This window comes from Clarias gariepinus, chromosome 1 (genome assembly GCF_024256425.1).
Source record: "Clarias gariepinus isolate MV-2021 ecotype Netherlands chromosome 1, CGAR_prim_01v2, whole genome shotgun sequence".
NCBI lineage: Eukaryota > Metazoa > Chordata > Actinopteri > Siluriformes > Clariidae > Clarias > Clarias gariepinus.
In genome coordinates this window covers 46788913-46933091 of record NC_071100.1, presented here as the reverse complement: position 1 = coordinate 46933091, position 144179 = coordinate 46788913, and the positions used below count along the sequence as shown (strand labels likewise).

Genomic DNA, 144179 nt, shown 5'->3' with positions numbered 1-144179 from the left:
TCGTATAAGAGTTTTTATACAGGTGGCACACGGATTAGTGGTTAGCACTATCGCCTCGTATCACCAGGGTCTGGGTTCAATTCCCACCATGGGTCTGTGTGCATGGAGTTTGCATGTTCTCCACATGTTTGGTGGTTTTCCACTAGGTACATGTCCAAAGATATACAGATTAGACTAATTGGCATTCCCAAATTGCCTGTGGTGTGTGAATGTTGACCGGTGGTCCTACCACGGTCTAAAAAATTGGAATAAATACAATGGTAATCACCAGTGGCCTCCATGGTCCCCAGTTGGACTACAGAAGGGCCTAAATGGATGGATGGGTGGGTGTATAAATGCACGGATGGATGGACGGATGGATGGATGGGTGGATGGGTGGATGGATGGATGGATGGATGGATGGATAGATGGATGGATGGATGGGTGGGTGGGTGTATGGATGGATGGATGGGTGTATGGATGGATAGGTGGATGGGCGGGTGGATGGGGGGATGGATGGGTGGGTGGGTGTATGAATGGATGGATGGGTGGGTGGGTGTATGGATGGACGGATGGGTGGATGGATGAATGGATGGGTGGGTGGGTGTATGGATGGACGGATGGATGGACGGATGGATGGATGGGTGGATGGATGGGTGGGGGGGTATTTGGATTGAAGAGAAATGAAACATCCCAGGAAACAGGGTCAAAGTCTTCAGTCCTGTAGATTTTTCTATTGTGGGCAACTTATTACAATGTATTACATTAGATTAAACTGATCGATAACTTTTTATCAATTAGATTAAAGAATAAAAAATATAATAACACTATTCCGGACACTGGAAAAAAGTTCGGCTTGCTTTGTTCGACTGATTACAGTATGTTCATTACAAGTGATGATATGAAATGATTCTTTACTTTGGTGATTTGATTCTTTCAAACTGATTCATCTGGTCATTGATTCATAAGTCATGTGCTGCAAGCAAAGTACATATAATAATGAAAAAAAGATACTCAGATGACATGGACACTGAAACAACCAGCAGAAATTACTGTAAATTTGGACGATTAGAAATGTTCTTAGTTTTAGCTTAGAAAAAATATTGTTGATTCTGTTGATTGATTTACCAGATATGAGTGAGTTGTGCACAGTGTATTCGCTCTAATAGCTTTTCTTTTTAACCTTAAAAGAAAAACCCCCTATGACCGAGAACAAGCGTCAGCACAAGCCGAGCAGCTTCATTTCACGTGTTTTTTTGGCTGAGCTTTGGCGTCTGAGGCTAAAATGAAAAGCCTTTGCAACGATGTTTTGTCTATAAAGCGAGGTGTCTGAAAAACGGCCCAGCCGCACGGCCACAAAAGACTGAAGTGGAGATGTGACTGTGTGGTTTTCCTGCTAGCATTTCACAGCTGGGCCTGCAAACCCCCCCCCACACACACACACATACATCTCTCCCCCCAACTCAACCACCCACGCTTTTTCAGCCAGAGAAAAGAAAGCACATTGAAATACAAGTAAGCAGAAGTTACTGAGTCAAAAAAGAACTTAACGTGTTCTGACAACCTTGGTCATTAAGTGAACTCACAGTCAGGCTAATGATGTGTAACTTTTACAGAAGTATAGGCAAGACAGGAGAAATGACTTATAAAACAAGAGCCTGGTATAGGATACGGTACATTCGCATGTGCGTTCATGTCAAACCGGGACTATTGATTTTGCAGAACAACAGAACGAAGTTACAAGACCTTACTTTCTCGATATAATCCCCTGCTTTACTTAGTACGCCAGAGCCATGATCCGACCGTCTGCTTCACGTCTGAAACCCTGGCCTCCCAGAACTACTTTAATGGCCCAAACATGTGGAAATGGTTTGGTGACTCTACAGTGGACGCAGCAATAACGTCTATTCTGTAATGCGCAAGTGGTGTTGGTGAATGGTTGTGTGTACAGTTCCCACAGACAGACGTGTCTTTTTCGGTGATAAGCTAACCGTTGAATTTAAGGGTGTTCCAGACGTTCCACTCATGAGACTGCCTTCTTTAAAACCATTCAAATGTCACCATATACCTTCATGCGTTAGACATTTCTTCACAAGTCCCAGTTTGAATTGAACGCCTCTCTCGTATTTTATTGTACATATCTCGGAAAGATAGAGACTTCCCTGAACTGAAATGTATAAGTATCACAAACAGAAATAATAGTTTTGTATTTTTAAGTCATCCAAGTGTAAAAAGGAAGAAAATCACAAGGTAAAAATAGCACGCGAAGGTTCATGGGGAAATAATCTCTGATTCACTGAGTTGACGGAATTTCTTCATACTAATGCTATTTTTTACAACCTTCTCAACTGGTGGCTGAAAACGTCATGAGTCACGTGACTGCGTATTTTGACAGCCAGAATCTAAGGACCAACAATCTTAATTACCAACAGTTCAGTAATTAAACTGAGATCTTGAGATCCATTGCAGCAAAAACAATGATTTTCTCCCAGACGTGTTTCCAGACTAACACAAACATAGCATTACATTTTTTTTTGCCTTTAGTACACATCTACAACACATTCTTTAATTATTAAAACCCACATACTTATGAAGTCCACAGTTACGATAATTGTCTAAAGCACAGGAAAGGCGTGTTTGATTCTCACGATCAGGTTTATATTTATGCTTTAAGCCGCTCGAGCTGCAGACGGACTTTATTGTGACATAAGGAAGTGTTCAGAAAACACTTTGAGTCATCGTGCTGCACATAGCCAAAGTGAGAAAATGTGCCCGGACATGATAGTCTGAAGAGCCGTGGCACAAGCTTAACAAGGATAGAAAATCATTTCAATTATCACCAGGAAAGCATGACAGTACAGTACGTTATGCATGAAATACAAAACAGCTAGCACCGCATTTAAGTCGAAAAAGAAAAGGAAATGGTCGACGGCGACATGCTGTGGTTTCCTAGTGAGCATGATTAACAATTCTTATCGATTGTTTGGAAATCTCTGTCACTGCAAGATTTAATGCCGACTAACCATTACACTGTGTATCTGTAACATACACATTAATGAATACCAACATAACTTTTGATCATTTTTATTCCTAATAAACATGCTAGTCGTATCCAAAACACTAGAACTGCCCGGTGCCTAACCGAGTCATTGTGCCGTGTGTTACAGATTAATATCGACCACTCGACCAAGATGGACATTCAGAAGAACATCGCACAGCCGACGCAGTCGTGTTTCAACGCGGCGCAGAGCAAAATCTACACCTTGATGAAGAAGGACTGCTACCCACGCTTCCTCGCCTCAGACATCTACCTGTGCCTGACCAAGAGGAAAGCGCCTCCTGCCATGACCAGGAGAAGGTCTAGGTCTTTTGTGTTCAGTGACCGCGATGATAACGCAGCAGCCTGGTTGTAGCTCCTCAACAGCAATTAGTATGATGGTTTTTCGAAGATCGTAGGTGTGTACAGGTTACACTCAGTGCCTTGCTAGATCTGTTCACCGGACAGTATATTTTCTTTTTCCCTGGGTCAGCAAAAGAGTTCAGCTTGGATCATGATTTCAGCTAATCGCAGATTTAATCAAATGACATCGCCGCCAATTTTAACTTTATTATTTCACTGGTTTGATGTGTGCGTACGCTTAGCATAAAATACCGGTTTTATAACCGAGAGCTGGAAAGTGCTTGTGCAAATCTATGCAGAACTTACAGACTTTACGTCAGCAGAAGACAATATGACAAGGCTACAGTATAGCTAAGTTCATTTGCAAGCTAAATCCTTGAATAAGGTTTTTTTTTAAGGACAGATCGAGGTTGGATGATTAAATGCGCTTGTTCGTAAAACGTTATGGTTTCGATTGAATTCAATTACATTTTATTTGTATAGTGCTTTTAACAATTGTCATTGTCGCTAAGCAGCTTTACACAATCAAAAGAAATGATGTTTCTACAGTAACAGCTCATTTACAAACTTCTATCACAACTTATCTACATAAACTTACCGTAAGGCTGATAATCAATGGGTTTAAAATGCTAACGAGCGTTGAAAACGTATAACGCCTACTATCAGTTACAACTGTTTAGAGCTGCTATAACGTAAATGAAACTTTGTTTCAGCAGATTAAATGTAATAAGTTATGCTATAGCAAAATAATCCGCTTCGATGTGGTAGCATTGACACGATCTGAATTCTATTATTTTTGTATTTATTTCTTTTGCACCAGGAGACAAATTCACACAACACAAGCTAGTTAATGAAATATTGTCGCTCCGTCATATGATTACATTTGCAATTTCCTGATCATATTTAACAGTTAATTTAAGCTTCGCCCTTTGTGTCCCAGGAACTATGAAAAAACTAAGTGTTCACGATGATTCATATGTATCAGTATTTGTTTAATTTACAATATCTGTTTACAGAATTTCAAGTATTAACCTGTGACCAAGGAACTTCTTGCGATGAGAAATGAGAAGATTTGTAGATGTTGAAAAAAGCCATGAAGAAATATTAGAAACTTAACTCACGTTTCCTTTCACACGTTTTTTTTTTTTTTACACTATGATATAATCACATTGGTGTACTAACACAAGGCCATTATTTATTTACGACGTTTCACTTTGCCACAAGAGTTTCATGTTAATCAATTACTTGATTACAATCTTAGCTTTAATTTGTAAATTGTATATAAATCTGTGTGATAAATCACTGTATTATAATAATAAATACAATATTTCTCAATAAACGATTCGCTGAATGAACTTGGTGGTATTATCTGCTACTTTTACTATTTGTGGAATGAGTCTCCAGTGTCAGCAAAGCTTCAGGACATTGTGTTATTGGAAATTAATTACCTTTTGTGTGGTGCAAGTAACCCTGCTCCATGACGGATTTCATCACGACACTTTATTGTTGATTGTTTCCTATAACAGCATGCATAAATAATTTAATTGGCTTAATTAAATCTACAGTTTATGGTAAGCAGAGTTTTATTATTTTGCACCTCAAAAAAATAAGATTTATTTAAAAACCGGTGTTCATCTGGGACTGAATTAATCCATAAACAAGATGCTTTGCTTACAGAAATAAAAAAATAAAAAATGATAAAGAGAAAGAAGGAAAAATAACACTCTTGTTCTTTTTTATGAAAGCAAGCGCTGCCATTTTTTGAATAGATTAAGACTTTTAATGTGAAAAGCTGCATGTGCATAGTGTCATTTTTCTTTAATCGATATACTGTACTATACTTTAATTGAGCGCCAACAGAACTGCAGCCACGCTAATAAAGTAGTGGTGCCATGCAGGGCCACTGACTGGATCTGGGTTCAAATCTGGATTGACTTTGAATATTAATCTGTAATAATATTCTGATTTAAATAGAAACCCTATCACAGTGTCCCAAGAATACATGATGTCAGCACTCTATTTTTTTGTTCTTTTTTACTTTTGTTTTTTTTCTGCTTGTTTGTTGGTGTTTTGTACAACCCTTTCTGATTTTGATTTGCATCCCAGAAAATAACTAATCTTGCAGGAAAATATCTGCATGCAAAAAAACAGCATATGGTAAAAGGACACTTTTCAAACAAACAAAACAAAAAGAAAAAAAAAAGCAAGAAAGCTTCTGGGTGTCTCTGCATGAAAAGGACTGTGTCTGGTTCTGCAGGATGTTCCCTAAAACCAGGCAGTTAATTCTCCTTACTGCACAAATTGTATTTGAGACATTTTAAGCAAAGCAGTTACTGACTTTAATTAAATTAAATTAATTAGTCCTTACCGCTATTTATAATATTTTTAAGGATGTAGACCTCCTTGTTTTACAGAAGTTATTTGCATGGACCTACAGTAAGACTTTAAATTCAAACTTTATTTGTCACATATACAGCTATTTACAGTACGATATGAAGTGAAATGCTTGTACGACTGCCGACGACCTAAAATTTAAAATACAGTTTTTAAATAAAGAATATAAAGTATGCAATGAGAGAAAATAAATATATAAATAGAGGAAAACTATAGGAAACATTTTAGCTGTAAAAATGTACAATATGTACAAAAAATATAACTAAGTAGAAATGAATTAAAATGGCGTTTGGATTTGGAAAAGCATGTCCAGTCATGAGCAAGACAATGTGCAGAATAATGTGCAAAGTTCAAAATTAAAGAAAAAATTAGCTTCAATATATAATGTGCCACTTTTGCCCAGTACTGAGCATCAGGGCAGTGGTGGCTCAGTGTTAAGCGTTAAAGTTAAGTTTAGGGTTACTGATCTGAAGGTGGGGGGTTCAAGCCCCAGAACCACCAAAGCTGCCCTTAAGAGTCCTTAAGCAAGCCTGTTAACCCTTTTTGTATCTGTGCTGTATCCTGGTTGACTCTGTGCTCTGACCCCAGCTTCCTAACTGGGATATGTGGTATGGGGGGGGGGGGGGGATCACTTTACGGTACATGTGACAAATCTCTCAAGATCTCAGTGATTTGCACCATGCTACGAGTTAAATTAAGTATTAAGTACTTAGTCTATTAGCCATCTAGTCAGGATGGAGGATAAAACATTGAGGTGATGGAAATAAAGAAAAGTACGTCCCACAAGACTACACTGGAAAGTTGATGTTGTTATTGTTATAATACTTTTGCTTTAAAGTACAGTTAACACATTGATATCACTTTGCATGCAGCGCTGTTGAGGTGAAAATGAGAATCGCACCTTTACAGTACCTGCTCCTGAAGGAACTCCTTCCCAGTTATTTCTGTTGTCTTTAACACTTTCAAAAATGCAAATAAACAACACCGCTTCTTTCGCTACAACACAGCTAAAACTACAGGCTCGTTAAAATAAGTTGTCATTCAGCCCCTAATGTGCAAGATAGCTTTTTTTATCCTTTATGTACAATTTTTTTGTGCCATGAACTAGGAATTTAGTTGGCTTAATATAAACAAACTAGTGACCTAACTTAACCCCTACCCCCATCACCTGACCCCATCAACTGACCGAGCAGTAACGAAGGATGAACAAACAAATGCGCCACACATTCCCGTTAATTTATTGCGCTCCATAATTGTTGTCCATTCGTCCACGCTAGCATATGAATTAAAATGTCCGGCTTGTTGTGTTCTTTGGAATCTCAGTTATTATACAGGACTACAGACTCAAGCAGATGTCCTGAGAACCTTTCAAGAAAGACTTATATAAATTCAGTTTGCGCCGCATAACAAGGGTTAAGGATTTGACAGAAATGGGAGAAACCATTTGAACCCACAACTGTCCAATTGTCTTCACGGAAACCTAATACAGGCAATCTTAAGCGCCGTATTACTCCCAGGTGCTGTAAAACTTTCTGTGTAACAATCGGAACTCACATCAGGCTTCCATCACATCCCCATGTACAACTCAATCCCTCCGCACAGAAAACGATTCTCAGCAAATATCAATTATGTATGCACATAAAAGCGTGTGGAATGCATAAGATCTGTTGTCGGCTGAGTACGGAATCAGGGTCGGAATAACAAGCACAGTGCTAGTAGGTAAATCTATCACACCCAGATATTACGTTGTCTCCAGAAAAAAAAAAAGAGGTGGGGGAGGGGGGCGGCATTAAAGCAAAGGCGAAATCTATATTTCATGAGAGAAGCAGGTTTGAGTAAAATATTAATGCTGTAGACAAATGATATGTGTAAAACTACTTTATGGAATCCATCACCAACAAAAATGTCATTATTTTTAAAATATCAGGACGGAAAGCCGTTAAGCTTTGGCAGGTCGAGATTGTTTATGGTTCACAACGGTTATTGATATTCCTCAGCAGAACGAGGTATTCAAATCGCGCAATTAAGGTCAGCTCGGAAGAAAATGCATATTTCTTTTTGTCAGGGAACTTATTGCTTTTTTTACAAGACTAAATGAAAGGAATTTTATTAGGAATATGCAAGTCTGCCTACTGAGGCCTTTGACTTGAAAAGCTGACGAAATATATAATGTGCAATATATTATGTATATAATGTACATTATGTAATGTATTAACCTGTATGTGCATGATTTTATGCATTGTGTTCCTATTACATCATTGCCTGGCCAAAACAAAAGGCACCACCTGGAAATAAGCAAATAGCTAAGAGACTTTCATTACATAATTACTGCAGTGGTCAGTAGGGTTTATCTGATGCAGGGAGTAGCTTCACTTTTTTTTAAACAACCATTCAGAAGACATATCCAGTGTTGTGGCAAATATATTACAAATTATTTGCCTGCAAAGAAAATAAAATTGCCTGCAAGGGTAACAGAATTGCTAAAACTACCAAAATTGGTGTAAGAACTGAAAAAGGCATTTCAGGCATCATCTTCGAGGATAAAATGTGGTTAGAAAAACATCTGGAAAGAGCGTGACACTTAGTAAAATCAAATCATTAAAACAAAATGGTAGAACTTACGGCTTTGTTTAAAACTGAAAGTAAGAGCATTTCCACATGCACAATGCGAAGAGAATGTGGACTAAACAGCTGCGTAGCCTTAAGAAAAACACATCACTTAGGCTATTAAGGAAAAAAGCGTCAGTTTATTAAAGAATGGACTGTGGAGCACTGGAAAACAGTCACATGGTCTAATGAGCCCCGATTTACCCTTTTCCAGAGTGATGGGCGATGAAGAAGTGATGCACCCATGATGCCTAGCACCTACAGGACCATAGAAAGCATGTGGTAGTATGATAGTTAGGATCAGCAGTTGCTTCTAGGTTCAGCAACGTTATGTGAGGTCAGATGACTACAGTACACATGAATATACTGCAGAACCAGGATTTTCCATGAACGGACTTTTTTTCTTCCCTGATGGCATGGGTATATTCTAAAATGATAATGTCAGGATTCATCTGGCTTAAATTTTAAAAGAGTGGTTCAGGGAGCACGAGGGATCATTTTTAGGTAATTTTTTGGTCTAAGTCCAGACCTTAACTCCACTGAGAATCATGGAGAAGGCTTTACGTACCAGTCTCACTTTATCAAGATCCTGAGAGAAACTAATTAATAAATAAGAATGGAAATAAATGTTGCGACACTGCATAAGCTAATGAAAATTATGCATATATATATATATATACAATGCTTTGAAATATTGGACCTTTTATTTATCTGGGCAGTGTATAAAGTTTTTGATATTGCATAATGTGGCCAGTATTTGCTTCTCAGGATGACGTCTGAAATAATACATTCCACTCTTGCGTACAGATACAGCAAGCTGGGTAATTAGCTTATTATGACGGCCTTATCATTAGGCTATCACTATATTCAAACATGCCACAATATGATGCAAGATTCAGCACTGTATAAATAAATTTACAATCCAGTCATGTGTTGGGCAAACATCGCAGAGGCGGTGTGCAAATATTTACCTAAAGATAACACCCTGGGAATCTAACACCAAATAAAGCTTACAGCATCGCCCTATAGGACTAATAAGCATTTAGGGTCTCGGACGTGTTTCTATTTTAATCCTGTCTCCGCCCCGTTTCAATATTTCCTGTAAATGATTGTGATCAACTGTTTCGAGTTATTATTTTCTCTATTTAAACTCACTTGTGTATGTAAAGTTTTATTGCTCCTTCGTCAATGTAAGTTCCATACTTCCTGTTTTTTTATTCTCACCTGGTTTACGATTACGGATTATCCGTGGTACTGTACTTGTTGCCTTTGTGTGTTCTGACTTGGAGAAGCTAAGAGTTTTTACCAAACCCAAATTATTGCACAGTTTCAGCATTCTTATAAAATGTATCCAACTCCACAGCAGTGTTACTGTATGGCTTTATTAAAAACAACATCATAATCATTCATCCTGGCACGTATCGCTAACACAGAGCGCAGGATACAGAAGAGCAAACAGGAATTCTTTTAATCATTTATCAAAAGCTAATATGAGTTTCTTGTCAGGGATGCATTATTTGAAATATGAAATAGGTATGAATGTGTGTGTGTTTCTGTTGTGTGTGCCGTGTGTATAAAATGCCCTGCGATGCACTGAACTCTGGTCCGGTGTATATATCTTCCTTCCTCTTTCACCGCAACAATTATAAAGCACTTACTGAAGCACTTACTGAGTTACTCAAAATGAATAATGAATGAAAAAGTTAAGACAAATTCAGTTTTCCGTTGTTTGAAAAATCATTATTTATGGATCTCCATAACCTGTAATATATACTTGTAAAAGGAGTAATGTACTTGGGGGCTTGCTCTCATAAGTATTAGCATCAGGCTATATACTGAGAAAGTACAAGACATGTAATGCAAATTTATTACTTTATTTGACTAGCTGGGCTAATATGCTAGCTAGTTAACAATGTAGTTCATAAGCCTCCAAATATTCTCATATAAACTCATTACTGTACTTTAAGAATAGTTTTAGTAAGTATCTATAGCACATTGTTAGTTTTATACTTTTACTCAGTATGCTAGCTGTTTTACAAAAAAAGCTAATTGATAATTAAGACTTCACTGTAGCTAGGTAGTTAAGTTACATTAATTAGCTAACTTTGTAATAGACTATACACAACATCTAACACAATGTTATTATTGTATTATTCATTATTAGTTAGCTATATTGAAAACAGTTACTTTTATCACTAGTTAGTTAGTGTGCTTGCTAGTTTATATGCCATTGAGTTGACTCATCAAATTAGCTAGCAAGTTTAGAATTTTAAGACTTATTAAAGATTTATTATTGTAAATTTATTTTAAAAAAAAAACAGTAATAAATTATAACTTTAGTATTTTTATTTTTTTGTATATATATTTATTATATTAATTAGCTGACTTTACATTATACACACCTCAAATTAGTCTTTAGTGAGCTCCTAGGTTAAAAAAAATAATGATTAGTTAACTATATATGAAAAATATTTTATTTATTCAAATTGTATTGAGAAAGCTAGGTTACAAGGAAATGTATTAGCCACCTTTATTTGTACATACAGTACTAATACAGCTTCATGTAATTATTTTGCTATCTGGTGAGTTAGCAAAACTTTATCTTGTTAGCCGATTAATGTTCTAACTAGTCTACTAAGGTACTAGCCACAACAGCACACATATTTATGAATTAGCTATTTCTAATGATTAACACGACTTCCTGACATTAATAGCTAGTACTTAGTTAGCAAGTACAAAGTACTACCATAGTACCTACTATGGTATATACATAATATAGTGGTGCATACTGTAGTATTAACACAGGACCCACTAAAGTGCTATAGAAAAGTGCTTATCCTGGTACTGTACGGTACTGTAAGTGCTACTGTAGCTACCATGGTAATGTCTACAATACTAAGTACCACTGCGATACTATGGTATATCATGATGCATTACTTTTATATTATGTTAAATCTACTATTGTGGTACGATCATGATAAGCAAGTTTTTTTTAGATTTCATGCAATGAGAAATTTGTTAATTAATTAACTTGTTAACTGTCTGGCTTAGTATCATATGTAGTACTGGCTAGGTATTTAGCTTATTATAGATAAGTAGCCATTTTGCTAGTATATAAATTAGTTTATTACCCCATAATTTTGCTAACTTATCAGCAAGCCAATTAATAAGGATGTTATTTAACTAGCCCATTTGTTTTATACATTAATTATAACACAAATTCATTACTTCAGCCCCTCTTACAGTACATTTGAGGTGCCTCAATGGTCTTTTCTTCTGCCCTTTGCTATTTTCATTTTTATTTATTGCTATTGAGATCCAATAATAAGAAGCACAGCATGTCATTACCCCTTCACAGTGATTTTAAACTGGATAAGTACAGTAATTAAATTCTATAAGTAAAGTTAGTGTTTTCGATGTTAAGGCTATTGTCCAAGGTCAAGCCATTTTTAACAAATCTTGAAACGATTATACAGTGGGGACGGAAAGTATTCAGACCCCCTTAAATTTTTCACTTTTTGTTATATTGCAGCCATTTTCTAAAATCATTTAAGTTAATTTTTTCCTCATTAATGTACACACAGCACACCATATTGACAGAAAAACACAGAATTGTTGGAATTTTTGCTAATTTATTAAAAATAGAAAAACTGAAACATCACATGGTCCTAAGTATTCAGACCCTTTGCTCAGTATTTAGTAAAAGCACCCTTTTGATCTAACACAGCCATGAGACTTTTTAGGAAAGATGCAACAAGTTTTTCACACCTGGATTTGGGGATACACTGCCATTCCTCCTTGCAGATCCCCTTCAGTTCCTTCAGGTTGGAGGGTAAACGTTGATGGACAGCCATTTTTAGGTCTCTACAGAGATGCTCAATTGGGTTTAAGTCAGGGCTCTGGCTAGGCCATTCAAGAATAGTCACAGAGTTGTTGTGAAGCCACTCCTCCGTTATTTTAACTGTGTGCTTAGGGTCATTGTCTTGTTGGAAGGTAAACCTTCGGCCCAGTCCGAGGTCCTGGAGAAGGTTTTCATCTAGGATATCCCTGTACTTGGCCGCATTCATCTTTCCCTCGATTGCAACCAGTCGTCCTGTCCCTGCAGCTGAAAAACACCCCCACAGCATGATGCTGCCACCACCATGCTTCACGTTTGGGACTGTATTGGACAGGTGATGAGCAGTGCTTGTTTTTTTTTTACACATACCGCTTAGAATTAAGGCTAAAAAGTTCTATCCTGGTCTCATCAGACCAGAGAATCTTATTTCTCACCATCTTGGAGTCCTTCAGGTGTTTTTTAATGTGTCTTGCACTGAAAATAGGCTTCCGTCGGGCCACTCTGCCATAAAGCCCCGACTGGTGGAGGGCTGCAGTGATGGTTGACTTTCTACAACTTTCTCCCATCTCCGGACTGCATCTCTGGAACTCAGCCACAGTGATCTTTGGGATCTACTTTACCTCTCTCACCAAGGCTCTTCCCCCCCGATAGCTCAGTTTGGCAGGACGGCCAGCTCTAGGAAGGGTTCTGGTCATCCCAAACGTCTTCCATATAAGGATTATGGAGGCCACTGTGTTCTTAGGAGCCTTAAGTGCAGCAGAATTTTTTTTGTAACCTTGGCCAGATCTGTGCCTTGCCACAATTCTGTCTCTGAGCTCTTTAGGCAGTTCCTTTGACGTCATGATTCTCATTTGCTCTGACATGCATTGTGAACTGAAAGGTCTTTTAAAGACAGGTGTGTGGCTTTCCTAATCAAGTCCAATCAGTAAAATCAAACACAGCTGGACTCAAATAAAGGTGTGAAACCTTCATTTGAATGATGAGAAGAAATGGACAGCACCTGTGTTAAATATTTGAGTGTCACAGCAAAGGGTCTGAATACTTAGGCCCATGTGATATTTCACATGGCCCAGTATTTCTTTTTTAATAATCTGCAAAAATGTCAACAATTGTGTTTTTTGTCAATATGGGGTGCTGTGAGTACATGAACTTAAATGATTTTAGCAACTGGCTGCCAAATAACAAAGAGTAAAAGATTTACTCTACATGCCTTTATTTCAAGTCAGCTTGACTGTTTTAATACTCTCTATTTTGGTGTCAGACAGCCTGGTCCAAAATGCTGCTGCACATTTATTAAGGGGAACACGTGAGCAGGAACACATAACTCCTGTCCTGGCATCCCTACACTGGCTGCAGTTCAGGGTCAAGTTCAAGGTCTTGTTAATAGCCTACAAAGCCCTAAATAATCTAGTGCACCATATATTTCTGACCTTTAGAGGCCATACAGTCCATCACGGTCTCTCACTTCTGGTAATCAGCTTTTACTTACAGTTCCTAAATCTAGGCTGAAGAGTCGGTGTGATTGTGGTTATTCAGTAGCAGCCCCTAAACTGCCCTTGCACATCAAGCATGCCCTCATTTTTTTCTATTTTCCAATCACACCTTAAAACCATGTTATACTCTTTGGCATTTATACAGTGTAAGGACCTATTTGACTATACTCTTTTCCTTTATTTATTTATTTATTTATTTATTTATTTATTTATTTGTTTTATTGCTTATTTTATGCACTGACTTTGTTTATTGTTTAATTAGATTATATTTCATTTTTATTTTCTTATTATTGTCTGGTTTTTATAGTCTTTTACTGTCTGAGCTATTTTAGGATAGCACAGCTCTTTGGTCAACTGTGTTGAGTTTAAATGTGCTTTGAAAATATATTTGACTTGACTACTTTATTTTGCTAGCTATAAGTAAAGCAGCTAGTAAACAAGTTATTTACTTGAAATCTAACTCAACTCAAAATAACTTTATATTTCGTTGTTAGTTGCCAAGACAGCTACCAAACTAGCTGTAAAACCTACTTTTCCTCTAAATTCTATCTAACCTAAGCTTAGTTCCCAGCTAGCCAGCTAATTGGGTCTTTAAGTTAGCTAGTTAGTTTATTTTTGTTAATTTATGTTGTAAATTTATGTTGCATGTAGCACCTTGGTCCTGGAGGAACGCTGTTTCACTGTGTACTAACTGGTGAAGTGACAATAAAGCCTACTTGGCTTGACTTGATTTGACTTGATTACTTTTTGCTACCTGGTTAGCAAGTTAGCTAATAAAGAACTTACAATTAGCCCACTCTTTCTGTACATTATATTTAACAAGATATAACAAGACTACTTTGTTTTACTAGATAGTTAAAGTAAACATGTTATTTTTAACTAACCTACTCTTTCTATACTCTAAATATAACACAAATTCAATGGTTTGTTTTGCTAGCTAGTTAGCAAACCAGCTAATGAACAATTCAGCTAATGAAGTCTTTTAAATTCCACTCCCACATGTATTATTTTGTTTTACTAGCCATTTAGCAAACTAGCTAATAGACAAATAGTTTAGAGTCCTTTTGTCCTTTCTTAGCTAGTTGGTAAAACAGCCAATAAACAGGTCATTTAGAGTCCACTCACAAATGTATTTCTTCATTTTGCTAGCTAGTTAGCAAGCCTGCTAGCCATTTAATGAACATAAACTTTCTATACAGTTAGCAAGGGGAACAGTTAGCAAGGGTGCTAGTTAAAAAAAATAATGACTTAGTTAAAACTCGTCACATTCATTCCATCCTCCTGCTTGCTAGTTTACAAGATTTTATAGTTGAAACTAAAGACATATATAGGAAATGGAATGTACAAGTCTGTGGAATGTATTTTTAGTGACATTGTGGTTACTGCCAAGTTGCAAGTGCATTAAAGTGGATTCTGATGGAATAAAGAAAAGACTCAATGCTACAAACTTGTCTTCTGCAAACAGTCACTTGTAGGGTGGGGGTAATACACACTTAACAGTCTTGATGGCCAGTCAGAAAGAGAGTGTGTGCTTTAAACAGGGTTTGCAGTCTGATTTTGACACAGAGGTGAAAGGCAGCAAGGAGGGGAAAAAACTTTAATTTGAATCATGCCGAACAGAAATGCTGGCACCATGACTCTGACCACGGTCGATTAAAAATTCAAGGCTAGAGAAATAAAGGTTGTGTTATCGCTGGCTGGCGGCTCGACAGGAAATAAAGCAGTATGGGGAGAGGAAGTTAAAAGAGGAGCCACAGCTCCATCTAATGTGTGAGTGAAATGCTCTGGTGTGAGAAACAAGGAAGGAATGAAACAGTATGGACTGAGTATTAATGTTAATATCACAAATGTGTTTTATAATGCCATATAATTTTGGCAAAAAATTTTTTTGGTATATTTGTTTAGTTTTTTTTTTTTTTTTAAGGAAAGTCTCGTTATGTTTCCTACCCTCACTCAAACACAGATGGTGTAAACAAATTTCTAACCAAATAAGCCTTCAACAAGCTTGAACTGTTGGCAAGAACTCAGTCCCTTTGCCCCATCATTACCATCTTTCAGACCGAATGTATGAAATGGATTGAAACCCAGTTCCCACATGTACAATTCCAATATTTTGATTATGTCAGAACTATCAGATTCACATTCACGTGTTGGCCGTGCATAAAGCCACACCTTCCTTGAAGTGGCCAAGCCCAAGACAGTTAGACAGAGGCATTCGGCAGTTGTAAGGAAGTGTCTGGTACTCAAGGTTGTGGCGAGAGTGAGAAGAAGTGAGAGAGAAAAAGAGAGAGAGAAAGAGAGAGAGAGAGAGAGTGACCTGCTCGGCTCCGAACGTGTCCCCACCACCTCTTTTGGAAATCAAATTCTCAGAGCCATGTGCGGATGATTATGCATGCAAATCACGGCCGTCCTTGTATTTTCCATTGCCTGCAGACATTTACATGGCCAGGAAGCCTGCTGAGATACGGTTAATCAGCAGAGCTTTCTGGCTTATGCCATATAAACAAGATTTTAGGTAAAATAAATAAATAAAATCAGGCGTCACGGACTACAAATGAGGGGAAGGATGAAGTGTGCAAGACTAGTGCTGTACTGTAGGTTTGCTACCACACCTACAGCCAAAAAAAAAACAAGAGAAAACTTGAATCGTCTGAACTTTCTTTTTGAGCGATTATACAAGATCAGGAATGAATTCTCAAATCTGATTGGACAGAAAATTTTAACTAAATTAGGTAAAGCAGTAACTGATTTGCTGGCACTTGTACTGTACATATGCTCCATACAGTCAAAGCCAAATGAGAAACAAGTCTTAATACAAAGTTTACACGTTTGTCATTTTATGGTTGCTGTGATTTTTCTTCAAATGCTACCACAACATTCAATGTAATCGATTATAATTATCTCACAAGATTATACAAGTGTTTTCATTCTTACTTAACCTTAAAACCCAAGCGGGAGAGATATGTGTCAATGACTTCCTCCCTCACTCATTATCTATACCTCTTTATCCTGAATACAGGGTCGCGGGTGCCTGGAGGCCGTAGATGGAGTACACCCTGGACAGGGTGCCAATCCATCGCAGGACAAACACACACAAAGAGAGACAAACACACACTTTCATAGACACTACGGGCATTTTCTGGGAATGCCAATTAACCTAATCTGCATGTCTTTAAGGAAGGAAACCCGAGTACCCAGAGGAAACTTGCCAAGCACTGGGAGAACTATTAAACTCCATGCACACTGAGGCGGGAATTGAACCTGGACGGCAATCGAACCCAGACCCTGAAGGTGCAAGGCGACAGTGATAACCACTAAGCCACCACTAAGCCACCTTGCTGCCTTTAGGTCAATGACAATTAAAAAAATATATCCTTGTCTGTGAGTGTTAACGGGGAGGCTTCAGACATCAACCTGTGCAATTTATGTTTTCGGATATGCCAGGTAGAACGAAAGTTATCATTACTTCTAAAACGTGTAAATTTTTCCACTGTCGAAATATGGGAATGTGCAATATGAAAAAATGTGCTACAAAAATGGCATAAAAATCAGTAAACAGTAATTACTGAAATAAAATCTCATGTAGAATAACAGTTATCATTACTTTAATAACATCTAAATTTTTTAACTATCAGAATGTAAGAATGACCTCACAAAAATATAAAACTCTTAAAATGAGCACATTTATTATTATTATTATTATTATTATTATTATTATTATGGTCACAGAAACAACCAAAAACATTCAGAAAAAACACATTATCATGTGTACCTGTGCCATATTTTTATTTACTGTATGTGACCCATTCTTTTCTTTCCTTTTTTTTTTAATCAGTCAGATTTGTACGGTTGATTAAAATGAAATGAAATTCATTTCATCATATCTTCTAGATTCTGCTAATCTGCTAAGGATACATCACTCTAAATGCACAATCCTGGGCCCTATACAGTATATGTTAATTAAAAATAATAAATAGCTAAAATGCGATGTGTTGTAAGGGCTGCTAAACTATTTCTAAATATTCTTGTGAAAGGTTCATAAGAGAACAAATATGATTTGATTATTGTGAAAAATGATGATACAGTAGCTAGCATCAATATCATGATACATGATATACCATAATATTTTTTGTAGTTTTCTATATAAATGTATGTCTTAGCCATAACATTATTAGACCCCCCCCCCCCTCCACCCCCACCCCTTTTTGGTGAGATTGGTTAGGACTGCAGGGGCCAGTCTTCGCTCCCCACACGCTTCAGTGAGCCTTGGCGGCCCGTTATCCTTTTGCCAGTTCACTGGTTTTCTTTCCTTGGACCACTTTTGGTATGTCCTGACCACTGCAGACCAGGAACATCCCACAAGAGCTCACAGTAGCTACAGTAGCAATATCTTCTTACAGTTTCACCTGAAAGTGAGTGGATATATTAGTTAATAGTATATTAGGCAGCAAGTAAGGATTTAAGTGTAGTGCCAACTTCTCGAATAGTGTCTGAGAAGCTTCTCATCTACAGTACAACCAAATTGTTATTGGGTCAGACAAGCTCCAAAACTACTGTATTTGTATTAGCCTCTTCCTTTTTTTCTTGCTTATTTTGCTAACTAATTTCAATATCACACAAGAATAACCAAGTGAATACATAAAGCAGTTTTTAAATAATGATTTCATTTATGAAGGGGGAAAAAACCTACCTGGAAAAGTAATTGTCCTCTAAACCTAATAACTGCGATTATTGGCAATGAGTCTTTCACATAGCCTGGAGGAATTCTGTCCCACTCTTCCTTTCAGAATTGTTTTAATTTTGCCACATTGGAGAGTTTTGTAGCGTGAACAATCTGTTCAAGGATCTTAATTCAATCTCTCTCTCTCTCTCTCTCACACACACACACACACACACACACTGCCAGGATAAAAAAGAAAGTCACCATCTAGATTTAACTAAGCAAATAGTCACCAGCCTTCTATTGGATAATTACTGCAGTGATTAATATGGTTCAGGTGGCAACCAGTTATTTAACCCTAACTGATTCAACGAGTTGCTTCTGATTTCTTAAACAACCATGTCAGAAAACATATCTTATGGTCGTGGCAAATACGTTACTCTTGGTAAACTGGGTTAAGAACTGGAAAAACACATTATTAAAACCTGGCTAACTGTCATCTTCAAAGGAAGAAATGTGGTCGCAAAAATATCCTGAATTAACTGGACTGGACTGTGCAGCATTGGTCATGTGGTCTGATGTTCCAGAGTGATGAGGGCATCAGGGTTTGAAGATAGGCGTATGAAGTGATGCACCCATCATGCCTAGAACCTTCAAGCTTGTTGAGGCCGTGTTATGACCTGGAGTTGTTTCAGTTGGTCAGGTCTAGGCTCAGCAACTTTATCTGACTACCTGAATGTGCTGAATGACCAGGTTTTTCCATCAATGGATTATTCCATATTCCATGATATGAAATATTTGTGCTTGGAGGATGGGACATCATTGTCATGCATGGATTGACCACTACAGTGTTCAGACCTTAACCCCCCCGACTGTCCCATGATCAGAGAGCGAGAGAGACAGTACTCTGCAAAAGTCTTATTTTGGCTATTCTTGTTTTTTTTCTTTGTTTTTTTTTTATATAAACTTTGTTATACATGCTCATTTTCTGACTTTAGTCAGCACAAAAAGTACTTATAATTTCCAAACATTGGAATTCAAGCAAAAGATTTTAATCTTTCAGGAAAATATCTGTAGGCCTGAAAAGAAAGCAGCATATTATGTAAAAGAGCATGTTTCAAAAAGCAAACAAAAAGAAAACTTCTGGGTTTGCATAGATGAAAAGAGAAGCAGGTGCAACAAATTATACCTGAGACCACGCTGTAGCCCTTAAATCTCAAAAAGCATTTTAGCCATTTTTTGTTTTGCTGTTTTTTTTAAAATATGTAGGCAAAGAAGTAGCACATGGATAAGATCACATGTTTTTCCGATTGATTTCATTTGTTTCTATGACCATAACAATAATAATAATAACATTATTATTTTATTATTAATAATTCCATTATTATTATTATTTTTATTATTATTATTATTATTATTATTATTATGCTTAAAATGCTCATTTTGTAAGTTTTACATTTTTGTGACGTCATTACTATATTCTGATAGTTATAAAATTTAGATGTTATTAAAGTAGTGATAACTGTCATTCTGCATGACATTTTGTTTTATTAATTACTGATTTTTATGCCATTTTTAAAGCACATTTTTTCGAAGACATATTTGCGTTTCAGCAGTTATTTGCATGTGTCTAAGACTTATGTCTAGCACAGTACGCACAAGACATGTGTAGCACGGTATTGTGTGCGTGAGTGTGTACACACACACACACACACGCATACACACACAAATTTCAACAGTTGTTATCAATGGCCATTTTTAAACTCTCAAATTGAATTATGTCAGCAATAGTAACATTATGTTTCCTCTGCAGGAGTCAATGGTCGCGCCATCGTTGATGCGATCATGCTACCATCAGACGAAATAGGGTCTGTTTGTACTACTGTGAGTGTGTGTTTCAATTTTTTTAGGGCAATCTGTGTATTGCATTAAACTTTTTAGCTTTTATTTAGTTTGTTTATGCAGAAATAACATAAAATTAACATGAAACTGGTACTCCATTGGTGAACCTTAACAAATCTTATGTTATCTACAACATATTGTGATATTATATTTCTGTCACATTTTATTAACAAACACAACATGCAATATATATATATATATATATATATATATATATATATATATATATATATATATAATTATTATTATTATTATTATTATTATTTCTTTTTTCTTTTTATTATGAAGTAATAAAAGGTTGTATAATAGGTGTTGGTAATTAATGGCTAGTGTTGATTAATAACTGACTATGTGCAGTAATACACCACTGCTGCAGTATGCTCATATTATAAAAGTGGCCTAGTTAACGCTGTTAATCATGTGATTTGTGTAATAAAGTGTCTGAGAAGTTTTTCAGTCATCCAGGTACGATTATCTGGAAGTTGAGTTATCTTTATTGTTGGGTAGATACTGTATGTTTCACTACTCATCCAAGTAGCTTCTTCAGTCTAAGGTGATAAAATGTATGCATATTGAACTCATAGAGGAAAAAATTATATATTGTCACTTAGTGAGTGGAAGTTTCAATCTGAAACAGAGTTATATGCATATTCATTGTAACAGTAATGTAAATCATGTAAATCATTTATTAAAATTGTATTCATGCATATTGCAAGAAATGCGTACAGCATAACATAACCTTTACTTACACACACTAAAACATAGCATAGTAAAACATAGCATGTATATATATATATATACAGTATATATATATATATATATATAATATATATATATAAAACATATATTATATATATATAATATATAAAACAATTGCTAAAAGCATTGCTCATGTGAATCGTACCTTGAAAGTGCATGCATCGCGTTTGAAAAAAAAGTTTTATTTATGCATATTGCAAGAAATGCACTTGCCATATTGACACTGGACACATCACCTGACCTTACCATTTAAGAATTATTCTAGATTTAATGTGATCAGTCTTTAAATCATTATTAATCTGAATCATAAGAATCAATAATGTGAATCATGTAATAAAGTGCATGCATCAAGAACAAAAAAAAGTTTTATTATGCATGCTGCAAAAAATACAGCTAAATCTACGTCAGTGTTAATGCGAGTCAAGTGAATCATAGCCAGCATTTCATACAATTAAATTCCTGCATATTAGAAATATTGGAAATGCATCCGAGTGTAATATTATAGGGTTCAACTATCAATGCAAGACAGGACCTTACATGACCCAGGCCTCGATATAGGCCTACCACATTTTTTTCCAATCTATGTTAAGAAGCAGGTGAATGACGGAAAGTGGAAAATATGACATCGGCGTTGGTTGCAGGTTTACTACGAGCTGAGGGTGATGTTGTACAGTAGGCAAATCAGAGGAGACACCATGATTTCAACCACACTCTATTTGCTTATGGCCAGATTTCCATTCAGCGATTTTAATGTCACGCTTTTTGATTTCGATTTTTGATCAGTGGCTTTAAGGATACACTGACCACTGTAAAATCAGACTATTAATATGGTCAAGGTGGTTTGAGTGATTCTGAGAATAAGCTCTTCAAGAGTTCGTCTGAGACCGAGCAGATTCTAAATGTGAATTTAATGCATACACTCAAAAGCCATAAGAAATTCTGTTTATCCATCGTTTTTTATATTAATACCAATCTTTATCTCATAAGTTGCTTTAGATGAAGAAAATAATGAAGGAAAAGTAAGATTTACATAAAGATCAATGCTTTATAGTGAGAAAGGCTCTAGATAAAAGGCAGAAATCCTTTACATTTATAATAACTAATAAACACACTCGAGGATGTCTAAAAGACTAAAGTCTCACACTCGAGGATGCCCCTGAGGGCTTGTGTGTGTGTGTGTGTGTGTGTGTGTGTGTGGTTGTGTGTGTGTGCGCGCACACAGGCCGAAGGGTGAATCACAGCTGTAGGAAAATTACTAAGCCAAGTATTTGATAACATATTCAATAACCTAAATTTTATGAAAGACACAAAGACTTAAATAAATAAATAAATAAATAAATAAATAACATTTAAGTATCATTCTATTTCAGATTGAAGAATATTTCGAATTTTTGAATGTGTAGTTAAAGTTAAGTTCTAGACATATTAACTAGCTCGAGATAAACTTTTAATATAAAGATTTTGTACATTTATAGTCACATTAGTTAACCTAACCTGTGTAATATATATATATAAAGAGTTATCTTATGTCTTGTCTTTAATGCAACTGTGTTTCTGTGTCAAGTTTGCATTGACTCACCAGGATTTTAATGCTCAAGCTCAATGTTAAAGTTAGCTTTCTCATCAAGCTATGTTAGCAAAATGCTAAAATGTTTAGTTTCTATTTAAGTAAAAAAATAATGACGTGAGTTCTTAGGTACAGAAAGAACACAATTATAATTATGGTAAGGTTCAAACATTTGAACTTGCTATGTTGGATAAAATCAGTAATATTCTGATCTAAAAGAGACCTGATTGATAAAATTAACGAAATATAATATGGCGTATTTTTCAAATTCAGAATTTTGTACAAAATTCAAACTACAAATGTTTACATCCACCATTGTGCATCAGAACTTGTTGTTTTGAACTTGATTGTTTTTTGTTTGTTTGTTTGTTTTCTTTAGGTTTGCATAGTCTTGTCCTGCGTCCTTGCTACTTCAAGAAAAAATTCTTGAAATAAAATCAAGATGTTGAAATCTGAAACTTTTACTCATCTGGTACGAAATGGTATCATGGGTCCAAATAAGACCTGATGTTTCATTCTGAACTATTTTGATGAAAAGCATAAGCATAAGTTTCTACATTCTACCCAGTGCTGCTTCAGTAATAGATCATCTTTCTTTATTAAAATATTTCACAGACTTCATCTATCAAATCTCAGCTCCCCCCGTGGACTAAATGGAAGCTCTGGTGTTAGGCATGGCGTCATCTTGGCCTTAACATAGATCGGAAGAGGCTTCCCCACAGGTCCTGCGGTTAGGTGACCCTCCCAAAAGGAGCTTTGCATGTTCATTTCCATGTATTCTATTCATGGAGGTAGTCCTGTTCAGACCCCCTCGACAGTCCCACACGCTGGCAGAGTGCGCAGAAAGAAGATCCTGAGCACCGGAGTGGCAAAGATGGCGATAAAGTGAGTTCGTTTAGGATTCAATTTGTACATTCAGTAGCACTTTTATATATACCGATCTGGCTTGTTGTTCTTTAATTGTAGTACACTTCTTGTTAGAATGACGATACTTTTATTAAGAGAAAGTAGAGAAATGAATTTCATGCTAAATGTTCACGCTTGTAAGGTTGTCCTGGTTTTGTAGCCTATGTGACTAGTGAAAGATCTAATTGTAATTTTGAAGGGTAGATTTTGTTGCTTTGCCAAGGAACCTGTTGAAGACGTTACAGTTTGGAGCGAGTCGATCGAAAAGCTACTGGAGTCCCCAGGTAAGAAGCTATGCTTCGGGCTTTTTTTATGTGTTTAATTTAAGTTTAAAAAGGTAATGAATTAAGAATAATAAAAAAAAAAACTTAACTCCTTTAAGAGACTATCAGAATATTAGGGTGGTTCAACGTCCAATGTCCTGACACGAAATCAGTTCAAAATATAAAAAAATCTAAATTAATTGTTGAATTGATTAATAGAACATTTTGAAAAGATAAAACGATCAAAATTACAAATCAAAAGTTAAACTAAAACACTTGAAGGGTTTTGTCTTTTAGGGTGCTTTGGATAATTCAAATCTGTGCGTCAGCATTCAAATTGGAGCTCTGCGTCATCCCAACAACAAGCCTACGCCCAAAAAGCGTCCTTTTTTTTCTTTTTTTTTTTCTTTTTCTTTTTTTCTTAAACAGAAAAATCTTAGACAAATCCGATTTACGTCATGATTGCCTGTTGTTTTGGATTTTTCCCTCCTTGTTGTAGCTGGTCTGCATGCCTTTACCGAGTTCCTGAAGTCCGAATACAGTGAGGAAAACATCAAGTTCTGGCTAGCCTGTCGGGATTACAAGAAGCTCACTTGTAATACAGAAATGACTTGTGAAGCCAATAGGATCTACTCAGAGTATGTCCAAACAGAGGCTCCCAGCCAGGTACGTTGGTTCTCGGTTCCTTGAGGTGATCCAGAGTCTTGGGTGTGGCATGGAAATGTGGTGAAGGTGCTTCAGCAATTGTGTTGCATGCTCTTGTATGGATACATCCATAGTGTAGATGTAATGGTAATTATGTCACTGCTACCTCATTATTTTGCTACTAAACTGCAAAATGTAATAATAATAATATTAATAATGATTTCTGCAAAATAACAGACATAGCATGCATTTGTTTTCAGATCAACATCGATTGTAAGACTCGAGCGACGATAAAAAATAACATGACGGATCCGGATGGGGGCATTTTCGACACAGCCCAAGCTCTGATCTACAGGCTCATGACGAGGGACTCTTACCCACGGTTTTTAAAATCCGACTTCTACCAAGCTTTGCTGCGGAAATGAAGCCACACCTACCGTCACTAGGAGTAAACGTCTTACTTTAAGAGTGTGTTTGGTTCCCAGGTAAATGCATGTACATGTTTAGGCTGAACCGATGAGTTCCAATGGAGTTCTTTCACAAAAAGCCATTCTCAATAGGCCATTTGGAACTGAGGAACTAAATTCTCTTTGTTGTACATTGTAGTGATATATTAAAAATAAAAATATACTGAAAGTTACAAAGCAAAAAATATATATACATTTCAGCAACTGCAGACATACATATTACAGACCTAGAAAAGCCACTACTGAATCTTAATAATGTAAAATATGTGACAGAATTAAATATATTTTTATTATGTGCATAAAAAGTTACCTGGATTTTCTTTAAATTTGGTAGTGTTTGAAAACATTTTAAATAATAAAACTCGAGTCTTATCACTCAAAGCCATAATATACTGTGATGTGTTCTTTCTTATAACATTATTGTGTATGCACTTCAAACCACTAGATAAGTCAAAAATCTACTAAAATTATGCTGTAGAGACATAAGTAATATTTACAAATACTTTGTAAAAGTACTTTGTAAAAGTCAGAATAGCTAAACCAAGGTAGCTAGAAAAGAGTATGTAGCTAGTCAATTTGTACATCTATTAAAAAAAAAGTCAAGTAAGCTAAATTCAATTAAATGTTGTTAAATAAATAGTTAAAATCTAGCTAGAGAAAATTGGCTAGTTATCTTAAAATGACAGTTTTATCTTTATTTTTTTTTATAACAGTTTAATTTTTACTTAATAAAAATTACATTGAAAATATGTGACAAATGAATGAAAATTGGGTTATGCAGAAAAATATACTATAAAATTTCCACATAATATATGTCTCATGGTCTAGGTCTCTAATATGAATATCTGTTTAAAAAAAATCGATCTGAAAAATGGATCAAATGAAGAATGTGAAAATGTAAATTAACCATGAAACTCACTATTACCTGGTAACTAGCGCACTTTAAATTAATGTAATTAAGAGTGTATTGCATATCAAGACAGGCAAACATCGTTCTGTGGACCATGTTACGTTGTACAGAAACTTGCAGGTTGCTGCACATTGTATTAGTTTGCGACTAGTAGAATAAGGTAGTAGTCAAATTTGTGGTGTGGTCATCTTTGAAGTAGAACAAGTGTAAGGGTTTTTTTAATGTGCTTTTGTTTGCATAAAGACTTTTGTTTTGTAAGAAATATGTGTATATATATATGTGTGTGTGTGTGGTGGCCTGAGAAAATGTTTTACATGGTGAAATTGCGAGATTTATACCATATTGGCTCATCTAAACTGGTTTCTCTGTTGCTTGTAAATTAGTCAGTAGAGATCAAGTTTTAGCATTTGCAAATGGAAATCCAAAAAAATCTATTCATTAAATTGTATTTATTTAAAATTTGGCTGGTATTTTTTTTTTTTCTCAGGTCATCACATATATGGTAAATTTCTTACTTGCATAGATCTGGTGCATATATAAAAAGTCATCTATATACCACATGTAAAATTACATGTAACATTCTTTTTTATGCATAATTATAATGATTATAAAATTGCTGTAAAACATCATTTACTAAATAAGTAAAAAATTGCCCAATCAGATGTCGTGCCACGAGTAATGACGCAGAATAATTTCACTTAAATTTTTTAATTGATTCTATGTAAAACAGAAATTCAAGCAAAGCTGGTGCTTTGTTTAATAGGCGTTATTGATATATAATGTTAGTAAAAAAAAAAAGTTTTATCAGCATCTCATTTCCTTGTAACTTGGGATACTTTCTGGTTTTCTTTGTTTTTTTTTATTTTCGTTTGTTTTTCAGAAGAGAATGGACAGCTTGCTCTCTTGGAATTGCCTGTGCAAATAAAAGTGTCACGTAGCTAAACCACTTTCACGCGATGTCATTCATTCAATTGTAGAACATGTTGTTGGATGGACAGTAGGTGGCAACACTGTGTTGCAAAATGGCGTGCAAACTTCTTACCTCATCACATTTGCATTGGCTGGTTTGGCAGGCTTTTACTCAGAGTGACTTACTCATCCAGAGTGAGGAAACATCCGCTTGAGGGCTGTGGGCCTTGATTAGAAACCCAAACGGTGACTTTCTGTTAGGCATCAATTTTAAACTTAAGCTTATTTGCTGTGTAACTGTTGTGTGTGTGTGTGTGTGTGTGTGTATTATTGTAAGTATCCATCAGTGACTGGAAAAGAGTATGTAGAAATAGTTACTGTACAAACAATCTGATGAGCTTCAATGTAATCAATGACATTATTAGTTCAAGCTGAAGTACATGTCTGTCTGTCTGTCTGTCTGTCTGTCTTTCTAAACTCTCTGTCTAATTTATTAATACAAAAAAATACAATTTTGTAAGGTTGAATATCTTACGCCTTGTTTTACACTAAGTTGTACTTCTTTCGTTGTCAGCCAAACACACTCCCTGTTCGGTAATCAGAGAGAGAATCACAGAGGAGAAAACGAAAAAGTAGATCAGATAAAGATGAAGTTTTCTCTTCAGCTCTGTTATTTCAGTGGTGAAAATATTAAGTAAGTTTAGCTTTTATTTTATTTTATTTTAAAGTAGATTATTATATATGGCACATAACTTGAAGTTTTATTTCATTTATGATGCAGGTTTAACTTCAGGCGAACAACAAAGGACAGACAAATTTTCCTTCAAATTTGTTCAGCCAGTTTAATGCATACCTACGTCTTCCAATGTATAAACTAATGTCTTTACACACACACACATTCACACACACATACAGTACTGTATACAATTAATTATTTTGTACACATCATCTATATTTAGAACAAAAATAAAATAAAACTGCTTATTAAGTTGCTTGATTGCCAATTCAATCCATTTGTGGAGCACTATATCTGTATTTTTAACCATCCCATCAAATCCACAGTCCATCAAATAAAAGAAAGAAAGAAAAGCAATCCGCTAATGGACAAGGTGTATTATTTCGAATAAGTACCGGTGACAAGTAAGCATTGTATTTGAGTTCATGAAACCTTTTCAGCTTGCTTACTGTTACTTTTTACTTTCAAACACTTGAATACATTGATGAATAGACATTTTAAACCTTCCACTAAAGCGTAACTGTATTTATTCACTTCTCCGTATGTCATTTTTTTCCCCCAAACCAGAGTTATCAAAATTATATAAATAGGTTCAGCATCTTATCACAAATCAGCACAAAGTGTAACAGGTTAAATTTAAGTCACAGAAGAAACATCACAGAAGAAAGATACAGTAAATTACATTTCCGTTGGAACATACAGTTGGAACATACAGTAATGGCTTTTCTGCTTATATCTAATCCTTTCTATCATAAAGGCCACCTTTATAATGGTTTGATATTACCACTGCACATTGCCTTGTCAAGAAAATCACACTACACAACGGATCGTTCAACTGTAACTAAATAACAGCCTCTAAGTATGAAATATGAAAACAGCTAAAACTTAATATTTTTGTTTCTGGGAATTTTTTAGATTTCATTGAACAAATTTCATTAAAAATTTCATTAAATTTAACTTTCGTGACGCAAAAAGGACAAATGAACAGTTCTGTACTTTGCCTAATATCAAAATTCCATGAGCTAGGAAAAGCATTAACTTTAAAATGTGAATCATGTTCTTGCACATGCACATAACCGTTCAAAAAATTCTTGAAATCGAATATACAGTGGGGTTAAAAAAAAAAAAAAGGATTTAGTCAGCCACCAATTGTGCAAGTTCTCCGACTTAAAAAGATGAGAGAGGCCTGTGATTTTCATCATAGATACCTATGAGAGACAAAATAAGGAGGAAAAAAATCAGAAAATCACATTGTAGGATTTTTTAATTAATTACTTTGCAAATTATGGTGGAAAATAAGTATTTGGTCAATAACAAATTTTCATCTCAATACGTTGTTATATATCCTTTCTTGGCAATGATGGAGGTCAAACGTTTTCTGTAAGTCTTCGCAAGGTTTTCACACACTGTTGCTGGTATTTTGGCCCGTTCCTCCATGCAGATCTCCTCTAGAGCAGTGATGTTTTGGTGCTGTCGCTGGGCAACACGGACTGCCAAAGATTTTCTATGGAGTTGAGATCTGGAGACTGGCTAGGCCACTCCAGGACCTTGAAATGCTTCTTACGAAGCCACTCCTTTGTTGCCCGGGTGGTGTGCTTGTGATCATTGTCATGCTGATCATCTCTTGCTTCAATGCCCTTGCTGATGGAAGGTTTTTACTCAAAATCGTATAATACGTGGCCCCATTCATTCAGTCGTCCCGGTCCCTTTGCAGCCCCAAAGCATGATGTTTCCATCTCCATGCTTCACAGTGGGTATGGTGGTCTTTGGATGCAACTCAGCATTCTTTCTCCTCCAAACACAAAGTTCTATTTTGGTTTCATCTGACCATATGACATTCTCACAATCCTCTTCTGGATCATCCAAATGCTCTCTAACAAACTTCAGACCATCAAACTGGCTATAATATACTGGCCAGGATATGTACTGGCTTAAGCAGTGTGTTACTGATGGTAGCCTTTGTTACTTTGGTCCCAGCTCTCTGCGGGTCATTCACTACAGTAGGTCCCCTCCCCGTGTGTTTCTGGGATTTTTGCTCACAGATCTTATGATCATTTTGACCCCACTAGGTGAGATCTTGCGTGGAGCCCCAGATCGAGGGGAATTATCAGTGGTCTTGTAGGCTATGTCTTCAATTTTCTAATAATTGCTCCCACAGTTGATTTCTTCACACCAAGCTGCTTACCTATTGCAGATTCAGTCCTCCCAGCCTGGTGTAGGTCTACATTTTAGTTTCTGGTGTCCTTTGACAGCTCTTTGGTCTTGGCCATAGTGGAGTTTAGAGTGTGACTGTTTGAGGTTGTGAACAGGTGTCTTTTATACCGATAACGAGTTCAAACAGATGCCATTAATACAGGTAATGAGTGAAGGACAGAGGAGCCTCTTAAAGAAGTTGTTACAGGTCTGTAAGAGCCAGAATTCTTGCTTGTTTGTTGGTGACTAAATACTTATTTTACCAAGGAATTTCCCAATTAATTCTTAAAAAATTCTACAATGTGATTTTCTGGATTTTTTTTCTATTTTGTCTCTCATAGTTGAGGTATACCTATGATAAAAAATTACAGGCCTCTCTCATCTTTTTAAGTGGGAGAACTTTTGAACTTTTTTAAGTGGGAGACAATTGGTGGCTGACTAAATACTTTTTTGTCAAAAAGTACCATTTCAGAAGAGTCAAATTATTGGGTTGCATCAAGCAAAGAAAACAGAGAAGGGGATTTGAAGTTACTGGAATTGGATTAAGAACTCTTCAAAAAATTATCAAAACCTGAAAGTATAGTCTACAGGCAAGTTTGCGGACAGAATGTGGTTAAGAAAAAAAAATCATGAGTGCAGCTTACTCAGTGAAGTTGCATGGTAAAAACTCAACAGTAAAACCAGAGCTATGGTTAATAGTGAAAGTAAGAAAATTTCCATACACACTCAGTGTTATGCGAACTCACAGGATTGAGCCTAAACAGCTGTGTGTCTATAAGAAAACCACTTGTTAGTGAGATTAATCAGGAAAATGGCCTTCCATTTAATAAGTAGAATAGAGATTGTAGTTTGGAATGATGGAAAAGGTCATGTGATCTGATGAGTCCAGAATAAGTCTATTCCAGAATTATGGAAGAGAATTATTTGATCCCCTACAGATTTTCTAAGTTACACACACTTACAAAGAAATTAATTGTCTATCATTTTTATCATAGGTTTATGGTAAAGGACTGAGACAGAATATCAACCAAAAATACAGAAAAAGCACATGATACAAATGTTATGAATTAAGTTGCATTTCAATGAAGGAAATAAGTATTTGATCTTGAACCAACCAACAATAATTCTACCTCTCACAGACTGGTTATGTGCTCTTGTGTTACACATATTAATTTAAGAAGGTTCTCCTAACAACAATGTGGTTTGTGTATAAAAGCCACCTGACCACAGAATCTCTATCTTCCATTCAAACCTCACCACCATCGGCAAGACCAAAGAGCTGTCAAAGCAAGTCAGGAACAAGATTTTAGACCTGCACAAGGCTGAAATGGCATACAAGACCATCAGCTAGAAGCTTGGTGAGAAGGAGACAACTTCTGGAGCGATTATTTACAAATGGAAGAAATACAAAGGAACCATTAATGGCCCTATATGCAAGATTTCACCTCATGGAGTAAGAATAATCATGAGAAAAATGAGGGACCAGCCCAGGACTACACGGGAGGAGCTTGTGAATGATCTCAAGGCATTTGGGAGCAAAGTCACCAAACAAACCATTGGTACAGTAACACAATACGCCTGCATGGATTGAAATCCTTCAGTCTGAGGTTTGCCAATGAACAGAGATAGATTGAGATAACCTGCTGTGGTCAGATGAGACCAAAATTGAGCTTTTTGTCATCAACTCGACTTGCTGTTTTCGGAGGAAGAAAAATGCTGACTATAACACTAAGAACACCACAGTCCCTACAGTCAAGCACGGAGGTGGAAACATTATGATTTGGGCTGTTTTTCTGCTAAAGGTACAGATTGACTTTGCTGCACTGAGGGACCAATGGATGAGGCCATGTGTTGTTTGAAGATGGGTTGTGGATGGAAATGACCCCAAACATACTGCCAAGGCAACTAAGGAGTGGATCAAGAATAAGCACATTAAGGTCATGGAGTGGTCTAGCCAGTCTTCAGACCTTAATCCATTAGGAAATTCACAGAGAGAGCTGTAACTTCGAGTTGCCAAGCAACAGGCAAGAAACCTTAAACATTTAGAGAAAATCTGTAAAGAATAGTGGATCAAAATGCGTCCCAAGATGTGTGCAAATCTGGTAAACAACTACAAGCAAGGTCTTCCCACTGTGCTTTCCAGCAAGGGTTTCTCCACCAAGTACTAAGTCATGTTTGCTTGGGGATCAAATACTTATTACCCTCATTGAAATGCAACTTAATTCATAACATTTGTATCATGTGCTTTTTTCAGTTTTTTTTGGTTGATATTCTGTCTCTATCCTTTACCATAAACCTATGATAAAAATTATAGACCTTTTTTTTTTTTTTGTAAGTGGGCAAACTTAAAAAATCTGTAGAGGATCAAATACTTATTTCCCCCACTGTGTATAAATTATATAACAGGTAAGAGCATTACATTTTAAAAATTATTTAATCAATGATAACAATATCACAAAAAAAAAAAGACGTTTCTTCTTGGTCATGAAATGTGCATAATGCAACATCCTGTGAACGTGTGGTTTTAATGTTGGTCATTTAGACGTAAATGCATAACTGTAACAAAGCTGGGTGAATGAAAGCCATCAAAAAAAGTGAATGTGGAAAACAATTACATTTTCTTTTTAAGGTATTTTAATGATTATGTTGTTTTTCAAGTGAAGGAAATTGACATAAAAATGATTAGTATATATAGAGTATCTTGGATGATCAACTACATTTGAAAGAAAAATAAATAAATAAAAAAAAATAAAACCTCCCCAAAGTATCTTGGAACTTCATGAATTGTCTTGAATATGATACACATCACAAAGTGGCCAGAGGTGACATGAATGTTTTTGTTTTAGCTGCTAAGGATGCAAAGTGGTGTACAAAAAAGCTTAATGGAAAATAAATTTGCATGTCCTGTAATACTCGTATAATACAATACTCTGTAATCTGATGCTGACAGTTGAGGCTTTAAATAGTATAAAGCTTTACAGGGACACTTTTTGCACCAGAGGTGTTTTGATAAAAACTGTTGTTTTTTTTTACTTTTTTTTGATTATTAGATGCATCTTTTTTATTCTCTGGCTCAAATCTCACCTAAATTCTACGCTAGCACTACTTAATGTATTACAATGTATGAAATTTATGCAAAAATGCACACGTTTTCAATATAACCAAAGCATAAAGCATCGATGATGCACCAGAGTAGAAGATGTCCTGGTGTAAAGTTTAACAAAAAAAAAAAGCATAAATGTGCATGTAATTTAAAACAATACGTGTTTGTGCATTTGAATGGCTTAAATGTTGTTCTTTTTTGCATCTCTCCCTGTTCCCTATTTGTCATCTGCACATGTTGTTCTCAACGGCTGAACGTGGGTATGCTACAGTATCAACAAGGGCAGCTTCCTCTTCCTCTTGAAGCTCTTTCATTTCTGCACATTCACACCTAAAGCGCGTAAGTCACATGGCTCCCCGGTCTGTTTTGTTTGATATAAGGGACTTCTTTGAGTGCTTATTGAGTGCTCTGCCTCAAATTTATGAGAAATGCTGTCATCGACGCTACAGTACAACATGCCAAATAGACAGAAACGCAAAAAGGGAAAAAACACAGGAAGTTGCAGACATAACCAGCCTTGCATGCAGACGTGATTTAACTTTTCACCAAAAAGAAAAAAAAAAAAAGTTTAGAGTACTGGGCTAAATATATTTATACGTGGGAATTGATGTGGAGCTTTAGAGCCCCTGTTCTAACCTTTTACACTCTGAAATGAGGCTTGGCACAAATAGAGGATTCCATGTTTTTATTTTTGCACTGATGAAATCCTTAAGGTATTGATTAATTTTCTATATCTGCAACTTTAAAGCAGTTCATCTTGCAATGAAAACTACAGGCTCACTGTATTTATGTTACAGCTGCAACTATGTTTAGCACTGTTGCCTTGCACCTCCAGGTCCTGTTTTCATTTCCCGTGTCAGGTCTGTGTGCATGGAGTTTGCAGGGTCTCCTCGTGTTTGGTGGGTTCCCTCCGGGTACTCCGGTTTCCTCCCACAGTCCGAATACATGCAGATTAGACTAATTGGCGTTCCCAAATTACCCGTAGTGTGTGAATGTGCGAGTGGAAGTTTTCCATTAATATTGTATTGTGAAGTTTTCTGCGAAATATTATTAACTTAAGGAGGCTCCAGTGCCAGTACTTTCCAACAGATGTGAAGCTATTACTTTTTTTCCTCTATGGGAAAGTCTTCAGTATGAAGGGTGTCACATTTTGTGGTTTTCTTTGAGACATGACAAGTTGCATTTATGTCCAATGGGGGGAAAAAAGGAAGGAAAGCATGTCTACGAAAGGAAATGAGGATTTATAGTCTTTTATAATATAAAGCGATAGCAGAAGCAACATTGCTCAGAAAGGATAAAAAGTACAACATGATGCAATTTACTTGATTTTCAAATTAAGCAAAAAAAAAAAAAAAAAAAGAACATCGGGCCAAGCCATAATATATTATTTTTCTATTATTTTAATTTAACAACACGTCCCTACGGTGTGGTTTTTTTTTTGTTGTGATTTTTCCTCAATTTTTCCCTAATTTAGTCGTATCTAATTCCTCCCCGTCACTAGGGGGCTCACACAGTAACCTACTACCACTCAATCAGACGGGCCAAAGACTATCACGTGTTTCCTCCGAATCGCATCACACCAGCCGACTGCATCTTATCGAACTGCTCGCTCATGCACCAGGGGCGGAGTAACACACTCGCAGGACAGCGCTATCAGCTCCTTACGCTTGCGTGAGCTCACAGACGCCCCTGATTGGCTGTAGAGCCGTGATTAATATGGGAGCACTAAGTACCTCTCGTCCCTCCTCTCTGAGAGAGCTCGGCCAATCAGCTCTCTCTAGACCTCCGGCTGCAAGAGGTTACAGCATCGAACTCGCGATCTCCGGATGACAGGCCGAGCACTTTACTGTTTCCATAGTAACAACTTATTTACAGAGAAGCACTTGGCATTGTATGGCAGATGCTCTAATAAGCTCAGACTTATGCGGTACATATACAGTGGATAATGTAAGGAGTCACCAGTGTTTAAAAGCGTTTGGCGAGTTCAGGACAGAAAATTGTGACCAATTGAGAAAATTTATTATTAGTTATAACAAGTTATATAATACCCTATTAGTGATTTATTAATTTATAACTTCTGAGATCAGGTGTTCAGAGTGGCATGGCACTGTAAGTTGTCCTCATGTCATAAAAGAAGATAAAGAGAACTGGTGAGGGGGTGGAAGTGTTAACAGGAGGTTGTTCTTTTAAGATAAGGCAAATGGCTGTGGCATGAAAGTATACAAACACCTCTGGATGTTCTACTATTGGAAACTTCTAGTTGGTAGACATGACCTCACAATATGTCAGGCCACAACACACCACCTCACTCGTCACTATTTTCCTACAAAGCCCCCTACACAACCCCCACCCCAAGTTTTTTGTTCCTTAATTACACAACAATTTGTCTAATCAAACATCAAATAGTACATCTGTTACCCACATGGTCTCCATCAATGCAAGCCTGCTGTTATATGCCCCAGACGTCAGTGTGAAACCTAACGAGTGGGCTGAGGATTTCCTGTCTGACACACATGTATCCTCATTCTTGACACATCCGTTTCATCATTCTTAAACTTCTACTTGAAAAACCACAGGCCCTTTTACCGACCTCGGCTTATTGGTGTGTACAGACGCATCAGTACACACAAAAACCCAACAGTAACTTGAGATGACAAGTCATTAGATTATCTACATCGGGAAAATGTTCCCTCAGTGTTTCTTCATATGGTCAAGAGTTCAAGATTTCTACATGGAAGCTTTTCTAAATGGACGACCTTTGTTTTTAAGGTCATACAAGGAAACTTAAATTAAATCGACAAACACTATAAGTGATAAGAATGGGAGGAAATCTTGACAATAAAATAAAATAATAAAGATAATTATCATTTAAAAGAATGAATAAGTACATTTGTGAAAGCTTCTTTGGATGATCTAAGAGCTCCAACTTGAAATTCTTCCTTTTATCTTTTATAAAAACAAAAGACCTCTTTTTTTTGACAAACCAAACAAAGGATGTTCAACTGACGTTTATCTTAGATTAGAGGTCAACAGAACTCGTTATGCTGTCTAAACGGTTACTTTGTACCAAACTAGGTCATCTATTCTATGACTTAAAAACCAAATCAATTGAATCCTTTCACATGCTCACCCCGAAATAAAGAGTGAACTGATAGTGAAGAGCTATAAAGAACTGATCTCAAGGACACAAAACTATATCACCGACACACTAGTACAACTCAAGCTGACTGTGATCTGTCGATAAGGTTAAGGTTAATGCGTTCTTAGGGGAGAAATGATTCTCAAGTGTTTTAGTGGATTAGATTTCTAAAAAGGGGATCTTCCTAGACCTCTTTTTTTTAAGTTCCCAAATAAAGGACGAAACAGAAGGGCCCTTGAGGATGCTAACAATATACATAGGTTGTTTTATCTTCTTTGCTTTATAAAGGCTCCTTGAGATCTAAGCATCTAAAATTCCTGTATGGCATAAATTTAATTTATTGAGCTCTTGGGAAATCTAAAAAGAATTGATCTCAGGAATATATTTAACTCTGATAGAACTCCTGATGGCTGTAATTTATAAATTATGATAAAATCGTAGTGCCTCAGGAGTTATTTGGAAGTTACGGGTTTTTGCTTGGAAGCATCTGTTTCGTAGGGTTCTGTAGAAAACTTTTAAGGGTTTTCTTAGAAGGACAAACCAAAGAACTCTTAAGCATACTAATTACACTTTTTTTAAAAAGTGTACAGTATGTGATGACTGCAGAGGTGAGTGTGGTGTCTCAGACAGATAAGGCTCTGGGTTGCAGATCAGACGGTCAGGGTTTGAGGCCTGTCACCGCCAGGGTGCTACGGTTAAGCCCTTGAGTTTACCAAATTAGTCACCTGTATAAAAAATCTTGACGTCCTATACATCAGTAATAAAACCTATTCGTTTTAAATTAGCACCAAAAGGCCATCAGGTTCCCTTTTTCAGGATTAGAATAGAAAACGAACTATTCCAGTCTCACACCACAAACAATGCTGACATCATGTGATGTCCACCACAGGTGTATCATGCTTCTGTAAATGCCAACAGCATTTGACTTTGTATAAGCACTTCAATAAAGGGACAAAGCCAAGGGAAAAAGTGCGTGACGTCTACAGCTTAGATGGTCATTTGGTTATGAAAGAAGATGGAATGGTTCCTCAGCGGATCTTTGTTTGGATTTTTTACGCAGGTTTTCAGAAATGCGAAGGGTAGCTAATGGAGGTAGTGTAAAGTTGCTGGAGTGGGCTTCTTTATGAAAGAACATTCCAATCGGAACCTGATTTCTTTTTTTAATAAGACCTCTGAAAGGGGTTCTTTGAAGATAAGGATTGTACCAATTAAGTGACCTGTATAAAAAATCTTGCACTAAGAATCAAACCCATTCGTTTTAAATTAGCACTAAAAGACCATCAGGTTCCCTTTTTCGGGATTAGAATAGAAAATGAACTATTCCAGTCTCGTTATCTTAACCTCCGATACCACAAACACTGCTGATAACATGTGATTTCTACCACAGGTATATCACAATTCCTTAAATGTCAATCTCGTTGGTACAAATGCATTTTAGATATCTGTTGCGCTCGATAATATTCCACACGGACGTTTTCCAGGTTCCCAAATTCCCACCAATGTCTTGAAAACACACTAACTACTCTAAATAGTTATCGGTGATTAACTACTCTAGATTATCCCTAGATGGGAGACTGCAAGAGCATGGATTGTCTTCTGTAATGGATCGAACTTGCATCTATGTGGCTTGCTCCTTTAATCTACAAAATCCATTGCAAGAAGGATAAAATGCCTGCGGTACCTGGAGGTAGAAGGAACAAAAATTCAGGGTACAGAGCAGCATAGACGCTTTATAAATATAAATGTATAGAGTAATTGCATATTTTCAAAGTCGATAGAACATCTACTGTGCATTTTCTCAAATACACATGGTTTGCATGAACTAGTTTGGGCAGAAGCTATGAAACAGGATTGCCGGAGGGTCCACGAGGATTAGCGTGGTGTTTCTGGGACATGAACAAAACAACATCCTGATCAGTAGCCCGGAGCCTTAACTGCTGACCCACAATTGCCCCATCAATGCCAACCAAGCCAGCAGGGACTGTACTGGACTCAGGTACAAGGGTATCTTGTTTACTCTGCAAAGGGTACACTTGAAATATAAAGACTTAAGGGAATACCAAAAGGAGAAGCGAAACTTTTAACAAGAATGGGACTTTTACAATGCTGTCTGGTGACCTCGCTCAGGACACATTAGCAAGCCTGCTTCCCCATACAGAGAAAGTCCTCGACATTCTTGACTGTCCCCAAAGACAATGCTTGTGAAACCCCCTGCGACTCCAGTGAATTTCTTCAAATTCTCATGTGGTTTGGTACCTCGCATGATTTCCCTCATAGAACTGCTAGGCTTTGCATTTACCCTCTGGTGTAAACAAGCTAGTTTTTGAATCAGTTAGTCATCTGTCATAGACCAACTGTGATGTTATTCGTACACTGCGCATAACATAATGGGTAACAGTTTTTATAAAGGCAAGCGTAGAACATAATAGGAATTCTTAATGCGCGAGTTTCTAAATGTATGTTCTGCTGATGAAAGTAAATGTTGTTTACACATTTCACCCCCATTGTCTAGTCAAATAACTGCTAAAAATACACAATGATAATAAGCTATGAACTTATTACAGCACGGCTATTTATGCGCAATTGGCCCGGACAAAGAGCTCACTCACAAGCCGTGAGGTAAAAGTCAGCATTTGCTTATCGGCTGCTGAAGTTTCCACTGGTGGATTTGCATCTCTACATGTCAAAGAGAGAAACAAAGAGAGCAGCAAATTTGCCAGCTCCAGGCAGCCTACGAGCGTCAGCTCAAACTTCCTCTTGCTTTCTGTGGTTAGGGCTGTCTGAGTTGATGACGTGCTGAAACGGTCTCGGCGCGACACACGCCCATATAAAAACTGTTGCGCCGAACCTTGCTTTCAGATCCTGTCTTAACCAACTAACGGTTGTGCCACGCGCAAACACATCTGAGTGCTAACAAGATATTTGAACGAAAAATGCCAAGCTTACCACGAACCACGAACGAACTGGACAATATGACAAAGGAAGAGAGGCCACCACAATCACAGTGAGTTGATGTTATATATGATTTTTGTGCTTTGTTTAAGAAAATGAGAAAATTTGAAGAATTTTTTTTTTAATTGAAATCTTTTCTCATTACAGGAGAAAGGACTTCACATGGCGACTTCAGCGCAAGCTCATGAAAAGCCCGATTTCAGAGAAGTGAGTGTCACTTTCGTTTTTTGTTATTATTATTATTATTATTATTATTATTATTATTATTGCTATGTCTTGTCCAATAGATTTATATATATTATGTAATATTAATATTCTCCTTTTCACTCAGACTCCACACTGAGGGGAGACTGGTCTGGTCCCAATCTCTAGAAACTCTTCTTGGATCAAAAAGTAAGCACCATACATTACTATATAGTACTATATTTATACTATAAATACATATATATACTATATATACAGTTTATTTTTTTGTCAATGTCTGCATGTTTGACAGTGATGATCAGATCATTAGACTTTTATAGCACAGTCGTTGTAGAGATGCAAAATAGGCATGAAGGCATAGAAAAATGAGACTAATGTTAAATCTGTAAAATTATAACAATAATAATAATAATAATAATAATAAAAGCTACACAGAGTGACTCTTTCTTTCTCAACTCCTGCAGCTGGTAAAACAACTTTCCAGGCCTTCCTTAAGTCTGAGTTCAGTGATGAGAACATTGAATTCTGGATGATCTGTGAGGACTTCAAGAAAATCATGTGCCCCAGGAGGCGAAACTCCAGAGCCAAGAAGATATTCGAACGTTACATCCAGGCTGAAGCTCCTAAAGAGGTAAAAATCTACATTAAATATATATATTTTTACAAAGTTACATTGAATATCCATTGAGGATACTGAGGAAGTTCATGTAGTGTTTGAAAAAGTTTCTGTCTGTTTAAAAAAAGATGACTTTAAAAAAAAAAAAATTTGTAATGTCCCACAGATCAACATTGACCACCAAACCAGGGAGCTGATCAAACAGAACGTGCAGACCCCAACAAAGACCTGCTTCGACGAGGCGCAGAAGATCGTTTTTAGCCTCATGGAAAAGGACTCGTACCCCAGGTTCCTTCGTTCTGACTTCTACAGAACCCTACTGGAATCAGTCTCGTAAGGATCAAGATGTAAAGGATGAGGTTCTGGATAAAGACAGGCCTGGTGGCTCATCTTTAAGGACTATTTAAGAAGAGCTAGAGAAGGTCAACAGCAAGGGCTGGCCCTGAAAATGGGTTTGGACAGGTGGACTGATATGGATGTGCAGAACTCTAACACTGGTCACCTCTGACACTGGACTGGCCTCATCTACATTCATCACATCTGTTGCCTTGCTGACATGCTGTTCTGCTACACTACATAAGTGGATTGGGAATATGCACACAAGAAAAAGCTAATGGAGCTACCACTGGAGCTATGATGCTACGTTGATGAGTTAGCTGGTACTTTTTTCTGAGATAAGGAAAGTCCCCATGCTTGTCTTTGTACATCACTTCCACCATTAAGATGTTATCATAAGCTAGTTTTACAATGTAAAGTTTCAGCATTTTTTTTTTTCTTACTACAACATGATTAAATTCCAAACCAAATTCTGTAACGGATCATGCTCGGCCATCCTTGTAAGATCAATCAGCATGATCAAAGTGGACAAAGTGACCCCGTTTTCCTCCTGGTGGCTTTAAGACGAGTATGGAGCAACACTCTCACTTTGAGATTGAGCAAAACTCTCGGACATTGTAAGGACTTGGGTTTTAACCATTTTTGGCCAGAGAGGAACTACACTCTCCATTAGTGAGCACATCACCTTACGTGCCGGTTTTATCTCAGTCCTTAATGATGTGCAATTCTGTCCACGACAGTAAAATCAAGCAGAAAATTGTACATTGTAAACCCGGCTTTAACTGCAGGACAAGCAGATTACGTTTCGAATGAGTAGTGTTTTATGTTTTGGTGAGATAATGATTAGGCAGAGGATGGAAGTCTTGATGGAAAAGTACCAGTAGTTCATTGGAATAAGTCACTGTTAGAATTTTAAACGTTTTTGTGATTTCTGGTCCATTGCAAGGAGTTCTCTGTACATGTACACAAGACAGGTCAAGCACAGTAGATTCCTTTAAATGTTAAATGGTGCAAAAGTGTATGACATATCTATTGTACATATGCGTATGTATATATTGTGTATATATGAGTATATACATAATATTGTTCAATGTTTTAAATTATGACTTCATTGTAGACACTGGTTAACGTTGGATTTCAGGATCTTTAAATATAATAGTTCCAATCAGACATCCCATTTATAAAAGATCTGACTTATCTGACTGGTTTATGTACTGTTTAAAAATACATTTTAACTCATTAAATGTTTTATTTATGATTCTATTATTGACATTTGCTGTATGTGGGTATTTCACAGGTTGAAATTCCCCAATATATATAAATATGAAGACTTCTCTAAGACGTATTAAATAAATGCAAAACATACAACAGAGCTTGGATTTCTTGTTCTTAATTATTGTTTTTTTTTTTTTTACACTGAAACCCCATGACACAAAATGCTAGTCTAGTTCTTGGATATCCCCTAAATTTTCTCAACCGAGTAACTGAAAGTTTGACACCACATCACAGGAGAACAAGAGCGCTTTTTTGTTGTAACTTCCCTGTTTACTCGGTTGTCAGGCGCTTCAGTCAGGTGATGGCAACCCGGGGTAAATTAAACACATGAATAAAAACGTCTACAAAAGTCATGTTCCTTATAATATTTTAAAGTAACACCAGAGTCACATGGAGCTGCGTATAGGAACTACTGTATATAAAGGAGGGTTATATAGTATATTATTATAGCCTTTATAACAACACAATAATCATGTCGCTTTTCTTCAAAACCAGGTTTTTCCAGGAAGTATATGTATTATGACTGAACTTAGGCCGGGTTTGGGTGAAAAAAAAAAGGTTTCTGTTATGATCTCCTGCGGTTTGTTTTGTCTATTATGCATTAGATGCAGCATGGGGACCTTACACAGTTCACACCCGTACACTTCATTTGATCAGGTAGATGATGACGCAGATAATTGAGAAACAGTAAAGCGGAGCTATTTGCCAAATATCGCAGCCGGCTTAGAAAAAGAGATGAACATCATCTAACAGCTACTGCTCCTTCTTTGTTCTTTTAGATATATAGTGCAGAAGCACAGATACAGCTTTGATAGAGATCCATAATCATGATACCACTTGTGTGAAACTATAAATAAAAACATGTATTTACAGCCATACTATAGTTACAGTAATCTTATCTTGCTGCAGAATTTCGAAATGACGCTTTCATGGAAAAACATCAATCAATGCGATGCAAAGCGATGAATTGAACTGTCTCTGAAGCCAATTGATAAAGTGAGGAGACAAACACCAAGGTTTTACTTGTAATTCTTAATGACAGTTAATTGACATCAGAAGGTGTTGATTAACATTAATGACGATTTCCAACTGCAACAACATGATTGTAAATGTGATAACAGGATTCAAAAGTATTAAAGGTTTAAAAGTATTAAAAGGATTAAAAGTAGCTATAAATGGATATGATGTACCAGTTGTCTTTCTTGAATTTAAAGAAAAGGAACCTTTGTCAATCAGATGCTAAGAGAAATAAGAAAACATGCTGTTATAGGGTGCGTTGGTGGCTCAGCGTGTTAAGGCTCGCAGTTAATGTTCAGAAGGTCGGCGGTTCGAGCTCCACCAAGTTGTCGCAGTTGGGCCCTTGAGCAAGGCCCTTAACCCTGCCTGCTAGAGGGGGCACTAGACATTGACTGACCCTGCGCTCTAACCCCAGTCTTCTAACAAAATTAAAGCCAGGATAAGCGAAGGATAAAGAATTCCATTGTGCAGTAATGTATGTGTAGTAAATAAAGGCTGAACTTTAAAAGAACTTATCGGAATTTTTTTTTTCTTCCATTACAGCATGCCCTGCAATGCTTTGCTCTTTGCAAAGTCTAACACTAAACAGGTAAGTAACATGGTTTTCTTGCACTGCAGCATCCAATAAAGCTACACAACAGCCAACTGCTAGAACGATTAAAAGAGACACAAAGACAAGACTGAAAACTTGAAACTTGACAATACATCCTCTGTTATGGCTGGGTAATTAAAGAATACCGTCAACAATTAAATGAAGACAAATCTTCAAAATGTCCACATCCAGTTTTAGACCTTGAGTACAGACACCAAGGCGAAACTACTGAAAAGCCACTCTCACTCATGTTTGCGGTGTGAAGACAAATGCTACAAAATCCCTGAGGTTTGACTGTTGTAAGAACATGTTGATGAAGTGACACCAAAAAAAATGCAAAAGGAAGTTACCGGGAAGTAATGACGGCTCAAATTTACGTGAGAACTTTCAGTTATGTGTCATTCGTTTGATTGTGTTAGTCATATTGTCATCCTGCTTTCAGGTTGAATGGTGTGGTTCGCATGGATGACCTCGAAAATCTCAGACGTGCACATACAAAATTTTCACTTTAGACTAAAACGTTAAGATCATCATCTGGATAGGTATCAAGGTCATGGAAAGTTTATCTTTGTACTCATTTTCAGCATCAGCTTATATTTTACTTGAAGTAAGGCTTTTTTTTCTGCTGTGCAATGGCTTCCAGTGAATTCTTTCATTCATACATTCATTGAAAAGACAGCCTGGGTCTTCATGATGCAAAAAGATGAGAGAGGATCCAAATGAATAGAGGATCCAGCAGTCATCATCATTAGGAGAAACACGCAGGAAACATGGCTTAGACCTGCTAAGAAACATGCTAAGAATCTCAATTGAAGACACTTAAAGACAAACTAATTTTAAACCTAAACAAACAAAAGGTGGACGCACTAGAACAACAAACCAATGGCAGGCCAGGGGCAGAGACAGGACATTGTGAAATCCATAACAGGTTAAATCTGCTAACAAGGCAGTTACTACTGTACAAGTGCAGGTGTGTATAAAATTCATATCAAAAGAACGAACTTCATCAGGTTAGGAGAGATTATAATCTATGCCGTGTTTAAAATTTCTATGTTAAACTGCCAAGTTCCTTACTTGGAAATCCCATTATCAGGCTTTGCGTCGTTATTCAATGATACGGTAGAACTTCTACACAAACCTGGTCCCAGGTTGGGAATTCCAGCGAATCTTAAAAGTTGGAAATGATTAAGATGCCCAAGAACAGCTGGTTCAGGTGATGAAACAGGCTGCATGCAAACAGTGTGGTTACAGTTACAGTTACAGAAGTAAAGCCCCCTAAAAAGAAGCATGAGTTTCAAGGTTTAAAACGCTATTAACACTTCACATAAGCAAAATGTTATAATATATAGTACTAGTAGCTTCGAAACTTCCTATATTAATAATTACTATAGTTAATATTACAGTTTACTACAGTTACAGTCCACTATAGTGTGTAGTTAATTACTAATTAATATAGGAAACACTTGAGATAATGACAGCAGTAGGTAAAGTACTACAGGTTTACTAGATTGTAAAGTAATTACTATAGTAAATACAGTTTACTACAGCGTGTAGTCAATTACTACAGTAAATACTACAGTTCACTACAGCATGTAGATAAATACTACAGTATATTGTGTAATATTTAATATAAAGAACACTAGAGATAACTACAGCATGCAGTAAATTACTACAGTAAACACTACACCGTGCTACGGCGTGTAGTAATTGCTATAGTAAATACTACTGTTTACTAAAGTGTGCAGTCAATTGCTATATTACATATTGCTATATTTCATATTACTACGGTACATGGTACTAAGGCACATAGTGTAGTAATTACTATAGTAAACACTACAGTTTAATACTGTACATTCTGTAATTCTTTCTATAGAAAATACTAGACTTAACCACAGCATGCACTAAATTTCTATAGTAATAGGTTTGTATAAAATGCACATCGAGGGAACGGACTTCCTCAGTAGGAGAGATTATAATCTATGCCGTGTTTACAATTTCTATGTTAAACTGCCAATTTCCTTATTTAGAAATCCCATTATCAGGCTCTGCGTCGTTATTCAATCACACAGTAGAACTTCTACACAAACCTGGTTCCAGGTTGGGAATTCCAGCGAATCTAAAAAGTTGAAGCAGTGGAAATAATTAAGATGCCCAAGAACAGCTGGTTCAGGTGATGAAACAGGCTGCATGCTGTAACAGTGTGGTTACAGTTACAGTTACAGAAGTAAAGCCCCCTAAAAAGAAAGCATGAGTTTCAAGGTTTAAAACGCTATTAACACTTCACATAAGCAAAAATAGTGTAATATATAGGACTAGTAGCTTTGAAGCTTCCTATATAAATAATTACTATAGTAAATATTACAGTTTACTACAGTTACAGTCCACTATAGTGTGTAGTTAATTGCTAATTAATATAGGAAACACTTGAGATAATGACAGCAGTCAGTAAAGTACTACAGTAAATACTACAGGTTTACTAGATTGCGGAGTAATTACTATAGTAAAAACAGTTTACTGCAGCTTGTAGTTCATTACTACAGTAAATACTACAGTTTACTACAGCATGGAGTTAATAATCAGTAAATACTACAGATTTACTAGATTATGTAGTAATTACTATAGTAAATACAGTTTGTTACAGCATGTAGTCAATTACTACAGTGACTATTACAGTTTACTATAGTGTATACTACAGTTTACTGTAGCACGTAGTAAATTACTAATTCATATGAGAAATACTCGAGATAATGACAGCAGTCAGTAACATACTACAGTAAATACTACAGGTTTACTAGATTGTGGAGTAATTACCATAAATACAATAAATAAATACAGTTTACTACAGCGTGCAGTCAATTACTACAGTACATACTAAGGTTTAGTACAGCATGTAGTCCATATTACTACAGTACATGTTACTACAGTTTACTATATTCTGTAGTTCTTACTATAGGAAATACTAGACTTAACCACAGCATGCACTAAATTTCTATAGTAATAGGTTTGTATAAAATGCACATCGAGGGAACGGACTTCCTCAGTAGGAGAGATTATAATCTATGTGTGTGTTTACAATTTCTATGTTAATTTTCCAATTTCCTTATTTAGAAATCCCATTATCAGGCTCTGCGTCGTTATTCAATCACACGGTAGAACTTCTACACAAACCTGGTCCCAGGTTGGAAATTCCAGCGAATCTAAAAAGTTGAAACAGTGGAAATGATTAAGATGCCCAAGAACAGCTGGTTCAGGTGATGAAACAGGCGGCATGCTGTAACAGTGTGGTTACAGTTACAGGCAGAAGAAAAGCCTCCTAAAAAGCAGGGAAGCAATTGAAACCTAACACCCAACTGTTGTTGGGATAAAACACATACCATTCTCCTACATGTTGTCTGTTGGTGCAGGCAAAAGCATGTATCCACGGGGCTGTTCACCTTCCCAACTAACACTTAACTCTTCCTAAACCTCTCTCTAACTGAAGTTGAAGTATAAATCTTGTAATCTTGCAAGTGGTGTAATCAAGGTTTAGTAAAAAGCCATGACCTGATCATGGTGTTAAGTGGAAAAGCTAGCACAGAGAACTCATGCTGGCTCGAATCTACACTTGCATTACTATAAAAAGCGACGGCTGTAGGTTTGGCTATCAATCACTCCATAAATCACTTGATGCTAACACTCCTTGTGCTCCGTTAGAGTTAAGGGCGAAAAGAATTGACCAGTGCTCTTTTAAGCACTAAGAAGTAGAACTTGTAAAAAAAAACACAAATAATTGCAATTGAATACATCAATACACTTCACACTGCTTGCTGATGGCCTATGGGAGGCTATTAGTGATAAACAGAACAGCATTAACAGGTAAAAACGCTCTCTGAATGTTAAAAAAAAAAAACAAGAAGAAATACTAGAATGTGGCCCACAATGTGGTATTTTTAATTTGGCGATGTAGTGAATCAGCGTCCTAACTCTTAATGAACTTTTCGTCGTGACTACCCTTTGTTTTCCTGCTTGACTGCTTTGTTTGCCAGGTTTGTTCGATGGAATTGGATTCCATCCTGCTTGTATGTCACTTCGGATAAAGAGCCTGACAAATAAATATACCTAAACGTAAATGTGCACGTAAATCAAAGTCAGCCTATGCAAATTAAACGTATGGCATTAAAGAAAGACAGCAGAGGTGACAGCAAGGACTACCTTTATCACATGCATCCGGCCCAAAAACACTTCGACAGCTTAAGCTTCAGGCTTAATGTATAAACATTGTCTCATTCCTGTGATTTTCTCCTTGAGTAATGAGCAAATCTTTGAAGAAAAGAAACGACTCCAGGGCTTCGGGGAAACCTTTGGAATAAGGACGACCGGCCTTTACGTTCCGATGACCTTATGGAGACGTTGCTAACTATCCTGTTGAGTGAGGGGGCCCTTAGCAGCAGAGAGCGGAGAAAGAAGAAATAAACAATCAGGGTATTAGAATGATTTTTTTTTCTTTTTCTTCTAAGCAGATTAACTAACCCGGCTGGCTATTTTAGGACACATTTGCAAAAGAACAAATAATAATCATAATCATAATAATCTCTAGGGAGAATTATTGCTAAATGAGACAAGACTAAGTTTAAACATGTTAATATTTATTGGCAGGTGTCTCCGGGGGTAAATAAATCTAAGGCACATGAAGGACATGAGGTATCCCTTAGTCTTGTAATGATATCAGAGTGTGGGTAAGATTTCTACTGCATTATTTCCATGAAACTTCGAAACTTTAAACTGGGATCACTAGCTGAGTCAATCAGCACAACATCCTCTTAGTAGCCAGTTAAGAAAGAAATGATGCATTTTACATGTTAGAACTAGACTTTGGATCTAACCAAAGTGAACCTGATGGTCAAGTGATCCCAGTTTGAAGTTTCCTGGGCTTTCCTGACATTTACCATTAGTTTCCTGAGAACTTGGTTGACGGTTCGGGTCTGTTGACCTTACAGGTTTGTGGCTGAAAGAGGAAGCTGGCTGGAAATAAACTGGCTTCCAGGGAATTCTCTAAATACGAGAACTGGTTCACCAAAACAGGCATGTTTAGAAATTTTGATTTATCCATAAACTTTGTGCTAAAAGAAAAAGGCATTTTGACTGTGCAGAATATCAGGACACAGTTGTGAGAGTAAGTTCTCTATATGCCATTTCTCCGTATAATCCCCTGCTACACTAATGCACTTATCCCAGAGTTTCAATGATGCCTGGATACCATCACGGTCCAGTATGGTATTGAGTTGATGCCTTGGAGCCATGATCAGACGGTCTGGAACCTAATGCGGGGTCAAGACTCTACGGAGAATGAGGCAATAACTTCTAACTGAGTTCCTGGAACAACTCATCATAGACGTACGGCCTTCTTTAAACCGTTTGAACCATTTAATTGTCTAAGAGTTGCATCGCCGTACTGTGCTTGAAGTTTTACGTCTGCACCAGACTCGAACACCCCTCAAACAGTACGAGAGCAGAATTATAATGTGTGTAATTTCTCTTATTAAACAGCAACACTCATTTTAATTTTTTTTTTAAGAATACCGTGTTGGATGTTTATAGCTATGTGCACAATTACAGAGAAAATAGTCACTCCAAAAAAATGCTAAACAAAAGGTTTACAACTTACCAAACTCGATACCTCGATCTTAGTGAAATTGTAAAGAAATTATCTTGAATGATGGACAATGCAAATCAATACAGGTTTTTTCCCCCCTTTCAGTCCTGCTAGAAGACACATTATCGGGTCTTTTTAGAAGAATGGAAAGCTTTCCTTGGTCTTCTGAACAGAAATGCATGCATCCAGTATGCATCTGTTCAAATCTAATGGTTAATTAGTTCAAGTCAACGAAAGTTTATAAGGACATGTTTTTTTTGTTTGTTTGTTTTTTTGGTAGTGGAGGTTACATGTGAAAATGAACTGTATACAAACGTTTTACAAGATCATGGAATCCAATAGTGTCAGTGCAGGATAATAAGAAAGTTATTAAAAAAAAAGAGAAAATTCAATCCTTATTGCTGCTCATTATTTCTTGGCCGGTCTTTGTTATGTTTAAATAGAATTTTTCTTGTGGTTGTGCAAATAATGATGATTGTCGTATGAACTGCACTATAACTCGAGCACTTACATGGTTAACGCTGTACACAGCGCTAACAAAATTCCCTCTAAATCTCATTCATTCCTAATTTGGAACAGTTTTAAGAGGCAAACACTTCACCAACGGGTTGCTGATTATTGCATATCGAGGACGTTGAAATATTAGATGAAGTATCCGGTAATGCAGATTTTGGCCGGTTGATATTAGAGAATGCTTTCTAAGCATTTATGTCAGCGCCAGGGTGCCAAAAAAAAGGCAAATTATTCAAAATTATGCAAACAGAACTAAACCACTATTCGATAGGGATGATAATGTGCCATGCATTAAATTAGAGGCTGTTTGATAAAGACCACATGAAGATGATAAAAATGAGAGAAGGAATAAAACAAGAAGCTGTTGCTGTACTGCTCATACACAGCATAATGTAACTGATATCAGGAACTAACATGTTTTTACTGATGTTCTACACTGGAACTTGAAACAGCTTAAAAAAAAAAAAGGACACAATGTTCTGTTCTGTGGTGCGAGAGGAATGTTGTGATGTTCAGGACATGCTGGTGTTGGAATAGAAACCATTTCAGGATTATACAAATATGGTAACGTCACTAATGCCAGTGGTTTTATTCTCAGCTTTATTCAAAAGTGTGAACCAGGACTCGTGATGAAATGAAAACTCCGAGCTCGGAGCGCGCTGCAGTCGTTCCGGTGAACATTCAGCCAGTGGAACACCTGATTCTTGAAAATCTCAGCTGGGATTCATCACATCCGTCATACACTCCCGACCTCGCTCCAAGCAATTTCACATCCCATGTTTGAGCTTCTTGACATTAAAGGAGTTCCTGGGAGGCCATCGTTTCACACATGAAGCAGACAGTCTGATCACGGCTCCAGCATGCTTAAAAATAACTAAGACTTTCTAGCTTGATGCCATCCAAGTACTAGTGAACCACTGAGATAAGTGCACTAGTGTAGCAGGAGATTATATAGAGAAAAAGTTATTTTTATTACTCTGAACTGTGTTCTGTTGATCCACACCAAGGGACTCCAAATCCAGTCCTGGAGGGCCAGTGACCAGCACAGTTTGTATTTCACCCACACCTAAACACACCCACTGAGCCTAGTAAGTAACATTAGTTAAATCAGCCGTGTTTGAGAAGAAGAATCACCAAACCGTGTTGGACGCTAGCCCTCCAGGACTGGATTTGGAGACCCCTGATCTACACAATCAAAAGTCCCAGCTTGACTTCCCAGTTGGACACGAGTCAATCATTTGCCTTCGGAGATTGAAACTGAAATAATAACTTCACATCAAGCTTAATACAAACTTTCCGACCTTACAGATGATTCTGCGAAAAACATGTGACGCACTCTCAGTTAGAGGCGAAATGCCAGGACCTTGCAAAAGACAAAGAAAACACGCTGACTCCAGGGACGAGAAAGACTTTGAATATGGTAAAGAGGGCTTAGAAATGCACCTCACACTTCGCTCACAGCAAACAAAAGTTTCTTTATTCTTTATCTGGGATTTTCCTCCATAGGGAATAAGACATCTTTACTCAATTATACAGTACCAGCGTGATGGATTGATTTTGAACGCTTCTTATGTACTCTTCTGAGTGTCCAGTTGTCTCATTTGTGCGGGGCGGCGTTAAAAAAAACATCTTATGTAATGTATGCGTCTCATATTTTGCGTCAAAGGATTACCAAGGCGGCACTAGTGTGTGTGTACGTGTGTGTGTTTTGATGCAACAGACAAGAGAAGCATGTCATTAAGAGCGAGCGCGAGACTTCCAGACCAACGGCATCCTCTAGTGGAACGTTTGTCAAAGTTAAAGCCATGAGATAATCAAATCTAATAACAGTTTGTCCATTAAGGATTTCCTTTTGCAACCACAGACTTGCATTTATATATACCCTGAGCGTTCAAGTCAAACTGGGACTTTTGATTGTGCATAACAACAGAACAAAGTTATGAGAGTTAAAAACTCCCTTTAATTCTCTATATAATCCTCTGCTACATTAATGCACTAATCCCATTGTTTCACTAGTGCTTGGACACCATCAGGGCAGAACGTTTTTCCAAGTATGCCAGAACCATGATAGAACTGCCTGCTTCACGTGTAAAATGCTGGCCTCCCAGGAACTCCATTAATGGCCCAAAACAGGTAAAAATGACTTGGACTGAGGTCAGGACTGTACAATTAGCAATAACTCACGCACTTGTATGAATGATTATGTGTACAGTTCCCACAGACGGGTGCGTCTCTTACACAAGTTTTTTTCGACAAGTTACCACTCGCTGAATTTTCACTGGAATGACTGCAGTGTGCTCCGAGCCACCTCGACCAGGATCGTCATTCACAGAGTCTCATCACCGTACTGTGCTTGAAGTCTTCTGTAAATGTTAATTGCATGTACACCTTCATTCACAAGAAATTTTATCACAAGTCCTGTTTTGACCTGAACGCCCATCGTACTGTACATTCTTATTTATACAAGATTTCTTATTTTGCATCTGTAAAGCAATCTGCCTTGGACAAACTACTGAAGACCGAAGCATGCGAATTAAAAAAGACTTTTGTTTTGTCAGCCATATATACCATCTGAGAGCACAAACTCATGTTTAAACTCTCACACTTTCACAAAAACCACAGCGAAACAATTTAATATGTACGACTTCCTTTTATTCTTTTACTGTAATCATGTCTCTCTCACAGCATGTCTCTTTTTTTGGCTACCGTTATACACATTATTATATAAAATATACAGTTGGACATGAATGGCTCTTATACATACAGGCATAAATAAAAGCGCGTATGTATGTGTGAGGGCCGTTCAAGTCAAACCAGGGCTGCGTGTTAAAAAGCATAGATTTTTTTTTCTTTCTTGTTGAATCCAACATATTATTGACACTAAACCTTTCTTCCCTTTGTTCCAGCTACATGTAAAAGCTATTCGAAGTCTGATCGGGGAAAAATCTCGATGGTCTTGCCAGTCCTGAGCTGCAAAGCTACACGCTGGAGCTGCCACCTGCGGAGAGCAGAGAACATTTCAGGAGAGAAAGAGTGACAGATCCTGTGCAGAATCGTTCATTTACATTTACAAATTAGTCGTTAATGAGAATGCAAGATGCAGTCCGAGCACAGAGTTGAAGGTTTGAGCTATTTTACATCAATCAGCCATGACATTAAAAACATAGGATTAACATCGATTCTCATGTTACAATAGCGAAAGAAAAATGTTAATTTAAATGTTATAATCAACAGATATTTAATCGATCACTCCTGCAGCTCAGAAGGGAAGTTCACCTGAACGCTGACCCTCTTACTGCCCCCATACACACACACACCTCTGGAATTTACACACCCAATGTTCTACTGTGATTCTACATTCTGTCCTGCTGCCTTAAAGTTCCTGTCTGGAAATTTCCCTAAAGTCAGACGGGAGGAAAAAACGTTTGCATCGCGAAAAGTTTGAATGGAACAAAATGGAAAAGGGAATGTAAATTTCAAAATGTTTAACATGAAGTGTGGGTGCATGCTGCGATCAGAGTACATCCCTTTTTAAAAGAAATGAACAACAAAAAAATAATAATAAATCTCAGTTTTTGTTTGATCCGAATAAGGCAATGTATCTGCTGTTATTAAAGATTGAAGACCTGAGATACTGAAGAAACTTCTGAGAAACCCAACATCCTAAACATCTTTGTATAATTTATATAAGTTCTAAGGGGGGGTACAAACTTTTACACCCATATTACTACTACAAGTCTCATTTCGTCATCATCTTTAAATATCACAAAATGTAAGAATCGTGTACATATTCATTTAGAAAAAGCTATTAAACACCAAAAAAGCTGCAAGGTTTCTATAGTAACGTACAGTGTGGAAAGCAGCGCGATCTATGGAAAATAAAACCTAAATTAAACAATATCACAGATGTTTCTGTAAGAAGACATTTATTTAGTATTTCGAGAAGTCTTCAATTTTAGCATTCAAAGCATGCTGTTTTACTTATTCACCTGCCTATTAGGAGGGATTTCAGTGTTTTCTGCTCAATTTAGTTAGTTAATTTCGGCTACCAACCATGGAGGGTGCAGGCTCACACCCGTCTCCACCGACCACGTCTTTTCCAACTGCTGCTCACACACCGTTAGGAAGTGGAGTAACATACTTGAAAGTAAGCATTTTCAAATCGATTTTATTCGTGGATCACACCATGCTGTCGATGATTATTTTCCTAAAAACGAACTGCTCGCTCACACACCGTTGGGGACGGAATAACACACTCGGAGGACAGCGCTATCCGCTTCTTCCGCTTGCACGAGCTAACAATCGGCCCTGATTGGCTGTAAAGCCGTGAATAATGTGGGAGCACTAAGTTCCTCCCATCACGCCCCTCTGAGAGAGCTCGGCTGCGAGAATACAAAAACATCGAGAAATAAAAGTAAAGATATTTGCTGTACTTTTGAGTGGGGTAAAGGTAAAAAAATAGCCCTCTAATAAAGTGCTAAAGTAAAGTACAGAACGCCTCCGAGTGGCGGAGCGGTAAAGTGCTCGCCCTATCATCAAGTTCGAATCCCGAGTGATGCTGTAGCCTCCCGCAGCCGGGGGCCCAGAAAGAGCTCGGCCAATCAGCTGAGGGACTTTCACATCAATCACAGCTCTATCCTCAGTTTCCACTCAGCCCCGGTCATCTATAGAATTGTCTTAAAGGCTTTAATCTGTAGCTTTCACCTCAAGCATTAGCATTAGCATTAGTTTCCACTTACACTAAATAAGCAACTGCAGGTGTTCAGAAAATTTATATACAGCGCAATAGCTTTGTCCCCATATGACCTTGAGTTTGTCAAAACATCTAAGGACTTTTTTTGTATGTTGTGTCTACGTAACAGCCTGTTTGTTCTCCAGTCGTGAGAGAAGCTCTACATTCAGTAACCATAACATCTTATCCCCTGAGGGTTTCATGTTCCAGTCACTGTTTGACAATGGTTCTTTTCTATTCTGCATGTAAGAACATAGCACCAAAAGATTGAAACAGCTTACCTGTTCATACTAGCGTCTCTGTTGGATGTTGTGTACAGGTAGCCTCCTGTCTTCGAGCCAGTCACAGGGATTTTGAGCTGAAACAATTAAACACAAAAACGTTGTCACAAGCGGGCTTTAATATAACAATATTTCCCTATACAGGCACGAGCACGAGCGTTCAAGTCAAACTGGGACACTGGAAACTGTACACACAATTATTCATCGACACCACTTGCACATTACAAAGACTCGGCTGGGAGTTACTGCGACATCCCCTGTCCAGTCCTCCAAGCCATTTCCACATGTTTGTGACATTAAATAGTATAGCAGGCAATTAGATACAGAAATACAGGAAGTGTTACTCTTTTACCGACTGTATTCTTAAAAATCCTGTTTTGAGTTGAAGACACATAATATTTTATTCCTCCCATATTTAATTTTTTTTTTTTCAAAAGCTCAATTTTTATAAAAAAATTTTTCTTTTTTAGAACTTAAAGATTCTGACTGCTTCGAGGAACTTGTACTAGAGACTCCTTCCAGCAACATTAACATTTACTGTATACTGTATTTTCAGCACAAACTTACACTTAAGTTGTTACTACTGAAATTATAGCATGTTAGAAACTCATGATGTAAATTATAGACAGCACTTCAGTAAAGGGCTGCTTACAGAAAATAATATAAACCCTTTCTGACCAATTAGGAAGAAGAAATAAAACACTTCATGAAAATAAGCTGGTGCAACAAAAAAGTATTAATTAAAGAGCTGACCTGGGCAATGTTGTGGTCGATGCGGTTATACCGATCTGTGAGATGGATGTTGTGAATTTTTAAGGGAGGAGCTCCAAGATTCGCCATCGCCGTAGAGTGATCATTTAGCTTCTCAACTGCTGATCGGAAGTACTCGGATTTGGCAAATTTTTCTAAGCAAAAGAAAATAGATGAGATAATTTATTAGACAATATGATCAATTCTTTGGCTATATTAATAACCTGAACACGACTTACTTTCATGACCAGTAAAGAATATACTGCCTGGTGTGTACCAGAAAATATTAGACTCTGACAGCTTACATAATGTCAAAATGACTTCTTAGTTTTGACTTCTTTTTTGTGTGGTGTTTCAGGTAGGTTCTCTTTCTGCTTATGAATTTCCCTTCAGTTGATAGTGTGTCATCAAAAAGCTGTTACACAGCACTGAAACTGGCATAGTAACTTCGTAATTCTGTCTGATGTACTGTATGAAATGAGATCTTGTGTTAAAGCAGTTTTTTTTTGGCCACTCACTCTGCATGAGGTAGTACATCATCCCGCAGCCTCCTCCGGTTACCACGGTGACAAAGATGGTCATCTGCTGCAGGAGATTGTTGGAGCGGCTCATCCTGACGTTATCAGTCGCTCAGCAGACCTGAGGCAGAGATGCAATGATGATGAGAATAGGACAAGAGACACAAAAACTTCAAAAGCTTCAAGAAGAAGACGCCAGAACACCTTCAGCGCTTTCCTCTAAACTTGCTCATGCGTTTATTTTCTCTAGATTACCTTTAACACTGCATTTTATTATTATTATTATTATTATTATTATTATTAGGATATATTGTTCTTTACTGTGTGCTCTTTATTTTAAACAATTACTAGAGTTTATTAATGAGTGATAAAACTTCCTGTGTTTCTCATGTAGATTTATACACAATCAAGGCACATCACAATGATTTCACCACGTTATTGAATATAAATATAAATATAAATTCATGCCCATTTATGTTATCATACTATCATCATTAATAGGAAAAAAAAGTTATTTATGTTATTCTCTCATGCATACAAATAAAAACGTCGTATAAATACCATTGATTACTATTTAACTATCCTGACATTGAATTAAAAAAGTAAACATTGCTACTGCACCTTGTATTACATGGGGGCGGCCATCTTGTTTTGAATTCGTCAAACTTTATTGTAAAGCTTCCCGTATTTCCAAACCTCAATGAAAATAGTACAATTATAAAAAAAAAAAAATTAAAAAAAAGCGTTAACCTAAGTAATTAACTTAAGTGTAATTTTTTTATACAAAAAAAAGCTACATATGAATATATTAATGTACCAGGCACTGATACTTATACACCTAAACTGCAGACTTCGTATTAGCCGAGGCTGCTAACTTGTCCCGGACGACCAACATGTCGGCCATATTGGTGAGGTCGTGCTGTAAACCTGAGCCTGTGTGCATATACACTGCCTGGCCACAAAAACAAAATGGCGCACACCTTAAGATTTCATTTAGTCACCTTTAACTTTCATTACACACAATGTGGTGTTCAGATAATGTGTAAAAATGATTCCTCATAGTCCTAGAACCACTTTTTGACAATCTGAGTCCTGGGATATAACTGTTTCATCAGGGAAGAACCACATAGATGTGATAACCTGGTCATTCAGTACGTTCAGGTCGTCAGCTGACTTCATTTTATTGCCACATAACGTTGCTAAGCTTTTACCCGCCACTATGCGTGATGAGTGTGTCGCTTCCCTTCTTACCCTGATGCACCCATCGCACTGGAATTGGGACTCATCAGACCACAGGACCTTATTATATTGCTCCAATCCTTATTCTCCCTTACAAATTAAAGCCTTTTATCAGATTAGTCTCTTCTTTTTCGTTATTTAATGTCGTTGGAATCCAGTGGATTACAGAACATTTTCCCCTCATCTTTCCATCCTCTTAAAGCGTCACCAGTCTTCCTAAAAAAAAAAATGTCTAATGCTTCCTTCCTTAATTTGGTCATGTCTTGACCTCTTCGTTTGCTTTATCCAGGACTTTTACACACTTTGTTCTCAACATGTTTCCTCTGTACCACTTAGCATCTCTAGTTGGAGTGCTGTAAGTTGCATCACTGCCAACTATACTGTAGATCTCTCTCTCTCTCTCTCTCTCCTTCCCTGTCCTTTAAAGCTGCGATTCCATTCCAGTCTTCTTCAAAAACTAAATTAAATGCTTTCTTCCCTGATCAGTGACTCTTAACATTGTCTGATATGACATCTCACACACATTTTGTTTGTGTGTATGGTAATGCTCTTACTTTCCCTCTTAAACATAGCTCTGATTTTAATTTTTTTTGTTATTATTTTTGTTTGTTTTTACAATCTAATTTCACCAAGTGTTTAAATGATCACCATTATTTTATTTTTTTTATTCGCAAACGTTCAAAAAATATGCACAGTCCCGCCTCAGATTTTGATAAGGTGTTGGAGTTCTTAACCCAGTTCCATTCATTTCAAATTCTCTTTTTTTGCTTTAATGCAGCCCAATAATCTGACCCTTCTGAAATTGTACCTTTTTATGATTTTGAAGTACATCTTGTACCACTTTTGCTTTGTTACAAACTTGTATGCATTTGAATGTAATTTAAAGTAAATATACCTGCACTGGGAATGTTAAGATTAAACAAATTATAAAACCAGCCCTGCCAGTCTTACCCAAAGTAGGATTCGCCCTTTGGCACAACTCGTTTCTGTTGCAAAAATGTCAGCAGCGACATCAAAAGTGTTGTTCCTTTTTTTTTTTTCAGCTACATGATTGGTTTTAGGTTATACTTTATAGTAAATAATCTGTAATTAATTTTATAAATAAAATATGAATATAACATTTGAACTCATCAGAACTAAGGACGTTTTGTTTTTCTTCCAAAGTAATGTTTTTTTTTTTTTTTTTAAATGACTGCCTGTCTCACCTAATCAATAGTGGATGTTAAAAAATGTCTGTCACTGAACTCCGAGAAGTATTTATGTGGCTTCCTATCTTTGCCAGTTTCTGAGGCTCGTCATTCTAATAAACTTATCCCATCAGCAGCCATAGCACTTGGCCTTTCTTTCCTGGAACAGAGCCAGTTTTATCATAGAGTTTGATGGCTTTGGCAACTGCACTTGGGCATACATTCAGTGTTCTTGAGGGTTTTCAGGTTGATTGTCCTTTCTCTTTTCTTAAACTGAATTATGTTCTTGCCATAATATGGACTTGTACAGTAGTATAAGCAGCACTAATAGGGCTATTGACTCTGTACTCACACTTCCTCTGTACATGACAGAGCTTTAGACTGATGGTCTAAAGCACATTAACACAGCAAGAGGGTTTATAAATTAACTCTTGACAAAGCACACTCTGATTTAAAAACCATCCCAGGTGACTACCTTGTAAATCTGATGAGTGAATGCCATGAGTGTTAAATAACCAAAATATTCTGGGTTAACACTTTTTTGTTTACTGTATAATTCCATACATGTTCTTTCACAGTCTTATATTATGTACAATGGAGAAATACAAAAAAAAACACTGAAGGAGATAGTGTGTTCAAACTTTTGATTGTAACGTTTTTACATTAGGACTGAATTATTGTATTTTTGGTATCTTTTCTAACCTTGGAAGACTAGTTATAGCTCAATACTGTATAGTTAAAGCGTTTCATAGAAGAAGGAAATGCTATCTGTTAAAAATACAATGGTTTGCATTTGCGAGACATCCTCACCCAGAGTGACATACATGTTATTTTACCACTCATTATACAGCTGAGGAATAAGGGCCTTGCTCAGGGGCCCAACATTAGTGGTGGTGGGGTATGAACCTGGGATTTTCAGATCTTTCTCTTAGAGTAGTCCAACAACTTAACCACTGACTTGGTTTTACTATCAATGCATCCGATTAAAGTTTTGCTTGCTTATAAAATATATATTAATCTTAAAATTGTCTGAAAAACCTTCTTATCTGCAAACAAAAACAGCACCCACCAGGACCTACTGCATAATAAGTTGTATTTCACCTTTAGGGCCACTAGATGTCACTAGAGTGCGGAGCAGTGTTCTCCATCTGCGCATGCGTCAGTGTTTTTCCCTCGGTATTAATTCTTTGGTTTTCTGTCTAATTGTGGCAGAAGCGACATCACACGGCACCGTCTCCCCTAAACAACAGGTATTTTCTGCGGTAAGTGAACGACTTTATATTTCGCTTAGTCATAATATCTCATAATTAAGAGTCTTTGTTGTCACTGTCAACCCATGATTACATTACGGCACTTACATTTTATCTCATTATACACCTGAGCAGTTCAGAGTTAAGGTCAACACTGGAAAACCTGCTGGTGCTGGGATTTGAACCTGCTACCTTCCGATTAACCACTGACCTACCGTTGCCATGTTACCGGTGTTCTAAATGCCCCCGGCTGGTGGTCAGAGCTAGAGGACAGCACGGGAACAAAAGTCCCTGAATGAAGTAACGTTGCGTGTTAAGAGTTTTTTTTTTTTTTAACGGATTTTAGCTAAAGTACGTTTTAACGGTTAGCTCATCTGGTCCAAGTAAATCATCAGACTCACTGAATCAGGTTCTGAAGCTTTGAGCCGCGCTTCCTTGTGAGTCGGTTGACTCAGTGAATCAGATGTGTGTTTAGAAGATTTGCTTTTTCAGTCGTTTACTGAAGCAGTTACTGACTGAATTCTGTACAAATTCTGGACAAATCAACTTTTGTTTAGTAAAGCATTTGTCTCAATGAATCAAGTCCAGGATATTCACGTCTCTCTTCTCAGTGAATCAACTGACTCGGTGAATCAAGTTCCAGAAGATTCGTTTTCTCTCTTATAATAAAACATTCGACTTACGTTCCAGGAGATTTATCTTTTAGTGAAATATATAACTCAGGTTCAGGACTTTTTTTTCTTCTTCTTTAGTAATACAATCGGCTCAGTGAAACAGGTTCAGGAGATTCGCGTTTTTCTCTTCACAGTGAATCAGTTGACTCCATGAATCAGGTTCAGAAGATTTGTTTTTCTCTTGTTTAGTCAAAAATTTGACTCAATCGATTAGGTTATGGATATTCGCTCCTTTCTCTCTTTTAGTGAATAAATGGACTCAGTGAATCAAGTTCAGATTAGCTTTTCTCTCTTTTAGTGCATCAACTGATTCAATGAATCAGGTTCAGGAGACTCACTTTTCTTGACTCAGCGAATCAAATTCTGGATCCTCGCCCCTCTCTCCTCAGATCATCAGTTGATTCAGTGAATCAGGTTCATTAGATTCGCTTTTCTCTCGCCTACTGAAACATCTGACTCGGCACGTCAAGTTCAGGACATTCACGCCTCTCTCTCCTTTTAGTGATTCAGGAGATTAACTCCCATCCTCTGGGGTCAGGTTAATAATTATTCCTCTAAATTTGGGCACACAAAACCAACACAGTAAATATTAACCATATTCCTCCACTTTACTCGTGGTGGTGGTTGTTGTCTTGGTTTTTGCGGCACAGATCCAGATGGATGGTGACTGATAAAGCCTTACAGCTTATCAAGCAAACGCATATGACAGAAAACCAACCAAACCCCTGACAGCGTAGAGTCTACATCATATTTTAATGATTTGTCAGTGCCATGTCAGGTTTATTCTCTTAAGGCCCACCTTGTTTGGACTTTTTATTTCCTCAGGTGACATGTTCGGGTGTGTGGTCGTAGGTGTCGGCATGGCGGGCCGGGCCAGGATCCGGGACCTGCTCGCGCCTCTGCCATCCAGCGCCGCGGAAATATTCAAGCTTAAGGGCTTGGTGTCTAGGTCAGTGTCATTTGAGATAAAATGTTACATTGTTCAAGTTATGATGGAACCACCACAGTCTGTTTGCCTGAGGAAAATAACCCATATGACATATGAATGGTGATTTGATTATGATAAAATTTCTCTGTGCGAGCGCTGTTACGCTGGCTTTAAAGGTTTGCCCCCCGCATGTCTAGGAGGACGCTGGAGGAGCAGCAGGAAGTCGCTCAGATCCCTTTAGAGGAGGCGCTGAGCCGCAGCGATATTCAGGTGGCCTTCTTGTGCACGGAAAACATCAGGCATGAAGAATGCATCAGGTGAGACACCTCTGACGAATTTAAAATGCGCGGTATAACGTTTAAAGGATATAACTTAAACCCAGACGCTTTCTGTGTGGTTTAATTTGTGCTCAGGCAATTTCTCGAAGCAGGAAAACACGTGTGCGTGGAGTATCCCATGGCGCTCAGTTACAACGCAGCTGTTGACCTCTGGGACCTGGCGCAAAAGAAAGGTGAGATTTTTTTTGAAAGAGTGCCAAAGCAAAAATAATTGCTCCACATGAAAGCACCAGCTTTGAAGCGATGACCATGGTGCAGAACAGGCTTAAATCAAAGACGTGCATGATGTTTTCCCAGGTCTGGTCCTGCATGAGGAACACATCGAGCTCCTCACCCCTGACTTCAAGCAGCTGAAGAAGGACATAGCTGGAAAACAGCTGGAAGAAGGCAGCCTGCATTTCACAGGTACGATCACGCGTGTCCACACGCTTTCGGTTCGTTACCGTCTGAAGATCTAATGACCTCATTTCCTGTCTCAGGAGGCTTACTCAAGAGCGGGTTCGGGTTCCTGTCGTTCAGCGGGATCGCCCGTCTCACCTGGTTGGTGGATCTGTTCGGTGAGCTCAGCGTTAAAGCAGCGTCCATGTCCGGGGATCCGGAGAGGAATCACGCAAAGATGACGGTCCACTTATTAACCAAAGAGCAGAAGTGAGTTTATAAAAGATGATGACATCTTCCAGCTCATTTATTAATTTTTTTAATTCCAATTCCACCTTTTCACGCAGACCCTTGACCTGGACGGAGGAGCGAGCGGAAGGCATGAGCCGCGGCAAACGGATCCACCTGCGCTTCAGCACCTCCACCATGACTGAACTACCGCCCGGGACCCGGGAACCCGTGGGTCTCTTTATGCAGGACATGGTGCTGTTCGGGAGCAAGCTGCAGGGAAGCGTGCTGCCCGAACAACTCCAGGCAGAGCAGAGTCGGATCCTTCACTGCTTCAAGCTGGCGGAGGACATCAGGCGTCTCTGTCAGGACACGAAATAACCTACAGGGGATAAAGACTTTACAGCAAAGTTTTTAAGCAGTAGAAAACTGTATAAGGATTTCTATTGATTAGTTTTTATACAGGTGCAGTATTAAAGAGAAGATTAAAAATGAATTCCTTTTAAATGCCGTGGTCTATGACTGGTTACTTTATAAAAAAATTTTTAAAAAAATGCAATTTCATTTAATATAAGTGGACACGTATGACTTAAATACCCTTGTATAAGTAATAACAATTAACAACTGGTTTGCGACATGTGTATAGGAGTGAATATAAAGTTGTAACACAAACACAAGTCACAGTGCACAGTATCATGAGCCTATATTGAGGTTATTTACATACAACATAACATTTCATCTAGCTATAATACAAAATGTACAATATTTATATATACGGTTTATATTTCACCTCACTGTTCATTTCCAAGCTATAATTTTTCACAGGCCGTTCATTCAAGCAGAAAAAGCCCACGTTGATTTCCTCATCATAAACACCTTGGAAATTAACAAGTTCCACAAATGATTAAAGCTGAAGGCTACGTAGATAAGTTTGTACATTTTTCTGGCCACGAGCTTCCGGATCTTGTCGTTTGCGCTCATTTCTATGAACAAGGATCTCGACAAGAAATACTACCGAACACTTAGACACTTAAAACGTCTGTTGGCCGCAGTCTTATCAGCGCTGTACGTTCGAGGCTACCGGTCACTGCTTTGCGGGGGGAAAAAGGGATGCCCTGCTTCTGAGTCAAACTAAAGAAAAGCAATGAGCAGCAAATTATTTATTTATTAATTTTGTGTACCAGGTGCCGAAACAACTCGCATAAGAGCGTAAACACAAATGTTTTGATATCTACAAACAAAAGCTGGAGCGATCCTGTAAGGAAGGTGATCGTTTCTTATAGGGAATCATTTACTGGTGACGAGACACGGATTCATCACTACGAGCCTGAGAGTGAACAGCAGAGTGTAGAACGGAAACATCCTCAATCGCAGAACGAGAAAATGTTTAAAGTCGACCATCAGTTGGAAAATTCATCAATGCTTATAGTTTTCTGGGATTCATCTCAAGAGCCAGTATTGAAACATCATCAGGAAAAAGGTTTATCAATCATCAGCACTCGTTACAGTGAGAGGCTTATTAAAGAGCTGAAGCCTAAACTTTGGATTAAACGCTGAGGACTGATATCCGAGGACGTTGTGGATGAAACTTGTGGCTAGAAAACGGCACAAAATGTAGATCAGATATTCAATACACTGCTTTTAAAGGAAAGGGGAAATGATTTTGTTGACTTGACCTTTTTTTTTTTTTTTTGAGCTGACAAACGTGATCCAAAACATGAAGTAAGATTTACTTGTTAAAGGCTTTAAAACATAACCCTATAAACTCCCAGACGCCAACCTCACTGGACTTACTGTCACCTTTAGAATTAGGGAAAAAAAAGGAAAAAAAAGAAGACAGAAAGCCAGGCATTGATGGGGTTAAATCCCATCTGTTGAAATGCTAAGGTTTGATGCTCTTATTTACAGGCGTGGCTGACCTGAACGGAGATGACTTGAGATTTTTTTTCCCCTTGCATGTCTTCAACGGACTTTTAGACGATACAAAAATACTGTTCCCAGGATAATAACTTAAAGAGCGAGCTATTTACAAAACGAACTGCCGAAAGAAATCACAATAATGTCTCAGACGTTAACATCTTGCGCCACCAACCCCAGTTCTGGTTTTATTATGGCTGAAACTTTATGTGAGAACTTTATGCGAGTATATAAACGGCAATTTAGAAACGTTTCAATTTTCTCCAAGAGCGCTAGCTGCTAGTGGACACGTTTAAATCTCGTCACATTGTGAAGTGTGCGGGATTTTAATATCCACACAAGTCTCGATTGTCTAATCCTCAGTAATTCATTTCCTTATGTCATGTTAAAATCGATCATCACCGACTTAACTAGAAGTGTCTGATCTCAAATCTCGATTGTGACTGGATGAAAAATAAGGGAAAAAAAAGAAAAAAATGGAAACAAAGATAATTAATGTCCTGGATTAGTATACTGTACAAAGTGTCTGTTTCCTGTCTCATGAAGAGAGAGAGAAAGAGGAGGAATGGCGCTGAACGTTCTCCATGAGCAAACAGACAGGAAAGTTAGAGAAAAAAAAAGACGTGTGCGCTGCTGCTGCCGTCGCCCTCACGTAGACTTCTGTCTGTAGTGGAGAGTCAGGTCTCCGCCGCTCTTCCAGATAAAATACTTCACTGTTCTCAAGTCCATGTTTGGATCTAGAACCTAAAACAAAGTGTAAAACAATGAAAATCAATCAAAGTTTTATAAACGGAGAACTTAAAAATAGAAAAGTCGTCCGGACTTTTTGACCCCGAATCTGAGAAGTGATGAAGCAAAAACTCACCTGATCCTGGCACATGAGCTCGATTTTCTCCTCGGCCAGCATGGCCACGTCCTCTTCCTTCTCCTGCTCTCCGGGCTTCTCCGTTCCCGAGGAGCTCGTGGTCTGAGACTCCGTGTCCAGGTTGATGATCTTCTCGTAGACGTGCTCCATCACCTTTCTCACCTGCAGCATGTCGCTGGCCGACAGACGGTCCCTAAACACGCCAGGCACCAACTGTTAGGAGAACACTTTAATAGAAATATCCCTTCAAACACTTTGCCGATTTTGTGTGAAGTGCACCAGTCAAGTTAGCTTCTCTAGCTGTAGCGAATTTAATTAAATATGAGATACCAAAATTATTCGTTTTACAGTTTTTATTTATTTTTTTTAAAGCAAATGTAAAGTAATTACTACTGAAACCCAGAACTGGTGTATCTTGACACTAAATAAAAAAAACAAAACAAATAAAATAATGTTAGAAAATAATCAGAAAAGAACTCAAAATGTTAAATAAAAGACGATGCCTGAAATAACATCTTAAAGCATGATAACTCAAAGAACATCTTTAAACAATGTCCTTTATCACCCTGGACATTTATGGACATCTGCACATTAATGCACACACCCTGGACATTTCCCTTTCATCTTTGCACATTTATGCACATTTCTGGACATTTCTATTTAAATCCTATTTCATTTCCTAATGAAATTTATTTTATTCATTTCCCAATTTTCTAATTAGCACAGAAAAAAAAAATCTTTATGTGAAAAAAAATACTTATACTTTATCTTTTGTTCTTATCCTCTATAGCCATATTTTTTACAGCTTAATTTTTTCTATATTTTATTTCTTATTTCATTCCATATTTATTTCTTATTGATATGCTTATATGACCGCCTGTGACCTTTAAAAACGATTTTCACTGCATTTCGTACTGTGTATGACTGTATACGCGACAAATAAAATTAGCATTTTGGAAAAATGCAAAATAACAATAGAAAACAATGAGAAAACAAATATATATAATATCTTTAAAAAAACTACAAAACATATAATATCCTGAAATAATGAGTCAACTCAATGTATATTATACTGTAAATAGATAAATGATGGGATAACGATGGGATCTCTACATTAATGAAACCACAAACTAACTTAAAATACATCCTGAAGAAACAAGATTAATTTAAACATACATCTTCAAACCACGAGATAAATCAAGATCTATAACACCCCGTGAAAACGAGATTACACAAAATTACGACATCTCTCCATCTATTGTAACCACAAAATAACTTAAAATATAGAACATGTTAAAACCACGAAATGACTCGAAATAACATACTGAAACAATGAGATAATGTAAATATCTTAAAACTACATATAACAAACATCTTGCAACAACGAGATAAATCAAAACATCTTGAAATAAACAGCAGCTCGAAATAACATAATCCTAAAAGTAATAATGATGATGTCGAGTTAAAATAACGACACACCATCAGGTTATTCTTTAAATAGTACGTAATATAATATTAAATAACAATAGTCTTATTTGTTCATGTTGTATGTGATATTCAAAGTGCAGGAGTGAGTGTGTGTCTTACTTCTTGAGTGTTTTGGCTCCAGAGGATGAGTGAGGCTGCAGGTAGAACGGGATCTTGTTGAACTTGGGCATGTTTTTCTGCAAAACGAGACAAAAACAAGCAAAGTCACTTTTCTAAATAAAAGTCTTGAAATTTCACTCTTTCCTGGGAATGAACATCAAATCATTTTAGTGGGCAAACTGTGCACTGTGATAAATATTACCGTTAAAGCCTAGCATAAAGCGAGTATAAATCTATGTAAACGCATTTTAAATAAGAATTCCAACACATCTGAAGATTAAAGTCTAGGGTATTCCGTGTAATTTAGGTACGGATAGCCACCTTAGGAAGAAGAACTGTAAATAAGCTTAAAGCTCTAAGTAAAGAATGGAATAAATGAAAAGGAGGACAGGATCATCAGTAGGAGAACTGAAATTCAGTTCTCATGGAGCTGTAGAGTTTTGGGAGGAAGTACACTGATTACTCGGAGGATTATTTCTCCTTTTGGAAATCCGCCCAGAAAAAGAAGGGCTAAAGGTTGTAAAAGTGCTGTGGAATGAAATATTCAACACACATCCTTTGCCATGCCTCCAAAATCTCAGTGGAAGTAACCGGCTGAAAACAAAGGATTTAAAACGAACCATCCCAGTGTTTGCTCAAGGAGAAGATTTTAAAAGATGGTCAAAAGGAACCAGCAGCAAATACGGTTAGCTTTAAAGTTGAATGGAATTATAATCACTGAGGATGTGCACAGAGTTCGGACCCTTCTTCGCAGCTGTAGAATGTAAAAGTCAAGAAAAAAAACACCAAAACATGATGCTGAAGATGAAAGAAAACAACCCAAGACTGTGTCCTAAACTAAACTCATGAATATGGATCAGCTCATGAAAGATGCCATGCGACAGGACTGGCACCCGTCCAGGGTTTGCAGTTCGACACCTTGAACGCCGTCCAAAAACTTGTGACTTGACCAATGAGACGAATCGAAGGGGCTTTCCAGATAATCAGAGGCTGGGAGAAAGTCGATAATTGCAGATAGAGTCCCGGGAAGTCAGGGGTGAACTACAGTATGCCTGTAAATGAAAGTCTGATAGTGGCACAGGGTCTGTTCAACCCCCATCGTATTTACAGTCAAAAACAAGGAGAGTTTCGGGTTTAAATGGCTAAAAAAAAAAAAAAAAAAAAAATGGAGGAAGCTGAAAGAAAGTGGACAAAGAGTGTTGCAGGATGTAAGGACTGCAGTCTAAATCTTTTACCTTTTTAGATTGGACTCCACAACAAAGTGCCACATCTAAACTCTCCAGTTCTCACACCAGGTGCGTCTTTATACGACTCGAAGAAAGAAACTTCTTAGTGTTTTTTAATAAACAACATCGAAGCATTTTTCATTTCTGTATTCTCTATACACTGTGGAGGAGACTTGAACTTCAGTCGCTTGAAAGGGAGGAATAAAAAAAATTTATATTTAAAAAATGGTTCACTAGAATTCACATTGTTGTGTGAACACGCTTAACTCAGCAAAAACTCAACAAGAAAATAAATTTCACACTCCCAAGGAAGCTGTATAGTTTATGAAAAAGAATCTAACAACAGTTCATTTGTTTGTTCGTCCTTGCAGGACATTGAGGGGGAAAAAAGTGCTGTGGTGTGCAATTTGACGATTGCAACATATATACCAAGAATTAGAGGATGTCATAAGATTTGCACGCATGTCAGTCAGTAAGCAACAAGTTGTGTTAAAATATCATAATCAATGTATTCAGTCATTCAATAGGACATTGATCTCTTCGTCCTTTACTAAAGTCAAAATTGCTACTAATAAAATCAAACGAAGTATTTCATGAATACAACTAAAACACAGCAAACTCTGATTTTCTTAGGCAGGGTACGGTTTCTACGGAAACCTGCAATAATGTGCACACATTTTTATGTTGGTAGAGAGTTCTGATTTTATTGGTAAAAATCCTGCAGCTTTTAACATGGGAACAAAGTTAACACTTACGTCTACAGTTATATCGATGACCCACTGTGGGACGGTTTCATTCAGCAACATCGACTCCGTTTCTCCACCCGAGTCTCGACATAACAACCTACAGGGAGACAAACACAATTCGTTAAGCCTTTTTAATCAAGATTAGCAGATTCCAATGCGTGGAAAGCTTGAGAAACAAAAGCTGCATTAATACTCATTTTAGGAAAGTTAGGCTGTAAAAATTTGGTTTCAAAACGTATTTCATTTTCCAGGCGTCCGCTTCAGATTTTGCTCAAACCGTGCTTTATGTTACGAACTAGTTCTGTCCTGGGAGCATGTTCCTAAGTCGGATTTGTTCTTAAGTCTGACAAAGTGAGTCTTATACGCCTATACGATGTATAAAGGCATACCAATTAGCGACGAGAAGTTTGAATCATTTTAGTGACTCTGATCTTTGAATCTTGTTCGTCAAAATGAACAAATCTTTTTCATTTCTTTCTTTTAATAAGAAATAAATTAAAATGTTGCGTTTTCAATAAAAAGAGACGTCTACGTACACAAATTATGGCTATAGTTCCAGTAATGAAAATCTTACAATGCAGCCAAGCACATATTATAAACAGAATGAGCATATCTTCTAGTCTGAGTCATTCGTTCTTTTGAATCTATTGCACTGCATAATGTCTTTGGGAGTCACGTGACAAAAGAACAAACGATTCAGACCGAAACGAAAAGACTCAAAGGTAACATTTCTGTTTCCTGTACCTAGCCTATGGAGGTTTTGCGATGGGATTTGCGCATGTGCGGACACTAGAAATTGAACAAATCACTCTACGAGACTACTTGTTCTTTTAAGACACGTTAAAGATTCATTTAAAAAGGACGAATCGTTCATAAACGACCCATCATTAATACCAATCCCCTTGACTAAATCTCTGTCCCCTTTTCTCACACTGCCATCATGTGGCCAAGACTGTAACCGCACGTGACTTACACACAAAAAAAATTGTATAGAATTGTAAATATTGGTATCTGATACGCTGTGGTAGAACCGCAGTCCGTTTATATATGTGGAAATGTTCGTAAGTCGGGGACTAAATGTATATTTATTTTAAGTATTAGTACTTTTAAACACAAGCATGTATTTTTAAACCGGGATAGAAAATAAGTAGTGAGAAAAGTAACGCTTTAATTTTCCTCGCTCCTAAATTTGAAATGATGTAATGAAACACTGAACTAAAAATCTAACTAAGCGGAGTCTAATAAACATCTAAGGAGTCTAGTGTGTTGCTGCACTTCAGTCTGTACTCATGTACAGTCAAGTAGATAAGTGTGCATTAGTGGATTTGGATAATAAACATCCTTTTTTAAACTTAAACAAGTTTTTAAACAGTTAAAGCTGAATTCATGAGAAACCTGGGATTACCTGAAGAGCGTCCTTCCGCCTGCCTCACCGAAGATTACCGGAGTGTGTGGAGGCACCTGGAAATAGCCGTTGCCTTTCTGGAGCCGGTTCTCCTGCTCTCCGTTTACTACATGAGCGAAGAAACACAAGGCTGTAACTAAGGAAAATCCGGCAGGACTTTAAGTCTTTAAGATGACGGACGGCTTTACCGTGATTAACTTCTCCTTCTTCTTCTTCCATCGGATTGATGTGGGTTCGAGGCCAGAACTCAAGCAGAGCCTGGAGCAGCAAGCCTCCCAGATTCACTGAATGAAAAAATAAATAAAATAAAATAAAAAAAACACTGTGTTATCATTTTCAAGAGCATAGACCAAAATAAAGACAAACTCAAAAAAACAGATGAGAACTCACGCTTCGGGTCCGACCCGTCCGGACTCGTGAACCCGGCGTCTTTTGCGGACACCCAGGCAGCAAAGCAGTCGCTCTCGTCCAAGGTGATGGTCAGCATCTGTGTGACGACAAAGCGTGTTTTTTAATTTATCGCGATAAGAACACTCGAGAGAGAGAGAGAGAGAGAGAGAGAGAGAGAGAGAGAACACTCACCCCTGTTTTAAGGTCCACGGAAAACCAGTTAGGCACGTAGACCATCTTGAAGCGCTTCTTTACCTCCTCGTCGAACTCCACTTTGCCGAGGTCTTCCCCTTTGCACGCCTAACAAAGTCAAACACGCAGTCAAGCCTCGACTTACACAACACTTGAAAATTATTATTTTTTTAACTAAAAACTAAGCTGTGTACGACCTTGAGCACGTCCCAGAACGCCACGTTGTTGTTGGTGTCTTTGGTGAGGATGTGTCGCTTGTCGTTCAGGATGTGACACTGAATGATGCTCGCACCACCTACAGTTGAAAAAATAAATAAATAAATAAATAAATAAATAAATACATAAATTCACAGCTAAAGTGCTACATCAGTGCACTGCATTCATCCTCCATTTTCGAACTCCTGACCTTTAATGGCTTGCTCGGATTGGGTGCACAGCGGGGTCAGAGGAGCGCTGCAGTCGTTATCGTAGTCTCCTGACGCCCGGAAGTTGTGCATTCCCTTCAGAGACTGGTGAAGAAAAAGAAAGCTCACGTTTGTAAAGTAGAACCCATTTAAAGCTGCATACAAAATATGTATGTCTGTGTGTGTGTGTGTGTTACTATGAAAACAACAGGATATTGGAATGAAAGTTAACCAACAAAATCAAGATAAAAAAAAAAAAAGTGTTCGTAAGTGATCTAAACTAGTGAGTTTAAACTGAGGAAACAGCTGTACCCATTTGTTTACACAGGATTTGGTCGTGGAAACCCAAATGGCAGGAGGCGGGTCTGCTGATCGGTCCAGCTCCATCTGAAGATGCAAAAGAAAGAGATGTGATTTTTTTTAAAAACTACAAAGTTTAAACCAAGCACACAAAAGCACAATCAAAAAAGCAAGAAATTTAAGTCTTATGCTTCATAATCTTTGGATCTAATTCAATTTTTTGGAGGCAGATTATTATGTGGTAGTTTTTTATTCAGCCACCAGGTGGCACTAATGTGCGAATTATTATTATTTTTCTTCCCCCACCATTTACATAAATACAAAAAAAGGCTTTGTCTGTACATTTGTCAGAACTCGATCTTCTAATGATATCTTTACGTTTCATACATTTGAAGAACCTGAAAGAGAACTTCAGCCTCAGAAGATTTTCTGTCTGTAGGTTTGTATGTCTGTCCAGCCAGATTCCGTCATAGAATCACGTAAAACCGTCTGGACAGAATTTAATGAATGTTTTGCAGTACTTAGATATCTGCCTGAACTTTAACCAGCACCATGGGAAGTCAAAATGTTAAGTAAAAGCGATGTTATGAACAGTTATGTGCCAGAATCAATGATCTACTTTAAAAAAAAATCTACTAATGCGCTACTGTCTCAATGTAAACAAACACCTGCACCAATAGATATTAATTAGAAAAGATAAACTGAATATTTTTACTGGGATTAGTTCATATTTTGACTTTGGCTGAAATAACAGCGCTGAAGTGGTATAAGTGAATTTTAACACGCTGGAGTCATTTTAAGTCAAAACTTCATCTTTATCCGATCTATTTTTTCCATTTCTTATCTGTGTTTTACTCTCCGATTACCGAACAGGGAGTGTATTTGTCTGACGATAAAAGAAGTACAACTTAGCGTGAAACATAGGTGTAAGATACCCAACCTCACAGAACTACAGTGATTTCTTTGTATTAATAAGTTAGAGAGTTCTGCCGTACAGAAAGACTGAAATTTTATCCTTAATTACATCAAAGCTGATGAGATTATTCTTAGCTTTAACCTTTCAATTATTTCTACAAACTCTTCTCCAGACAGCGACGTGTCTCACTCTTCCTGTCACTCACTCTGAGAACAGGAGCCTTCTCCTCACATACGAGCACGCGGATGTCCGGGTTGCGCAGGTCCGTACAGTAGACTTTGCGATCGCGTCCTCCTGAGTAGACGTGCGTAAAGGCTTCGTTGGCCTGCAGCGCCCAAACGCCTTCGTCGTGGACCCGGTACGTAGCGATGCAGCGCTGCTGACCCAGAGACCACAGTCGTATCGTACCGTCCGAGCTCCCGGACAGACACTGGGATTACGGAGACACACAACACAAAAAACTGTTTATGGGACAGCCCTGGGCTGAAAGACGAGCCGGTGAGACGGAGCACACTCACGTACCTGAGTACCGTCTCTGTTTAATAATAACGATTTCACGTTGTCCGTGTGTCCTTTTAGCTTCATTAGCTTAGCGCACGTTCGTGGATCCCACACCCTCAAGACCTGACACAAAAAAAATTATATATATATAAAACCAACTAAACGGACAGGTTTTGGTTTTGTGTAAAAAGTGAAAAAACACTCAAACCTTTTCTGTCGATCCTGAGACGATGACTGTGCCCAGCTGGTTCATAGCCAGGCTGTAGATCGAGTCTTTGTTCCCGCTCAAAGAGGAAGCTGTCGAAAAACAAATGATAACCGTCTGATTAGGGACTAAAAGTACCTCTAACTGAACTAAAAGGGCTAATATGAGCAACGTATAAACATATCAGGACGTTCACTCACTGGTGACCGTGTTATTGGAGGCAGTCAGAGCCGTGAGCGTGTTTACGTCCCACAGGAAGATCTGTCTGTCCAGCCCAGCGGACGCCACCAGCTCCTTGTCTTTTGCGTAAGCCAGAGCTTTGACATAATCCTAGGACACCAAACCGCCACCGTCATAGAAATAATATCACATCAGAAATGATAGAACTTTAAACATAATAACTAAACAATGTACATGAATATAGCTCCTACCTTATGGGTTCTTAATGTGGACATGCAGAAGCCCTTGTGTGCGTTCCAAACTTTAACGGTAGTGTCTGACGACGCTGAAATCACTAGACGAGGGAAAAATCAATGAATCAATCGATGAATAAATAAAATAAATAATGGAGTCAGCTAGATCTGTGGCCTTGAGCAGGTCAGTCAGTCGCTAAGTTATTAAAATTCAGGAAAAGGTCATTAAGTCAGTCAACATGTAGTCAGTCAGTCTATAAAACAACAAATAACAAGCGAGTCAGTCAGTGAATAAATAAGTTACAGTAGTAATGAATCTGAAGATCTGTTAGTAACCAAGTAAATTTACATTTATGGCACTTTATCTCATCTCATTTCCACAACTAAGCAGGTGAAGGTTAAAGGCCTCGCTTTATGATCAGACGTCAGTCAGTCAGTCACCAGGTCAGTGAGTTCATCTGTAAAAGCTATAAACCAGTCCATCATTAAGTCAGTAATACAAGTAAGCCAGTGTGTCGGCCAACAAATAAGTCAGTCAGGAAAAATCCGTCCATGGCCAGTAAGGAACAGATAATCAGTCAAGCGGTAAATAAGTCAGTCAGGATGCACAAGAGGAAAGAATATGTGTGGTAAGTCAGTACAGTGGAACCTTGTGTATCAAAACACTCGTATATCAAAGTGAATTTCCCCCATAAGAAATAATGGAAACTCTGACGATTAGTTCCAGAACACAAAAATATTCATATAAAAATGATTTATACAAAATATAAAGTAAAAATGAAACAAATTGAGGAATTGTGGCTATAGTGATGGATTACCCACAATTCTGCAGCGCGAGAGTGAGAAGAATCATTGGTTCGGTTAAGATCGTGTGACGCTCAGCATCAAAACAACAAGCGCGTGCATACCATATGATACTCAATGATAATCGGTACTCGTACATCAAGACTCGTTTATTTATAAGTCAATATTTAATTAAGATTTTTGCTTCTCTTGTGGAAATCTCGCAAACCGAGGTTCCGACTGTATATCCTTATGTATATCTGTAAGTCAGGAAGTACATCGGTCAATAATTCCCTGAATAACAAAGTAGACAAGCCAGTCAGGAACTAAATCAGATAAGTGTGCATGTCAGTAAGTCAATCTAAGGCAGACAATACGTCAGTCTGTCTGTGAGTCAGGCTATCAGTCAGTTAATGAAACGGTCTATAAGTCAAGTGTGTAAATTAACAAGCAAATTAGACAAGTCTTAATGTCAGCCAGTCTATCTTAAACAGCCAAGTCTGTCGGGCTGTCTGTCTGACTGTCTTACAGACTGAGGAATTGAATTAGTTATTGACTGACAGTCAGTCAAGCAGCCAGCCAGTCAGAAAGAGTAAATCAGTCTGTAAATCAGCCAGTCAGTCATTCAGTCTGCAGCCTTTAAGGCAGTCTGTTACTCAAGGACTAATTCAATCATTCGGTCTGTAAGTCACTGAGTCAGTCTGTAAGTCAATGAGTCCGTCTGTAAGACAATCAGTCTATAAATCACTCACTCAGTCTGTAAGTCAGTCACTCAGTCTGCAACAATGGTCGATCAGTCAGTAGGTTTGTAAATTAATCAACATGTCAATAACTAAGTAGATATTAATGCAGCCCCTCAATATTTTAGATAAAATAATAATAATACATAATCTTTAGGTCAAACTTACGCGTCTTCCCGTTACAGCACAGCACAATGTCATTCACCCAGTCAGTGTGGTGCTCCATCGAAGCTATATACGGATCCTGCTGCAATAAAACTTGGGGGTTACTTTATTTAATAGCGAGTTTGTGAATAATAAAGAATGCACATATAAAGTGTGGACAGTTTGATCACAGTTACACAACAACACTCGACAGCGAATGCAGTACATGAGTGCTGTCTGTCCCGGATAAGTCAGATCTTAGACTCCACACAGGTATGAGCTCATTCTCAATGTCTTTATTTATTTATTTATTTATTCTTTTTTAAAACAGATAAAGGCCATGTTAATACTCCTGGAGCTTCTACTGGAGTGAATTATGAGGTGCGTGTTTTAACTCTATTCTAACCTGACAAATTTAATTCAAAAAAAAAAAACTTGATCCTATTAAATTGGAATTAAATTCTTATAAAACTCTAGTGTAGTCAACTCTTATAAAACTATTCCACTGACTAATAAAACTTCATTCCAGATTTTTCTGTCTGATGAAACTATTAATTAACTCTAATTTAATAAAGCTCTATTCTGTTCTCATTAACTCTTAAAAACCATTCCATTCTCATGAACTTCAATCAGTTTATTTTAAAATATAAATATTCAAAATTTTTCCAATACTGTTCTGCTGAAACTCTGACTGCAACAAAAAGCTATTATATTTTAATCACTATACTATTTTCTCCATGACGAAACTTAATCAAAATAAAAAGATTTAAATAAGATTTTTAAGGACGAAGATGAGTCAAAAATGATCCAAACTGTGGCTGTAGTTTTTTTATTTATTTGTATTAACTTTAAGAAAAGACAAATGCATCATTTTTCAACTTAACCTTCTTGTTTTCAGTACACTTTGCCCATCTGTCAACAGAAACATTCAAAAATGTGTTAAGCTGAGCTGTGAGTCATGGATGCACTGGCAAACGGCAGAGTATGGAAGATACACATCCCTGAACCCCGGCCAAGAAAAGTTAAAAAGTCGACCATCTGCTGGAAAATGTATCAATGCTTAAAGTTTTCCGAGATGCTCAAGGATTTTGTGTCATAATGAAAAAGGTTCAACAATCAACGGTGCCTGTTGACGTAAGACGCTTATTGAAAAGCTGAAGCCTAAACTCTGGATTAAACACAAACGACTGCATCTAAGGGTCGTTGTTCTTGCGTGACGACGCACGTCCACACACTTCTGTCCACACTGTCGACTTCTTTTTAAGGTGTTAAAACATCCTTCTTAAAGTCCTGATCTCGCTTCATCATTCATTCATTTTTCACCCTGAAAGCAGCCCTACAAGGATGAAGATTTACTCAGCGGTGCATTCGTGGCTCGCAGCTCAGCCTAAAAACATTTGGATGGGTCGAAAAATGATGGATTTGTCTTTTAATTCTACAGCTGGACAATTTGCTGACAGTTGTCCTGCTGTCTGCTTTGCGTGTTTGTGTTATATGTGGGTGATGCGGATGTACTTTGTGCTGATTGACGCTCCATATTCGGATGATGGAGTCTCTGCCCGCGGTGAACAGGCGGTTTAGGGCCGGATCCAGCTGCAGGGCGTTCACCCCGTTTCGGTTGTACTTCTCCACTTCATCTCTGATCACGTAAGAAACCTAAAAGGCACACACCCTTACACATCAGTATATATACTACAGTGTATGTGTGTGTGTGTTTTCCAGGATTTATCCAATACAGGATGGCTCTTACTCTCATCATACCATATCACATCACATCACATTAGATTTAATTTAATTTAATTTAATTTAATCAGAAGTCTCTCCTCATCATCAGATGTGTGCTGGAACTTAAACATGCTAAGAACACACTCTCATCCTCAGTATGCTTCTTTGCTAACTATCTGTGCATGCTTTATGTCCTTTGAAAGACCCACATACACACATATATGCATCTAACTTATCGCTTAAAGCTTAACAAACCCAGTTTCATTGTTTTACCTTTAAACAATAAACAAACTAGTTTATTTAGTTTAACAAAAAAAACGGCTAGTCAAAATGTTAGCAAAATAATACGCGTTTTTTTCTTCCGACCAGTATTCCGTCTAACACCCAATCCGTGTGCGAGGATTAGGTCACATAATCCCGCCTCCTGCAACATGATTGGCTAAAACAACTGGGTTTCCGCGTAAAGTTGCCAATCACTATGCAGGAAGCGGGACATGCCTCAATACCGGTATGGTTAAAATAATACGCATTGTGAATTACCCGACATGCACTTTGATTGGGTTCACGGAAGCGACCGTGATTTTATTCAGATAAATACTAAAATCGAATGTCTTTTTTAAGTTATCAATGTCATATAAAATAAATAAATAAATGGTTAAAAAAATTAATTCAACCTTACCTGGACTTTTCTCCGACCAGCAGCGTTTTGCCTGTGATGCGTCGCCATCTTTCATGTTGCCAGTGAACCGAAAGCATCTCATCCGGGACGTTCCAAAAATAACTTCCGGTATTCCACGCGTCAACGAGTCCGCCATATTGCTAGGGGCCATGTTTAGGGGTACTTTATATAAAATTCAAATTCAAATTCAAATTTTATTTGTCACATACACAAACATACACAGTACGAAATGTAGTGAAATGCATTATACGACTGCCATTGACCCTAAAAGAGAGTTAAGTTTTACAAATAAGAAATAAATATGAATAAAAGAAATACGATAGAAATTAAATTAAAAAATTAAATTAAACTAGGAAAAATAGAACTAAAAATGAAAATAGAAATGTGCTAGGGAAAAAAAAAAAAAAAAATAGAACTAAAAATAAAAATAGAAATAAAAATAGAAATATGATGTACAAAATAGAAATATACTGTGCAAATTGAAATATACTGTACGGTGTGTGCAAATATGCATAGAGCAAAGTGTCTTAGTGCAGAGGTTATTAAAGTGACTTTGTGCACTGGTCCAGGATGTAAACGTAAAACTGTAAAATGTAGTGTAGTTGTGAAGGTAGGTGTGCAAGGTTATTAAAGTGTCTTTGTGCAATGGTCCACGATGTAACGTATAACGTGTAACGATAGCAACTCTATAATAAAACGTGCAGGTTTTTATTAATAAAACTTGCTTGAAGTTCAACCAGTACAAAGAAAGTTTGTTTTATTACATGTATCATGTATTAGCCTGTATCACATGCCTGGGTGTGCACTGGGTGGAAATTGAACCCAGGCCTTTCACACAGCAGGCAAGAAACCTACCACTGTGTGAATGTGCATGTGAATGTTGACCGCAGGTCCCACCATGGTCGTGAAATAAGAATGAATACAATGGTAATCACCACTGGACTCCACAGTCCCTAGTTGGACTACAGAGGTTTCCAGATGGATGGGACATCATTAGTTAACATGAATAGCTAAGCTCACACTTTGCTTTAAACCAACTTTATCTACTGTAAAATACATCATGATAAACATACCCAACAGAAACATCTTTAAATCTCAAATCTACAACTTCATACTTATCTATGAATTAGCATAAAATATAAGGCAAGGAGTATTAAACTGTTGTTAAACTGAACAAAATCCTAATAAACTACTAGCCAAATTCTAACAGGCTGTCTGATAACATCTTCTTTATATCAAATATAATAAACATCCTCTAACGACAAAAACATAGCAGAATATGACAGATACAACATTTTACAACTGCAACTGATGTATTCATAACGGTCATATCATATTGCACATTATAGAAACACCAATCCCAGTCAAGTCACAACCAAACAATTATGAGGGAAAAAAATAGCCTCTTTACATTTTGCAGTACAAAGCTTTTATTTTTAAGGAAATCAAGAACAATATATATTTGCTTTATTGACTAAATATGAAACTGATATGAATTAATTTAATTTGTTCCCAATACCATAAACACTGGAAAAACATCTCAAATTGTACTAATTAACAATGTCCCCTTATAATTTTTTTAAACAATTTTGAACAATTATTAAATAGTAACAAAACTTAGTTTTATAAACCTTGCAAATAGTGCAAATAGTAGAAAAAAAAAGTTATCTTAAAATCTAAAATTTATGAGACATGTACATGAAACTGTCTCTAACAAATAGATGGCAATTCAGCAAGGAAGCCATGAATCTTCTAAACCTCTTTGACCCCCTGATTGAAAAATCTGAAAGAAAATCTGCAGCCACACCACCAATTTGCAGATAAGAAACAGTCCTGCTTTATAACATCTTAATGCAAAGCGGTAAAAGAGCTTAAAGAGAAAACTGGAACCATGTATTACAAACAACCTGACAGCGTTTCAACACGGTCAGCAAAACAAGAAAATAGCTAAGGGAAGCTAAATAAAATCTAATTGTATCCTTCTCTCACTTGTGAGTTGACCTGAACTTTGTGGAACAAATTTCCCTCTTGGGTGACACCACAACCTGGCGGTTCACATTTCTACTTTGACCAAAAGAAGAAGACAAGTGGGATGCATAGCTGCCATGAGTCCCCATGGACGGTTTTGGCTTCTTAATCCATTTATCAATCTTCTGATTTGGAGCTGCATTCCATTTCAGCTTCTCCTCTGGTTTGGTCTTTTCCTGGTTGGTGGACAATGCAGATTGGGATAATATGGACAAGTGCGTAGAAGGTGAACTGGTTCTAGATGAAAAGTGGTGAGAGTGAGATACCTGAGGCACCTTAGTTCCAAACTTTTCATTCTTCAAGACGGACTCATCATAACATTGTGGAACTGACTTCATGTCTTTCTGTTGAAAGACAGGTGAACAAGATTTGGAAAGATAGCAGACTGAAGACTTCCCAGAATCTGAGGTAAAGCTAGAGGAACCAGTATTTTTTGAGGAAATGTTGCCACCTGACACATTAGGCGTTACATTTTGCAAATGGCAATGACCAGGCTTCGAAGACTCTTTTACAATCAGTTTGTTTTTTTCTGCAGTTGTTCTCTTCTGCAGATTTGTTGTCGACATCTGAGTCTGAAATTTGAGTTCATTGCGCCATGGGGGTACATCTAAGACGCCAATCTTCTCAGTCTTCTCTTCTTGGCACAGTGACTTGTCCCATGTCAACTGTTCATCCTTCATTTTCTTTACATTTTGCTCAGCCTGGGTATCTTTAAGTAAAGCCTTGGCAAGTGGAGTCACCATCCAGTATGGCTTTTTAATCTTCTTCGAGACATGCTTACTTGGATTTTTTGCAGGAGAACAAGGAGGTGATGGGGTCATGGATGAAGAAGAGTAGTTAAGATCTGATGATGATGATGATGAGGAGGAGGAGGAGGAGGAGGAGGAGTAGTGAGCTGAAGAACAAGAGGAAGACCAAAGGTATGATGTATCAGAGTAAAATCCAGGCAGAGGGGAGGACAGATCTGAGGAATAAGGAGAGGAGTAATGTAAAGGTGAATCAAGGTGAAAACTGGAAGAGGACAAAGGATCTGACTGTTCTGGGGTTGAATGAGAAGGATTTAGTAAAGGGAGGACATCCTCTTTTATAACCTGCGGCTCATTAGACACAACCTGACTGAAAGAGGTTAGAATGGGTGATTTGTCAGTGGTCTCTTTTGGTCCACTGGAGAGCCTGTGATCCTTTCTCCAACTGCATTTAAAACAAGTGTGACACAAAACGGAACAGTTCCCATCACGGTTCCATGAACACGAGACATCAGTGCTGCACTTCACACAGGTGTATGGGTCTTTGGGAAGGGTTGCTGGCACTACAGAAGGTATAGGAAACCTCTTCTTTCTCCCTGAATGGCAAACAAAGAAATTAAACCAAATGCTATTAAAAAAAAGGCAAAACAGTTGTATGAACATAAATACATTCTACAGCCAAATGTTTGTGGCCACCTTACCACCACACCCACATTTGCTTTTTTTCAGATCTAATGACTCCCTTGCTGTGTTGACAACCTCCAGTTTCTGGGAAGGTTTTCCACTACATTTTGAAGCGTACTTGTGCAAATTTGTGTTCATTTAGCTATACTAAAGCATTGGTGAGGCAGGACACTGATGTTAGGATGTTGACGATGTTCCTGCTCCAGTTTACCCTAAATGTGTTCTATGGGGTTGAGTTCAATCAGGGCTCTGTGCAAAACACTCGAGTTGTTCCAATCCAACCTGAACACAACACAGGGTCACTGTTGGGCCTCTTAGTTCCAGTGAAGGAAAAGAATAATGCTGATGGATACAATGACATCCCATACAAATTGTGTGCAACACTTCAGGGATAAACGATAAGTGGGTGTGGTAGTCACGGGTGCACAGACTTTTGACCAAACGGGGTAATGTACGTATAGCAAACAACTCTCTCTGTAACCTTTAATATACAATCTTAATACTGTAGTGTTTATAAATTCTGAAATATAATTGGTCAAATGGTTGTTGGTTGGTTGTTGGTCACATAAATTATACTTGTTTCCATAACAACAGTAAAATGCTGTGTAATTTGTAATGTATTGTAAATTTATATAATTTAAGTAAATTTAATAAAAAATAAATGGAAAAACATAATTGTTTGTATGTTTGAGTTCTCTTCGCGGTGACATTTATTTAACATTTTCCAATATCTTTAGGTTTTTCCACCACAGAAAAGTCTTAACAACATACATGCAGTTTTATAGCTTATTTACTTCAAGATAAATTAAAAGTATGCCTGTTTATAGTTATAGTCAAAGTGATAACAGGAACTAAATTGTCCCATGGATGCTTTAAGACCTTTAACATATCTATAAATTGATAAACCGTAAATCTACTGTGATAATATACTGTATAAGATATAGGAATTGGTCATCGTTGTCAAGTTCCTGTGATATAAGAAGAACAAAACACTTATATACACAATAAAATTTTTACCTTGGAGTGTGTCAATACACACAGTTATTTTTGTAAAATATTATTAAGAAAAATATTCCTACCCCTGGTTCTATGTTTGTTAGGTACCGTGGATACAATCTTGTCCTGCCACTCTAAGCGAAACTGGACCACCTCTTCCAGACCAAGCAGGCACACGAACTCTTTGTTCCATGACGGAATGATGCTGAAGTCATTTGTTGGATCTCGCTGTCAAACAAGACAAATAAACATCCAACTATTGTATTTTTTCTGTCGCACTGTTGCTTTAATACATCAAAAGAATCACTGAATAAATCAAATGAAATATCTACAATAATTATTGACATGAAGGAAGGAGTCACCAATTTTAGTAACAATCAATACTGGAAAGGGAAAGGCTTTAGGACAGGCTGTCGAGTTATCTGGGAATTTGCACATCAGCCTCTGCTTCAACCTCGAAAAAAGCCATAGCCAACTACAGGGGACACGGGAATCAACTCTGGAATCACTTTTAATTCTTGTGTCTGACAGCTTTGCAGGTTACACAACAATGGTTCAAAATAGATTTGACTAAGTGAGGGAGAGAGAGCGAGGTCGATAACCTTAAATGAAAACCAGAAAAAAGTGTACATCACTATTCCTGATAAATAACAGTTAAATCACTACTTTTAAACCACGACAGGTAAATAAAATTTAAACAAATACACCAATAAAATTATTTAACTAAGCTAACACAACTAACACATGTAAGGACGTGTAATACACAACATCATATTACATTTTTTGTTTAAAGCTTAAACAACAATCACAGCATACCATAATAAGTTACTCTTTTTCTTGTAGTGAGCACTATAGTGAATTAATTAAATATCAAGTAACTCAATCAAGATTCAAGTGATCAGTCCTTCGTATGAGTAAAGAGCGGTATTATCATACTATCAGTGTCCCTGGGATGACCAGCAGCCGATGCGCTTCCCTGTCTCACATGTTACTGACTGCAGTCTCTTACACACACATTTTTATACACAGACCCTATACTGTTATATCATAGTTACATCATAGTAGATACTGTGAGGTGACGATTCTCTGTCACAGATGGTGCTTGTATGTTGAGTCTTTCACTTATTTAACTTTACACAGGTTCCCAATTAACCTGGCAAATAGCGCTTTTTTCCCCCTCTGTAGCTACAACGGGTTAAAAAAAATACGCCAGGATGATTTTAAATTAATTACTATTATACAACAGTTAGTAATTTGATTGGACGAAAGGCATTCCACACGTGGTGATAATAGACAGTAACAGCACTGGGACCTTTAGCTATATTTATTACTCGGCATCCCAAGTGTTCTAAAAGTCGTTACTCACGCTAACTTTCAGTGGCAGAATATTTGAAAGTAGGTCTGTTCGGTCTGCAGTACTGAGGAGAAAGCATCCGCCTGCCAAAACCCACATTCACATTCAGTCACAGAAGCACTTTCAGCAAGATCATAACGTTATCTTATCTTAAACGACACCTTAATTATTGCTTACAAGTCGTTCTGAACTTAATCTGTGTTGTTTTATTTACACCTAAGGCACTCTACAAAGGTAACTAGTTTCTAACACGGAGCCGAATCCCAAATCCATCTGTAACAGCTCATCAAGGGCACTACAGTACAGTACTTAGTGTGTGGAACAAGAGATCGTACACCCCTACATAGCACACTGGATTTCTGTTTAACACGATTTGGCTTTTAACCTGGGACACAGAAGTTAACAGAGTCGATCTAAAGTGGATATTTTGAAAGAATCCCATGAGATTTACAGAACTGTCCATGTTTTTTCTTACCTTTTGACTACATAGTACCAGTAAAAGTTTAAAACTACTTTTATCCTTGTTAATTACTGTCATTTCGCCAGGGGGAAAAAATGGTTAAATAAAGAAAGAAACTATAATCTGTGGATAATAAATGGTGTTTGTGGAAGTGTATACAGTAAAAGCAATACCACACTAGAGACCGTGCTGTTGTGCTGAATATCAGCCTTCAGAGCCCTTGAGTATGATTGTTCTTAATTATAATCATTGACAAACTGCTATTAAATGATTAAAATGCTTCAGGAAGTGCTCTCTTTGCCATGATATAATCAATGACTATTTTCCTATAACAGCACACCCCACACATGGTTTTCTTACTTACCTTGACCTACAAAACCTGAAGATACTAACGAGGTTAATACTTGCGCCCTACTTAGGGTGCTAGGTTTACAACTATTTAACAAACTGTCACAATGCAAATGAAATTCATTTTCAAATTGTCATATCATTTAAACTCATATGCTTTAACCATTGTAGTAGTCTAAAAACAATTAAAAAATTACCTCAAAAGAAGGAAAGACCCACATCTCAAAGTCTAACAAACATATTTGCTTCATTTTAATTATCCTAATTCATGTTTTTGAGTTTTTTGTTGTTATTATTATTATTATTGCTAGCTAAAAATAACCTTAGCTAATGAGGTGTTACAAAGTCTAAACTTATGCTAGCAGCCTAAATTAGCCAAATGTCCTCTCAGAAATGTTCAAATAAAAAAATTAAAAATTAAATAAAACAACCCATACCAGGTGGTTATTTTTATTTTTAGGTAAAAGATGTTTTTTAAGGCTAAAGTTAAACCTCTTGTCCTCCATGCTGAGTCATCTTCTGTTACAAAGCCAGGCCAGGGAAGGATCCGGGTTGCCAGTGTGGAGGAATTCACAGAAATTAGCAGAACAGACACATTACTTGGACTGTATAAGTACAGTTATTCATGAAATACATTTCTTACATTGATGCTCAATTTATAATTGTACCATTTATTTTTTTTAAAAAGGAAATGTCTTGTTACTATGATATTTAAATTTAAATGATCAAATTCAAATTTTTACCTCAATTAAATCCTTGTACAACCGCCCGTGACCTAAAAAGTAGAGTTTCTGTGCGAGAATGAAATGCACTAGTGAGTACAAATAATCTAAAAAACTGTATATTTAAATAGAATAATAGAAATAAGAATATTTAAATATAAGAACATGGGACCGTATACTTTTCATTCAAAGATTTTTTCATTAATTGAAACAGATTCACAATAACATCAATATCTTTTAAAATAAGTAAAACACTATCATAAAGCAATAATTAAATATAATGAATAATATGAAATAAATACCAGTCACCCCAAACCATGTCATTGTTATTCCTGTTGTGCAAAACAGTTTTATTTAAAAAATACTTTTGACAATTTAAAATCACCGATGAGTAATAGGAATCAGAAATGTAAAAGGCATGACAGATGTCTTTCTTTATTGGTTTAGAAATGTCATTATTTATTTTTGCATTGGATGCGAAGTCCATTATTCAAGGCTGGGTACACCCTGGACAGGGTGCCAATACATCGCAGGGCACACACACATACACTACAGGCAATTTGGGAACGCCAATTAGCCTAACCTAATAGGAAACCCACCAAGCACGGGGAGAACATGCAAACTCCATGCACAGAGAGATGGGAATCGAACCCAGACCCTGGAGCTGCAAGGCGACAGTGCTCACCACTACACCACCGTGCTGCTGTTTATAATTATAATTGTCAAAAACAAAAACCTAAAATCTGCAACTAATAATTAATTGACTTTTGTTCTGTCCCCCAGAACATGGAGGTGCAAGGCAACAGTGCTCAGCACTACTCCACTGCGCTGTCGGATCCCGTAAAACTGCGAAAGAAAAAAAAGGCAACATAAAAACAGCTTGACATCCTCTAAATCCATAATTCGGTCACAGAAATTGTAATCATATTATTTTTTTAAATAAATTATATTATATTTAATGTAGACTGATAGCTGACTAACACTGAGCTTTATAGGTCACTTAGAGTTCACATGAGCTCTGTTTAAAGAGCAAGGATAAAATGCAAGTTCATACTGCCACCTTGTGGCCATTATAGGAAAGACAGCTACAATTATATATTGTACATAGACAATAATAAAAATTAAAAATAAAATAAAGCACACACACACACACACACACACAACATTTTCAACATTTTCAGTTCAGAACATGATCCATCAGACATGTAAATATATCTCAGGACTGATTTAAGATGCCCACAAGAATCCTGTTTTATTATTATTATTATTACCGGTCCCTCTGGAATATAGTTCTATTTCTATTTCAGTTGTTGCCATGGGAATAGTTTTAATTTCGTCCATATGTCTGTGGGAAGGCCTTGCATCACATCTCTCTCCTGTCCTGTCCAAAATTAAATTACAGGATAATAATAATAATAATAATAATAATAATAATAATAATAATAGACTGTCAAACCAATTAAAAAAAGTCTGTTTGCATTATGCATTGTCTAACTATAATGTCTTGTTGTATAGGAGGAATGAAACACTTCAAGACATGCTGTTTGTCATGAAATAATCCACCTTGGATTGGAACAGGAGCTCAGGTGGTCAGTTCAACATGTTTTGACAAAAAGTAATAGACAAATAAAAAGGGCCTAGATAAGGACGTGTAGAAAAAGTCTCGGTGAGAAACAGTGTAGAAGTCCGTCACTGCAGGATCAGTACGCGAGGGAGGTCTAACGCCGTTATTTACGAGCAATGTCATTATTTACAAAGCGATGCCAACTCGAGAACTCAGATTAACACTGACATCTGTTATCAGTTCTTTGCACTTTGGGCTTGATTATTATCAGTCGAGGCCGATTTGGTGGCCGGGCCACCACACTGTGGAATCACTCGAAATCCCTTACTGCACCTTTAAAAAATTAACTCCGCTTCACAATCCCACGTTTTTTATTTGCAATGTGGTCGTTTTTAAGTTCGCTCTGTGCGATCTAGCTGCGCTCGAACGCTTTGTCGTCGTGTGCCGGGGTTTGGACATGCTGAGGCATCACGAGTTGCGAGTGCTAATTTGCAATTTCAATGAGGAACATGTGCGAAGAAGGATTATCTTCCCAAGGATCCTGTTGTGAAGCTAAAGCCCAATTCGAACCGTGTTCCACCAGCAGGAGATGATTTCATAATTCAGCCTCCATTTCCGCTGTCACTCTTTGGTGCCCCTCAGAGTCTGTTTACTGACTAATCATTAACCAAGAAAGAAAGATATTATCAGGACGAACTATTCTGCTTGACCCAAAAGCTGATTTTGAAATTTTTCGTCTCTTCCTGCTTTAATGATGCGTCTAAATTTTTATTTATATGCTTTCTCTTTTTTAGCTCTTTTTCCTCAAACCTGGAGTCAAGACACATCTTATAAACCCAGGGGTAAGACGAATAGGAGAGAATCACCTTTTTTTTTTTTTTTTATTAACCAAATTTTGTTTTTCCAAAAAATTTATTTTAAAATGTTTTTTATTTTATTTTTAAATAAATGTTTTTATTTTTAAATAATTTTTTTTTTATTTTAAAATATTTCTTTTATTTTAAAATAATTTTTTTTATTTTAAAATAATTTTTTTTTTAGAAAAGTCTGGGATTTCTTGTTTGTTTGTTTGTTTGTTTCATATAAATATATGTAGATGATTTACAAAGAAATGTTACACGCATCCCATACACATTAAACATCACTATAAGAACACAATTTTATTTATTTCAACCACTGGCCAATGGCTGTGGTATAAGAGGGGGGAAAAAACGTTTTTCACAATTATGTACAGTAGGGTTGCACTACAATTAACTTCATTTTGACCTATTAGTTGTCAGTATTAATATGTGCTATATTAAAGATATACAAGGTGCAATCACACCTACAGGTTGTCTTTGTGTTACTGTCTTTATTGCTGCTGGATATCAGGAATTTCCTTCGGGATCAATAATCTATCTATCTATCTGTCTATCTATCTATCTATCTATCTGTCTATCTATCTATCTATCTATCTAATCCTAACCAAGTACTGTTGCCAGATTGAACTTTATTCATCTCCAGCCATTTTTCACCCTCAGATTTTTACCTGGCTCTCGGATCCTCGGTCGAGTTGCCCTGTTCAGACAGAAAGACTAGCGGATCAGAATGGAGGCTAAACGGCTCGTTCCTGGTCTCAAGCCCTTCTCTTCTCTTACACAACACCAGCCTTGACAATCAGGGTCTCTACACATGCCACAACTCGAATGGAGAACTCGTCGAAACAGTACGACTGCAGCTGGGCTGTGAGTAGAGAAACTGTTAAATTTGGTGAAGACTCTTTCCATAAATGCAGACAATATTTACTTTGCTTAGATCACAGTATGTCAAGTGCACGCCTTACGAGGCTCTGTGAATGAACTACCGTTACTATAGAAACGATAACACATAAATGTAAACCTTTGCAGCTGGAATATCGGTCAATGCTGCTGTTAATCAACAATCAATCAACACCTTCAGCGTCAAGCCAATCGGATTGAAAAATTTAAGTGTAGTCTCCTATAATTTGTCTTTTCCATCATTGACTTTCTGCTGATTAGGGGGCATAAACTTCTGATTCATATTCTGCAGCCATGATTTATTTGTTATAGATGAGTTATTATAAGGTTTGTTGGCTTTAGTTGGTGTTAGGTTCAAATCATCTAACCAGTGAATGTTTTTCAGCATTGTGTTTAAATAAAGTCCTTTGATTATATTTTTATTTTATTTTTATACGTGTGCAACATTCTGTCGTCCCACACGTCAGCTTAGGTGCATCTAATTTTGATCACAAATGCAGGAGGATGCATACACGGTACTACAAAAGAGATTTTGAAGCTAGACTCATTATTTGCTGCTCATTACTGCTATTATTGTTATTCCTTATTCATTCATTACTGTACTTAAGTATTTTTTATGTATCTGTACTAGAGTATTTTCCATATGTGATCCTTTTTACTTCTACTCAATACATTTCTTTTATGAAAAACCTGTACTTTTACTTAGTACACTCTAAACAGAGACTCGTTACTGATGGGGTTAGCTGACAAAGAAATAAAAAGTTTATTGATTTTCTAATCAGAACATACAGTTGTTTTTTTTTACGCCATCGCTCACACCATATAACAACCGAGGAACATGCCATGTAGGGGAGACATGAACAAAATAATTCTATCAATCAGATCAGTTCAAGTTTATGGAAATGACTGGCAGGTCATTGTAAAAGCATTGATTGATTAGCCACCCGAAGTTATTGACAGTTACCTGGGCAACGGATCCTGTCCAGTTGGTCTCAGGATTGCCGTGCTTCTCGAACACACACACACTTAAGGTAAGGTTGGCTAACTAGCAAGCTAACTAGCTGACATACTGACCAAAAGAGGTGTGAATTGTGTATTTGGTTTGTGTTTCACACCAATAACAGTGTATATATTTTTTTTATAACAACCTTATAATGTTCAATTCTTGTTTATTTTGTCAAATCAATGTACTTTTATGTTATGCACATTAATGTTATCAGCAGCATCAACTTTAATTATGTTTAAAAAACTGATTATAAGTCATTCAATAAAATAGACATCCAGACATCCAAGTATTTTGCTAAACTTGTTAATTATTGAACTCAGGTGTTTTAATTAGGCCCCTTATCCCCAGTATGTATTCACCATACCAATACATCTTAGACAATGCTATGCTTCCAACTTTGTGGCAACAGTTTGGCGAAGACCCTTTTTTATTCCAACATGACTGTGTGGAAGAACTTGACTGGCCTTAACACAGAGCCCTGAAGTCAACACCATCGAGCACCTTTGGGATGCACTGCAATAGAGATTGCGAGACAGGCCTTCTTGTCCAATATCAGTGCCTGAACTTATAAATGCTCCATGAAATGAATAGGCAGGAAATCCTAAGAAAACACTCCAAAATCTTGTGGACAGCCTTCCAAGAAGAGTGGCAGCTGTTATAGCCGCCAAAAAGAAACTAACTCCATATTAAAGTATATGTATTTGGATACAATGTCATTGCAGGTTTAGCCAAATACTTTTGACCATACATTTTAGAGCACATACCTAGTATTTCAACTTGAGTAATAATTTGAACTGCTACTTCTCCTTGTAGTAAAGTACAATTTCTCGGCAAGTACTTTTACTTAAGTATCGAGTTTGTTGTGTACTTCTGCCACCTTTGGCCTTTATTACTGGACTAGAATTTAGCATCACTTTTACAGTGCAAAATAGAGAGTGGGATCACATGGTGATCACCCCCAAAAAAAGTTGTGGAAATAAGTGCTTTATACCTGATTATATATATATATATATATATATATATATATTTTTTTTTTTTTTTTTTTTTTTTTTGATTAACATAGATGCTTAATGCATTCTCATGTTGCATAATATGCTGCATAATATATTTTCCAGTGTTTAAGCCTGGTCAAATTATTTATTTCATCATATTTTGCAAAGTACAGTACTGTAGAACATTAGAAAATGGCCAACAGGTAAGTACAAACAATAATAAGAACCATGTGAGTGAGGTGAAGGTTAAAGCAAGGATCAGGGTTATTCTTCATGTCTTTTTCACTTTCATTCATACTTTAAACAATTCCTTTTATTAGAATTTGATCCTAGGATTATAAATGTCCCCTGCAGATTCTCCATCCCAACCAGATGTCCACTGCTGGTCTCCAAGTTACCCCCTAAAAGCCCTGTGCTCATGGACTCTGCCTCAGGACCCGCTGCTGCCGACCTCCTACGTCGCAACCTACAGGTAGGGTATGGAACACACAACTGTGTTGTGTTGAACCAAAGTGTTGGTTGATTCACGTATGATTAAGGTTCCTTGTGGATCATGAATTTATTCAGGCGTCTTGAAGAGATCTATTCATGCCAGAGACAGAGTGAACAGGACAGGCAATGTGTTCTCGAAGAACTAGAGCTCTTCTCGAATGTGCCGTACCTGGTTAACATCACAGCTGTCAACGCTCTTGGGAGCGCCAGCCGTGTCCTGCCTGTCATTTTCGAGGACATTGGTAACGTTTGCCTTAGTCTTAATCTAGTTCTAATCTCATAAAAACCTTTGTGTAAAATAATCGATTTTCTCCATAAATACTATTTTTCTGTGTTTGGTTAAATTTTGACTTTATTACTAAGCCAATACAAAAACAAAGTATGAGTACTGTATAGTCAGATGCCCAGAACATATATTGACCACTTTATTAGGAACATCATGAGATCGATGCTCATTCATGAGAAAAGCCAGTTTGGCTCTGATTGGTAGAAATGGCACACTACGATAAACACCTAATATGTTGAACCCTGAGGCAGGTCAACTAGAGCAGCAAGAGGACCACATCAGGTTCCAGTCCTGTCAGTCACGTACAGAACACTTGATTTGATGGTGTGAAATTGAGAAAACATCATGGGTATACCTATTAAAGTGGCCAGTTGGTCATATAAGTGGAAATTGGCTTTTGTGTTTGGTCCGCAGTGAAGCCTGACCCCCCAGTTAACGTGAAGGTGAGGGCTTTACCAGGCAAGAAGCTTCACGTCCAGTGGGCTCCTCCACCAACATGGCCAGATCCTGTGAACTTCCCTCTGAAGTACAAAGTGCAGTTCCAATGGGGAAACTCTAACACAGCTAGCATTGTGAGTCACAATCAAAATAAATAAATAAATAAATAAATAAATAAATTCTTGACGAGTCATACTATGGCTAAATCTCCTTTATTTAATTATGTTTTTAGCACTGTTAGCATATACTGTAGGATTATAATTTAATTCTTTCCTTGTGTGTCAAATTGCCTTCACGATTAATAAAATATCTTTTTATTTTTTTATTTTTTATTTATTAACAGTACTGTTTACCCAAAATGCTAACCATGCTAATAAATAAAAGTGCTGACTAGTTAGTATAATGACCATTATTCTCATGAACCCATAATCACAATCTAATCTGACTACTTTTAGATCATTTTTATATATTTATATATTTCTGACAAACATTTCACTCAACTAATAAAGATAACCAATGTTTTAATTTCAGTCTTTACATATTAGCACTGTTAGCATTTCTTGAGTCAGGTATACTGTAGCCGCCTAGCTTAATCCTAAAAATGTTTTAAAAAGCTAGTTACCATCAATAATACATTCTCGGGAAAAAGTTTTCTACTGATGTAACCACTCCAGACAAAAAAAAAAAAAAAAAAAAAAAAACTATTTGGTACCTTTATTGCCAAGATAATGTGCACTCAAACATGCCTAAATATAAACTAGCTTTTCTAAAAACTACAATGTTAGCATATTCTATTCTGATGAGATGTACTGTGCTTTTATTACAACACGTCTATCTTCCATTACAGATGGGTCCAGTTGAGTCAGAAAGCATAGTCCGGAGTGGAATCCTGGCCGGACGGACGTATCATATCTGTGTATCTGTGATGGACCTGTTGGGTAACGGTCAGAGCAGCGAGTGGAGCGACACCGTGAACATAACTTTGCCCAAGAGCTGACCCAATTAAACCCAAGAGACAAAGCACATCGATAATGTATCTGGTCACGAACCACATAGTCTGTGAACGCAAACCTGAAAGACAACTTAAACCTCTACAGTACTAAGATGTTTCATCAGATTGGCGAATTTTTGAATAAATAAAATTAAATGGGGAAATAAAATGCTTTTGCAACACTTGTTCATCAGACAGTCAAACCATAACAGAAAACTACAAGTCAAATCCAAAATTATAGGGACCCTTAAACTGATTTTGGTAGTAATAATAATAAGAAGAAGAATGCTTGTTCTCTTAACATATGCAATACCATGCAAAAACCTTTCTTCATATTAAATTAAAGTAAATGATGTAGATTCAATTTATAAAAAGGAAACAAATGTTTTTCTGTGACAGGCTGCAAAGTACCTAAGGATACTTATTATTATTATTATTATTATTTAATTAATTGTTTATACTGTACATTATAACAACTTCAGCAGCAACCTCATTTCCTCACTCGTTTGTTCCAACCACTCTGCATTCAGCATCACCAGTATATTAATCACCGGCCTCATCATCTGTCATCATCTGCACCTGTTTCTCTCTTTTTCATGTCTTAAGTTAGATACTATATTCATGCTTGAATGATTCACAGGTCAAAAATATTCCTCTGAAACTGCTCAGGTATAGGAAAGGACTGAAAACAAGAGCTAAAAAGTGTTCCAGGAAGAAAAAAAAAAGAAAAAAAAAGAGAAAAGAATTCAACATAACACTGAATCATGTTACTTTTGACTATGTTACAGCAAGATGCTCAGCGCTGTTCTTTTCTCTAGGGAAAAGACTTACGGATAATATAGTATATACATAAAAAGGTGGCAATAATTTTGAAGTTGCCATCTGGTTTCATATGTCAACTAAGGAAAAAATATGTAAATAATTCACATATAATAAAACATTTCTTCATCAATTGTTATTAAGCAATAAGTAGTTGTTAATCAGTCAGTTAATTCGACGACAAGAGGTGTGACAAACTCTGAATGCCGCACCCCCATGCTGAACGACGGTGGCCTGGGCAGATGTGCTGTCACTTTCTCTGGGAAGTAAGTGCCCGGGCTAGGCTTGCACATGGGATCAGTGGGGATGTTATGACGGCTCTGGAGGGAGAAAGATGGCTGCCTGTTCATGTAGACGCTTGGGTCCGTTCTGTTGTAGTGAGCCGGCCCTGGGGTTGCTGCCAGGTCCTCGGAAGATGCCCCGGCTTTCATCCGGCAGGACATGGAGTAACAGGCGCTGGAGGGCTTGTTGGGAATACGTGAGCCCAACAGGTTTGGCAGGGTGTAGCGGTTGGGGGCGGGCACAGCGTCCACGCTTCTATAGCGTGTACGGAATCCCATGGTGTGGGACGGTGGACGGCGATGCAAGTTAACCGGAGGTGCTTTCTCCGGACTGTAGGCTCCTGGGCCCGGTGTTTGGAGTGTATTGGCTGGAAAGAGACAGGTTGGTTATCAAGTAACAGTTCGCAAAAATGACCTTAGCACTTGCTACTGTATAATTGGAATATGACTACTTTTCCAAAAAAAAAGCGTGCATCACCTCATCATCATTTGGTCTTTTCTTTGTACTCCCACATGACACCAGCATTTTGAAACCAATTACAAATAAAGACAAGCCATACTGTAGCCTTGACTTCCTATCAGAAAGGAAATTGATGAGGAGCTTATTCTTCTCACTAAACCAGAGGATCATTCTCACCTCCGGACTTCCTTCTACCCAGCATCGAGTACGACGGAGTGCCATCTCTCCCGAAGCGAGTGATCTTGCTGTCCACGTGGTACCGAGGCCCAGGACTGGAGTCTTCAGACAGCACTACCCAGAATGCATTGAGCCAATGTGTAATTAAAGAAATAATGTTAATAAGAGTACTTAGCAGGGTTATATAAAAATATGGTAAGCATTTTTTTTCGTAATTTTTTATTTATTTATTTTTAAAAAGTTGAAATTAAGAGTTGTGTTTTTTTTATGTACACAGCACCTATTTTCACTTCTTTGGTAATTCGAAAGCCACACACACAAACCTAATATCTTGAATGACACAGCTCCTTATTGTGATTGGCTGGAGGCTGGTGGTGTTGTCTTTGTGTTTGTTTCCTTTTTGAAATGGGGTGCCGCTGTTTTACCCCCAAACAAATATTTTTTTGTAAAAGCACAAAAAAATATATAATTTTTTTATAAATAAATTAAGATTTCCAGATAAATCCATAGCCATTTTTGGTAATAATTCAATTATTTGTCACATATACCTTATAGCACAGTGAAATTATTATTTTTTATTTCCAAGTTAGGAATCTGGGGTCAGAGCGCAGGGTCAGCCAGGAGACAGCACCCCTGGGGCAGCCTTGCTCTTAACCCTATCTGCTCCAGGGGTGCTGTATCCTGGCTGACCCTGAACTCTGCTACGTAATTTACTGTGCAATGTGACAAATACAAATACATGTTACAAATTGAACTGAATCAAACTGAAATATTATTATTATTATTATTATTATTATTATTATTATTATTAACTGATGTACAGTACATTGCTAAAGAAACAAAATAAAGAAATATCAACTCCAAACATAACTGAAAATAACTTTTTCTAAAAAGAATAAGGTTTCTTTTTATTTGTGCAAAGCTTCCAGTACAGATTTTTTTCCCGTTTATAATAATTATAATATTTTATAATATTTATATTTATATGAAATAGAATAGGAGAGAAAACAAGTGTCAAATTATTTCATGCTAAAAATCATTTTTAAAAAGTTTAAATCTTAAAAAATATTATATCAGAAATATTAATATAGTAAAACTCAACAAATTCCCAGATAAAAACCTGAAATGTTTAAATCACCACTTTTTTTTTTTTTTATTAACAAGCAACAGCATCAACAAGCCCAAGCTAGCTTTTTTTTATTATCCCCAGCAATGCAACAAGAATAGGGTGAAAGCGTTTCACTGCTGCCTATTTTAAAGTCTAAAAAGTCCCAAAAATGTATTACAGAGTTACACAGTTTCACAGTTGTAAAAATGTTCTTTCCTGTTTCGGCGCCCTGTTGCAAGCTGATATTACAATTTGTGTGATTATTGTATTACACCATACAAAATAAACATATCACTATGGTGTGCACTGTTTAATTTGCCTCCCCTCTCTATTATAAGCAAGGTTGTAACGACAGTTTAGATATCGGATGCCGCACCGGTGTAGTAATCCATCTCCATAGTTTACGCAGGGAAAGTCCAAGCATGCCCGGCAGTTATGATGAGCAGGAAGCTCTTAGCTCAGCCTCATATAAATAGCAGTGTGATGGCAATGACGTGAGGTCTGATTCCACTTACTTTTGCTGCTCATGCGGCGGTGAAAGGAGTACGCTGGACTGCTGGGCTTGGTGTAGTCGTGGTTTATGTAGCCGATGGTAGGAGGGAGAACATATCGCCCTGGTCCAGGCCCTGAACAATAATAATAATAATAATAAGGAAAAATTTACGCATAACAGCATATATAACTTTAGTTTTCCTTCTGAGCAATGAGGCTACTTTTCTAGCCCCCAAACAAATCTCTACTTTCTCATTTCTTTGTCATGTAAACTACTTCTTATTCACTTTTCCAAAATTATAATAATAAACAGGAAAATTCTTCCTATAAAAAAGTACAATATATAGTGTAATAATTGACACAAAATATTTTATGCCGTCAAAGATTTATCTTAATTTTTTTTTGTTGCCTTAAACCTCTTTCACTGATAATATAATTTCCCTCCAGTTGTAGTTTTGTTTATACTGTATATTTATCCATCAATCATCTAGAAACCTCTGGAGTCCAACTAGGGGCCGTAAAGGCCAATGGTGATTACCACTGTATTTATTTTCATTTTACATCTGTGGAGGGATCTCCGGTCAACATTTACATGCACATTCACACACTACAGGCAAATATTGAAACGCCAATTAGCCTAATCTGCATGTCTTTGGACTGTGGGAGGAGACCGGAGTACCTGGAAGAAACCCACCAAACATGGCAAGAGACCCAGATTCTGGAGGTGACCAACCAATAAGCCACACATGCCGCACATATGCACCAGCACTTCAGTCTGTTCAGCTATACACCTTTTATTCGAACATTATAATTAACACCCCTGCACTGCATTTATTGTTAATACTTCATTGAACGTTTCTGGAAAATGAGGTGAGAAAAGCATTTTTATTTTAAGGGGCTAAAAGAAAAGCAAGTCCTTTATCCATTGTTTTATGTAATGTTTAGTAGCTGCGCTAACAATAGCAGTATCCCTGAGTGACATTAGCACAGCGGATACAGCCTTAAACACAGAGATGTAACACAAAAATACCACAAGCAGCAGCAAATTAGCCCCAGAATCTCTAAAGACAGAAAAAAATATTTAAATCTAAACAAAGAGAATGTGTTTCAGGGTGGAGATTTGTGAGTGTTTTGAGGAAGCTAAAAAAAATGGCCGCCAATGCTGTCCTTAGCAACACTTTTACAGAAATAACAGCAGGTCTGTTGGAGACATCGAGGCTTCGGCTAACCTGAATGATTCTACACCGCTAGCTGCAAGTTTCACTACATGAATCTAGAAACATACAGGGACAAGGATACTTCTTTAATTTGAGGCTGTAACAATAAAAACACACACTATGAATTCAACAATATAATGTGTTTTCACTGGACGTTACAAACAGAAAAACTATCAAAAGTCCTTTTTTTACTACTAGAACACTAGCCATCTAATTCAAGGATACATGAGAGTAAATGTATTTTTAGCCTAAAATTCAGCCACATGTGCAAAACAGATTGAGTCCTGAAGAACAGCTGTAAAAAGCCTCGCTTAAATCCTGAATCCTAGCAAGCCATGAAATTTCATACTGCTCCAAAGGAAAAAAAAAAAAAAAAAAAGGCAGCCTAGGGGACAGCCAGGTGTCCCAGCGGACTCATTTTAGTGCTGCTTTATGTTTCATAGTTGTTTCCTTTGCCTTAGATTCATGTTTGAGTTTCACAAATTGTGAACACGCATCGCCTGAGGAAACTCGTAATACTTTTTGTTAAAGAAATACACACACAGTCTGCCCAATATCTAATATGTTTTTTTTTTTTCTGGAGTATAGAACAAGCATTAACGGCTTTTATGTAGACAGCACCAAAATGCATACATTGTTGTTTAGTTTGTTTGGTTTTATTTTATAATATATCTTCATTATTTAAAGAATTAGCACACACTCATAGCCGTAGAAAGCTTTCAAACTTCTAAATTACTTCTAAATTATTTTTATTCCATTAAAACTTTCGAATTTCCGGCTTCTGATTAGCTTTTTGATTGGGTAAAGCTGCTTTGCTATAAGCGCTATACAAATGAGATTGAATTGAATTGAATTGGCTGAGAAGGCGCCTAATGAATCTTTTATAGGCAAATGGTTATTTAGCATTTTTTCAGACTGAGTCCTTAGTGTCAGGTTTTGTTGCAGTAAAAGCCAACGTTTCAAAGACATTTCGCATTCCACATGCAACTATAAACAGATAAAAATTACATAGTGTTATCCTTATACATTTACAAATTTATGAAAACATAACTGAAATATGTTAGTTATTTTAAATACTAAACAGCCTTATACATACATTTACAATTTTCTGTAAGCGTAATAACTAAAATATGCTAGTTATTTTAAATACTAAACAGAATATATATGTATCTTATATCTAGCAGATGATCCTACCTAAAGGTTTATTTTTTATTTTTTATAGCAAATAGAGGTCCTCATGAACTTTTGTGACTGGTACACATCACATGGACCAACAACATTCAAGCAAGCTGATGTTGTCTAACCCAGAGTGGGAATAAGTTAAAAATAATACTAATATTTTAAGCCATTATCCAGCCCTACAATTACTAAAAATGTAATACCTTAATAGACCGGAAGACCAAACTTGGGTGGTTTCTTTAGAAATGTGGACAGCAGGGTGCTTGTAACATGACCAGTCTTTGGTATTCTGTCTTTTAGCCTGAACATGGGCTTAGGATTAAACCCTGATGCATACCTGACTCAAGTTTCGCTATGTTTCACATGTTACTCAAACTTAAATCTGAAAGATTACTTTTTGCCAAAAATCCAATAAAACCAGATCCCCTAATATAATATATCCTTTTCACCTAAAAATACAAACATTAATGCAAATAAGAATTCCTCATAAATTAATAACTTATGCAACATAAGGTGTAGTACATATTAAATATGTTTGCTTTAAGGTGACTGAAACTAATAGAGAATTTAGTTTTATTGTAAAGCAAGAGAAGAAAGAAAATGGAAATTTTCCAAAGAACTCACCCCTCTCCCGACCAGCAATGAGAGGATGTGGTCTTGTCACTTCTTCTGCCATGGGGCGCTTAGTCTCGGCTCACAGAGACGATCCTCGTATCCAGGTCCGGCACAGGTTAGAGATTCAGTCACACACACAAACAAACCAAGAGGGCCAACAGTGACCTGAATTATAGATGATCATTACAAGGTTGAGAAACTTTATCCTAGTCTGAGCAATAGACACATCCAGGAACAACAATAAAAGCAGTTGAAGAAATGTAAGCAACTATGAAATAATTTGCAGAACCCATTATTTAACGATGGGTCAAGAATTAAAAAACTAGCCAGAATTTAAAAAGAAAAGAAAATCACAATAAGTTAAAAAAAATTAAATAAAATTAGCTAGCTATTTATACTGTATATCCAATACAATTACACATTCCTATGATATTACAGATATATTACAGGCTTTGTCATAAAACAAATATACATATTATTTTTAAAATTATTTTACTACTTACTTATTTTTTAAATATACTTTTAGTATTTTTTTTCTTTTCTTTTTCCCCTCAGTTGCTGTGTCTGTACACACACTTCAGCACTGTGGATTCGGATTGCAGCTCACGAGTATCTCTCGTCTCGAGTGTCGCTTAAAAGAAGTGCTTTGTTCATGGCTCCGGGTTACTTGATTGGATTAAAAACATGGATTTCATGTCACAAAAGCAGTTAATTTATGCCAGAAAAAATGCCTTGATTTAAAAATATATATATATAGAAATGAAAATTGAAATGATAATATGCATTAAGTGAAGTCATGATTATTTTTATAAACATTTTTGTTGAGATTCAACATATTTTTATTTAATTAAAATGGAATTTACAAATAATTAGCAAAACTAATAAGATTATGAGATTATGCTGTCAATTTATATTGGTAAAAATGAATCAATTAATAAAAATATTAAACAAGTTCACAATCAAAACATCACATTTGAGTGCCTTTAATGGTCTTGTTACTTTGTAAAAGCTTGTACAGCAAATATTTGGACATTTTGTATATAATTTCTTTTCTGTCAAAATAAACTGGATTACCTGCAACTGGTCAAATGTTATAACTTTGAAATTAACATTTAATGTAAAAAAAAAATGTATGGTCTAAAATGACTATTTTCTTCTTTATTTTCATTATTAGCATGCAAGTGAAACATATTAAAAACCTTCATGTTTACAACTTCTGAGCTACCAAGTAAAAATTATATTTACAATTTATCATAAGTAAACCAAAATAAACAGGACAAGATTACTAGTTAACGATGTAAGATGTAAGATGTAAAATATATATGCTTTCTGAAAAGTCACATTAAGTTTCACATATGAACTGAAAAAGTTTTATTAACAATTATGAAAATTAAAATAAGTAAATTTAAGTAAATATATGAATATATTATTTCTCATCATAATGTTTTCAAGCTACAATAATTATGTAGGGGTTTTATCATTATTTTTCTTTAAATATTTATCTGGATTTGGTGTTTATTATTGTTAATAAATATTTAGTTGCTTCATAATGATTTATAGTATTTTAATACATAGGTTGAGCATGGCATGATAATAATTTACCAAGAAATTACTTACAGCACTTATCATGCTGGACTGTCACATATTCAATGTTTGTCCACCTAATTATTCAAGAATTTGGGCTTCATAGAATAAATATCCTAATATTGCAGAACATCCCGTATGTAATGTAGCAGAAGAGGCACTGAAGTACTACAGCAGAGTCTATAGTGACACTGGAACAACAGGACGGACCCCAGCAGCGCATTAAACATTAAAAGCCACTCCAAAGTGAGACTCATTCCATTTAATTGGTGGGTTCCTTTACACAAAATGGAAACAGCGATGACATACAGGATTAAAACATTCCCAGATAGCAGATGAGTGATGGCACAGGACCAGCCTGTGTAAATTATTGCTTTCATCTGGCCACCATTCTGCTATGGAACGATGGAATTGGCAATGCTGGAGCCTTGAGGAAACCACATCTCAGGCATGATATATAGCTTAATGGTTAGATCATGATACATTTGCAGTCACCATCACACACTGACCTTAAACCAGGCTTAGCTGAAAAATTGGCTTTTTTTTTTGAGCTGGAATGAAACTATATTCAAATATACACCAATGTTACGCAGACTGTAGACAGAAAGTAAATTATACAACCCGTTAGTTAAGGACACTTTTTGAAACGGTTAATTGCATGTTGTTGTTGTTGTTGTTTTTATTCAGAACTGCAATAATGGAATCAAACATCAAAGTATTTAATGATTTGTTTGTAAAGATAGTTGAAAATCTTTAATCGATATCTTTATATTTCATTGTGCATTTATGTCTGAGAGTAATGTCACAATGCACTTAACCCCTTTCAATTTAAAAACAAATTAGCATAACATGTCCCGAATTTTGCTCTACACAATATTATTTATATATTGAATAGTAAATTCACAATTAGTTTGCTAAATTAGCTAGCTACTGTAGTTACGTTTTGTAGTAAATTAGCTAGTCAGTTTAATTTTGTAGATTAATTTGTTAATTTACTTAGCTAACTACAAAAATTTTGCAAGTAACATATGTTAAGTATAAGCAACTTCAATTTCCCCTTAATTATTTTTATTTCCTGCTAATTTGCTGTTATTCGTTTTTTAGTTTTTAGTTTACTCATTTCAAGCTTGAAATTATTATTACATTGTATTGTAATTCAATGTATTTCAAGCATTTATGTATTTCAAGCATTTATTGCTAGAAATAAGCAACATTACATGCAATTATTAGTATTTTATATTCGAAAACATTTCCTTTTTTAAAGACACTTAAACTAACCTACAGCTAGCTAGTATATAAGTGTGCATAATTTGTGATCTGTAAGGGAAGCCAAGGTATTTAGGGTGAATTCCGCCCTAGTATTAGCAAGATAGGCTCCAGATCCAGCAGAAACCCGGAAAAAAACAGAAAATGCTTACAGAAAATCTAGATAAATTTAATCCAAAGGAAATGAAAAAATGAGCTATCAGTTTTATTTATTCATTTATTCATTTTGGTAGAACAGCTTTCTCCTGCAAGCCAATCTCAAGTCAAAGCCTATATTACATCAACATGTGTCTAAAACACTTAATTCTTTCCATTTGCGACTCTGTGATTGAGAAATACGTTCCTTGAGTTCAGATTGCTTCACAACTTTAAAGAAACTCACAGCTCTATTGACCATCGATAGAGAAGGACCATCATAATGTCTGTCTCTGATTTGTCCGTTTAGGTGATCATTAATCTGCATTTATTTTACTTACTCGCATTTCTTTGTTATTGTTATTTCCAGTAGTTGCCTCATGTACCATTTGACTATCTTCTACGTCTCGATGAATGTATGCTTAGTCGGTGCTTGCTCATTCCTATCTCCATCTATGTCTCAATTGTTTCTTAATTTCATTTTGCAGGACTTTGGCTAACATCTCAATACTTGAAAGTAATCTTATTTGGATTTGGATTCACTTGTAAGTCTTGTGCTAAATAATAAATATGTTAATGTTAGATGTGTGAGTAAGTATTTATTTAAGTAAGTATTTGTGTTTGCATAAATTACATTAAGAATGTAACAAAGATTTCCTAAATTTTCACTAAATAAATGCTAATTGGAAGATGCTATCTTCCAATAGCTAAGTTATTGCTAAGTTTTTAATGTACTTAATATTTGCACCATAACTGGAGTAGAATGTATAGTTAAATACACACAACCATTATGTGAGTGATCAGGTTTAAGATAAAAAAAAAAAAAGCTTTGTAGTAATATGATGTGCTAAACCTACTTTTTACACAGTAATGGCTGTATCAGTTGTTTTATTAAACAATAATGATATTATAAACAGATCAAGGGACCATAATTTCCATGTATCTTCTTTCATTTGTGCAGGATTATTAAAATGTATTTTTGTATTTTTTTTTCATGACAATTCTCACAATTGTGTCATGCAAAGATTTATTTTTTTTAATTTTCTTTTCTTTAATATTTAAAAATTGTACTACAAAAAAGGAAAAAATACAAAAATTGTCCTTGCTTAATGTTTACTACAATTTGTACTACTACATAAATCATCTAATATGAATCCTTTTGTAATTTAAAATTCTACAATGTTTTCACAACAAATAATATTATCAGCAAAACTTGGAGGAAAATGTAGAATTTTAGAGCATAAACATACTTTGATAGTATCTATAAAAAAGAATCTGAAAGATCTGAAAAAAATTGCTGGTAAAAGGGATTTGGCGTCTCAAATTTGCTAGGATTTCAAAATAAAAACATTTTGCGCATTCACTAAGTAATCAGTCATAAGGAAAATATTCTGCTACACTGACATCCACAAAATTTGACAATATGTACCTTAACTACTCTATGTACGACTAACTACTGTAACGAATTAATTAGCAAAATTTACCTAGCAAGTTAAATGAACAGGTTAATCCACAATATTTTACTAGCTAGCCAATTATGTACAAGTAAATTATTATACAATAAATACTATTCATTATTCTTTTGGCAAATAACTTTGCTTCTTTCTAGAAATAAATGTGTGAAATTAATAGCAAAATTATCTTCAAGGAGGATACATGAATAATTAATGGAATTAATGAAGATATCTAGAAATTAACTTAAATATTTATATAAATTTATAAATTATATAAATAATTTTATATTTGTTAAACACAAACATTAGTTTAACAAGCTTATAAAAATATAAAATCTAGCTAGATAGCTAATTTAGTGACTAATAACCAAACCTTAACTTACCAGCTAATTTAATGTACAATAATGTGCAATATGTACTAGTGAGCTTATTCAACAACTAATGTACAAACCTTAATTCGCTAGTTAATTTTACAAAGTAAATTATTACTAGAAATAAATGTTCGAAATAAGCAAAATTACCAAGAACTAGCAAAATACAATAATACAAAAGCATTAAATGTGTAAACACATCTGGAAACAAGCTCAATAAATTAATATTTGTTACAAAACCTAACTACAGTAATGTATAATAAGAACTTAGTCAAATTTCACTAGCTAAAATATAAATATCAAACCTATTTAATTAGATTTGTTGGATATCTAATTTCTACATAAAAGGCAAATAATGTTTCTCATCCAATCGGAAACTCCAGCAAAACAGCATACCAAAAAATAAGGAAATTTTTGAAAATTAGGAAAATAACATATAGGAAGAAGCTTTTTTTTTCTCTTGAAAACTTACTTGTGTACATGTACTTGTGTACAAGTACTTACTTTTAAGTATTTTCCACGACATATGTTCCACTAATGTTCCATGTTTCATTTTTACACCACATTGTTTTAAAAAAAAGTAAAGATGATGTATTTATTTTTAATGTCTATAAATTAGAAATCAATATTCATGGTGTGATGTTCAATATTACAGTTTAATAATTCAGTCAATCATATTACAAACTACCTACTTATAACTTAAAAGCCAAAAACTTTACACATTTTTTAAATATGCTGATACAATTCAGTACAAAAATAAAAAGCAGTACAATTGTACAAACATACATACAATTATTTACTTAAGAGTCCCGATGCCGCAGAGTTCAGTTGCAGTTTTCTGGGGAATTGTGGATTTTATTTATTTTTTAATTTTTTAATCCAGCCATAAAGGCAAAAAGAGTGAAAGGATGAATCCACCGCTGAATAAACAGAATGGTGACCCAGTCAGTCCTGGCCTCTGTGTCTTGTGAATGTAAACTTTGGGATGTTGCAATGTTTATATCTAAAGTCCCACTGTGACAGATTTAGACATGATTTAACGGTCTAAATATGACAAAATAAATTTCACTTCTCTTAAGGTCTGTTTTAAATGAAGGGGAAACATCAACACAAAACATAAAATTCAATAAATGAATTCTAAATAAAAAATATATATATAGTTGTTGCAATAAATGAAACACACTGGGGATTTTTTTCAAGTTTGTTGCAAGTTTGGTTGCACCATATGAATGAAATACTATACTTGATTTTTATTGCTAAATACTGAGCTTGTGATATAAAAAAAATAATAAAAGACCATCAGTAAAAAATTTATTTCTTCTTCTTTTTTTTTAAACTCATTAAACATTGGATGTCATCTGTATACGGCAAACTGTGAGGTATTCCTTTAAAAATACAGTAAAAACAGTTGATCGCAAAACTGGCTGACACGAGATACATAAATTTTCTGAAATATCATCAGTAGTTACATAGTAACAAATAGCTGACTGGATGTTAGTATAAAATTTTGGTACAAATTTTGTTTTCATTTTTGCCCTTTTACTGTTTTATATAATTGCAAATGTATATATTTATCTTTCAGCTGAAAATGTATATAATGTCTTCCTTTAAAATAGATTTAAGTTTAAATAATTGAACCATAATTATCTTGTAGAAAATGTTAAAGCTTTAAAGCTACACTATAAGCACCTTCCTATGTAAAAAAAAAAAAAAAGAAATGGTGCAAGTGACGGTGCAAAATAGTACAGTTTAGAGTGTAGTGTAAAAATGTATCTTTAAATATCACAATGCAATATGACTGCTACATCACTCACACCAAGTAGACAGGTATCTTTGGTAAGAGTGAACACTCAAGATTCTAGCAAAAACAAACAGAATAAGGAGTTATTCAGAGAATTTCTGCTTGTTGATATAATTGTTGCTAAAATTTGGGGTACTCTGATTGTTTGGTTTGTGTGAACGCCCTGATCAGATCTCAAATCCGAGGCATTTAGAACTCAAAAGCACAATATAAAACATGAAGGCACTTGGTTAGAGGGGGTCAATTACATATTGCAGCCTTCTGTGATGCCATAATATCACAGAAACGAAATGCACAGTCGTGTAATGTCATCCTCAAAACAAAATGTGCAAATGCCAGCCCTGGATATTCTCCATATGTGTCATGGGTATCAAGCAAACATAAAAAAAAAAAAATGGTTTCCTGTATAAAACCAATAAAAGGCACTTTTTGTGAAGTGTCCAGTGAATTTGAAATCTCAGGATGTTCCTTCTGAAGTCTTTCTTTCTGCAGCAGGACTAACAGCTAGCATGGCAGGAAAAAGAAAGCTAGCTGTCCCCCCAAACACCCTCATCCCCTATCTTGTCCAATGTTCCAACAATGTTCCGGGGGGGATGACATCGCTACGATTTATCTCCTTGAAGAACCTGAAAAAAAAAACAAAGCCAAAAAAAATAAAAAATCACTGATGAGTCAATCATGCGTAGTGAGACATGACAGCACGCGTTCGCGTCCGACTGATTAGGGAGCTTGCTTTAAAAGAATGCGCCGAACAAAATAGTTTGTGGGGTCAAGCTGCATTTTTAATCACAAGGCTGCTTTTAAAGGCTTTGCATTTGGGTGGTATAATTGCTCAAAGGTTCTGGAAAACTTCATGCTGTGCTGGAAGATTAGAGGCAGTCATCCCGGTTCAAAAGTTCCCCGGTCGCACGGACAAACATTTAGCATGTGTCCTTGCGCAGAGAAGAGAGACCACAGCACACATGGGGGGGAGGAAGGGGTCGGATGCGGTTAGGAAAAGTGGCTAATGATCTGTCGGTCATGTTCTTTGCGTGCACTTGAGCCCAGACCCGCTGCGAGACAACCCTTGCCGTTACCAAACAAAGAATTACCAAAGAATCGTACAAAAAAAAAAAGAAAGAGAGAGATAAACGTAGTGCAGAATGCAGATGGGGTCTTCTTCAAAAGTCAGCTGAACAGAGCGACTTTTTTATTTTTGCCAAATCCAAATAGCTGACACCTCTGTAACGCATTTAGTCAAAGCATTCAATCTGTCTGAATATTTAATTCTCTCAGGATCATATAACTAAATATTATGCTATGATACTTAAGGCATGATTTGCATCACAATGAATTTATTGATAAAGTTTCATGACTTAAATTTCAAAAGTTGCTGACTTTCATAGCAAATTCTTAACACCACTAACGTAATGGAATTTGAATATATACATTGCAATAATCGATGTAGAAATGCTACGGTGTTTCTTAGGAAAAAGTGCTTTGAGGCATAATATCATTATTGCATCATCATATTGCCTGGCCCTACGGTGAACTTCAAGAACATTCCCTTTTCCTTTCCTTGAGAAAGTGGAGACATGCCAAGCTTTTCTTACAACCCTGACTGTATTAGAGCTGGGACCAATTATATAAAAAATAAAAAAGAGCCAAGACGGAGGTTAAATCATCAGTAGCTGCACAATCATCAGTTCCAGTTAAGCTGGACGTGGCTGGAAACAAACCGGACTTAATCAGCCATTAGTCCTCGGGAAAATTTAAACGTGACCCCAATTTTCTAGCTGTAACTTTGAAATACTCGGCTGCACGTCTCCGGTCCTGCCGAGTTTAGTTAACACACACCTGGATCTAATATTCAGACGCTACTGTCCATCGTTTATTTATTTAGGCATGTACTCTATCCAGTAAGAGAATAAAAGCCTCGTCTGCATGAATGTCTGCACTTGTACATTTTTAAACATTTCAGCTGAGTAATCCCAGTCCCAGTGCCCCAGTATTCCCAGTGTTTTGTCTGCACTTAATGCTTTGTCTAAGTACTTTCTCTTTGCTTATTCATTAGTGTTTAGTCTGTACTTATTATTTACTTATAATTCTAAATGTCAAAATGATTATTTTGTTATATTTTGTTTATGTTGTCTATATCTACACGTTTGTGTTATATTCTGTTATTCATGTTTATTTTTGTATGCTTTTTATATTTATCAAGTAATGTGTCAAGAATATATTTCCATTATGGATTAAAGATTTAGTTTAAAGATTTAACTTTATTTATTTCCTTGGAGTATTATCTTCTTCTTTTTATGTTCCAATAATTATTCTTTTCTGTTTTCTTTTTTGTGTTATTGTTGTATGTACTGTTGTTTTTGTTGTATTCTTATAATTATTGTTTCATTTACTGTTCATGTTTGCATGCTTATTTATATTATTATATCAATCTTATGGCTGAATATCTTGTCATTATGAAATTAATTAAAACTTTATGTCTGTATTTTCTATATATAGTTTAGATTATTATATTTGTTTATTAATTTGTCTGTTCATCTTTGTCTTGTCTCAGTATGTTGTCTACAGATGTTGTTTTGTCTAAACATTTTGTTTGTAATATTTATTTTGTAGATTTTTTTGCACATTTGTAAATCTTGTTATATAACTGTTATATAATTGTTTTAATATGCTGCCAATAGGGATGATTTTGCTTGAGTATTGTGTCTGTATTTAATTTTCTGATTTAGTACTTTGTCTGTCTGTTGTTTTGTCTTTAAAAAAGCATCTGTAATTGTTGCAAATTGTTTGTATGTTCATTATATTATCATTTTGTCTGAATATATTGTCAATATGTACTTATTTGGTTGGGTATTTTGCATGCATTTACTTTTTTCTTTAAGTATTTTGTCTGTATTTTTGTATTAGCATTTTGTCTACAATTATTGTTATTTTATTTTGTTTGCAATTATTCTTTTTTTTATTGCCTTGGAATGTTTGGATGCTTTTATTCTTATTAAGGTAAAAAAATTTTCTGAATATAGTGTCAATACAGATATTTGGACTTTTTTATTTATGAACCTTCCCTTTAAGTATTTTATCTGTACTCATTTATATTTTGTCTGTAATTATTGTTTTTATGTTGTATATAGCTTAGTAACTTTATTTTTATTATTATATTAATTATTTTTACCGAGCTGTCAGTACGAATCGTTTTTTTACCTCTTTTACCCGTTTTACTGATACTGTACTTATTGCTTTGTTTAAATGTTATGTCTAGATTAATTTTCTTTTTTGTCTTTTGTCTGTACTTTTTGTACTTTATCAGTATTTTGAATTTATCTCTAAAAATTGTTGTAATTATTGTTTTTGTAAGTTGGTATGCTTATTATTATTATCATTTTGTATTTGTTATGTATGTTGGCAACATGAAATGTTTAGTCTAAATATTTTGTTTACAATTTTTTTGTTTACTGTATACATATGTGTTGCATGTGCATGTTTATTTTACTTCTGCTTTCGATAATTTTACCTATCTATTTGTTTGAATACATTGTCAGTATATGGATCGTTTGTTCTGAGTATTTTGTTTATACTTTTTGTTTTGTTTGAATATTATGCCTGTATTTAATTTCTTGTTCAATCTTTACTATTTGACCTTTCTCAATATTTTGTCTCTCTCTTGTTTTATCGAATTATTTGGTCTGTAAATAATTGTTTTGCAAATTGTTTCTATGTTTGTATTCTTATTACTGTATATTATTATTTTGTCTTAATATTTTATCCATATAAATTGGTTTGGAAATTTACCTGCAAAATATATTTTCTTTCATTAGTTTGTCTCTTCTTTAGTTTGAATCTTTTGCCTGAAATTACTATTTTGTTGATGTTTTGTTCTTATTATATTATTATTTTTAAGTTATAAGTTTTCAATATAAATAGTTTGTGTATTTTGTCTTACATAATGCTTTAACGAAATATTATGTCTGTATTTTGTTTTGTTTGTCTTATTATTTTGTCTGTAATTTTTTTATCGTAGTCTCAATATTTTAATTGTATCTGATGTTCTGTGTCTAAATATTGTCAGTAATTATTATTTTGTAAATTGTTTGTATGCTTGTTTATTATATTATTTTATCCAAATATGTTAATATGGTTTGTTTTGTCTGTACTTTCTGTTTTGTCAGAATTTTTTTAGATATATTTTGTCTGTAATCTTTATGCTGATCTTTATTAAATCATTTTGTCTGAATATTTTGTTAATATTGATAGTTTTGTTTTTGTGAACTTTTTTGTGTTTTGTCTGTTTCTATCAGTTTTTCTCAACATTTTTTCTATACTTAAAGTTTTTTCATATATTACTTTTTTTTTTGTTTAAACAGCAGGAATTGTTTAAAAATGTATTTATGATGAAGCTAAAGTAAGGAACTGAGACACACATGCCTGGTTTCGGGTTTTGTGAGACTTTTGCAGCCAGACGCGCCACTGGTCGTATTGTTTGATGCTCATGGCGCTGCAGTCGGAAACACGCTTTCGCACCCAGCTGAAGAACTGCTTCAGGTCCTGACGCAGTGTCGAGTTCTGCCGAGCTGCTTTGGAGTCACAGGAACCTACCATGGAGCGCTCTGAAAATCAGAAAACAAAAAAAAAAAAACATTTATGTGGATTTGTTACGATAACCTAATCTGTCTGTACACTTGATTCTGATTCATTCATACAAATCAGACGAGATCCACATTTTACCAAAAGTACTTAATGAATATTTCAAAACCAGCCCTATTTTACTTAAAAGTACTCTTCCTCAGATGTTTGACTGGTTAAGGGTTCGAGGTGTTGAAAGGGGTCTACTTTTTTTTCAGCCCATAAAAAACATGTCACATAGCAACAAGTTATCAAGGTTCAGTTCAAAAACTTTATCCTCTGCGTTACACTTTTTGTTGATGGGTTTTAGTGCTGGAAAATGCAGGCGGTGAAACTTCTATTTGATGGACAAAGTGTGTAAACGGTTATCATTAAAGTGCGTTCTACTTCCTTTCTTTTTCCCAGCCCGCCGGGATAAATTCCTTCACAAATATTTCCGTTTGTTTATTTGTCCATTACATAACAAAGACTACAAAGCCCATAAAAAGCCATTGTTTTATGCTTGATGACATTGTTTGATGATAACTTTTGTTGGAGTATGCATAATACCTGTTTTTTAATGTATTCTTGCCATATTTCACTTAAACGTTCATAAATTAAAGTAAATTGTTGAGCTTTCCCAGCAGGATACGACCTGCTTGTTCCGCCAGGCCCTAAGGCTAGTTGGACGACGGACAATCACTCTGTTTGTGTCCAGAATATTTTCTAACCTTAATCAGAACAGCAGCGAAAAAAATCCAAAAATGATGCGTCAGACTCAGAGGCAATGAAAATACTGCTGAATGGAAATACTGCTGAAGGGTCGCAGCGGGGAGTGAAGTAAATCCGGGCCATAATGAGATAATGGCCGTAACTGCAGGAGGTGGGTACGGAAAACTTACAAGCCAACACTAACCCAAGCAATAGGAGACATAGCTGTGGAGTAGATCACAGCAATTGTTAAAATAGATGAGAAGTTGGCTGAGTCAAACTCTGTTCCTGGAGCCTAGTTAAAAAAAAAAACAATTTATATATATATATATATATATATATATATATATATTAAAAAAACAGCCCCCCTGAGAGAGACTTTTTAAAACATACACTGGACAAGCTGATGCAACAGATTAACTTTTTAGGTCTCTGCCATCATGAAAGTTCTTGAATCTGTTGATTGACTCAAGATTGATTCGTTTGGTTACACAGTTTGCCCAAACATCCACCACAACTACTGTGCCTGCAGTAACACAATACTGTACCATCTATGTCCCAGTTTTATCTTTCGAATCACCGCAAACACAAATAAGCAACCATCACTGCACTTTCACACCAGCCTCATCGCTTAAAGTCCACGGGACGAGCGCTCGTCGTGTCCCGAACCACTTCTCTTTCGGTTTTACACCGCATAATGAAACACGAGGAGGGCGCAAAAAAATAAATTCGGCTCTACTTTAAATAAATAGCGACTTTAGTCACTCCAGATGCGGCGTGTGAGTTACAGGAAGCGGCGGAACGTGGTGGGGAGCTAATCTGTTAATCTTCAGAAAACAGTCTTTCGAAACAAATGTATCAAATGCTCCCTGCGGCCGCTTTTTGGCGAGCCGCAAAGTGGGAAGAGATGTGTGGGACGTGTAATCTGTTTCATGTGCTGCGATGGTTTTTTAGCTGCTGGATTTAGCACTGTCTCAAATGTGTATCCCATTAAGCCGCGGACTGCGGGACACGTACAATATGCGGCGACGTGATGAAGGACGGATGGTGTCTCAATCCTGCAGGGGCTTTTATTTTTTCGCAATTTCCCTCTGTGGAGATCACAGGATCTGCTGGCCACCCTTTTTTTTTCTTCTTCCTCATTATGTCATTTTTTATGTCAAGGTTTTTTGGCGGGCGGCCTGTTGATTACCAACATGTGCAAATATTTCTTGTCATCCAGTACAGGGTTCTAGTCATGCTAATTGGAAACCACAGCATGGTTCCTCTCAATTGTCTTGATTCTGCAAATACAGCACCTGATATCAGCTCTCATGTTCATTAGTGACACCCATAAAAATGGGAGTGTGACCTGTCCCAAATCGTCCAACTTATCAAATAAATTCTGTACTACTTTACTACTTTTATTATTAGAATTAGGCGGAAGTACCCAGCGTTGACGGGAAAAAAGCTTGCAGAAACAGTTAAAAGGTTAAAGCTACAAATAATCTGATCAGCTTTAACGTAATCAGTGATAATATTATTATTTCTGGTTAAAGCTCACATACATGTCTGCCTGTCTTGAAAAAGTAGATCGGATAAAGATGGAGTTTTGTTTTAAATTGTTAAAATTCCACTTCAGTGCTTTGCTAATTAATATCTATTGGTGCAGGTTAGATTATTGAATCTGGCTCATAACTGTTCTTATCATCACTTTTACTCAATATTTTAATTCTACTCATAGTGCAGGTTTAACTTGAGGCAGATATCTAAATACTGCAAAAGTTTCATTAATCTGTACAGCAATTGTTTAACGACGCGCCCATAGTTTGGCATATGCACAGTACTCTGTTAAAACTTGCGGTTTCTAATCAGGCACATAACTGCTTATAACTTCCCTTCTACTCAACATTTTATTTGGATTTGATTTATGGCACACGTTTAACTTTAAACAAATATCTAAGAAATGCAAAAGGTTCATTAAATTCTGTCCAGACAGTTTCGCGTTATGCTGTGACAAAACTGGCTGGACAGACATACAGACATACAGACATAAAAATTTCTGAGGCTGGTTTCCGGTCCTCCAACGTAATATGTTTAAAGATGTGAATAGGAATTCGAGCTAATGAATGTCTTACCACTGTGTGGCGTGGACGCTGCCGTCGGATGACTCCAGTCACTCCAGATGCCCGCCTTTCTTGATCCCAGGATGCCCACTGGGTTACACCGGACCTGGACGAAATAAACAGTTCCCGGCCTGAGTCCTGCCAACCTGCAGGACGTCTGGTTCCCCATGTCATCCACCACCTAAGGCAAAAGAGAAACCCAAACAAAAAACGTCATTTCAAAGACCTAGACACACACACACACTTGACTGATAGGGCCTGTTTACGTTCCTGAAAACCAGACCATTCATGCTAGAATCCATAAAACAAGCTGGCACAGGCTCGTGTGTTAAGCACAAGACAATAATCTCTCGGAGAGAGGATCCGACATGTATCCTCGAAAGAGGCCAACACACACACACACACACACAGTCGCACACGTCAGCCTAAGACAGTAAACGATACAGTCAAACACACGCTTCACGCTGTTCCTCGGCGTGCACGCCTACTTTGCCCTGAGAGGAAATCTGTTATCTATTACTTATTACAGACTGCGTAATTGGACGGGTGAAGACGGCACCAACAGCTTACAAGCGGCGGCCGAAACCCAAGCCGAGCCAAGATCCTCAGTTCTCCTCTAATTTGCTTTCTAAATACTGCATATTTGAGAAGAGGGACGAGTTTCAAACGCAGGAATGTCCTATGCCTCCAAGCGGGATAATAAGCACCGGGGCCCCATGTAATTATTTACAACCGCGACCGGCCTGATTCGGCCCATGTCCGCCATCTCCCTTCCCTTTACAAAAGCAACAAACATTCAAGAACGCCGCAACCAACATGATCAAACGGATCGCTCCACGCTCCAATTCGTCACGGGGCCATCATTACCATTGAATATTTGAACGGTAACAGACTCACTAGGTTGCAACACGTAGCAGGCGGGATGACAACTCCTGAACACGCCGGAAAAGTAAACTGAGAACGTAACAGCGTTTGGAAATAAATAAATGCCTAATAATCGGTCATCATACTTTAGAAACAATCGGACATCCGGTCTTGGCAAAGCGATGACAGTTTAAAAAAAAATAAAATAAAATCGACAGTACGCTCTGTTATGTGTAACCCAATCTTTCTGGCCGGCTCCAGAGAGAACCTGCCTGCTGATTGAAACCATATGAAGAACACAAAGAACGGTGAAAGCTTATTTCAAGGCTGTGGATCACAACGACATGAGGACTGGAAACCACGTGGCCTCGAGTTCCTGCTGTTGTCTGAAAGGACATCTCCAACCAGCCATGGAACGGAGATCCAAGACAGGCACTGAGACAAAATCCTCAGAAGCATGTCTTCAGATTTTGGGATCATGGACATGAATCGGTGAGCCAGTTAAAGATGAAAGCCTTCGAGTCAGGTGTACCAGAGCAGGAGAATAATACAGTGTGTATAAAGGTGTGGGCCGGCTTTGAGAGCTGTCTGTTTTACTCCTCGCTGGCATTATATGTTTTATATATTAATTTTTTTTTTTAAGAAAACATCAAAGATGGGTTTATTAAGCCAAGTTAGACACACGTCACATTATTTCACATAATCCGTTTTTTTTCCCTTTGGTGTACAATTAATCTCGGCTAATCTGGAGTTTGCCAGACTAGTCAAGTACTTTCATCTTGAGAACTCATGTGCAATGTGATTTAGCCCCTCTCATGTCCAATTAGAGATATACACAATTCCCCTCCGAAAGTACTGGAACGTCAAATTGTTTGTTTTTGCTATACACTGAAGTCATTTGGGTTTGCGTTCAAAAAATAATCCTGAGACGACAGAATATAATTTCCTTTTTCATTTCCTGAAATGATGATCTAAAAATTACACGTGTTAAACAACTTAAAACATGACACATTTGGTAGCAGACCATGTCGTTTAAGATGTGCAAAAGTATAGGAACAGATAGTCCAAACCTTAATAAGAGTAAAAAGCACTTATTATATTTATAAGATTTTGCAAAAATCCTGTTTGCGATGCATCCAATTTTCCCTCTTTTATCAGATTTAAAATGCCTTGCCTTTCTCCCAAATGCAGCACTGACAGATTTCGAACCTAAAGTGGGCATCCAGAGCCTTTATCAATATTAAATCAGGGCACACCCGGATAACATCAAGCATGCGTTCCAATATTTTTGATCACTTGAAAAACATGTCTTCATGCAAAATGTGTCATATTTTAGGTTTGATCCATAGGTGTTAATATCAGGATATGAAATTTAAAATTCTGATTTAGATATTTCGTTCGTCTTTTAAGCTCAAAACAAAATGTATAGCGCAAAAATCAATTACATTTTTAGAAGGTTTTAATTGGGATTTCTTACCTTTTTGTAAAGGAAATGTAACAAATCCATAAGAAGTAGCTTTAATAATTCCTTGGATCAACCCTATTTATTTATATATCTATAAAAAAAAAAAAATATATATATATATATATATATATATATATATATATATATATTTTATAGATATATAAATAAATGATGATTTTGATGAAATTGATGATTCACATATATATATATATATATATATATATATATATATATATATATATATATATATATAAAATTCCATGCTTATGATGTTTAAGTCCTCAACCTTGTATTAAAAGTGTGGAGGATGTGATTACTGGTGAGTGTGTGCAGCTAGTACACTTAGCTTGCTTTGCTAGCAAGACAAACAAATTTTAATTTCCTAGTTGAACCGCAGGGTGAACAAATGGCTAGCTAAATTTTTTCTAATGTTAGTGGTAACACTTTGATGTATCCTGAGGTATATTTTTAGTTTTTCGTCTGCCTACATTTTCTGAAGATTATGATGTGATTCAGTGGAACTCGTCCTGTGTTGGCTAATGCTAGACATTCATGGCTGTCTGGGATACAAGAAATCAATTCCAAATTTATTCATTAAGTAAATTAGGTTACATTTATTTGTTAAGTCGATATGTATTGTATATCCGAAGCCCAGCTGAGCAGTGAAGGGCTTCAAAGTCTTGTTTAAAAGCCCAGTTTAACGTAACCGATTAGCATAACGGTGACAATTGGCACTTAGCAAACAAATCATACAGTCTGGTTGCTCCCTTTTCAGCATCTTGACTGCAGTGGACTTTAAACATCTTTCATGTCAACTAATGACGCCGTTATTTTTTTCCCTGCTCAGATTCCTAACTTTTATGTGGTTATTTTCCATTTATAGCCCATTCCTGGCACAGGCAGTGACGTTTTTACAAGTTGCACAGCAGTAAATCTTTCCTCATTTCCCTGGATAATGGAACCTTGGTAACTTTAACCTAGGATATTCCTATCACCCTTAGGGAAGGGTTCACATACCTAGGTGCAAGAATAAAGTCATAATTTATTGTGAAGCAGATGGTAAGCATGTGCGTTTCGTTCGGATTTTCTGAAAGAAATGTTTATTCAATTTAATCCCACTTCTATCAGATCCATAAAACCTGATGGTGGCAGTATACTGAACTCCACGATGCAAGCTGTGTCTTAACCGCTGAAATGGTGCGAAATGCTAACTGCTTATGTTCACCTGGAAAGCCAAACATCCCAAGAGGAACGAGGTGGTCTGTCTAGCAGAGCCAAGTTCTCCTTTCATACAGAAGCTACACAAGTCAGGGTGAATGATGAGTCGCAGGATTAGTTAAACCGTTAAAGCTCTAGGATATCCGGTTTCTACCTAATAAATCTAAACCCTTTTGCACAAATCTGATATCGTCGTGAATCACTCTGCTAGGTGTCTGCTCAAGATCCTGTAAAAATATCCTTAAATCTCTTAACTCCCACATGGCAGAGTTCCTGCTATTGCGAAAGCCAGAGGCGTCCGCAGCCATTGGACGACCTCTAAAATAAACCTCGGCTCCGCTAATAAAAATACTGCAGTGAAAATCAATCGGCCATCAAATGAGCGCCGCTGTCAATCATCGTATGAACTCGGCAACCGGTTCAAGCTTGATGGTCTGATAAGGCGAAGAGTTTCATTTGAAAGGTTCACATAACAGACAAAGTAGGCAAACTGAGTTCATGGTGCTACAGTACCTTCCACTCGGAGCTGTCTTCAAGCCTGTAGCGTATCTGGTACTTGGCTTGGAAGAGATAGTCTTTGAGGGCGGGTGGAGTTCCCCAGCGAACGAGCAGCTGATCATCCAGATCACCCACGCGGCTCACGTGAACATCAGCGGGAGGATCCGTCGTCACTGGAGAGAAGAAGAGAAGATTGGTATGACTTAAGTAAAAAGTATATTATACACGTATTCTAGCGCTCTTAAAGCTTGTGTTTAACCAAAGATCAACTGGTGGATTTATAGTTTGTACAAGGGGCAACCTCTGGTCCTGAAACATAAGTCAAATGCAGAATTATTATAGCATGCAGTTCCTCAACTGACCACTAGCTCCAAAAGAGAGCCAATCCCCATAGACCCCCATGTTAAAATGTCTAACTGATAAAAAAAATGGTTTTGGTCTCCATAGCTGGATTTCCTATTCATCACAAGTAGACGAGAAGGAGTTTTTTTTTTATTTTATGTAACTCATCAGGTAAAATTACATTTAGCCATCAATTTATGCATAAGGGACATGGGCGATTTTGAACAACAGCTGCATTGCAAGTGTCCAACTGCTGGCTGTCTGCTATTCAACAATTTAGCCAACCAGCAAATGCGAAGTAAAATTAGCGAATCATTCAAGAAAATGATTTAGAAAATCTAAGGATAATAAGAAATGGATTAAAACTGTCTATAATAGGATGTTTATTTTAACATAGCATTTCTGGAGGGAGTCACAATCGAGAAAACATTGCAGATGTGCAATATGTAGTGACATCCAAGCATGTATTATTATTATTATTATTATTATTATTATTATTATTAATATTATTTCTTGGATAGCCATGCCAAATGCAGAATGATGACTCTCCCACTGTGCCATGGAAATGTTCATTTTGCTAGCACTTGTTTGATTTTAGAAGAGTGATGAGTTTACGAGGTGAAAATGACGTGAATCAGATGCTACGGACTTCACACTTCATCACCACGTCTCCGGCTAATTGAAGACTTCTGGGGAGATTTAAGATTAAAGCATTATGTCAGCAGTGGTGACAGCGCTCTACACCACCATCGATTAAACTCACCAATAGCGGGAATATCTTTTGGAAGAACACTTTGCATCCACACAGAGATGTGTATAATCGACCCCAGGACACATTTCATATACAAGGCTTAAGACGCTACAAGTTGGTTTATCCTTCAACTGAACTACACGCCTTTATAGCGCCTTACCTTGTACCGTATCGAATTTGATTATTATGACAGCACAAATGCGTATCATATGGTTTATATTTCCTTCTGGGATTCGCCCCTGGATTGCACACAGGACGTTGCTGATAACATCACGAAAAAGCACTGAAGAAGCCTTCGATTGTGTAGCGAAGTGGAGGCGTTTGGGTGTGACGAGTGCGTCATGCTTCTGGTATCACTAGTGCAACACCCACCTTTCCTTTTCCAGCTGTTGCTCACCTCTGAACATGCCCCTGCTTCCAGGTGTAAGACATGCGCACGCTAACGTCTACCAGAATCGTTCCGACATGGAATTTTTCAGTCAGGAAATAACATCTTAAGAAGGATAAATATTTCCCCCCCAAAAAAAGGAGACAGAATACCATAGCTCCACACTCGACTCAGCAATACAAACTCCTTGCTTCTGCTTGCTTAGAGGTCTGATTCTGATATTCGAAATTTCCATCCGAGCACCAAGGAAAAAAAAAAAGAATAACAAAAAGTCAGGAGAAGGTCAGTGATCAAAGATAATAACATGCAAAGGCATTTTACAGGCTTCCTTTAATGTCGCGTTGCCATTTAAACGTAGCCCGAGGCATGCTGCGCCATTCAGATTACCGACAGCCTCGTAAACTTCCGTTCTCACACAACGAAAACAACTCGCAAACAGAAACCCGGGGTCGATGATACCATCAAAGGAACGGGTAGGAGTGTGGCAATTCGTCACGCACTCCACCCTGAGCTCTTTCCATTATCATTTTTTCCCTCTCTCCTGTCGACGTATGGAATGGGGTCAGAGGTCGCACACACACACACACACACACTCTCTTAAACTCACCCACGTCCAGGATATCTAGGTTGATGACGTCTGACGTGGCGCTCCCGAGCTGGTTGGAGGCCTCCACCCAAATCTCGTAAGGCGTGAAGAGGGCGAGGTCGCGTGGGATGTAACACGTGTACGGCTGCCCGCCGCTGTAGTCGTCGCACTCCTTTTCCTGGCCGTACCATCTGCGCGAAACAATAAAAGAGCCGGGTTATTCGTCATAACAAGTTATCGCACAGATGTTTCGTTCTAGAGAGGTGGTTTCATGCATAATTTTAGAAACAGTAGAACAAATATATATATATATATATTTTTAAAAAATCCTATTTTGCAACCACCATCCCATAAAGAGTAAGTATATACAGCACGGCTGACGTGATTTGTTAGAACTTGAGTGCATTGTTTCTGGCTCAATGAAAACGTATGTAAAGCGTGCAGCATCCTGTGGAGTCGCGGCGTGAATAAGTGCCTTCTGCATTCTTTTCTTCGCTTTTGAATAACCTCTTTTTGCTCATCAAAAGGATTAGCGCAGATCCGGTCTGAGAGCTTCTCAAACACCCACTAAACACCCTCGGGCTAAAAGAATATTTCAAGCAAATAAAAAAACAAGAGCTAATAATAAATGGTTCTGTGCAACTAACTGGAAGGTTGTGAGTTCAAATCCCAGACTAAATATAAAGAAAGCCTACAAATTTTAATCCTTGTCTGTGTGTGTGTGTGTGTGTGTGTGTGCGTGATGTGCGCACTTACTTCAGCTTGTATTTGAGTGTGTATTTGGTCTTGATAAAGGTCTCCCCCTGACCCCCGGGAGCCCATTTGCAGGTCAGATCTTTCGTGTTTCTCGACCAACACGTAAGGTTGACGGGTTTGTCAGGCGGCACTGGAGGAAGAGCAAAAATAAAAGCGAGCGTTACAATTTCTTTCATTTGCACAGAACATACCAAATGTGCTTATCCAAACACAGATGATGTCTCGGGACATCTAGGAGAAGCTTTCCATCAATGCTAAACAACAGATCCTAATCTGCATCCGCAAAAAGTTAGAACCAGATACGTTGCATTAAGAAGAAGAAGGAAAAGAAGTTGAAGAAGGAAAAGCACAGAGATAAAAAAGCAGATCTTCATCGAGAGTCTGAAAATAATGGTCCCGGCTTAAATATTTTCAACAGCGGATGAGAGTTTTCAGCTGCCATCCTCGATTAAGTTCGGGAAAGGCGCCAAGATTCCATTCAACTGAGAACAAAAGGCAGGCGGTGGAAGTGTCAGAGGCTGATTAAGGCTAAAAAACACTGAGGACGAGACCTCGGAGCTCAGCGTAACGGAACGCGGCACTTCAACACACGTACACACACTCTGCACTGCACTGTCGGTCTGAAAGGACGCCCGGGCGAGTAATTTTCCATATCGTCGTTCCCGGACGAATGCATCACGACTTTACTTTTGCTCGGCGGGAGACGCCGACCGGCTGGAACGGACCTCACAGGTGCCAAAGGGACGGCAGCAGAACGCATTTAATCTCTGACACACACACAAGAACGTGTCGTAAACCCACAGAAGGATGGATGGAAAGCTTTAAAATGTTGCAGCGACCAGAAGTCTGGTTTAACTTGCAGTCTTAAATAAACTGAGCACTTTGAAAAAAAAAAATGCATTTGAAGTCCGAAGGCTTTATTGAAACAATAAAACAAACGCTGAACGTCAGAAAGTTTCGACACTTTATTTTTCATGACACAATTTGTCGGGAACAGTAACCGTTCACAGCTGGAAGCTAATAACACTTAGCAGTAATAACTGTTCCATGCAACATGCCTGACTTTAAAAGCCAACAGCTGTGCCAATTGTTTGTGCATTATACGCTCCTACAGTCTCAGCTGCTCAAGCTAACAACACTAATAACACTCTTTAGAGACGGATGTCAAATCATACCACTGCTCGAGCCCAAAATTTCACGTTAATACTCGGAAAAGTCTTTTTTTTCTATTTTCTTACCAACAAGCTTGGGTTTAAGGACAAAAATCTCACTTTTGGCCTTAATAACAACAAAACAGCATCCTATCAGTTATTCAGTTGTGTACTAAAGTTAACATCACAATTATAAAGACTTTTCATTTATAGCAAAAAATGCTCATGAAAATTTTAATAACTAAAGAAAAATTAAACAATATAAATACATTGCAGGACGTGCAAATTTAAAATGTAAACTGATGTCTCACTCAACTGTGTTGCTACACAACATCACCACTGAGCTTTGTAGCGTCGAGTTTTTAGCGTCTAGTTTTTAGCATCAAGTTCTGACTTTAATCTTAGAATTCTGTTTTTTTTTTTTCTTTAGAACTCTGGCTTTAATTTCAGAATTCTGTTTTTTTTTTCTTCTGAACTCTGACTTTAATCTCAGAATTCAGAAGTCAGAATTCTGAGGGGGGAAAAAATCTGAATTTTGAGATTAAAGTCAGAACTCAAATAAACTGTTTATGGTGGCCCTAATCCTCTTCTGTAAGTAGTCATTAATCTAAGGAAAAAAATGTTATCTATTAAAATGTATTTTTGAGATCCAGCTATTCATGCCACACATGAAACATCCATGGTCGATCGCAAAAACACACACTCATACAAACACACACACAAAAAAAAACGGTTATGACATTGTATGGTAAATGATGTATTGCGCGGCTCTATTCAGTCTCTTCAGAAGGTTTCCCATTCACGGCATTATGAAGCGTCTAGTAGTTGTAAATCAAGGTTAGTGAATTAAAAGGCAAGATAAAACTATGCCTAGTCATTTTGACTTGTTCCTACTAGCCAAAGCGTCATAGGTTTTTATGACCAAACACCTTAAAGTCTCTCCTGATGTTGCTCTTTGTTTCATACCAAATGTAGACTTTTTGACGAGATTACCAACATTTCACGCCCCAGCTCACTAATCGCAAATATCTGACGTTTCAGAAACGACAGACTAACCAAAATGATGGTCTGTTTCATTTCAGGGTCGCCACCTGTGCGAGACAAAGAGGAGTCCAACGGCCAATCAAACCCAGCCCGAAACCAACAAGCTAAAATCATGCAACCTTTAAGCTCAAATAAAAACATAGTTTCAATGATCAAAAAATAAATTTTTTAAAATCTTTTTTAACCTGATCATTGATGCTTCTTGTCTTTATCGATACAGACGGGGATTTATCGGTTTTAAATTATATCTAAACCGATGGTGAGGAAACAGAGCTTTAGATTGATTTGTAGAGATGTGCCCCTCTAAAACGACAAGTGATAACAAAACTTTTCCTTTAATTTGTCACCCCTTGGTATATGTGCAAGACCTATGCATTTCCTAGTAAAAGTCATGACACAAAAATCAAAAAATCTTGATTTACTTCTAGACAGGTCTTTCCTTTTTGAGAAACCACTAACCAACAATTACCTGCATTTTTTCTTTTGTCTGCGTAAAGGCTGCCAGAAATTCTCCAGTTACATGAATGTGTCCAATACAGCTTTAGAATTTCAATCTTTTTTAAGGTGTATTTATCTTCTTAACACTTTTGGCTGCTACTTTTGTATGCAGTACTTTTTTCTCCGAATTATTTGGCCGCTAAAACGCACCACGTACATAAACACTCATGTGCGTATAGTTTCTAGGGCAGAAAATTTCACCTACGTTTCTTACCTAATAGTCGAACATGTTGACAATCAATAATAAAACAATAATTAATAATTAATGGTAACAAGACGCACGTTTTTGCTCAGTTTAATTTTTATTTCAACAGTTCTGGCAGCATAATCCAAACAAAAAAATTTTTTGGACAAATTTATAAAGCCTGAATAGCTACACAAATAAAAACAATAAAGCCGTCAAAATTACTGCTTTTGTTTCTCTGTCTTTATTCAAAAATAAAATACACTGCAACTTCACCCGTCTACAAGATATGTGAGCTACAGAGAAATATTACGCAAAAACAAACAATAGCGGTTAATACACCTTTAGTAAACAAGTCACGTAGTCAGAAAGTAAAACTGAAGGCATTTCTAAAAGGAGGTATGTAAAATAAGGAGATTTTCGGAGGGTAAATATTCCTTTTAATTATTATTATCTACAGGGCCAAGCCTGCAATTTATTATTCGCCCGGTGCACCAAGAAACAGTGGCTAGGAAGGTAGCAGTCAGCGTTCAGCTATCAATAGCTTCCCAAAATATACATCATGGTTTTCACGATAAACTGAGCAACAACACTTACTGCCCACGTAGAGACAGGACCCGGCGAGCACGTGCCCCCCGCCGCTGTGACACACCAGGTTGTCCCCCGAGCGCTGACGCGAGCCGCTCAGGTTGCTCAACGTGACGCTGAGGACGCTGGGGCTGACCACACTGTACGTGTTGCTAGGAAGCCGCCGGCCGTTCAGAGTCCAGTAGAGCGATCCGGCGTGCAGGCCGTGATCTGTTCCGACAGAACACGTGGCGGTCAAGCTGGCGCCGATCCGAAGGGCCGGGTCCTGAGGATGCACGCTGGCCATCGCTGGAAGGATGGATACAGGACACAAGGACAAAGAGCGCCCGCAAAGCACGTTAGGTTCTGTTATCACTTACATCAGCAGCAACAGCTACACACAGTCGTTCCCTCATATGCCTCCCTTTTTCGCTTCGCATACTTGTTACTGCGAGAACCACGAAATGTGAAAACTTCTCCATCCTGTAACTGACTGTTACAGAGCGCCGGCACTGGAGACTCCTTCCGTAAGTGTTAAATAGGGATCTCCTAAATGAAACCCTCAAAGGTTTTTCTTCCTTATTGAATAATTACCATGAAGGAGTTCTCAATTTAGAAACAATAACGAGCTGCTGTTATGAGTCTTTAAAAAAATTAATAAACTTGTCAACCAATTAGATTCAAAATTTCAAATATGATGCGTTCTAGATATAAATATTTTATTTAAAAAACTGACTTTTGATGATGTTAAGCATTCGGAAATTTGCGAATTTGGACTTGTATAGTACTGTATATGCAACAATATATTCATTATTCACCTGGAAAGGTCTGTTGCTTTTTAAATGCTTTGTAAACATTTCCACTGAAGAGCTGCAATTTCACGGCCTGTTACATCGCAATGTCTGATAACGGTTTTGCACGAGTTAACACTGCATACTGTATGTTATTGAGAACTTTATTTTGAACTTTAGCTGGTAAATCATCAGTAAGCACGAATCGAGCGCCCGTGAAGCAGTCGCTTACTTCCACACTCACAGCAGCAGTCAAACATTTTTGTGTTCTCACGCGTCCATGTAAGAAACAAGCCGTCATATGGGAAAGAAAAAGAAAAAAAAAGGGTTCCCATGAGGTTAACATTGAGGAAATGTTCTAAGTCAAAGCAAACACACGGCAGCTCTCGTTAAATCCCTTGGATTAAGTACAATTGAGAAGGGTGCAAAAAAGGGGAGCTACCTCTGACGGTGTCATTCAGCAGTCAGCACCATTGCATTAAAAGGATACGATCAGGCCTAAGGTCTTTCGCCTACACATGCATTTGTGGCTGTTTATGTTAAACGGAGGCCCGGGGAAAACCACTCTTGCTTTATAAAAAAAAAAAAAAAAAAAAACGTGTGCTGCCACATTCTCAGGAGCTGTTAAATCTCACACCTGATGAAGAGGGTGTGAACATAGCCAAGCTTAATTAGCTGTAATTAGTCGCTGCCTTTTTTTGCTTTCACACCTGTGGTTGACACGAAATGGCTCAGGAAAAAAAAAAAAAAAACTACATTATTATGACTGCGCCTGCGGAATCCCTGGTGCAGAATTAACAGCTCGAGAGCTGGATTAACACCTGTAGCGAGCGTCGAAATCCAGATGGATTCAAATAAACAGAAGACGACACCGGGGAGGGTTGGAGTCTCGCACTCGAAATCTCATTTTAACTTCAGATAAACATCTTGACGTATGAAAGGGTTTACGTTCGAGTCCATACGGGGAAATGGAGCAGAATTAACACCTGAATTAACTAAGTACTTAAACAACATCTGTAGCTTTTATTTTTTTTAACGCCAGCTGATTTAAAACTCAACACCTGGGATGTGTGTGTGTGTGTGTGTGTACATGTGAAATAGCGTGAATTCAGCATCGAGGATTTCCACATCAGTAAAAAAGTGACATCATAAGAGAGGTCGCGGCAAGGTTTTTTTCCAGGCAACTTTTTTCTATATAACTACATTAAGTTTGATTAAAGCAATATTTTTTTTTTTGATGTTAATACATATATGCAGTATATTATTATTATTATTATTATTATTATTAATTATTATGAAATGTTAATAATAATTAAAAAAAATCACTGGGAATGAAATGAGCCCTAGGTGTAGTGTAGGTGTTAATGTTTATTTCATTGCTGTGGGAAATTAATTAAAGCTGTTGCACTTTACACACACACACACACTCAACCAAACACACACACACTCAACCAAACACACACATGCACAACCACAGTGCATTAAAAAAAAAAGCATGTTGTGTACTAAATTACAGTGTGACCTCCTGCTCCTGCTCAGACCCTGAACTCACACCCACTACTTTTTTTTTTTTCATTTTCCTCTAAAGTGCATGAATGATCTGATGTGTGTGTGTGTGTGTGTGTGTGCGCGCGCGCGCGCGCATTGAGAGTTGACTGATGCTGGGAATAAAATGAGAAATGCCCTTTAGTGAAGGTCCTTAGAATCCTAAAGACATGCATACATGCAAACACAACACAAATCCACCAAAAAAAAAAAAAAATCTCCAACTCCTACTCACGGGTGGAAGGGAGCGCGCAGAACGCGCCGGGAGCGCGCAGCAGGAAAAACAATAAGCCCATGATCACGTCCCGGGACGCGCTTCTTCTTCTTCTTGTCCACATGATCATTCCCTGGATTCCGGGAGAGTCTCGGATTATGCACTGGATAATAATAATCCTGCTACTAATCCTATGACTGGGATTGGACAGCGTGGAGAGCTCGTACAGGGACGCGTCGGATCTGCTCTCACTTTCTCTCTCTCTCTCTCTCTCTCTCTCTTTCCTTCCCTAAACCCCCCCTCCCCCCGGGGTAATGAGTACGATATACGGGAGGCGGAAAAGCCTGGCTTATCCCGCGTGCCTTGACGCGACACGAACACCTCGGCTCGCTCGCGCTCCTTCGTGCCGTTTGGTCATCGTTCAGCAGGACGCGTCCAAGTTTATGAGAACCCAGCGGGAGCACTAGTGGGCGGGGCGCTCGGCCTCCGCAAGCTCCTCCCACTTCTCATCCTCCTCCTTCTTGTCCTCCCTACCTCCTTCTCCCTCCTGCTGTCTTTCTCACTCAGACACTTCTTCCAACCAACTTATCTTCTCTTCCCATCCCATCCCATCCCACCTTCTGGAAAAAAGCATGAGGGGACAAAAGCGTGGTTCCTGCTGGAGGTGGTGGAGGAGGAGGCGGAGGAAGTCAGGGTGTGGGAAACTCACTGGGGCGCGTACATCATGGACCGATGAGGTTTAAAAAATCAGACCAGAGGCAAGATTCGAACCTAAACTCTAGAGGCAATTAGAAATAAAATATAAAAAAAAACAAGAATTTTATTCTTCGACATACAAAGTGGTTTAACGCTGAAGGAAATCCTCTAGTAATGACCTCGAGTAACGTTCAGGACTAAACTGGAAACTGGAGTTGCCTGAGGAAACCCACTAAGCACGTGTATCACATATCCAGTCATACACTGTTGGTAATCTGGAAGTCAGGCATGTCTTTGTACTGTGGGAAGAAACCAGAGTACACTACCGTTCAAAAGTTTGGGGTCACTTTCTAACTCCATGATCGTTCCTGATTTTTATTTCTTTTTACATTGTAAAGGAATGCTAAAGGTGTCCAAAAAATCCTATGAACAGTTAATGGTGAGATGTTTCTGCTACTTCTGCTCTGTAAAGACTTCATAACGCCTCTAATCTGAGGTGCTGTTAATTGGTCATTTTTCAGGCTGATAACTCTAAAGAGGCAGAGGTAGGTTTTGGTCTCGCCCTCCTGGGACGGTTTTCATGAGAGCCAGTTACATTATGGTGCTTGACGGATTTTGCAAATGCACTTGACAATACTGTTCTTGCAAGAACTATTACAGAAAGGCTGACCTCTGTGTCTTAAAATAACAACTAACTCTTGTTTTTGTTGTTGTTACGTAATTACCTAATTTCATAGTTTTGAAATCCCCAGTATTGTTGTAGAAAATAAGTCAAAACAAAAACAAAGAAATTTGCAAGTGACCCCAAACTTTTGAACGGTAGTGTATGTTGAAGAATTCAACAAAGTATCTAGGGAACATGCAAACTCCTCACACACACAGATACCAGAGACAAGATTCGAACCCCAATTTTGGAGGCAACTAGAACTAACCGCTGGACCCCCATATTGGCGTCATTGTTGTCAGTTTAATTTCAGCTTCAGTATGAGGGTACTTACATCCAAATTGGTTGAACACAGAAGGACATGCTTGATGTTTATTACCTCTAGCAAATTAAAAATCCATTGTTAAAGCGCTATCTTGGACTGTAGACTTCTGAAGCTGAAATTACCTCTGAATAAATTTACCTAATAATGTTTAGTAAATTAATTCACAGCTGATTTCCACTCCTGAAGTCCACAGTCCAAGATGGTGCTTTAACAAAGGGTTTTCAATTTGCTATTATTTTCTGTATCTGTACGGCAAGATCATAGTTCATTTTTGCTCACCAAAAATATCTGACTCAGTAATAATTCCCGAATCAACCCAATAAAGCATGCAGAGTCAAAAGCATGTTTCCTGCTGGAGGAGGAGAAGGAAGCCGGGGTGTGGGAAACTCATTGAGGCACATACATCATGGACTGATGAGGTTATTCAATTTCCAACAGAACTGCGACCAGAGACAAGTATCGAACCCTAACTCTGGAGGCAACTAGAACTATAAAAAATAAGAAACAAGAATTTCAGCTTTAGTATGAGGGTACCTCTGCATATGAATTTAATCCGTTCCGAAATCAAGTTCTTAAGCTGAAATTTGTAAACGAATTTCACATGAGAAATGATGTAAATGAGGATCAATCATTTCAGCCACCCAAAAAATATCACCAATTTCCAACATTATTTTTGCATATAAAAACAATCAAAGCATTTAGAAAACACATGTAAATTAGGCAAAATATGAAATAAATAAACATTAAACCTGACTTAACCTTAATTTATGATTTCTCTTGGCACCGGCTACTTTAAAAACAAAACTGAAAGTGATTCCTTTTTGTTTTGATTGGCTACCGGAAATTTTGGCTTAATCGTTCTCATGCCAAAAATGCTTTGTATGTCAAGGCAAATTTCTTGCATACTATAGTTTTGGTTCTTATGCCGAGGTACAGTGGTATTGACATACTTACATACGTACAGTGTACTTACATCCAAATCGGTTGAACACTTTGGGAAATCCTTGACGTTTATTGCCTCAGGGCTAAACATTATTAAGTTAATTCATTCACAAGTGATTTCTGCTCCTAAAGTCTACAGTCCAAGATGACACACTGACAAAGGATTTTTTATTTGCTGTTATTTTCTGTATCTGTACGGCAAGCAGTGTTGGCGGACGTTACTTTTTTAAGTAACTAATTACATTACAGAATTACTGTCTTTAAAAGTAATCAGTTACATTACAGCGTTACTTTCTGATAAAAGTAATGAGTTCGAGTACTTTTCCATTGCAGAACATGAAAACCCCTTTGTAATTCCTCATGCATGTTGTTTTAGTCAAGACATATAATTATTCTACCATCTCAGGAATTATCACTGAGTCGAATATTTTTGGTGAGCAAAATCGAACTATGATCCTGTTAACTACTAATACCCCTATCTCACCTACGCGGTTTCGCGCGGTGGCCGTAAGTAGAGTTTTGGCGCTGTGATTAGGTTTTCATCTTTCCAAACGTCTGTCCTCACGTAGTCAAACCGCATAGTTGAGATAGGGGTATAACAGCAGGAATAACAGAGGGGGGCAGGTTATCAGAGGCGGGGCTTGTAGGACGACTTTCACACACACACTCTAAGGGATTGGGAATCACTGCTGTCTGGCTCACGGATTACAAAATTGTCTGAAGAACAGATTACATTACAAGTAACTAAATTACTGAATACTTAAATGGAGACCTTACGCGTTAGATCACTCGTTACATCAAAAAAGTAATCCAAGTTCTCCAACACGTTACACCCAACACTGATGGCAAGATCATAGTTCATTTTTGCTCACCTAAAATATTCGACTCAGTGATAATTCCCGAGAAACCTAATAAAGCATGTGGAGTCAAAAGCATGTTTCCTGGTGGAGGAGGAGGAGGAAGCTGGGGCATGGGAAACTCACTGAGGCACATATATCATGGACTGATGAGGTTATTAAATTTCCAACCAGAAAAAAAAGAGGTCAGATGGCTCGTGCTGGTGCCCCGCTTTTGGTTGGAGATCTCATCGCATGCAGGCTTAAGACGCGTGTGGTGTCTGGAAACGGTTCCATTTTACCAGGAAGACAGCTGATGAAGACAGCTGTTCTCTGATGACTTGTGACTGCAGTCACTTACTAGTTCAGGATTGGAATTTCCTACAGTTTTGTACCTGAGCCCTCAATAACGAACTGGACTTCTTGTTAACTTAAACAACCAGGAAGAATTTTTGAAAAATAATTTTACTTAACAGTCCTCTTATGAGGATGGTACAACCATGTCTCGCCTTCTAATCTCAAGAGGCGAAGCTGGACTCCTTATTCCCTTAAAAACTCTCTTCTGTTATACTGAACAGCCCGCCTCCTAACACACAGTATGACTGCCTGCAAAACAATTCCTGCTTTTCAAAACCTTGCCAGGGTAATCATTCATTCATTTTCTATACTGCCTAGCTTGTGTAGGGTACAGTTTTTTGTTTTTTTTTGGTATTTTGTCCATCCAAGTGCTATCGGCCACATCGAGTGATGGATACCTCCTACCCTGGAGATATATTCTGCGTTTCTGGCAGTTATTTAAAGGGTTGGGATGCCAGCTCAACGCCTGCAATTTGGAAACAATTTGCCCTGCAGAAGGGGCGAGTTCGTTTTCCAGCCAATATCCAACCAAACCCCAGCCACCCCGGTCCCAAACCCGGATAAATTGGGAGGATTGAGCCAGGAAGGGCATCCGGCCAAATTGTTGTGGTGAGCCTTTAACGGGAGCAGCCAAAAAAAAAAAAAATTACCTAACCTGCATGTCTTTGGACTCTGGGAGAAAACTGGAGTACCCAGAGGAAACCCACCCACACATTCAATCATACACTATTGGTAATCTGCGAGATCGAGGCATGTCTTTGGACTGTGGGAAAAAACTAAGTACCCAACAAAGCACGTGGAGAACATGCAAACCCCTCACACACACAGGATTCAAGACTCGAACCTCAACTCTGGAGGCAAAAAGGACTAAACACAGGACCCCGATTATTAGTGTCATTGTAATTCAATTTCAGCTTCAGTATGAGGCTTCCTATATTATTAATTTGGTATAATTTTCTGTATCAGTATAGCAAAATCATACTGGTCTCAGTGATAATCACCGAATAAAATAAGTCACACTAGCATTTTTCACACTAGTGTTAGGATGTTCATTTAGTCTTGGAGGTTTTACCCCAGTAGTTGAGCTTTAGGATTTACTCAAGAGCTAAACCATCACAACAAACTTAACATTGCATTGTTTTGGGAAGAGACACATTCGGATTTTGAGGTCTGATCCAGAACAAGGTGGGAATGTGACATTCTCTGCCCTGAAATTAGCCAGTCCTTAGGTCATATTTTAAAAGTTAATATCGTTTAGTGTAGCTCACCACAATTTAATAGGATGTGAAAACAATGCAGACTCCGGGTTGTACGCAAGCATTTAGGAGTTTCGACTCAAGATTCATCTGGAGGACATCTGGTTGTCTTTTTATCCAGTGAGTTGTAATTGTTAAGTTATGTAAATTATACAAAAAGACATGAGAAAAAAAGACTTCTTTTTGGAAGTAGGAAAACCTATTACATGATGTTGAAAAAAAAAGATGTTAAATATAACTAACAAAGTCGAATATGGGGCATGACCTGCGATATGCAGATGAAAGAAAGGCATAAAGGATTATTTGCAAATGGAATACAAAGTCAAATATTTTCCTTTAATGTGTCCCATTCATTTGTGGAAAGGGGACAGACCTTTATTTTGTCACTTGTAATTATTAAGTTCTGTAAAATTATTGTCCAGGCAGAAGTGAATGAAAGCTAAAATACTGTCTGTCTGTCTGGAATCTCACATGAAAAAAAAAAACAAGAGAGAGAAGCAAGACTAAATGAAAATCAGGTTCATCAGTGGAAACACAGCCGCTAGCCTAAGTAGATGTCATGACCACAGTTTGACTAATGGCAGCTGCGGGTAGTCTGAGTTGAACGACTTGGCTAGTGACTCACATGCCAGTGAAAGTGTATGCGCACTGAAACAATAACCGTAGCAGCCGGCTCGTCCGTGGGTCAGCGAGACACAATGTGGCGCATTATCTGCAGCAGACAAGCCTCTTGTTCAGCTTACTTTTTACCGCTCATCTCATGTTAGCTACGTCTGGTAAACGAGTGAGTAGACTTCCTTTCCCGTTACTATCCAAAGTGAGAACGTTGCTATTCAAGGATCTTGAATGGGCCAAGCACAATACATCATGCAGAGTTATAGCTCTTCAGGGAAAAGCTATGTCATCTAAAAATGAATGACACAGCTGAAATCTGGATGACCAAATGTGCCTTTGTTCCAAGTATTTACAGACTGTGTGAAGGTCTTTCAAATGGAAAGTTTGCACAACACATTTTTTTTTTTGCAAGATGAATTTCTTTAATGCAAAGCTCTTTGACTACGCAGATCTTTTATGTGATAGCTCAGTTAGGAATGTGTCTGGCTTTATTCAATGGCACAAAAGTCAAGTCCAAAGGTCAAATCAAGACAAGTCAAGCTCAAATAAAAAGCCAGGTCAAGAATGAAAACCGCCAAATCCTGTCCAAATCCAAGCCTTTACTTCAGCAAGTTGGCTTTGTACATGCCTTGCACCATCATTCCGTTGTCTTCTAGAAGAAAGTCAAACGTACCAACATCATGATTCATATCTCTGAGAAGTATAAGACCATATTTGGCAAAACCAATTCCCAAGTCCGAGTGCAAACGGCAATAAATCTAAGGCCTGCTCAAGACCACACCCGATTTCCGCAACTATAGAAGTGTATGTTTTTGATGCCAATGTCTGTTGATTAATGATTGCCAGTCAGAGAAGGTTTAGCTCCAACCGGTCATCTGAAACAGCACAACCCAGTTCCAGCACTTCATTCAATTGAGGCAGGTTTGTTATCAATACTTAGATTTAATAGTAGCTCAGTCTTTAATAGTTTGGGCTGGTGGTCCAGAGAATATTAGGATTTCGAGCCTTCCAAGATCTTGAAATCCATTAATGTTATTTTGTTGTTTTAGTCCTTGTCCATTTTTTTATACAAATCTCTTTAAAAGTTGTGACACAGAATTAAAATAAAGGTTATCATTAATAGTAGTATTAGTAGATTGGGAGCTTGATTACGAAAAGAAGCATCATGGTGCAGTTGAGGCTTTCCTAAAGATTCAGTGAAGAACCAGAACTGACATCTCTGGCTTTGGAAAATGGCGTACTGTCTGTTTGGTGCAGCAGATTTTGTTGATTGGGACAGATGCAAGTGGGTTAGGGTTGTTATGTGGAACATAATGATCTCGCTGTCAGGTAAGCGTTCATCCCCAAAAAAACACTAACAATCTTGAATTATATGAGTTGACAGATTTTGGAAAGCCTTAGAAACTGATTAATGTTGATTCTGCACTACAAGAATCTTATATTTGTTTAGGAGTGTTGTGCCAGGAGACAAAAAAAAAACACACACAAAAAAGCACCTTGCTAAAATGCATTTATTTAGCAGAGAAAGGAGCAAATTTGATTAGAAGGCTAAAGATGTACCTCATTAAAAACACAATGGGAGACCAATGATGTACCCAATTGTGTTATCCTGAGATGCGGCAACTCGACTGTTTCCAAGTCTGGGATATTTTAATAACGTTCATTAAAAACTTTTTCTATAAGCAAGTCAGAATTCTCAAGCCCATCCATTCTCAAGAAGGCCTTCTTCGAGACAGCCGACATGAATGTAATGAGACTGGGTTTAGGGGGAAGCATTGGCTATTTGGGATGCAGTGATTTAGTGGGTGAACACTAGCATGTGGAACACATTATCTCACCGTAAAGTTTTCAGAGGCAGGCGGGGAGAGTAGAGGGGACAGGGAGGGTGAGTAGTGGGTTGGTGAGATTCTCCTCAGGATTTCAAGCCCAGTCCTGGATTCGAGTGTGAAAGTCTGGCTTCTTCCAATTTTGAAGCACTTGGCGCACCATGAACCCGATATGACAGAACAGTAACGACTATGAACCTTAATCCGAACCCAACCCTGCATTATATTTCCAACAGGGGCCTTTTAAATAAAAAAGAAAGACTCCAGTGCTCCATGGACTCATCCTAAATCAGGCCATTTTCCGTCTAATGTGGGAAGACAGTTAGCGACCCCAGTGGAGCAATCCTCATTGATTGGGAGAAAGTGTTTGTTTGAAATAAAGTCGAGGGCTTTCCAGAACAGAGCTGTGCCATATTTGCACACCATCACATTTTGATGTACTATGTTAGCTTTCTATAAGGAACAGGAGTGTCAGAGAGAAGCCAACAAACTGAAGACAGACTGTGATGTGTGAAAGATCTCCCTTTACATAGTTTCAGAAGTCATTTTTGGCATTCTCTGCTATAATGCGTGACAGATGCATGTCGATCATGTACTGGCTGCTGGTGGTTTTGAGCAAATGTATAAACAGGAAGTTGGTTTATTTTTTTTTTAGGGTAGTTTTCAACGGATAGTAATATCACCATATTTCAGCATTTTCCAAAAAAGGAAACATTACTCAAATATTCAAAGTGTTACATAATTAAAATAATTTTATGCACTTGTTGTATATCTTGCCTTTAGTATATCTGTAATGAGTAATGTTATGTTGCATTAGGTAATGCAAGTAATGTTATGTTACATTATATTACATTACATTATGCTATGTTACTTAACACTGTTATATTACCTTATGGTACATTATGTTGAGGGAACATTATGTTACAATATGTAAGGTTACATTCAATTATGTTAATGTACACAACATTATGGATTGTTAAATTAAATTATGTTACACTACATTATGTTGCATTACGTAATGTTACATAACATGACGTTACATTAGGCAATGTTACATTACAGTATGTTACATTAAGTTATTTTACATAAAACTGTTACATTACAGTATGTTACATTATGCAACATTATGTTATGTTTTGTTACATTGTTGTATTATGCAATGTTACATTATGTTCATTATGTACATTTTGTTCTAATGTCATAATAATCATAATAATTATGTTAACTTTTTTTATGTTATGTTATGTTATGTTACATTATATTACTTGGTGTCCTGAAAGTTAGCATTGTTGCCTTGCGCCTCCTGGATCCGCGTTCGAGTCCCACGTCGGTTACTTTCTGTAACACTTTTTTTTAATACATTCTAATATGTTACCATTTCCATAGTAACAACAAACGTACACAGACTGTAATGGTCATGAGGTTCATAATCTGAGACTAATAATGAACTGATTGAAAAAGCATGTTGTTGATGTGGTGGAGTTTTCTGCAAGGAGATGTTGAGATGTATAACATTGATGGAAGGAGTCTTCGGTTTCAGCACGGTCGGTATATTTAATTTTGAAATTTTCCATCATGGTATATTCTTTAGCTGAGGAATAAGTGTAATAGGACATTAGACATTAGTATTTCAAAGAAAATGGCATCATTTGTTATAATTGTGGACACATGAATCATGTTTTATGGGCATAACATCATTCCTCTACGCTACCTAGTAATTTTCTTTCCTTGTTCCCTATTGCAACACTGTGTTGTGTCATTGTGTCAAAAAAAAAAAACATACAGGAAACATTAAAACTATTGTGCAGTTTTCATTCATCAGTTATATTGTCTGGGGATTCACCAAGCTAACTTCCTCTTTATTTTCACCCGAGCTGTTCCTTGTTACCGTTTGTTAGGCACAGCTAATTTCTTGTGTTTTTTTTTTTTTTTTTGTCAATGCAGTTGTTATGCAGTATGGTAAAAAATACAACGAATTATGTCGATAAAAAACAGACAATGAAACAGTGGGGAGCCATAAACACATGCATAAAAAAGCATACATATGTTGTTATTAAAAAATAAATTACTGTGACATTTAAAGGGCACATAACCACAATTACGCATATTACGGATTTACAGTTTTGTTTAAATGAAGTGAACCGTATTACTTTTTCGATGGGTTGTACGACAATGATAATATCGAGAATGAAAATAAAGAGCAACATTTGGGGTTAAATTATAGCACTGATTATATCATGCTTCTCCCACAGTGATCCGTAGAGCACAGCCATGGGCTAACTGAATTTATTATATTTAATATTGAGTTATTACAGTGATTGTGCTGGAATCGTCATTTTAACTGAATCCAAACTTCGGAATAAATAGGCAGCGCTATAAATAATGTCAACAGTCAAGTGTCAGTTCAGTAATGTAGCTAAAATTGGACAGCTCTAATTAATTCTTAATAATAATTTATTAGATAATAAATATATTATTAATATATTATTTATATAATTTTTTTTTAAAAACAACTCTGATTAGAAGTAGTTAATTATTAGTTATTAATCTTTCAACATTAAATAAATAATTAAATATTATATAATTACATAGTAAACTTTTTTTTTCATTTATACAGTTATTTACAAAAACAACATATGAATAATCCATATATTCAAGCAACTTAGTTAATTATTAAAGTGTACATTTGCAGCAGCAACGAATCTCATATGTTGATGAGATGATGCATGTATTGTGGGTGCCAATAATTGTCTAGCATTATAAAATGTAATATATTATACTGTATACTACAAATATTCATTCGTTAATCATTACAAAGTGTTTCATCCTTGTTTTTTGATGGATTTGAGGCCTATCCTCAGAACACTGGGAATTCTGGCAGGAATACACCCACGCCAGTTTATGCACACACGCACACACACACACACACGTACACACATGCAGGGATGTTTTAAATGCAAATAGCATGGGGTAATTTGTTTATTAAATTCAAAGGTTAAAACCTGACTCCAAATTAGTTATACTTTCCTGGGATACAAAAGTATGACGGGCGTTCAAGTCAATCCAGGACTTTTGATTTTGTGCAGAATCACAAAACACAGTAATGCGAGTTAAAAACTACCTTTATTTCTCCATATAATCCCCTGCTACACTAATGCACTTGTCCCAGTGTTTCACAAGTGCTTGGATACAACCAAGGATTTCAGCCTTTCAGGCGTGAACCAGGCAATCCTTGTCTTTCTACCCAGTAAAACACAGAGGTAAGTCTATTATCAGGGGATTTTTACAGTTTAAAGAAATAACTTGGATACCCCTTGTACATTTTTTACATAATTTATGCTTTATTATTCACTTACGTATTATTGTTGAAATGAATTTCTTGTCATCTTACTTAAGTAAATTTATTGTGCTTTTTACTCCTTAAATTAGTTTTTTCCCTGTTTTTTACAGTACATTCAAAGTGCTTAAATACTATAAATTTCTTCTTTTGTGATTACAAGACTACTTGCCATATATCAGTAAATCGACCTCCATGTTGATTTTAAACATCCAATCAGATTCCCTGAGCCCATTAGATGTATAAGTGTCCAGACTCTTGAATACTAAGTTGTATTGAAATACCTTGACTAAGTTACCAGAAGCACTCATATTCTCCAGCATGCTCAGTAAAACCTAACAGCTGTTTTCTTATAAAACTGCGCAAATCTGTGTCAAAAACTCCTGATTTTAAGCAATGAGTTCTGACTTCAAATATTTACTAATGGCTCTTTATAAAAGTTTCTTTTATGCAGAAATGTTTTCAAAAGCATGTGTTGCTTATGCCATATTTTTGAATGTGCCCAAGACTTTTGCACAGAACTATAAGTAAAACAGCTGTTAGGTTTTACTGAGCTTGCTGGAGAATATGAGTTCTTCTGGTAACTTTGTCACACTCGCTCCTTTCTATTTTTATGCAAATCCCAGGAGCGTACATTAGGTTTTTTGTTTCCATCTGAAAACTGTCTTGCACTATATATATATTTTACAGCCATGCATATATTCTCCTGTAATGTTATTTATTTATTATTTCTTTAAGTTATATATGGAAATACTGAATGATTTTGTACATAATTATGCAGACATGATAAACATATATAACAAAATTAGTACAGCATATAATACGGTAGCTAAGACTTTTCCACAGTACTGTACATTACAGCCCTTTATTTTTTATTTTTTTCCAGAATACTTTCCATTTACGTAAGCCTGAACTGCTCAGTCGCTTGGAAGATAAAACTTACAGCTAAATCCATCAATTCTACATCAACATCTAAATCTAATTAAAATGTTTTTAATGTAACTGAATCAGAGATTTATTTCCTACTAGGTTGGGAATGGCTGTAATCCCCTGAGGAGCCAAGGTCACATAAAAACAACATCACATCACCGTTAGAGGGCAGCAGGAGCATAGTGAATTACCCCCCCAGCATGGCAGCACCATTCATATCAGCGAAAGCAGTAAGAATGGTACATTTCAGACCTTCCAGGAACTTAATAGTCCATTAACATTCAGATGACTGAACGCTTTTGAAACAGGGACTAAAGCAAAGGTTACCCTGTGTCATGTAGGCTAGGAAAGAAAACACTGGCATGGTGTCAACGTTTTTGCAATGTCATACTGCAGTGTCACATTTACATCGCTTCCCCATTGCACTGAGCGTGGCTGGGCCGCAAGTCTAAACCTGCACGCGTGCTATGCAAGGTATGCCGTCTATACATGACAGCTTTTTATTGTTTTTGTTTTTTTATTTGCAACGTTTGAGACAATCATCTCCAAGTTGTTGTTTTTTTTCCTTTTAAACAATATCCAGTCACTTTGCATAAAATTTTCCATCTGCAAAATTGTAACACACCTTGCTGTTGTGCATAGGTGTGTCCTAGCTGTGTTTAAATTAATCCACTGTTTGGCTGTTTACTCTCTTTTTCTATCTCTACGTTCTTTTTGTTTTATTTTTCAGACCTGCCCTTCCCAAATGCCTCAGGATTCCAGTGCAACAACAATGCTCCTCTTCAAGTTCCTCAAGACCGTGACAAGGCAGAAATCAACATAACAGCCCTCGCCAAAACCACACCAGGGTCCGAGGGTTGGGTGGAACCCAGACGAGTTTCTTTTATTTTTTTTATTTCTGTACTTCCAAGAAATGTACAGGATGTGAAGCGAAAAAACAAGTTTCGAATATTTCACTTGTTTGTAATGTAATGAACTAAGTATATCGATGTAATGAGCGCCTAAGGATAGGCTGTAATAGCGCCTCCTATCTGAATGTAGTGGGGTTGTTTTTTTTGGGGGGGGTTTTTTTAAATGCTTTCTACACTTTTCCCCTAATTTTTCCACCTGATGGAGATCTGACAGGTGGGGGTTTGGGTTTCAATTTCGGAAACAGCGTACCATTGTGCGTCGTTATTCTAATAGACACTATGTGTCATCGTATACACAATCTGCCTTATGATTCATGCGGTTTCAGTGTGTGGACTGTAAACTCTGACAAGTCTAAACACTGACACTACGCCCTGAAAGGAGACAAGGGCTTTCCCAGGGGCGGTATATTTACTTTTATTAGTCTCTGTAGGCTAAAGAGGCCTCTTATTACAGAGCAAATCTTTAGATTGTTTCCACATCTGCTATATTTTGGTGTGACATAAATCATTCTGCATGCAGTACTGTAAGCCCTAATACATTTAACATGTTTTTTTAAGACAATCCAAATAATTATTTTAAATCTGTGAGAATAAATAGAAAACCTACATCATGTCACATTTGCAGTCCGAGCACAATTAGAACGCTTGTAACTTTCCACCAGACAGTGTAATAAGGTACTGTATCCATTCCTTCCTGACTCCCAGATAAGAAAATTCTGTCAAGTTAAAAAAGCATTTATTTTCTTTTAGAGCTGGAGGTGACAAATACATTTTAATTACATCCTTAAGTCAAATAAAGCGACAATCATTCTGCAGTTAGGGAGTTAAACAGTATCGTTGATACCAACAGTTATAAAGTAAATCAATTCGCATTTGTCTGTAGTTTACAAGTGCTTAAACGCTACAAGGTTATTAAAAAGTTGAACATAGTATCTCATGGCATTAAACTATCTTGTCTATATGCTTTATTACGTTATAAACTATTTTGTTTTTGCGCGGTTGTGGCCTCAACATAGTATCTATTTTTTTATTTCTACACCTTAGTAAGTATTTTCCCCCCAATGTCACCAGAGGGGCTCAGTAGAAACCAAAAATCATGTGTTAATAATGAAGGTTGATAAAGGTGGATTTTTTTCCGTTTAACTAATGGTGGAGATTACTGTCTCATTTCCAGCAATCACCTTTAGGAATAACTAGCATTTTCACTTTGTGTGCATTTGAAACATTTTTTGACTGTGGCTTGACTAAGAACTTCAGATTTTCAGGCTACAGGTAGATCATAGTATATATATTTAAATAGAGTGTATGCACATAGTACAGTTTTTTATTATCATGGAATTTTCCCAAACTGTGTAATAGTGACTGGTTGCTTTACTTCCCAGTAAGCTCTCATGTGTGTGTTTCCATCTGGCACTCCCTTTTAGTTATACTGTTAAGTTATTATACTCAAAATTAGTCAAACCGGAGTCCCTGGTTGCACTCTGCACTACATATACATTCACCTTATACTGGACATTATGTGAGTGATCCAGACTCCCTCGGCCCTCCAGACCCTTGGGAGTCGTCCTGGTGCTCTGCTTCTGAATGGAGATCTCGTTGCATAGAGGCTCTGTGTGGGCTGCCTGGGATGCGTGTGGTGACCGGGGACGGTTCCGCTTGACCATGAAGACGGTCCTGGCCTCAGCTGATGCAGACAGCTGTTCTCTAAGGACTTGTGACTGCAGTTGCTCAATAGTTTAGGACTGAAATTTCCATAAACAGATTTGGACTCCTTATTGACTCTTTATTATCTTAAAAACTCTCTCTTGTTATACTGAACATCCAGTTTCTTAACACACAGTATGACTGCAGATCAATCCCTGTTATCAAATAAAATTTAACTGAATTGAATACACATTTCCATAATTTCCTTTTGATTCTGTAAAGCTGCTTTATGACCATTGGTAAAAGTGCTATATAAATAAAATTTATGCACAATGGCATAGAGGTTCCCCTGCAACCACAGGATAAAGCGATGAGTGAGTGATAGTTATAAAGCTGTGAGTGGGTGACAGTTATAAAGCGGTGAGTAAGTGGTTATAAAGCAGTGAGTGAGTGAGTAAGTGATAGTTATAAAGCGGTGAGTGGGTGAGTAAGTGAGTGGTTATAAAGCGGTAAGTGGGTGAGTGAGTAAGTGGTTATAAAGCATTGAGTGGTTATAAAGCGGTGAGTGAGTGGTTATAAAGCGGTGAGTGGGTGAGTGAGTGATTATAAAGCGGTGAGTGAGTGGTTATAAAGCGGTGAGTGGGTGAGTGAGTGGTTATAAAGCGGTGAGTGGGTGAGTGAGTGAGTGGTTATTAAGCGGTGAGTGGGTGAGTGAGTGAGTGGTTATTAAGCGGTGAGTGGGTGAGTGAGTGAGTGGTTATTAAGCGGTGAGTGGGTGAGTGAGTGAGTGGTTATTAAGCGGTGAGTGGGTGAGTGGGTGAGTGAGTGGTTATAAAGCGTGAGTGGGTGAGTGAGTGATTATAAAGCGGTGGGTGAGTGAGTGAGTGAGTGAGTGGTTATAAAGTGGTGGGTGGGTGAGTGAGTGATTATAAAGTGATGATTGAGTGAGTGAGTGGTTATAAAGCGGTGGGTGAGTGAGTGAGTGAGTGAGTGGTTATAAAGTGGTGGGTGGGTGAGTGAGTGATTATAAAGTGATGATTGAGTGAGTGAGTGAGTGAGTGGTTATAAAGCATTGAGTAGGTGAGTGAGTGAGTGAGTGGTTATAAAGCAGTGAGTGAGTGAGTGAGTGAGTGAATATAAAGTGGTGAGTGAGTGAGTGAGTGTTTATAAAGCCGTGAGTGAGTGAGTGAGTGGTTATAAAGCATTGAGTGGTTATAAAGCGGTGAGTGAGTGGTTATAAAGCGTGAGTGGGTGAGTAAGTGGTTGGAAAGCGGTGAGTGAGTGAGTGAGTGATGTTTAAATACTGCACCACCTTTAATGTGCTATGCTGGTGCACTATTTCCACTTGATTGGGGAAAACAGCTATTTTGTTCTGTTTAACTTTTGCTTCATGTCAGCTTCAACCTTCTTTAATTAGCTGGTGTTACAGCCTGCAGTTACAGTAACTCTCATTACTGTCCTTACTAATCACACATACATACATACTGTACATATAACAACAAACGTGACAGAAGAAACGTAACAACAACAAACGGAACTCGTCTTCACTTAGGAACGAACTGGAAACTTAAACCGCACCCATTTCTTTTTTTAACAAACTGGTTCTAAGCACTAAGGGCGAGTGTAAAAAGGCTTTGTGGTGCACTAGGTAGTGAGGAGACGTAGGGACCCAGAGTCATTCTGGATGCGGTACACCATGTACGCAGAATTCGCTTTAATAATAATAAAAAAAAACCCCGACTTGAATTAACTCGAACTCGGATTCAAGCACGACTTCCAGCGATAACGTTAAAATATTATCACTAACACCAAACACATACAGTACACATCTAAAAGACTCAGTGGTGTTAAATGTTGACGAGTTGAAGCTCCACTTCCGGGTTTAAAAAAAAAAAATCTTTTTGTGTGTGCGTCTACGCGCGAGGACGAGCGCGCGCGCGCTGACGCAGCTGAACCGGAGTCGGGAGTTGCAGAGTCATGCTGATGTGGATCAGACTCAAGGCACGGCAATAAACAGCTGGAGATCAAACGCAGACCTCTTATGATATAACGCGATATATTTAAACGGAGACTCAGTTCCGGAAGTCAGCACACGCCACGGTCGGGTCGGGATTAAAAAGCAGTGACGGTCTCGCGCGCGAGCTAAAGTTGAGAGAGTAACTCGTGGTTGTAGTTATATACAGTCTCTGTACATCATTCTGGATATGCTTTCTGAATTATTGTGCTGGTGAGTGGTTTATTTAAAGAGATCTGGTTGTATGTTGATATGTATTATAAGAAAGAGAGAATAAAAATTAGCCTGGGTTGCATCAAAGCTTCACAAACAGGTTTCCATTACAGTACAGCTTATGGCAAAAAAATATATATATATAAGTTTAAATACATGCAAAATACTGTTTGCATTGATGCATTGTGTGCAGTAAAGCTGAGTATTTCTGTCTCATTTTAAAAATGCAAGTGACATTGTTATAATCTATCTATCTGTGTATTTATTTATTCATTGCTTTATGTTTGTTTGCTTTGCCATGCATTTGCAATGCTATTCTCACAGGCTTTGCTGACTAAGGTCTGCTTTAGACTTTAATTTGAACAACTAATCCAACCTGACGTGTCCAAATAGAGTAGTGGTATAATCTGTTTCTCTCCTAATCCCGAAATAATGCTTTATTCCCCTTACACTATGCATTTTTATACCGCAAAAACAATAAAGCTATAAATAATAATCATTTTAAAAAATCTCATTTGGAGATTTATTTTATTCCATGCATCAAATCATATGCAATATAAAAATCTTTGTTGTTTATTTATTTGTTTGTTTGTTTGTTTGTTTATTGTTTGTTTGCTTTGCCATGCATATGCAATGCTATTCTCACTGGCTTTGCTGGCTAAGGTCTGGTTTAGTCTTTAGTTTGAACAACTAATCCAACTTGACATTGTTATAGATAAAGCTGTAGCATTATTTATTTCTCTCCTAATCCCAATATAGTGCTTTATTCCCCTTACACTGTGCATTTTTTATTGTTTATTTCCAGCAATATAAGAAAAGGAATAACACTCATCAACCCATCATATGGACATTTATTTTATGCCATGCAACACATCATATGCAATTGAAAAAAAACACATCCTATGGAGTAAGATTTTAAATAGCTTGATTATTTATTTATTTATTTATTTATTTATTTATTTCACTTATTTATTTTATCTTTGCTTGCTTTGCCGTACATTTGCAATGCTATTCTCATTGTCTTTGCAGACTAAGGTCTGGTTTAGACTTTAGTCGTCTTCACCGTCTATACTGCTTTATCCTGTATACAGGGTTGCTCGCTGGAGCTTGAAGCCTATTCCAGGAGACTTAGGACACAAGACAGGGTACACTCTGGACAGGGTGCCGGTTCACCGCAGGGCACACACACATACACACACTAATTCACACACTGCGGGAGCGATTTGGGAACACCAGTTAGCCTAATCTGCATGTTTTTGCACTGTGGTAGGAAACCGGAGCACCCGGAGACTTTAGTTTGAGCAACTAATCCTACTTGACGTGTCCATATAAAGCAGTAGCATTATTTATTCATTGCCTAATCCGAAAAGAGTGTTTTATTACCCTTATGTATTTTTGATAGTTTTTTTGTTTTTTATTGTCACTAAAAGAATAACACTCTTCATTTAAAAAAAAAAAAAGAAAAAAATCATTTGGAGATTTATTTTATTTCATGCAACAAATCATATGCAATATAAGAGAATTTATTTACAAAGAGAATTTTTAATCGCCTCAGAATTATCTCTGCTTTAAAAAATTATCATTAAACGAGCAACAAATAAGGCGATCAAGTAAGAACTGATAATAGTATAAATTGCAATTATTACTATGTTAAAAATACAAAAGCATCATGGGTGTCTTGATATCCTTTTAGAATGTGCATGTTAATAACATGATTATACATTGGAAGCAGCTAATTTAAGGATTTTTTTATTACATTTATACATTTTACTTTTATTACATTAGACACTATTGCTTTGTTATTTGGTTGTTAGCAAGGCTCAATCGTAGGTTATGTATAATTTCATATAGCGACATTAATATTTGGGAACGCAGTCAATAGAAACATTCATACGCTCCACAGTAACTCGACATCATGACGTTATCGGGTTAGTTTAAAATCACCATCTCTTTATAACTTTGGAGTCAGAAATTATTTTTAATGATACACTTACTCTTTATTTACTGAAGTTCAGTTACCAGAAATGTGTTCACTTATGTGTCAAGCTCGAAAATGAACAAACCCATGCTGTTGGAAAGTTTCAGAAGTTTAAATAGGGTATAAACGTTTTCTTAAAGGAAAAAAAAAATCATAATGTCTGTTTGGTTCGTGCAGAGACGTGCGAGTGATTTCTGAGTCAGCGATGATGCATTTCAGCATAGTTACTTGGTTACTCAGTTATTACTGGCATGAGAGAAGCTGAAAACTTTTTATATATATATATTATTCTGTCACACTCACTATATACACAAGTTATTAATCATCCAGGATTACAGGAAGGACAAATTGTCTGAATGTGGCTCAGAGCTTTTATAATTCTCAAATGTATAAGGACTTATTGTAACTGGAGATCATGTCTACTTATTGCTATAATCCCTACATTGTTACATAAAACAAACCTATCAGCCTTTAATTTTTGATTCCTTCTTTTTTTTCTACCCAATACTGAGGTCCCTGATTTAAATAAATAAATACACTTTATGTTCAAATGTTCATCGACACCTGACACCTGACACGTAGTTCTTCCCACCAAACTGGAAGCTCACAATTGTATAGAAAGTCTTTGTATCCTGTAGCTTTACAGTTTCCTTTCAGAGGTGCAAACTTGTTCCAGCATGATAATGCCAAAGTCCATGTTCCATGAAGGCATCGTTTGCCAAAGTTTGGAGCCTGACCTCAACCCAACGAATGCCTTTTGGGACGAATTGGAACGCAGACTGCACCACTGGTCTATTTGCCAAACATCGGTGTCCTAACCTCACTAATGTTCGTTATGCTGAATGAGCAGATCGTCACAGTCATGCTCCAAAATCTAGTACAAAGTCTTC

The 144179-nt window shown here is 37.0% G+C and overlaps 11 protein-coding genes across 14 annotated transcripts in view; 6 read left to right on the top strand and 5 right to left on the bottom strand.

Annotated features, from left to right (window-relative positions):
* rgs18 (regulator of G protein signaling 18) overlaps positions 1–3782 on the top strand; it is a 6995-nt gene extending 3213 nt beyond the window's left edge. For both annotated transcript variants that reach the window (XM_053500891.1, XM_053500897.1), the window contains exon 5: positions 3147–3782. In XM_053500891.1, coding sequence (XP_053356866.1) covers positions 3147–3392 — 246 coding nt within the window. In that variant the 3' untranslated portion in view covers positions 3393–3782. The remainder of the gene's footprint in view (positions 1–3146) is intronic.
* A 19577-nt stretch (positions 3783–23359) lies between these two features.
* On the top strand, positions 23360–26871 carry rgs1 (regulator of G protein signaling 1). Its single transcript, XM_053500905.1, is given in 5 exon segments — positions 23360–23456; positions 23459–23484; positions 23705–23789; positions 24268–24434; positions 24674–26871. Coding segments are annotated over 5 exon segments (540 nt in total). The 3' UTR covers positions 24839–26871.
* Positions 26872–38721: 11850 nt separating this feature from the next.
* On the top strand, positions 38722–41350 carry rgs13 (regulator of G protein signaling 13). Its single transcript, XM_053500917.1, has 5 exons — positions 38722–38874; positions 38970–39029; positions 39154–39215; positions 39491–39657; positions 39809–41350. Exons 1-5 carry the CDS (start codon positions 38804–38806, stop codon positions 39977–39979), a joined length of 531 nt encoding a protein of 176 aa, XP_053356892.1. The 5' UTR covers positions 38722–38803; the 3' UTR covers positions 39980–41350.
* A 9779-nt stretch (positions 41351–51129) lies between these two features.
* LOC128528169 (cytochrome c oxidase assembly factor 1 homolog) lies at positions 51130–55984 on the bottom strand. Of its 2 annotated transcripts, none has more exons than XM_053500927.1 (5): positions 55910–55984; positions 55289–55409; positions 54774–54925; positions 54021–54097; positions 51130–52005 (listed from the first exon to the last, which is right to left on the bottom strand). In XM_053500927.1, exons 2-5 carry the CDS (start codon positions 55380–55382, stop codon positions 51927–51929), a joined length of 402 nt encoding a protein of 133 aa, XP_053356902.1. In that variant the 5' UTR covers positions 55383–55409; positions 55910–55984; the 3' UTR covers positions 51130–51926. The 2 variants fall into 2 exon arrangements, with proteins under 2 accessions (XP_053356902.1, XP_053356910.1); XM_053500935.1 differs by lacking the exon at positions 55910–55984 and adding an exon at positions 55850–55876.
* A 2842-nt stretch (positions 55985–58826) lies between these two features.
* Positions 58827–62017, top strand: blvra (biliverdin reductase A). Its single transcript, XM_053500884.1, has 7 exons — positions 58827–58976; positions 60464–60587; positions 60764–60883; positions 60980–61077; positions 61202–61309; positions 61384–61552; positions 61630–62017. Exons 2-7 carry the CDS (start codon positions 60469–60471, stop codon positions 61889–61891), a joined length of 876 nt encoding a protein of 291 aa, XP_053356859.1. The 5' UTR covers positions 58827–58976; positions 60464–60468; the 3' UTR covers positions 61892–62017.
* A 171-nt stretch (positions 62018–62188) lies between these two features.
* On the bottom strand, positions 62189–76751 carry wdr48b (WD repeat domain 48b). Of its 2 annotated transcripts, none has more exons than XM_053500865.1 (19): positions 76649–76751; positions 75760–75900; positions 74269–74347; positions 72596–72678; positions 72365–72494; positions 72168–72256; positions 71981–72082; positions 71664–71888; positions 70555–70629; positions 70245–70347; positions 70036–70133; positions 69839–69946; positions 69647–69743; positions 69445–69540; positions 69257–69362; positions 67861–67948; positions 65880–65956; positions 64293–64485; positions 62189–64171 (listed from the first exon to the last, which is right to left on the bottom strand). In XM_053500865.1, exons 1-19 carry the CDS (start codon positions 76694–76696, stop codon positions 64076–64078), a joined length of 2034 nt encoding a protein of 677 aa, XP_053356840.1. In that variant the 5' UTR covers positions 76697–76751; the 3' UTR covers positions 62189–64075. The 2 variants fall into 2 exon arrangements, with proteins under 2 accessions (XP_053356840.1, XP_053356848.1); XM_053500873.1 differs by having other exon boundaries at positions 74269–74344.
* A 1882-nt stretch (positions 76752–78633) lies between these two features.
* LOC128521572 (uncharacterized) lies at positions 78634–83786 on the bottom strand. Its single transcript, XM_053495549.1, has 4 exons — positions 83702–83786; positions 81186–81330; positions 79700–80018; positions 78634–78913 (listed from the first exon to the last, which is right to left on the bottom strand). The coding sequence occupies exons 1-4, from the start codon at positions 83768–83770 to the stop codon at positions 78634–78636; spliced, it is 813 nt and encodes a 270-aa protein (XP_053351524.1). The 5' UTR covers positions 83771–83786.
* A 2176-nt stretch (positions 83787–85962) lies between these two features.
* Positions 85963–91918, top strand: ebi3 (Epstein-Barr virus induced 3). Its single transcript, XM_053501839.1, has 6 exons — positions 85963–86392; positions 87071–87274; positions 89660–89777; positions 89873–90039; positions 90498–90655; positions 91369–91918. The coding sequence occupies exons 1-6, from the start codon at positions 86302–86304 to the stop codon at positions 91516–91518; spliced, it is 888 nt and encodes a 295-aa protein (XP_053357814.1). The 5' UTR covers positions 85963–86301; the 3' UTR covers positions 91519–91918.
* Positions 91919–92400: 482 nt separating this feature from the next.
* Positions 92401–97921, bottom strand: odf3l2a (outer dense fiber of sperm tails 3-like 2a). The gene is made up of 4 exons (XM_053504412.1): positions 97870–97921; positions 94873–94983; positions 93250–93363; positions 92401–92980 (listed from the first exon to the last, which is right to left on the bottom strand). Exons 1-4 carry the CDS (start codon positions 97919–97921, stop codon positions 92493–92495), a joined length of 765 nt encoding a protein of 254 aa, XP_053360387.1. The 3' UTR covers positions 92401–92492.
* Positions 97922–103312: 5391 nt separating this feature from the next.
* crlf1a (cytokine receptor-like factor 1a) lies at positions 103313–125163 on the bottom strand. The gene is made up of 8 exons (XM_053498293.1): positions 124767–125163; positions 122226–122504; positions 118752–118881; positions 118017–118186; positions 115944–116101; positions 111896–112064; positions 108891–109072; positions 103313–105097 (listed from the first exon to the last, which is right to left on the bottom strand). The coding sequence occupies exons 1-8, from the start codon at positions 124873–124875 to the stop codon at positions 105074–105076; spliced, it is 1221 nt and encodes a 406-aa protein (XP_053354268.1). The 5' UTR covers positions 124876–125163; the 3' UTR covers positions 103313–105073.
* A 15848-nt stretch (positions 125164–141011) lies between these two features.
* Positions 141012–144179, top strand: part of keap1a (kelch-like ECH-associated protein 1a) — a 10822-nt gene continuing 7654 nt past the window's right edge. The window contains exon 1 of the mRNA XM_053495636.1: positions 141012–141311. The gene's annotated coding sequence lies outside the window, so the exon portion shown is untranslated. The remainder of the gene's footprint in view (positions 141312–144179) is intronic.

Coding starts and splice junctions, on each gene's coding strand:
- rgs13 (XM_053500917.1), top strand. CDS start 38,804: ATGCCAAGCTTACCACGAACCACGAACGAACTGGACAATATGACAAAG. Junction 38,875..38,969: donor GAGAGGCCACCACAATCACA/GTGAGTTGATGT, acceptor TTCTCATTACAG/GAGAAAGGACTTCACATGGC. Junction 39,030..39,153: donor AAAAGCCCGATTTCAGAGAA/GTGAGTGTCACT, acceptor CTTTTCACTCAG/ACTCCACACTGAGGGGAGAC.
- LOC128528169 (XM_053500927.1), bottom strand. CDS start 55,382: ATGAGCCGCTCCAACAATCTCCTGCAGCAGATGACCATCTTTGTCACC. Junction 54,926..55,288: donor GATGTACTACCTCATGCAGA/GTGAGTGGCCAA, acceptor TCTTTTGCTTAG/AAAAATTTGCCAAATCCGAG. Junction 54,098..54,773: donor TCGACCACAACATTGCCCAG/GTCAGCTCTTTA, acceptor TAATTGTTTCAG/CTCAAAATCCCTGTGACTGG.
- blvra (XM_053500884.1), top strand. CDS start 60,469: ATGTTCGGGTGTGTGGTCGTAGGTGTCGGCATGGCGGGCCGGGCCAGG. Junction 60,884..60,979: donor AGGCATGAAGAATGCATCAG/GTGAGACACCTC, acceptor ATTTGTGCTCAG/GCAATTTCTCGAAGCAGGAA. Junction 61,078..61,201: donor GGACCTGGCGCAAAAGAAAG/GTGAGATTTTTT, acceptor ATGTTTTCCCAG/GTCTGGTCCTGCATGAGGAA.
- wdr48b (XM_053500865.1), bottom strand. CDS start 76,696: ATGGCGACGCATCACAGGCAAAACGCTGCTGGTCGGAGAAAAGTCCAG. Junction 70,630..71,663: donor AGAAGGCTCCTGTTCTCAGA/GTGAGTGACAGG, acceptor TTGCATCTTCAG/ATGGAGCTGGACCGATCAGC. Junction 70,134..70,244: donor ATCCGAGCAAGCCATTAAAG/GTCAGGAGTTCG, acceptor TTTCAACTGTAG/GTGGTGCGAGCATCATTCAG.
- LOC128521572 (XM_053495549.1), bottom strand. CDS start 83,770: ATGGAGGACAAGAGGTTTAACTTTAGCCTTAAAAAACATCTTTTACCT. Junction 81,331..83,701: donor AAAATAAAAATAACCACCTG/GTATGGGTTGTT, acceptor CTTGTTTGACAG/CGAGATCCAACAAATGACTT. Junction 80,019..81,185: donor TAACAAACATAGAACCAGGG/GTAGGAATATTT, acceptor TTTGCCATTCAG/GGAGAAAGAAGAGGTTTCCT.
- ebi3 (XM_053501839.1), top strand. CDS start 86,302: ATGATGCGTCTAAATTTTTATTTATATGCTTTCTCTTTTTTAGCTCTT. Junction 89,778..89,872: donor TCCTACGTCGCAACCTACAG/GTAGGGTATGGA, acceptor GAATTTATTCAG/GCGTCTTGAAGAGATCTATT. Junction 90,040..90,497: donor TGTCATTTTCGAGGACATTG/GTAACGTTTGCC, acceptor TTTGGTCCGCAG/TGAAGCCTGACCCCCCAGTT.
- odf3l2a (XM_053504412.1), bottom strand. CDS start 97,921: ATGGCAGAAGAAGTGACAAGACCACATCCTCTCATTGCTGGTCGGGAG. Junction 93,364..94,872: donor CCGCCGCATGAGCAGCAAAA/GTAAGTGGAATC, acceptor CATTCTGGGTAG/TGCTGTCTGAAGACTCCAGT. Junction 92,981..93,249: donor GGGTAGAAGGAAGTCCGGAG/GTGAGAATGATC, acceptor GTCTCTTTCCAG/CCAATACACTCCAAACACCG.
- crlf1a (XM_053498293.1), bottom strand. CDS start 124,875: ATGATCATGTGGACAAGAAGAAGAAGAAGCGCGTCCCGGGACGTGATC. Junction 116,102..118,016: donor CCTAGATATCCTGGACGTGG/GTGAGTTTAAGA, acceptor TCTTCTCTCCAG/TGACGACGGATCCTCCCGCT. Junction 109,073..111,895: donor AGCGTCCACGCCACACAGTG/GTAAGACATTCA, acceptor TCTGATTTTCAG/AGCGCTCCATGGTAGGTTCC.